We start from the raw sequence: 144,179 nt of genomic DNA on the forward strand, positions 1-144,179 counted from the left end.
GGCAGGCTATTAGTGGCTCCACACCAAGAAATGCTGTGACATCATCCTACCCGCAGATCCCTAGTTCGATAAATTTGTCCCAGTTCAGCATTATCGACCACGACATCTTAGAGGAAACTGTGCAAGGCCTTAAATCATCTTCGTGCTGTCTCGATACCCTTCCAACAAGCTTTTTTAAAAGCGTTTATAACTGTCTGTCGTCGGACCTATTGCAAATAGTTAATAGATCCCTTGTGACCGGCACTTTTCCTGAGTCCCTGAAAACTGCAGTTATTAAACCCCTACTAAAAAAGCGTAGCCTTGATGCATCGGTAATCAGTAACTACAGACCAATATCTAATCTCCCCTTTATAGCCAAAATAATTGAAAAGGTTGTTTACCTACAACTCAATAGATTCCTAACCTCAAATGATCTCCTAGATAAACTCCAATCAGGCTTTCGCCCCCATCACAGCACTGAAACCGCGCTTACTAAAGTCATAAATGACATCAGAATGAACACAGACTCAGGCAAAAATTCGATTCTAGTGCTACTGGATCTTAGCACTGCATTTGACACTGTTGACCACACAATTTTATTGGACAGACTGGAAAACTGGGTTGGGCTATCGGGTACGGTCCTCCAGTGGTTCAAGTCCTATCTTCAAGACAGGAAGTACTTTGTCTCCATTGGCAATTACACATCTGACCTAACTAGGATGACCTGTGGGGTGCCTCAAGGATCCATTATGGGGCCCGTTCTCTTCAACCTTTATATGTTCCCTCTAGGCCTAATTATGCAAAAAAACAAAGTAGCCTATCATAACAATGCAGACGACACTCAGTTGTATATAACTCTTTCCTCAGCTGACTATGCCCCCATAGAATCATTGTGCCAGTGCATTGATCAAATAAATAACTGGATGTGCCAGAATTTCCTACAGCTAAACAAAGACAAAACTGAGGTGATCGTGTTTGGCCCCAAAGAACAAAGGCTTAAAATCACTGCACGCCTTGAGTCTCGATCCCTGAAACCTAAGGATCAAGTCAAAAATCTTGGAGTTATTATTGATTCCGATCTCAACTTTAACTCCCACATTAAGTCAATTAGAAAATCTGCTTTTTATCATCTTAAAAATATAGCAAGAATTAGGGGATACATGTCCAGACAGGATCTAGAAAAACTAATTCACGCCTTCATTTATAGTAGGTTAGACTACTGCAATAGCCTTTTTTCTGGTCTCTCCAAAAAAGAACTTAGGCAACTTCAACTCATTCAGAATGCTGCTGCTAGTTCTAACGAAGACTAAGAAAGCTGATCATATCACTCCAGTTCTTAAGTCCTTACACTGGTTGCCAGTGTGTCAGAGAATAGATTTTAAAATACTGTTATTAGTCTATAAATCACTTAATGGCCTAGGCCCAAAATACATAGCTGAATTGCTCCCACGCTACGAACCGTCTAGAACTCTTAGGTCAACAGGGTCCAGCTTATTAACTGTCCCTAGGATCAAATCAAATCACGGGAAGGCTGCATTTACCCACTATGCTTCTGCTAGCTGGAACAAATTGCCTGAAGACCTCAGATCTGCCCCAACCTTACTTACTTTTAAAAATAGACTAAAGACTTGTATGTTTACCGTCGCTTTTAACTGCTGACAGCTACTATGCAAACCCAATGAGTAAGTTAGCTCTTTCTGCAACTGCCGCGCCTGTTGCCTATTGCACTTTTTATACTCTTTTTTTTTAAGTTTTGTTGTGATGCTTTTAAATGTCCATTTTATTTCTTCTTTTCGTTTATTTTCCTGTGTGCTTAATGAAGTTGCTTAATGCACTTTTTATACTCTTTTTTTAAAGTTTTGTTGTGATGCTTTTAAATGTCCGTTTTACTCTCTTCTTTTCTTTTATTTTCCTGTCAACCATTTTATGTGAAGCACTTTGAATTGCCACTGTGTATGAAATGTGCTATACAAATAAACTTGACTTGACTTGACTTATTGGTTGAATTGCATAAAGTTTACCTGCAATTTCTCTGGTTCCCAGCAACGCACCCGCCAAGTTTGAAGTTGATCGGACAAATGGTTCTCGAGATAAACCGCTTTTTGTGTTGCCAGTAGGTGGCGCTATGTCAAACTGCACGGAATTCGGCACTGCACTGTGTTGAGTTCCTATCAGCGCACTTCCCAAAATTTGAAGTCGATCGGACGAACGGTTCTTGAGATAAACCGCATTTTTTGTTGCCAGTAGGTGGCGCTATGCCGAATTGCACGGAAACAGGTCACTGCACTTCGTCAGGGCCCCCTTAACGAACTTCCCAAGTTTGAAGTCGATCCGACCAACGGTTCTTGAGATACGGGCTGAGAGAGAGAGAGAGAGAGACATTGCTGGGGGGTCACCCACACAGGTGCTCTTTCTTTTACACGTCCTGAAAGTTTCAGCCCGATCGCACGTAAAGCGTCATAGCCGTGGCCGGCCAAAGTTCTGCTCACATGGACTCCTGTATTTCATTCCAATAAAGTGGATTCAGTTGTAAAAGGAGCTGGCTTGGTTATATGTCACTTTTTCGGGGGTAAAAAAAAAGTAACTAGTAATGTAACTAATTACTTTTGTAAGTAATCTGTAAAGTAACTTTTATTACTTTTAGTAATCAGTAACTAATTACATTTCCCAAGTAACTTGCCCAACACTGCCTCTGATACACATACACCAGTTAGGCTATTTAGTGTGTGCCTATTCACAATGTGGTTTCTGTGTGTGTGTGTGTGTGTGTGTGTGTGTGTGTGTGTGTGTGTGTGTGTGTGTGTGTGTGTGTGTGTGTGCGCGTCAGTGCGTGCGTGCGTGCGTGCATGTGTAATTGAACATGGTTGAATCTGTCATCGAAGTCTTGGGTTTACTGAAGGCTCAATGTCACCAATTTCTCCCGTATCATTTCTCTCTCCACTCTCTCTCTGTTGTGTCCCCCCTTTCTCTCTCTCTCTCTGTCTCTCTCTCACACACACACACACACACACACACACACACACACACACACACACACACACACACACACACACACACACACACACACACACACACACACACACACACACACACACACACACACACACACACACACACACACACACACACTCCATGGTAACCAGATCCCTAGGGGTCTGATACAATCCATCTCCCAGCCTGCCTCTCTCTCTTTCCCTCTCTCTCTCTCCCTCTCTTCCTCACAACCCCCCCCCCCCCACACACACACACACACACACACACATACACACACAAACACACACACACACACACACACACACACACACACACACACACACACACACACACACACACACACACACACACACACACACCTTTGCGACTGGTTTCCCAAGGTCAGGAAGTGCTGAGTGTTTCAGATATTGTGGGGCTACGTCATATTCTGTGCACAGTCTGTCCCATCGGCTCAACTGAGATACAGTCTGAGGACTGAATCCCTTTTGCCTCCTTTCTTTCCATATTTCTATTGTTAACACTGAGTGTAATGTAATGTAATGTACTGTAATGTAATGTTAACACTGAGTGCACCTTCCTTACTGGCAGGGCCGTAACCAGAGTTCCGAAATAGGGGAGGTCCAGCAAGACCTCAAAAATTTGAGTTTTTTTCCCCCCCCTTTTTTAGCCATATTTAGAGTAATATATCATTTTAAATCAACATTAGGATTATACTGTTGTGATGTCATTATTCAGTATATTCTCTTTCATGTCACCACCTGCTCAGCTCTCCTGTCAACATAATTGTAACTAACAAACACAAACTGTTTTAGCCAAATTCATATCAAAATGACACCTACAAACACAGGTACACAACCCAAGCCGTAGGCTACACAACACACAAAGTCATCATCGATAATAAAAAAAAACATACAGAGGGACATTTATTTATTCCTGATAGGAACGATTGAAAAATAAAATAAAATATATTATGTTGTTTTTAACTTTACACCACCTCTTTTTGTTACTTATTGGGTCATGAAACTGAAACCATGCATATAGCCACCTGCATACCTGACTTCGGGAGCTTGGCAATTGGCATCATGCATGATTAGCCAGTAGCATCCCAACGTGTCACACAGGTAACATTACTTAAGAGACAGACTAGACACTTACTTTCTTGGTTGTTGCTAAAAAATCTGTCAGTGTCACTCACTGTCTGTCGTTCACTTCGCTCACTGTCTCGCAGCTCGCTCACCTTCAATTATCTCGCCAGGCAGACAAACAGTCATCACTCACCACCATGCTGCTGCTCTCTCGGAATCAAGTTACCGCGGACGCGGCGTCAGATGACTTCCTGCCTGACCTGCATTTTGTTTCAAAATAAAAGCGATCCCGTGTTTTTCATGCTTTTCCATGCAGATTGTTTTATAAAAAAAAAAAAAAAAAAATCCCTCTGAAATATTAGGGGAGGTCCGGACCTCCCCGTTCTCATAGCTAGTTACGGCCATGCTTACTGGTGGTGGAAAACATCAGCAACATCTTTCTGATGTTAATTTATGCCCTTTGTGCACATCTGTCCCTATGTCTGTCTCAAGGCTTCCTTCTTTAACGTGCCCTTCATGGGCTTGTTCTGGGTATGTGCTATGTGTAGTGTAGCATTTTAAACAAATCATCAGTATACTGTATCATTGTCAAATAAATTGGTCCCTTGGTATAACTACTGCAAACAAATTAGACTGTGGTGGTCAAGATGATTGGTAGCCTCTGTTTTGCAGAGGTGTTGTGTTTCAAATTAAGAGCACATTTCATATAAAGCCCGTTGCTTCCTGACACAAACGAGATGTTTGCTTCTTCAGTTGTCTGGTTCACTTTACTGAAGAAGATAATCACGCCAGAAGTGAATCTTCCTTTCACTCCTTCCAGGCAGCATCTGCCATCGCGAGAAACTCTGAACGCATTTAGCTCTGCTGCTCTGGAAGAACAGCGCCTGGAAGCGAGCTGCCTTTGTGCTGTGCAGTGGGCTACAGCACATTTCCCACAAAATCCACTCCGATAGCTTCTCAGCAATTGTTTGTTTATGATGATTAAATGGTAAATGGCCTGCATTTATATAGCGCTTTTATCCAAAGCGCTTTACAATCAGTAGGTACATTCATCCATTCACACGGCTGGACTGCAATGCATTCTTACCGGTGCGATGGCCGCTGGGCCGCTGGGTAGTGGGCCGGTCAGGTTGGTGAAAAAGTATGTATTTATGTATTTGATTGGGCCGGTAGCGGCCCATTCAGGCGTCAATAATGAATGATTCTGGTCTCTGGAGTGGCCTTCTAACCAATGCTAATGTATAGTATTGTAATTTAGGATGTTACCTGAAGGCAACACAGGTGGTGACAGCCAATGACATGCACGGAAAACGTATGTATGTGTGTGTGTCTCTGACCCAGCTCCATGGGAGAAGAACCACAGAGAGAGAAAGAGAAACTGTTCCTCGTGTTATATTTATTTCCTCCATCTTGCTGCTGCTCTGGGAGTGCACGCGAGAACTGCATTAACCCACTCTGCTAACAGACGTGTTGTTCAAAGATGTTGTTGGTGCTCCCTCTAACTCCACAATGTGCAAGATAGTAATAGGCTATGTGTCTCTGTATAGGCGGGTGCACAACCGCACACACCCTGCTGAGAGCAGCGCACACACATGCTGACATGCTGCGCTGCTGAGACGCACAGTGTGCGACTGAAATGTCTGCACTTTAAAAAAATCAGTGTTATGTTTAGTACTTGTTCAAAAGGCCTCTATCAGCGCCGTTTGCTGAGGATGCAGATCAGGTACGCGCTGGGGATTGGAACGGACTCTTGCTGTAGCGGGCACTCGCTGGAGAGGTGAAGTGCGAGCCGACAGAGAGAAAAAAGCGAGTGAGGAGCATGGTTCATGTCCGCGGTTCAGAGACTGATCTCAGTTAGTACTGTGTGCGTGCGTCCCTGAGACCTGTAAGTCATGTCACTGTTTAAGTTATCAGTTAATTGCAGTTAATGTAAAGCATAAGTTTATATTCATGTTGGAGATTTGGTTACCCTAGAAGGATGCGTGATGGATTCCGCTCCACGTGGCTGTTAATTGAATAATTGATGGAATGCCATACTCCTGCCTGTCGGGTGCATTGTGGAGACTATGCTATAACTAAGATTATATTAGAAATATATGTTTGCCCTGCATTAGTATTGTATATTTCATAGTGGTTTGTGGTTTGGTGCACATTTAAATAGTTTTATTGTATCAAGCTTAGGCAAGTAATAGTAATTATTAGTGATTGTTATTTCCACGATATATGTACATGTAGCCTATGTTGATATGGAGGCTGATATGCTGGCTATGTATGTAGTGAACATACAATAGTTTATGTCAGTATATAGTGTATATACTGTGTGTATGTATGCATAGATGGATATATGTATAACTGATGCTATAGGCTTTGTGGTGGACTAGTTTATTACTGTAATTATAATAATGTATATATATATTTTATTTCTTTACAGAACCACATACACATGTAAACCACGCCCATGTCTGACCATTGCTCAGTCAAGTAAAAGTCTTGAAAGAAGATAAGTTGTCTGCTTCCGTGTTTTAACAGACGCACCTGGAGCGAAGTTTAAATCCAATCAGAACCAGCAAGTTATAGTATCATACAGTCCTTTATTATAGCCTCAACAACAGTACTGTACTTATGTCTATTTAATAAGTAAACGTTGAGTTCTCACTGGGCACGATTATTCAATGCTGCAACATCATTACACCTAAAAAACCCCTAGACCGGGTCTTAACATGTGGCTTTATAAGTAAATCCCCAACCCATGCGAGCACGAGCGAAGCGAGCGCGAGCTCGAAAAATTGGGCCGATTCGAAATTGTGGGCCTGTCTGACACATGGCAGGTAGCTTTTTTGGTCCCAGTCCAGTCCAGCCCTGTCCATTCATACACCGATGGCGGCAGGCTACCACGCACGGTGCTGGCACACCATCAGGAGCAATTTGGGGTTCAGTATCTTGCCCAAGGACACTTCGACTTGCAGACAGGAGGAGGTGGGAATCGAACCACCAAAGCGATTAGTGGATGACCCGCTCTACCTCCTGAGCTACAGCTGGCGATTATTACTGTCTGAAAATTAATGTGGTAAAGATTTAATGATGTTAAAATGCTGTGTAGCATCTTTAATAGGTGAAATAAACAAGGAATCATTGTTTGTAGATAGATTATCAGGTGTGTTTAAAAAAACATTTTTGCAACAGTTGAGGGGGTTGGATTTCTGTCTGAACATCAGAAAAGAGCATTCATACCCAAATTAACGTAATGATGCCATGTGAAACTGATAAGCAACAGAACTGTTTCTTTAATGTCCCTTGTTGTAGACTGGAAAGGTGTTAGGAGGAATCCCCCAAATACTAATGCTGAGACGGAGAACCTCAAATGGCACTGAGTTGGGCTTCAATTTAGCAACACCTACCTTCCTGGTCAGAGGGAATGCAGTGTCCATCATCGAGCTTCCAAATCCCGGAGGATCTAATCACTGAAGACTTGTGCTTTGGTAAGTGCCTTTGAAATGTCTCTGCAACACTTGTAAGACAAGCGTATTAACACTTTCCACTGCTTGTGACTTTTCTTAGCACCTCTCGTAACATTCAAACAAAGGACTGTGGAGGTGCTTACCAGACAATGACGACACTGTCGACACAGATGCGAAAGGGGCTGTAATGTGGACACGGGAGTATCTTTACCGTTTCCTGACCAACAGCAAAAGCTCCCACATGCAAAGATAAAGGTCAGTGAGTGCAATATAACAGTGATGCTTGATACAGGGGCATCTGTGAATATCATTGAAGCAACTTTTCAGAATTTCAGATGTAGGCTAAGCCCCCACTCACCAAATGCACGGTTCCCGTGCCATGTTTCCTTATCACTCACGCATCCCACTGCCTGCCTGCTATAAGTACTTGGACAAAAAGTAGTATTTGGGTAGAACATACCTTAAAAACTGTAATACTTGGTCTCCGGCTCTACAGATCCATAGTATGGCTCTACCGACGGACCTGATTCAACAGTCTGCTTCACTCAGTTGGTAGAGAACCTAACAACCCTAACAACCTTGGGCTGTGGGTTAGAATCTCACACGGAACTACTCTTGAATTCATTTGTTAGGTATAATTAATGATCCAGTACTCATTTAACTACTCTGTATGATGGTTCACCCTACATTAGGGTACACAAAAAAGTAACTAATGGACAGGTAATAATTAAGTAATGATTCAGTACTCATGAACTACTATGATGCACCACTTTACAATAGGGTACACAAAAAGAGCAACTAATGGACAGGTACTAATTAAGTAATGATTCAGTACTCATGAACTACTGAGTATGATGCACCACTTTACAATAGGGTACACAAAAAAGTAACTAATGGACAGGTAATAATTAAGTAATGATTCAGTACTCATGAACTACTGAGTATGATGCACCACTTTACAATAGGGTACACAAAAAGAGTAACTAATGGACAGGTACTAATTAAGTAATTATTCAGTACTCATCATGAATACTCAGTATGATGCACCACTTTACAGTACCCACTTTACAGTAGGGTACACAAAAAGAGTAACTAATGGACAGGTAATAATTGAGTAAGGTTAGGTTAGGTAGGTTAAGTTTATTTGATGTGGATATCACAGAGCATTGGAGATGAAACATGTATGCACAACAACCAGATACACAGTGTTTAGTGTTTATAGCGGAACGCTAATTTTCAACACCTGTCCACAGGCGACTCCTACACCAAAACACAACCCAAATGGACATACCCAAAAGAAACATAATCAAATATAAAACCAACAAGAGTAAAGCTATATATACAAATGTATTGACAAGAAAGTCACTAAAGAAAGTTACTAAAATAACTAAAACAGAGGACATACCCGAAAAGAAACAATCAAAATTATTCATTGCTCATGAACTACTCAGTATGATGTGTAACCCACTCAAATTAGTCTATACTCTGGGTAAATCTATTTCCAGTCTATTTCCCATCTGCAATAGCGATTTAAGTCCAGCAGACGGCAGTAGTGGTGTTGGAGCTGTAGAACGGAAAAACAACTTATTATTAGAGAGTAGAAGAAGAAACAACGACATGACAGAAAAGACGGAAGCAACAAAGACATTCACCATGCCAAAGAAAGTAAAGAAAATAAGATAAAACATAGTTTAAAGGTTTTCTATGAGAAACAGGTCGAAGTTCCCCTGTTTGAGATCATCATTCACTTATGATCTGACATCTTGAAGTTCTGCTGAGGATTAAATGGCGATATATTTCATCCTCCGGTGAGTGTTTGGTCAAGTATTAGCCATGTGGTGCTAGCTAACATACTGGAGTCAATGCATTAAGTTGCAGAGTGAAACGTATTGTTTAGCTTTGCTGTTTGTTTTACAATGTGGCAAGTTATTCCTTGATAAGACATTTACTAAAAAACCAATCGGAGTAGAACTAGAGTTGGAATAAATAAGGTGCAATTAGTATGAATGAAAATGAATGGAATGGAAAGAAAATGATGTCATGTTGCTGTGTGTTTTGCTATTACCAGAGTTTACATGTGCAGCAACTAAAAGAGATTGAATGTATTTGTATATAATTTAGTAGTAATTTGGGAAGTACTGTCAACTTTTGAGTACATTTAGTAGCTACATTTAGTTCCAGATCTGCTAATGTATTTACAATTATCAGAGAATAATCAAAGCCCTGCTTGCGCAGGTTGGTTTTTTATGGATCTGATCAGGGCCGTAACCAGGGTTCCGAAATAGGGGAGGTCCAGCAAGGGGAGGCGGATTCGGTGGCGCCCGCGAAAAAAAATTGAGATTTTTTTTTCCCCTTTTTTAGCCATATTTAGAGTAATATATCATTTTAAATCAACATTAGGATTATACTGTTGTGATGTCATTATTCAGTATATTCTCTTTCATGTCACCACCTGCTCAGCTCTCCTGTCAACATAATTGTAACTAACAAACACAAACTGTTTTAGCCAAATTCATATCAAAATGACACCTACAAACACAGGTACACAACCCAAGCCGTACACGACACACAAAGTCATCATCGATAATAAAAAAAACATACAGAGGGACATTTATTTATTCCTGATAGGAACGATTGAAAAATAAAATAAAATATATTATGTTGTTTTTAACTTTACACCACCTCTTTTTGTTACTTATTGGGTCATGAAACTGAAACCATGCATATAGCCACCTGCATACCTGACTTCGGGAGCTTGGCAATTGGCATCATGCATGATTAGCCAGTAGCATCCCAACGTGTCATACAGGTAACATTACTTAAGAGACAGACTAGACACTTACTTTCTTGGTTGTTGCTAAAAAATCTGTCAGTGTCACTCACTGTCTGTCGTTCACTCGCTCACTGTCTCGCAGCTCGCTCACCTTCAATTATCTCGCCAGGCAGACAGACAGTCATCACTCACCACCATGCTGCTGCTCTCTCGGAATCAAGTTACCGCGGACGCGGCGTCAGATGACTTCCTGCCTGACCTGCCTTTCGTTTCAAAATAAAAGCGATCCCGTTTTTTCATGCTTTTCCATGCAGATTGTTTTATAATTAAAAAAAAAAAAAAAAATCCCTCTGAAATATTAGGGGAGGTCCGGACCTCCCCGTTCTCATAGCTAGTTACGGCCATGGATCTGATTGAGATTGAGAGAGAGGGAGACGCCATCCGCCGACCGACCAGCAGGGGACGTACGGTGGAGAGCGACCGGACCGGACGTGCTGTGTGACCGAGGTGGAGTCTCACCAGTCTCAAGGACTGATTCACAGGAGGACTTGGTTCAATATCCTTCTTCGTCATAATCGTGCGGATAAGCATGCGCTCACTGTGCTGAGATCTCGTCACACTAAAAACACACTACCCGGGTAGATCACTTTTTGTTTCATGGGTTTGAGCTCTGAAGTGTATTTAATTTGTTTATTTGGGTTTTCCAACCTGAGTGGTTGAACAAGAAAGGAGGAGATACAGAGTTTCCTTAAAGGACAAAACTGGGTCTATCTCAAACTATTGGGACTAAGAGAGATCACAGTAACCGAAGTGTACTATAAAAAGAAGAAAACTGTTCTATGTTGTAAAATAAATACGCCGGCTATATGTTCTAAGAAAGTCTCTGGTATTCCATTTCTCTACTCCTTGAAAAATACCTACAGTTAAGCACTTGTATCTATAGTGTACTGAGTAAGTGCTACATAAGTTATGGCGAGCCAGGCCATGGAGTAGATGTTGAAAAATTAATAGTAACCAGAGCTAAATTCTAAATATTGCCGGTTGAGCCGTTAATTCATACAGTATTATTTTTCTTGTGCTGTTACCAAACTTTCTTAGTCCCTTTAGTACATTGTTTAATATTCTATGCAACCATGGGCACTGAGCAAGAGTATGGTACAGATATGTTGAAGTCTGTGTACATTGAAGGTATTACAGCAACTGATACTGATGAGCAGATAGCTGAATTCTGTTTACCTTTTGGAGCTGTGAACAGAGTACTTAGGGTGAGACAAACGGGGCAAGGGAGTGGTGTTAAAGCTTTAGTAGAGTTTGAATCTGAAGAATCTGTTATAAAGCTAGCACCTAGCCTCCCACAGTATTTTCCTAGTTCTGGAAACCCTAACATTATGTGGCGTGTAGATAGAGCTTACAAAACGGCTCAGACCCCTAAGAAAACCCCGCCCATAGTGCAGGCCGAGCCCCTGGACCTAAATGATAGCCCAAGCTCTGAAGGTGAAGCAGATTCTGATGACAGTCAGACACCTCTAGTAAAAAGCAGACATATCGTGTTTGATTATGCTTCTCCTGAACTTAACTCTAAAGCAAAAAATCAGACAAAAGTAATACAGCAAGCTCATCCAGTCGGCCGAGGAGCCTCAAACAATGACATTTTCAATCCCCCTGAGGTCCAGAGGATCATTGTAGAGCATGTCATTAAAAATGATAGTTCCAATGTACATAGTCAGGGATCCAAATGGCTTCGCCCCTTTTCAGGAAGAGTCCCTAAGCCTCCAAATGAAGTAGATTTTGAGACGTGGTCTCTCCATGTAGAGCTGGTGATCCAAGATAAACTCCCTGTGGATGTGCAGCGGCGTAAAATCTTAGATAGCCTGCTCCCACCAGCTTCTGATTTACTTAGGCAGCTAGGCCCATATGCAGCTCCTCATGATTACCTCAAACTTCTTGATTCAGCATATGGGTTAGTTGAGGATGGGGAGGAGATCTTTGCAAGGTTTTTAAGCACTCATCAAAACACAGGAGAGAAAGCCTCTGAGTTTCTACAGCGACTGCAGGTGCTACTCACCACAGCTATACAGAGAGGTGGTATTACTAATGCAGACGCAAACAAACACTTATTGAGACAGTTTCGACGTGGATGCTGGGATCAGTCCCTTATTCTCGCGTTGCAGTCAGAACTTAAATCAGACACAGCCCCTGATTTTTCCGACTTCTTACTGCAGCTGCGAACAGAGGAAGACAGGACAGCTGCAAAACTTGACCGCATGCATCGTCATTTTGGTAACACAAAAACAAAATCATCTGTAAATATGCAAATTGTGCCCGAAGTCCCTCCCTCTTATGATAAAAATGCCAATGTAATTCAGACATACATTACAGAAACAGAGGATTTAAGGAAGCAGGTTGCTGAACTAAAAATGCAACTTACCAAAAAGAAAGAGTATAGGAGACAGAGGCACACTAACCAGGAAAATCTAGCTCAGGAAACCCCCCCAGCTAGGGCCGCAGCAGATATTCAAGCCCAGCAAACAGCATCCAAACCCAGATCAAAAGCTTGGTTCTGTTTCAAATGCGGCAATGATGGCCATATTGCCAGAGAGTGTGAAAATCCCCAAAATAAGCTCTTAGTGGATCAGAAATATAAGGAACTGAAAGCAAGACAAAATGAATGGCAGGCCCAATACGGCCATTTAAACTGGACAGGGTCGCAGTGGAGGGACTAACTGCACCCAGAAATGAACCAAAATGTCCCATACAAAACAAAGAAATAGAAACAGTCATCTGTGAAACTCATTCCCCAGCTCAATCACTTGATGGTGTTCTTCCAAGAGGGTTGATAGGGCCAAAGTGCACAGAAATTGTCACCATTGAAGGAGTTCAGTGTGAGAGCCTCCTTGATTCAGGGTCCCAGGTGACCACAATTTCAAAGTCTTTTCATCAGAGTCACCTCTCACATCAGCCCATCTTCCCTATTCAAGACCTTTTAGACATAGAAGGTGCTGGTGGTCAGGAAGTACCCTATCTAGGCTATATCCAAGTCAACATCTATTTCCCACAGGATATCATGGGGAAACCTGAAAACGTTGATACCCTTGCACTTGTTGTGCCTGATAACAGAACAAACACGGATGTCCCCTTGTTGATAGGCACCAACACACTGGACCCTCTGTATGAGAAATGTGCACTTAACCAGGACAAGTCGATGGAACACAAGACCAAAGGCAGCCATTGTTCTCCACTTGTAAAACAGTTATATCATAGGTTCAAAATCCATCAACAAAATGGCAGAGTTGGGACTGTGAAGCTGCAGAGCAAAAAGTGCATCACCATTCCTGCAGGGGAAAAGATGGCTTTAACCGGATATGCAAGACATGTCCCAGTAGCAACCAATGTGAACCTCTTGGTAGAGCCTCCTCAGTCAAATTTACCTGGTGGTCTCTTGTTTTGCACTTACATCATGACGAGCCCATCATGTCCATCCTTCAAGGTGCCCGTCCTGGTGAAAAATGAGACTGCGCATGACATCAAAGTACCAGCGGGTCACATCATCGCTGAGCTTGCTCTTAAAGCTGTATCATCATTGCCAGCAGCACATGATGCCAAAGCTACATCAAGCAAACCATCCAATCCTGCACCAGCTTCTGCCGCATGCAACTCCACACATGTGTCTGATTCTGGTAAGCTCACCTTCGACTTTGCTGACTCTCCCATGCCTGAGGAGTGGAAAGAGAGAATCACCAAGAAGTTAAACTCAGTGTCAGACGTTTTTGCACTCAGCGACCTTGATTATGGCCATACCACCAAAATTAAACACAGAATCCGCCTGTCAGACCCATCTACATTTAAACAGAGACCCAGACCAATCCATCCTTCTGACTATGAGGCTGTCAGACTTCATTTAAGGGAGCTTCAAGATGCAAATATCATACGCGAATCAGAAAGCCCCTTCGCTTCTCCTATTGTTGTGGTCAAGAAAAAGAATGGTGACATCAGGTTATGCGTTGACTACCGCAAACTGAACAGACAAACCATCAAAGACGCATATGCTTTGCCCAACATAGAGGAAGCTTTCTCAGCCTTGACAGGGTCAAAATGGTTCTCTGTTATGGATCTTAAGTCCGGCTACTATCAAGTGGAAATGGAGGAGGAAGACAAGTGCAAAACGGCTTTCGTGACACCAATGGGATTCTGGGAGTTTAACAGAATGCCGCAAGGAGTTACAAATGCTCCCAGTACTTTTCAAAGAGTAATGGAGAGGTGTATGGGCAGCATGAACTTGAGTGAAGTCTTGGTCTTTCTTGACGATCTTATTGTTTTCTCTGCCACACTTGAGGAACACGAGGACCGACTACTGAGAGTAATCCACAGGCTGAAGGAATTTGGCTTAAAGCTCTCGCCCGAAAAATGTCAGTTCTTCAAGACATCTGTCAGGTACCTCGGTCATGTTGTGTCAGCTGGTGGGGTGGAGACAGACCCAGCCAAGATAGCTGCCCTTACCACCTGGCCCAGGCCAAATAACATCAAAGAGCTTAAGTCTTTCCTCGGCTTTGCCGGATATTACAGGAGGTTTATAAAAGACTTCTCCAAAATCGCAAAACCTCTCAATGGTTTAACAGCTGGCTACCTGCCACCCAAAAGAAAGTCAGCCTCAAAACACAACTCAAAGTTTCCATCAGGTGTGGATTACAAAAAGCCCTTCAATGACAAATGGACACCAGACTGTGAAGACGCATTCAAGACTCTCGTTCAAAAGCTCACAACAGCTCCTATTGTGCATTGATCAAATTAACGACTGGATGTGTAAAAACTTCCTCCAGCTAAATAAAGACAAAACTGAGGTGATCGTTTTTGGTCAGAAAGAACGACAACTTCAAATTGCAGCCTGCCTCGAGGTTCTTTCCTTTAAGCCAAAGGACCAAGTAAAAAACCTTGGAGTTACTATCGACTCCGATCTTAATTTCAGCTCACACATCAAGTCGGTCAGAAAATCTGCTTTTTATCATCTAAAAAATATTGCTCGGATTAGGGGCTTCATGTCCAGTCAGGACTTGGAAAAACTAATTCATGCCTTTATTTACAGTAGATTAGACTACTGTAACAGCCTTTTCTCAGGTCTGTCAAATAAAGAACTTCGACAACTCCAGCTCTTTCAAAATGCTGCTGCTAGGGTCCTAACTAGGACTGGGAGGGCTAATCATATTACCCCTGTTCTTAAATCTTTACACTGGCTCCCTGTAGGTTACAGAATTAAATTTAAAATCCTTCTTTTAGCTTACAAATCACTCAACGGCCTAGGCCCACAATACTTAGCAGATCTCCTCCCTCGCTATGAACCAACTAGACCTCTCAGGTCAGCTGGGTCTGGCCTAATAGCTGTCCCAAGGATCCACTCAAACCAGGGCAGGGCCGCCTTTACACACTGTGCTGCTGTTAGCTGGAACAACCTGCCTGAGGCCCTCAGATTTTCCTCAACACTTCCGATTTTTAAAAACGGTCTAAAAACGTTTCTGTTTAGCACTGCTTTTAACTGCTGAAATGTCTATCTTTCCTATTATTTTCCTGTATTGACCAAACGTGTAGCATCTTACTGCTTTTTGCTTTTTATTGTCTTTTTATCTTCTTTTATTCTCTTATGTCTGTAATGTCTTGTGAAGCACTTTGAATTGCTTTGTGTATGAAATGTGCTATATAAATAAAATTGACTTGACTTGACTTGACTATTCTTGGGTTTGCAGACCCAAAGAAAACATACATTCTGCACACCGACGCAAGCATACATGGCCTCGGTGCGGCCTTGTATCAAGACCAAGAAGGCGAGCTGAGAGTAATCGCCTATGCGAGCAGAGGACTCAACCGCTGTGAGCGAAGATACCCTGCACATAAGCTCGAATTTCTCTCTCTTAAATGGGCTGTTACGGAGAAGTTCTTCGACTATCTCTATGGAGCCAAATTCACGATTATGACAGACAATAACCCACTGACGTATGTATTGACGTCTGCAAAACTTGATGCCGCAGGGCACCGCTGGCTGTCTGACCTTTCCAGCTTTGATTTTAATATCCAGTACAGAGCTGGGAAAAAGAACCAAGATGCAGACGGTCTCTCGAGGCGTCCACATCCTCATAATCAAGACACACCTGATTTCAGTTCAAAGGATGAGGATGATCGTATTGAAAGGTTCATTGCTCAGTTCCTGCAGGACGACAGAGAGCCTGAATTCTCAACTGAGGCTGTGAAGGCAGTGTGTCAGAGGCATCAGCATGCCCCAGCATCAGGTACAGAGCGAGAAGTGGTCCAGCCACCTGTACCCATTGAGTGCCTGGCCATGGGGGTCTCTGCCATACCCGCAAATTTCTGTCAGACTGATGTGCTTGGCTCAAGTACATTGCCACAAATGTCACTTGAAGACTGGGTACGTGAGCAGAGACAAGATCCAGTCATCAGTAGAGTAATAGACATTGTAAAGGCAGGAAACCGTCTGTCATACAGAGTAAGGCAAAAAGAGGACAGAGAAGTCCAGCTGATGTTGAGAGTAATGGACCAGCTGGTCTTAACCAATGACATTCTATACAGAAAACGCATCAGTCAAGGAGAACCCTCCTATCAACTTGTCCTTCCTAAGAGCTACAGGAAGACAGCGCTTGAGAACCTCCATGATGCTGTTGGGCACATGGGTGTCGATAGAACTCTGGACTTAGTCCGTGCCCGTTTCTATTGGCCCCGTATGGCCATGGATGTGAATGACAAAATCAGGACGTGTGAGAGGTGTATCAGGAGAAAGGCACGAGCCGAAAGAAGTGCTCCCCTGGTGAATATAAAAACCAGCCGTCCTTTAGAATTAGTCTGTATGGACTATCTCTCACTGGAGCCAGATGGAAGAGGAACAAAAAATATCTTGGTCATAACTGACCATTTCACTAAATATGCAGTGGCAGTTCCTACAGCAGATCAAAAGGCAAAGACCGTGGCAAAAGCTCTTTGGAACAACTTCTTCATCCACTATGGATTTCCAGAGCGTTTGCACAGCGACCAGGGTCGCGATTTTGAATCAGTACTGATCAAAGAGCTGTGCTCGCTGCTTGGAATAAAAAAGACAAGGACTACGCCCTATCACCCGCGTGGCAATCCCGTGGAGCGGTTCAACCGAACCCTTCTTGAATTGTTAGGGACACTTGACGAGGGAGACAAAGTTAGGTGGAGGGATTTTGTACAGCCACTTGTTCATGCATATAACTGTACTAAAAATTACACCACCGGCTTTTCCCCCTACCAACTAATGTTTGGCCGGCAGCCAAGGCTTCCACTTGACATAGCCTTTAGTCTGAGGCCAGAAGGGAACAGTAAACCGTCCCACTCTGAGTATGTCAAGCAGTTGACAGAAAGCCTAACAGAAAGCTACCGGTTAGCTACTGAACACAGTCTAAAAAATGCTCTACAGAACAAACAGAGGTTTGATAAGAAAGTAAGAGAGTCCACCCTGGTAGCAGGGGATCGAGTCCTAGTAAGGAATGTCGGACTCAGAGGGAAGCATAAAATTGCAGATCGCTGGAGCGAAACCATATTCACAGTGGTTAAGCAGATCCAAGATTCCCCTGTCTACTTCATAGTGCCAGAAAACACAGGGGGACCTGAAAAGGTCTTACACAGAGATCTACTTTTACCATGTGGTTTTCTGCCATCCACAGTCGAAGACACACCCCCTAAAAAGTCAAAGTTCAGACAGAAACCAAATAACTCACAACTCCCTGATGCTCCTGGAGTTGGAGAAGAGGAGGAAATGTCTGGCATTGAGGATGAAGTGGAGTACTACTCTCCTTATGCCCAGACTTTGGATGAGACAACAGTCGTACAAATCGATCATAGACAGAGTCCCAGGATTTTACAAGAGGAGACCAGATTTGGAGAAAAGCCTCAAGCTGAAGGATCAGCTCAAACAGACATTCAAACTGAAAACAAATCTGTCTCTGAGAGTCATGAAGCTGATGTGAACATGGATGTGTCTACACTAAACCCTGAAGTACCAGCATTTCAACCTAGGGAAGTTGATGAAGAAAATGATGGAAACAGTGAGGCAACTCAAGTTCAGCACTCACCTGTGCATGCAATTGAAGGAGCTGAGGAAAGCCCCACTAATGTCTCAGTCACCAATCCAAGCGGGAGCTGTAGTCCCAAAAATGGAACAGAGAGTGGACTGGGGTTGATGGAAGAAACAGAGGGTGGAAAAGAACAAATGGAGGCAGGAAGGAGTGGTTCTGACCAGGAAGAGGAGACGGGATTGAGAAGATCCTCCAGAGATAGAGTGGCCCCTAAAAAGTTTACTTACCCAACCTTAGGGAACCCATTAATAACTGTTATGCACTCAATTTTAACTGGGTTAGACGAAGCTTTCTCCCAAACTCTTAACTTTGACCATACACTTATGCAATCTAACGCCTTTGACTTCTGAGATTGTTTAGGGTGCAACATGCAAGGATGCATGCAGATTAAGGGGGGGAGGATGTAACCCACTCAAATTAGTCTATACTCTGGGTAAATCTATTTCCAGTCTATTTCCCATCTGCAATAGCGATTTTAGTCCAGCAGACGGCAGTAGTGGTGTTGGAGCTGTAGAACGGAAAAACAACTTATTATTAGAGAGTAGAAGAAGAAACAACGACATGACAGAAAAGACGGAAGCAACAAAGACATTCACCACGCCAAAGAAAGTAAAGAAAATAAGATAAAACATAGTTTAAAGGTTTTCTATGAGAAACAGGTCGAAGTTCCCCTGTTTGAGATCATCATTCACTTATGATCTGACATCTTGAAGTTCTGCTGAGGATTAAATGGCGATATATTTCATCCTCCGGTGAGTGTTTGGTCAAGTATTAGCCATGTGGTGCTAGCTAACATACTGGAGTCAATGCATTAAGTTGCAGAGTGAAACGTATTGTTTAGCTTTGCTGTTTGTTTTACAATGTGGCAAGTTATTCCTTGATAAGACATTTACTAAAAAACCAATCAGAGTAGAACTAGAGTTGGAATAAATAAGGTGCAGTTAGTATGAATGAAAATGAATGAATGGAATGGAAAGAAAATTATGTCATGTTGCTGTGTGTTTTGCTATTACCAGAGTTTACATGTGCAGCAACTAAAAGAGATTGAATGTATTTGTATATAATTTAGTAGTAATTTGGGAAGTACTGTCAAATTTTGAGTACATTTAGTAGCTACATTTAGTTCCAGATCTGCTAATGTGTTTACAATTATCAGAGAATAATCAAAGCCCTGCTTGCGCAGGTTGGTTTTTTATGGATCTGATTGAGATTGAGAGAGAGGGAGACGCCATCCGCCGACCGACCAGCAGGGGACGTACGGTGGAGAGCGATCGGACCGGACGTGCTGTGTGACCGAGGTGGAGTCTCACCAGTCTCAAGGACTGATTCACAGGAGGACTTGGTTCAATATCCTTCTTCGTCATAATCGTGCGGATAAGCATGTGCTCACTGTGCTGAGATCTCGTCACACTAAAAACACACTACCCGGGTAGATCACTTTTTGTTTCATGGGTTTGAGCTCTGAAGTGTATTTAATTTGTTTATTTGGGTTTTCCAACCTGAGTGGTTGAACAAGAAAGGAGGAGATACAGAGTTTCCTTAAAGGACAAAACTGGGTCTATCTCAAACTATTGGGACTAAGAGAGATCACAGTAACCGAAGTGTACTATAAAAAGAAGAAAACTGTTCTATGTTGTAAAATAAATACGCCGGCTATATGTTCTAAGAAAGTCTCTGGTATTCCATTTCTCTACTCCTTGAAAAATACCTACAGTTAAGCACTTGTATCTATAGTGTACTGAGTAAGTGCTACAGATGCATCACTTTACAATATAGAATACACAAAAAGAGTAAGTAACTAATGGACAGGTAATAATTAAGTAATGATTAACTACTATACTCATGAACCTACCATTAACTAATGATTAACTACTCTACTCAGGAAGTGGAACTCACCAACTAATCATTAGCTAATGATTAACTAATGATTAACTACTATCAGTGTAGTATTAATTAATACACAGACAAGATGTTACTATCCCTTGTGCCAAAATCAGAGGAAAAACACATTTAGAAGCCCAATCCAGAATAAAACAAGCTAACAGGCTAACAAACTAATAAACAAGACACAAATCACCACTTACCCTAGCCAACAGCAGTATGAAGCATGTCATTGGGGTTTTCAAGTGGGCACCTTCCTTCACCAACGTTTCGTTAAGTTAGGCCCACGACACCTCAAGAAGGCTTAACGGTGTAATCCAGCGTCCTGGAAACACCCCCCCTCCATGCTACCACCGCACAACTGCATATTACCTCACTATCTAAGCCTAGCTATCCAGGTCGGTTCGGTATGACATTCCTGACTACACCACCACTGTCAATGATTCAGCCCTGTTGATGCGGACCGTCAATCATGACCAACAACAAACAATCCCTAACTACACCACCACTGTCAATGATTCAGCCCTGTTGATGCGGACCGTTAATCAACAACAAACAATCAATCTGACCTTAGCGAGCTCCCCAGCTAGCATGTTTCCTCCTTATCCACAGCCAGTCACTTGCTCGTTCTGCTGCCTGAGACAGTAGGAAATTAGCCAGGGGCAAGGGCAGAAATGCTCCAAAGAAATCTTAGAATGCCCCCTAAAAACCGCAATGAAACCCCTTCCCCCAGATTTGGATCATTTTATTTACATTCAATTAATTTAATTTCCATTTCCACCTGTAACACACACTCAGCACCTGCAAGCTAAGGAACGCACTCACACAAACAGCACTATTGTTCACACACTACACATTAGCAACTTCAGGGTTGCCACTGTTTTGTAATGATACATTTCAAGGACTTTTCAAGCAATAAAGCCTGGGGAAAAAACTAAAATGTATCCATCCACCGCAGGTTACCTAGGTGACCAGCCACATATTTGTTTGAGCTAAGAACACCTATGAGAGAGCACAACAGCAAATCTCTGTATACTTGTAGCCTATGCGAAGAGTGATAGTGTAGATAAGAAGAAAGTGTATCAAGCTTGGCCCAGCGCTAAACAAATGTGGCTGGTCGCCTAGGTAACCTGGATAAATTTTTGTGAGGTCAGTTTCTCACGCTCTGCCCCCTGGTTCACACATGAACTGTGGGAAATAAAAACAGCTGGGCGTGTCCTGGAACGACGCGCAAGACACACTGGGCTCACTGTCCATAAACTAGCCTTCCGTGAGCATCAAAGGGCCTACTCCAAAGTCCATTAAATATCCTCGATCACATTTCTATTCCAACCTAATCAATAAGAACCATGGCAACTCAAAGCACATTTTTTCCACCATAAACCTCCTGAAACCACAATCATCTTCTCCAACTGATGCATCAGAGGAGCAATGTAACAGCTTCATGGACTCTTTCAGAGCCAAGGTGAACAACATCTGCGTTCTGATGTCCAGCTCTTCCTCTCTGTCTCCTCCTGCCATTGGCCCCCTGTCTGGGAGCTTGCCATCCCTCCCATATTTCACCTGTGTTCAGTAGAGCCAGATTGAGGAAATCCTCAGAAAAATGAAACCCTGTACCTGTGCCCTGGACCCCATTCCCACTGCTCTACTCATTATACATTCCCATTCTCAGCCCCTTGATCACCCAAGCCGTCAACCTCTCCCTTCAAACTGGCAGTGTCCCATCTGCTCTCAAGGTCGCCGTCATCCGGCCCCTCCTCAAGAAGTCCACCCTGGGCCCACCCAACTATAGGCCCATCTCCAACCTCACTTTCCTGTCCAAGGTGTTGGAGAAGGTGGTTGCCTCTCAGCTCCAGGACCACCTTAAACAAAACAACCTGTTTGAAAAATTCCAGTCAGGCTTTCGTGCAGCCCACAGCACCGAAACAGCTCTGCTCAGGGTCACGAACGACCTGCTGATGGCAGCTGATGCAGGATCACCATCTCTTCTCCTTCTCCTTGACCTGAGTGCTGCGTTTGACACGGTGGATTACACTATTCTCCTAGAGCGCATCCGCACCACCATTGGACTATCAGACTCAGCATTTAATTGGTTTCAGTCCTACCTGTCCGGCAGGACTGAGTATGTTTCAATGAGAGGATGCAAGTCTAGAGTGTTCCCTCAGCTGTGATGTTCCACAGGGGTCGGTTCTCGGCCCCATCCTCTTCATTCTTTACATTCTCCCCCTTGGTTGTGTCATCATCAGCAGACATGGGTTGTCTTTCCACTGTGATGCTGATGACACACCGCTCTACATTAAAACTGCTTCAAGCCCTTCGGCAGCCATATCACATCTCAACAACTGCCTGGAGGAGATAAGGGCTTGGAAGCAACAACTTCCTTCAGCTGAACAGCAGCAAAACTGAAGCTGTCCTTGTCAGTACTCCCCACCAGCTTCAGTCACCCCCCATACACCATCTCACCTTTGATGGTCAGGACATCTCCCTCTCCACCTCAGTCACTAACCTCAGTGTTAGGTTTGACCCTCACCTGTCGTTCAGTGACCACATAAAATATCTGTGTAAGACCTCCTTCTATCATCTCTGAAACATTTCCAAACTCCGCCCCACTCTAACCCTGCCAGATGCAGAGAAGCTTGCCCATGCCTCTATTGCAGTAGTCCAGCCTGGAGGAGATAGAGGCTCCATCTCCTCCAGGCTGGACTACTGCAATTCACTGTTCACTGGAATCCCTGGCAAGAGCATCCAGAAGCTGTAATATATACAGAACAGCGCTGCCAGGAGTACGGAAGTATGAACACATTATACCTACTCTGTTCTCACTGTCTGGCTCCCCATCTCCTTCAAGATTGACTACAAAGTTCTCCTACTCACCCACAAATGCATAAATGGACATGCCCACCCTACCTACAAGAACTGATTGCTCCACAAAGCTCCACTCGTACCCTCAGGTCTGCCAACAGCCTGCTCCTCCGGGTCCCCAGCACCAAGCTCCGCATCATGGGTAACCGTGCCTTCTGCTCGGCAGCGCCACGCCTCTGGAACAGACTCCCTAATCACCTAAGGGCAACACAGAGCCTAGAATCCTTCAAGACAGGCCTCAAAACCTTTTTTTATTTTATGTTAACTTATGTTGACTTTTAACTTTTGTTAGTTGTATTGTCTGCTTGTTATGTGTTTAACTCTGTAGCACTCTGAGATTCTTTGTGAATAAAAGGTGCACTACAAATAAAACAAATTATTATTATTTCAGAAAGTGTATCGAACTTAGTGCCTATAGCACTACTGATGACATAAAAATGGTATCATAAGTGAATTTTAAGATTACCGAGTGCACGAGGCTCAAACTCTGGTAGGCTAAATCAAAACACGTTTAAGAACCTCTAAGCAATCTCAAGCATTTTCAGATTATTTTTTCTTAAATCCAAGCACTTTCAAGTACTTTCCAGAATGGTAACCCTGCACTTTATGCACTCATTAGTTACCTAGTAGCCTAACTACTGTAAATTTTGTGTACCTTTGTAAAGTGTTTAGCATATTTCACTTCATTATTTCATGATATCTCTGATCCCATATTCTAGAATCATTACAGGCAAAATTAAATTTTACAATAAATATGGATGTTGTTGGGGCTGATTCCCCATATTACAAATGAGTACACCAAACATATCACTCTCATTCAGAGATATTCCTATTCCATCTGTTATTTTCCAACCTGTTTTGATTTACAGTATATCAGGCTTGAGAGAAGCAACAGGAAATGAAAGGTGAAATGAAGTGACAACTTGAGTTTCTTCCAATAAATAAGTTTGCGTTTTCACAGTGGCATTTGGTAATGCTTTTTAACATTTGCAATCTCTGCTTTTGTACACTGTAAAATAAAAGTACCTTCATTTTCCAATTGTTTGTGTTTGAGTGCGCGCATGAGTGCATGTTTGAAGAATAACCACTAGATGGTGCCATTAGATTTAGATTGGTGGTGTTGGTCAGTTGGTAGAGTCATGTAATGTAGAGCAAAGGGCACCTACATAATTTTGGATAATAGTAATAATAATAGTAATAATAATAACAACAAAATAAAGCCAACAAATTTCATGATATTTTCCACACTTTACTGTGATTTCTGTGTGTGCTTGTCAAGTCCTGGAAATTGACAAACATATTTATTCTTTATACAAGTCTATGAGAAATTAAACAAGAATAAGTCAAATATACAAATAGACTATGATTACACAATGAAAGTATCTGTTCATTCTGGAAACATGTGTCTGGGTAACCCAAACAGGAATTCCTCCAGTATAGCCTACCCTCAATACGTTTTTTGTTTCATGTAGTTCATTACTCCCCGCACTTTTCCCACCTGTAATAGACTGTGAGTGTATCTGCGAGTGTAACTTGGAGCATTCCTTTTGTATTGGGAACGAGGAATATCCCAGTTAAGTGACGTCACACCCGGGTTTTCTGCATTCCATTTAAACAGTTGGGAAACCAGCCAGGGTTAGCTCCAGCCAGGCTAGCCATGTTTATAGCAATAACAGTTGATAACAACACATTTCATGGTATTTTGCACATACAAATACTGTCCACTGTGGCATTGCTAATAAGTTGTGAAAGGACATTTGACTGGCCTCCAGTGTCATCTGCAGGCTTGGCTCCAGGAGGAGGAGGAGGGAGGTTTCTGAGCTATGAACGCCTATGTGGACAGTGACTCAGCACCAGCACTTTATGGGCTTCGCCCTGTGGTCCTAGCCTGGGCATCCTAGCTGCTGCATTTTAATAATACATTTACATAACTTGCATTTTAATCCCATTGTCTTTTATTTTTAGCTTTTAGATAGGCACTGCTTTTTTGTATTTTAATCTTTTAGGAAATACAATTGTTATTCCTTTGGTACAGCTACATGTGTTTGTGTTCACCTTTTTATACACCACTGGTTTTAACTGCTCTTCCCCCAATAAAAGCGAACCTTTGTTAAGTATTTGTTTGGGTCAATTTATTGTAACTTCTCCCCTTTTACTTTATCCTATTGTCCTCTTAGTTTTTATTCTCAAATACACTACTGCCGCATGCGCTGGGACGCGTCATCAGTGATGTTATCTGGGGTCGTAAGGTGTTTCGGGTCTGTCAACATCATACACCCTCGCCCAGTAGACCCAGCCGAGGCCAATTAAGACCCCGACTCGCGTCCCAGAAGCCGCTCACGGATCAGCCTTACTACTCTGTCTGCAACGTTGCCCGCGGGAGGGGTAAGCGAGAACGCCCAATCCGCTGCAATAGAGCTAGTGCTATGCCGCAGTATTGGCCCTTCGGTGCATGGAGGATCTAGGCTCTGTGGGTTAATCCCGGCCGTGCTCCTCCTTCGTCTCACCAGACCCTCCCGTGGCAAAGGCAATCCAGAGGCTGAGAGGATGCCTCAAGGACGCCTCAAGAGGGCCTGTGCACTGCACGTCATTTACCTGCGTCGAGCACCTCGCTCTAGCCTGAAGGACCCCAGGCCGCGCCGATCTTTGCGCAGATTTTCAGGAGGCTAATCCGTAGCGTTTGTGGATTTCTCCCTCACGAGAGAGCCAAGATGGGGTGCTAATCCCATCCCGTACCGGTTGCCGTCTCTCCGGCCGTCAACTGTCTCTCCAGCTCGTCACCAAACTATACTTGGTTGTCACCTAGTCTTTCCTAAGTGTCACTGGCCAGAGGCAAGCCAGGATTCTATATTCTATAGTTACCCTTATCCCATTCAAATTCTGTTTTAATTTACTGAACTCAAACATAGGTGGCGTTGTCGGTCCAGTACGAGAGTAGTACCACTCATAGTGGCCCCTACTCACATTTGTCTATGGACACATGTCCATAGAAGTTAGACAGTACTGTGTGTATGACTGATTTAATGAGACACAAATAAGACAGAAGACAGAAGAAGAATATATTTACTACAACTTTCACTACTGTTGAAGCATGGACCTGCCATCTTGGATTTTGAGCTCAGGGCTGGTGAGGCTCCCCCGAGATCGGGGTAGGAAATCCGAGGGGGTGTTCCTGACTTTTGAACCATGAGATTCCTAGTTCCCATGTACAGATGGAACGGGGCATGTGTGCGTGAGAGAAGGTCTGTCCCTTGGCTTGAGATGCCCATAAAGCCCTTCCCCCTTCATTTAAACACTTTATTTTGGCAAGCCTACAAACTGATCATTTCCTCTGCCCCTGTTTTAAACTGAAATGAGAACTAATCTTTTTCCCCCCAATAGAAAGATCCCATTAAGGAAGAGCAGTGGAAAACTATGAACTTTCTGCACCCTCTGTTCAGTATGCTGGTGGAAAAAGTGAGTATAGGCCTACTTATTGGAAAAGTAATGATATCTACAACGATATCTACAAAGAAGGAAAAGAGACTGCTTTCAATCAGAGTAGCCTAGTCCTACACCTTCTAGAACCTTCTCTACAAAATAAAATGTGCAGTAAAGTCCATTTGCGAGAATAAGGTGTTATAGCACAGTTGTATTTGGATGTGTTCAACATTTTCCTTTCACCCCTGGCTTTGACTACCAGAATAACTCTGTTTTGGAAGTCATTCCATAGTCTCTATAACACACACACACACACACACACACTTGGTGCTTGCTTGGCCAGCTTCCCATTCACAAAATACATTTCAAAATTCTAAATTTGTGACTGTAACAATATAATTTCCAGGAACATGATGATGTAACATGATTTTCTATCAAGGATATGATGCAATGATCTATGGTAGTCACACCCTCCCTTCTGTGTGTGTGTGTGTGTGTGTGTGTGTGTGTGTGTGTGTGTGTGTGTGTGTGGGGGGGGGGGGGTGTTGTGGGAAATTTTAATGAAATGCCTTGTTGATTCACCAATAAATTAATTGCTCGTTTGTAATGAATAAGGATTTGTTTATTTCAATATCGAAACTCTGTACAGAGGGCCACAATGTCAAAAATCATTGTGCGCCGAACATAAACATTTCATGTCAGATATAGCCAGCCCAGGCCCCTGGCTCAGATGACTGGTGGCTGGTTCAATCCCATGGGATATTTTCCCATGGAGACAAAATAAGACGCTGATCTTCACAACCGCCGCACTCAGTTCATCCAACTCAAATCATTCAGATCCCAACCTTCCCCCGTCTCCTCTGGTGTGCCCCAGGGCTCTGTCCTGGGGCCCTTTCTCTTCATCACCTACCTCCTCCCCCTTGGCTCCATCTTCCGTAAATTTAACATCCTTTTCCACTGCTTCGCGGATGACACCCAGCTCTACCTTTCCACTAAACCAAATTCCACCCTCCCTCCCTCCTCCCTCACCAATTGCCTCTCTGAAATAAAATCCTGGTTCACCTCCAACTTCCTCAAATGAAACAGTGATAAAACGGAAATCCTCTTAATCGGCACCAAATCCACACTTTCCAAAGCTGACAGTTTTTCCCTCACAATTGACAGTTCCTCAGTTTCCCCCTCCCCTCAGGTCAAGAGTCTGGGTGTCATCCTCGATAGCTCACTCTCCTTCAAATCTCACATCAATAATATCACCCGGTCTGCTTATTTCCACCTACGCAACATCAATCGTCTCCGCCCTTCCCTCACCCCCCACACCACCGCTATTCTTGTGCACAGCCTTGTCACTTCCCGCATCGACTATTGTAACTCCCTCCTCTTTGGTCTCCCTCAGAAATCCCTCCATAAGCTCCAACTGGTCCAGAACTCAGCCGCCCGCATCATCTCCAAAACCCCCTCCTTCCATCACATTACCCCTGTCCTACAGCAACTTCATTGGCTCCCAGTTAAATTCCGCATCGACTTTAAAATCCTCCTGCACACATTCAAAGCCATCCACAACCTCGCCCCTCCTTATCTGTCTGACCTCCTCCACACTGCCACCTCTACCCGCTCCCTCAGATCCTCCTCCTCCATCCATCTCTCTGTCCCTTCTGCCCGGCTCACCACCATGGGGAGCAGAGCTTTCAGCCGCTCTGCTCCCAAACTCTGGAACTCACTCCCTCCTGACATTCGCAACATTGACACCCTCCCCCTGTTCAAATCCAGCCTCAAAACTCATCTCTTCAAATTAGCATATTCCCTGTAATGTCCATGGTGTTTTCTCTGTTTATTGTTTAGTTTTTTATTTTTGTTCTATTTTATTTCCCTTCCACTCTTTTTATATTTTATACTGTTTGCTTGCCTGTTGCTCTGCTTCTGATTTTACCCTGTAAAGTGTCCTTGAGTGACCTGAAAGGCGCTTTGAAATAAAATGCATTATTATTACAACAAAAACAAAACAAAACCTTCTATTGCCAGGAAGGCAAAACACTACGTTATCCACTCCTCGGTGGGTTTGCCTGTTCAACATAACAAACTGCTTCCCAGCGAAAGTAGTTGAGTGCCTCAGATTTGATCCATGCACATCAACTAGATCATAATTAAACAGAGTCTACAATAATCACCAATCAATCAATTATTTTACCCTGACAGGGGGCGGAGGTAAAAATTAATGAATAAATGAACTGAAATGAACCAAATGCAGGAATACAAATGCAACAATAAGACCTTTTTCTATCCGTACTATTTGTATTTTATTTATTTATTTATTTATTTATTCATTCATTTATTCATTCATTCATGTATTTATTTATTTATTTATTTATTTATTTCAGGGACAGTGTACATTAAGCAACATCATAGCCAAACAGCAAATCTTCCATTAAAAACAAACACCAACAATAAACACACAAGCAAAAAATAAGAACAGGAGTAAATACAACATGAAGCGACCCAGAGCAATATGCAAGTTAAGACAGATCAGCACACAGTGAAAACATGACATTAAAATCACATTACAGAAGACTATAAAACCAGAAGGATGCAATCTGAAAAACGACAAACAAACAAACAAACAAACAAACAAACGGGCATAGGCTACATGCAGGCACAAAGGATACAATCAGACAAACAAACAGACTGGCATACATGCAGGCACAAAGGATACAATCTGACAAACAAACAGACTGGCATACATGCAGGCACAAAGGATACAATCAGACAAACAAACAGACTGGCATACATGCAGGCACAAAGGATACAATCTGACAAACAGACAGACAGACAGACAGACAGACAGACATCCCATGCAGGCATAAAAGATACAATCTGACAAACAAGCAAATGACAGCAGACAGGACAAGCATGCAGCTGCTAGGTATAATGGCAGGTGTGATTGTTCTTTAACCAACTTTTGAAATTATGTGCAAGGTAATTTCAAGACTGGGAAGGTTGCCTGACCGAAAGATGTTTTCCTCCTTGGGACAAGAATGTATCCGCATAAGCTTGATCTTGTTAGTCTGTCCCCAGGATTTTTCTGAGAGACAAATTTTGTAAATGGAGGAGGTGCTAGAGTAGACCATTGAGAATTTTAAGTCAAATTTAACAAGCTTTTCCCAGCAAAGGGGACCATAATTATTTGGGAAGTAGATTACAGGGATGGTGGCTTTTGGTTTATTATCCAGAAAGCTTTTTTTATATACAGATTGTGCAGATTGTATCAGTGATCAGTAATAAGAGACCACAGTTGTTATGTTATATGTGGGGGAAAATCATAGCAGGCTTACTTCTCTCACATTTTGTTCAGGGGGATTCTCTATCCTAGTCTGAGCAGATGCCCTCCTCTCTCACCACAAGAAGAGAGGCATCTTACCACGGAGTCATTACGCCAAAGAATCAGTTGCCATGCTGCCATGCCATATGAATGAATGAATGAATGAATGAGCTTTATTTGTCATTGTCACAAAACAAGTTTTAAGAACAACAAAATTTAAGCAATCCCCTAGGTGCGTTTAGACAAGACAATAAGTTAGCTAATAAAGATAATGGTATAAAAGTAACAAGGTAATAAAGGGTAAAAGTGTCTAGTGTATCACAGTATGAGGTAATAAAATAAAAAATAAAAATAAAAATAAAAAGTAAAAAGTGTCTAGTGTCAGGTTTGTTCTGTGTACACTCTATATACATTCCACTTACTGTACATTCCCCTTAGCACTTACATTCCCCTTAGCATCTTGCACAGTCCTATATACATTAAGCATCGACATTGAACTTGGTTCTGTGTGTGCATTCTTGAACATTCTATGTACATATTCTTATTATTATTCTATATATTCTATATATATTCTATATATATCTATATATAGATATATATTCTATATATACAGTCTACATACAGTATATCTAAGATAACTGTGTTAGGGCATGTTGAGCGCAGCTATGGCTCTTGGAAATAAACTGTCTCTGAACCGGCTCGTTCGTGCCCTCATTGCTCTGTAGCTTCTGCCCGAGGGCAGCAGTTCAAAGTGGCAGTGCCAGGGTGGGATGGGTCTTTGAGGATGCTGTGGGCTTTGCTGAGACAGCGGGAGCTGTACAGGTCAGCCAGGAAGGGGGAGGGGGCAGCCGACGATCTTCTGGACGGTGTTGACGACTCTCTGGAGCGCCTTCCTCTCCGCGGCTGTACAGCTGCAGAACCACACACAGATACAGTACGTGAGGATGCTCTCGATGGAGCACCGGTAGAAGGAGACCAGCAGTTCCTGTGCGAGCTGGTTGCTCCTGAGTACTCTCAGGAAGTACAGTCTCTGGTGTGCCTTCTTGATGGTAGCAGTGGTGTTGGTGCTCCAGGTCATGTCATCATCTAGATGGACGCCCAGGAATCGGAAGTCGGAAGCTCTTTCCACGCCGTCCCCGCTGATAACCAGGGGCTGAGTGTCTGTTTTCTTCCTCCTGTAGTCTATGATTAGTTCCTTGGTCTTGGAGGTGTTCAGGGCCAAGTTGTTTTCCGTGCACCACACCGACAGCTTCTCCACCTCATCCCGCTATGAAGACTCGTCTCCCCCAGACATGAGCCCCACCACGGTGGTGTCGTCCGCGAACTTGATGATGGAGTTGCTGGGGTGGGCAGGGGTGCAGTCGTAGGTGTAGAGGGAGTAGAGAAGGGGGCTCAGCACGCAGCCCTGGGGAGAGCCAGTGCTGAAGTTTATGCTTGATGAGGTGTGGCGGCCTACCTTCACCCTCTGGGGGCGATCCGACAGGAATTCCTTAATCCACAGGCAGATGGAGTTTGATATTCCCAGTATATAATTAGTTGCCATGCCATTTGTGAATAAACCTTGCTCATTAAATTTTACCCACTGGTCTCTCATGATTGAAATGTTGGTCTCGACCTAGTTTCAAGATGAGAACCAGTCATGTTACCTCATATCACAATAGGCATCAGCGCTCATCATAAGTCAAGTGTAATCCAAGTGTGACGGTCGTTATGACGTGTGTCTCCTGACTCATCACCCCATCCTCAATAGCCAATCAGCCCCTGTCAATATGTCAATATGACTGGTAATGACGTCAATGCCGAGGCTATGACATGGCAGTACATATAGCCATGGTCAGCGTGTCATCATCCTCTTTCCCTGATCCTTCACCTCATGGTCGCTGTACCTGGGCTGATCGTATCCCATCCACTGAAGCTGCGTTTCGCCCCACCCACCTCCCCAGTCCACGTCTTGACTCCTGAAGAATTCCCTACGGGGGGGATTCTCTATCCTAGTCTGAGCAGATGCCCTCCTCTCTCACCACAAGAAGAGAGGCATCTTACCACAGAGTCATTACGCCAAATCCCCCCCCGTAGGGAATTCTTCAGGAGTCAAGACGTTGGTGGTGGACTGGGGAGGTGGGTGGGGCGAAACGCAGCTTCAGAGGATGGGATACGATCAGCTCAGGTACAGCGACCATGAGGTGAAGGATCAGGGAAAGAGGATGATGACACGCTGACCATGCTATATGTACTGTCACGTCATGGCCTCGGCAGTGACGTCATTACCAACGTCATATTGACATACAGTATTGACTAGGGATGGGCGGGAGTACTCGGGTACTCGAGTACTCGTTCATAACGTCAGTACTTGAGTAATGTTTCGCCTTCGCTTGTTTCAGAAGTCTGCTCGAACGAAGAGCTAACCAATGCCATCCAACTACCGGAGATATGAGGTACAGTAGGGACAACAGCTGCAGCTAACGTCACCTAATGGTCCCTCTCCTCACAAAAAGTGCTACAGCAGGTAGCGCTTTTTCCATGCAAAAATGCAAACGGTACGTGTGAACAGCCCCATACACAGCAGATTACCCCTGCTCCGTCATTACCATAGTAATAGATATTCGAAATGAACTGCTTAACATAGCCAAACTTGGGTTCAGCGTGTGTTTCCACATGGACCCCCAAACACCCCCCCCCCCCCCCAGAGAGTACCCGATTACTCGTTCATTATAGAAGGAGAGTACTCGAGTATTTAAATTGGTTAAAATGCCCATCCCTAATATTGACAGGGGCTGATTGGCTATTGAGGATGGGGTGATGAGTCAGGAGACGCACGTCATAATGGATGTCACACTTGGATTACACTTGATTTATGTTGAGCGCTGATGCCTATTGTGATATGAGGTAACATGACTGGTTCTCATCTTGAAACTAGGTTGAGACCAACATAAGTGAACACTTCTCCTCCAAGATAATCCAACCACCTGACAGGTGCTAATGCTGATTAAATAGCTGCATTAAATAGATGGATTATTATTGCACAGGTGTGCCTTACTTGGGCTGGTCACAATAAAAGGCCACTCTAAATTGTGCAGATTGATCACACAACACAATGGCACAGATCACAGATGTCGCAAGTTGTGAGGGAGCATGCAAATGGCATGCTGACAGCAGGAATGTTGCCCGTAAATTGAATGTTCATTTCAATCAATCAATCAATCAATCAATCAATCAATATCCTTTACTTAACCATTTCACCAGTTTTAACCATTTCCCTGCCATGAGCCATCTCTCTCCAATGTGTTATGCTAGTTTTATTAAATTTTTGACCAATTTAGAGAAACATTTTTAACTTACATCATCCATCATTTATGATATTATCAGTTGCTACAAGCCCTGACTTCAGACCTGAGTCAAGTAGTATTTGGAAATACACTTCAGCGTTTGTTTGATCCTACTGAGGGGGTCAGACGAGAGGGGTTTGTTATAGCCTCAATGCAATGGAGAAAAAGATAATCATAAACTATAGTAGTATATATAGTATATATAGTAGGGGTGTCACAATATATCGTCCCACGAAATTTCGCGATAGTAAAACGTCACGATATGTATCGTTGAGATGAAATCTCATATCGAGAGAAAAAAAAAAAAAATTTTTTTTTTTTTTTTTTTCAAAAATAGACTAAGAAACGTCTTTGTTTGTTGAAGTTCAATGTGTGGAAAGTAGTTCAGTTGAACAAGTCTCTGAAGAGACACATGAGAAGTTATACAGGAGAGAAACCATTCAATTGAGTTTCTGGCAAAACTGTTTACTTGACAGGAAAAACTGAAGATGCATAAAAAATAGATTAAGAAAAGTCTTGTTGTTTGAGTTTGAAGAAAAACTGAAGATGCATAATGAGAATTTATACTGCTGAGAAACCTTTTAGTTCAAAGTAAATCTAAGTGACGGTGTAACTCATTCTATTTCAAGATAAGCCTTATCTCCAATCTCATGTTTTTTCTAGTTGTTATTGTAATAACAATTTCCCACAACAGCATGTTTTGTATTTGTGCATTTCAAATAAAATACTACTTTTCCAGTCATATATTGTCATTATTCAAGTTTAAAAAAATATTGTTAAAATCGTATCGTATCGTATCGTTATCGTGAACCCAGTATCGTGATACGTATCGTATCGTGAACTGAGTGTATCGTGACACCCCTAATATATAGTAGTATAAAGTGAATTTGTTCTAGTTGACAACCTAGGCATAGGCTACTTCACAACATTCCTGTCAACACATAAACCCCACCCATCCGGTTCTCCAAAAATACTAAACAGACACGAAACACTAACAGGTCTGCCTAGTAGGCTACCCCTGTTCTTCTTTATATGTGATACGTAACCTCAACAATGCAGAATGATACATAAATTCAACATCTAAAGCAGATGGAAATTGACACTGTACAAAAGAGTTACTTCTGGACTGTTACTTCCTGGACTCAGTTTCCCATAATTCTCCACACCTCACATTTGCCCTTCCCCTGATTCACCCATGCACACACCTGCCAGCAATCACCCATACACACCTGACAGTACTCTGGACTAATTAGCCCCAGTCACTCTACCTCTGTATTTAAACCCTCTGCTCAGTTCATTGTGTGAGAGTTGTTCCTCGACCTATGTGTGCGTCTATGAAGAAAAACCACACACCAATATAATAAATGATTGTTACACCTACCTAACCGGATTGGACTGGGACATTCCTTTCATTGCAACGTAACCTGACCGTTGTACCATGGTGATGTTGGTTTCCTGAACCCCCTCAAAACCTTTCTAACAAATGATGCCTGAACAGGGATTTGAACACCACCATGGCTGAAAAGGAGGGAGAGAGGACCCAACCCCAACTACCAGACAATCTGGTAGGAAAACCCAACTCCCAGCGCACCTAAAAGACAGGTGGATTTAGTTGGCCATAGCCAAGCAAGGCCATGGCTGCTGAAACCGCTCTCCTCCACCAGCGGCTGCTGGCCTGGGGCCTGGAGATGGAGGTGGTGGCACAGAAGCTATGTAAATAAATATGTAAATCAATGAAGTTAAAAATACAACCAACAACAATGAAATGTAATAACTAAAACACTTCACCTTCTGATATAGTGCTCTGTCCTCTTAGCCTTGTAAACCAGCCGGTCACATTTCATTTCATTCTGTGAGACCCAAATGAAATGTGAGTTCACGTGATGGGCTGGTTTACTAGGCTACTGTCCTCTGTGAAAACCACTAAATAGTTGATAAGTGAATCACATCCCACCAGGAAACAAGGGCAATCTTGCTGTGTAACGTCACCAGGGTGTTGAAATTGTTGTTGTCATGGGTACTGGTCACGTTCCTATCCCAGGATGCAACACTTCCCAGCACCACTGTCACTTTGACAGATGTCTTTAATTTGGCTCCAACACTGTAACACACACACACACACACACACACACACACACACACACACAGTGAGGACTTTCATTGATATACTGTAATGCATTCCCTAGCACCTACTTAACAATCACAACCCAATTCTAACCTAACCCTTAAAACTTAAAAAGTCTTCTATGTCCATTGTCCAGTAGCTGCAATAGGGTTCTGTGCCTGAACAGACCCACAACCAATTTAATCTTATCAGACGCATGCGGGATCCGACAAAAAGTAGAACAGGTGCGTATTTTTTTGGTTGCCCATCTACAGTATTACATGGGCGAGAGAGTCTGTTTCAGCAGCGGTACCGGAGCCGCACAGAGCCGTACTGCAGCTGGTGGACATTGGGCTTTAACCTTGAGAAAGAGGTTTCGATCTCAATGGGACTCACCTGGTTAAATAAAGGATAAACAAATGAAATAAAACTTTCAAACAGCCTTTTGAAGGTGTGTGAGAAAGTGAGGACCAGTCAAAATATCCTCACTTTCCTAAAATGAAGAAGGAGAAGAAGGAACTACTTTACTGTTTTCCATAAACCTCACAGCAGTATCACATGCACATTGTCCCTGTCCAAATGTCAGGCAATTTGCCATGCAAGCATGCACTGACTCACATTATGGCATTGGGAAACATGCCAGTTATTCTAGCCTAGTGTGGAGAGAGTGGCGTCAGCGGAGGACCAAAATGCGTGACTCATTAGCCAATTAACAGCCAAGAATGGGTCTGAATGCTAAAATAAAACTTATAATGTACAATTTGATAAAAAAAATTAAAACTTTCAAAGTACAACACAAACTGTCCATTTTGCGGCAACTTGACAGTGCTGCTTAATCCAGGACCTTACTTCCTGGAACTCTGGAAAAGTGGTCCATTGGAGTGAATGGAGATGTTGAGACTCTTTTATATACACGGCTCTGCACTAGCCTATTGTGATTGAACTCAGTCACTGAATATTCAATTAGATTTCTTCCTTTTTTGCGTAAATGACAATACATGTTTAAATCACTTTACATCCATGTCTTCCAACTTTTCTTAGGCTTGCAGTGACATTATACGTATATGATCCACTCACAGTCCAGACCCAGGCCCAGTCTTTGTTGTGTGCAACACTGAGCTTCATGTCACCAACGCGGACTCATGGATTCCTCAGATCATCCTCATGGAACTCCCAATCTTGTTACCCCTTTTTTCACCTAGCTAATTAACTAGTATTCTCTAAACCTACGAACACTTAAAGACTGCATTTTCTATTTCTTTTTGGACTCTACTTTTTAGATTTTCAACTCCCTTCCCTGATCTTAGGATAACTTAAAAATTACATTTTTATATCCCTTCTGTTGGACTCTTTTTTTACATTTTCAATTTTCTGTTCTCTTGTAGAGTAGTCAGTTGTCTGATCTTCTCCCCCCCCCCTCTCTTTCCCCCTTCCCCTGCTTCTTCCCTTCTTCCCCCTTCTTGTTCTCCTCTCTTTCCATGCTCTTTCCTCCCCCACATCCCACCGCCCCCCCCTCCCTTCTCCTGCTCTCTCCTCATTCTCCCCCCCTCTGCTCCTTCTCCTCTTCTCCCCTATTTTCCTGAATCCCTGCCACTTCCTGCTCTCCCTTCTCTCACATTCCCCCTGCTCTCCTTCCCCTGCACCCTCCCACCTCTCCTTCTCTGCCTCTCTGTCCTCCCCCCTCTCTCACATTCCCCCTGCTCTCCTTCCCCTGCACCCTCCCACCTCTCCTTCTCTGTTCTCTCCTCCTCCACATTTCCCATTTTCTCCCCACCCTCGCCCTAATCCGGGCCCGTATCCTACTCCCTCCCTCCACCCTAGACCCTACCTCTACTCTCTGTCCTCCCCCCTCTCTCACATTCCCCCTGCTCTCCTTCCCCTGCACCCTCCCACCTCTCCTTCTCTGTTCTCTCCTCCTCCACATTTCCCATTTTCTCCCCACCCTCGCCCTAATCCGGGCCCGTATCCTACTCCCTCCCTCCACCCTAGACCCTACCTCTACTCTACCTCCCCTGTACCCTTCCACCTCTCCTTCTCTGTTCTCTCCTCCTCTCTGTCCTCTCCCCTCTCTCACATTCCCGCTGCTCTCCTTCCCCTGCGCCCTCCCACCTCTCCTTCTCTGTTCTCTCCTCCTCTCTGCCCTCTCCTCCCTCTCACATTCCCCCTGCTCTCCCTCCCCTGCACCCTCTCCTTCTCTTTCTCTCCTCCTCCACATTTCCCATTTCTCCCCACCCTCGCCCTAATCCGGGCCCGTATCCTACTCCCTCCCCTCCCCCAACCCTAGACCCTACCCCTACCCTGGCTCTCCCTCCCCTGCACCCTCATCTCTCCTCCTCTGTTCTCTCCTCCTCCACATTTCCTATTTTCTCCCCACCTCCCCCCTCTCCTCCCTCCTCCCTCTCCCTCCCTCCTCCACTCTCCTGCTTTCTTCAAATGTTCAAATGTTATCTTTATTCTGTATATTCTTGTTACTGTGTGTTAGCTAGAATCAGCTAGACATACTTTCTGTGAAGCCCTCTGAGACATGCTTGTGAATTAGGGCTATATAAATAAACTTGACTTGACTAAACTTGACATTCAGTGGTGCTGGACACTGCTTACAGCAGGGGTGCCCAATAGGTAGATCTCGGGCCATCAATAATCAATCAGTATCTACAGTATTTAAAATTATAACATTATTAAATAATGTTAAATAAATATAATACTGTTCAAATGTGCTAAATGTACTTGGGGGGGACGAGGGGAAAAGAAGTAGCTCGCGACTAGTTTTATAAAGTACCTCTCATCCTAAAAAGGTTTGGGCACCCCTGGTTTACAGTATACATTCAGGCGTTGTCTCGTCATAGATGCGTGGTCAATGTGTCAGCGTGGGGGAAATCCTCCTGTTTTCACTTCTATGTGGCATTATACTGTACGTGCGACACACACACACGCACGCACGCAGGCAGGCAGGCAGGTGATTGGAGAAATATGAGTGGATGTCCCACCTCGTATTTCTCCAATCACCTGCATCGGTTTGAACTTCCTCCGGTCTGAAGCGTTATTTTTCCCCAACTTCCTTTGAGCAGGCTCTGTGGGCGTGAAGTACAGAATGTATATGATGCATTCGCAGAATGTAGAAGAGACACCTGGGTGTCATTTTTTTGCCTCGGCCGGTGATAGCCAGGCCGGAGGCATTATGCATTCGGGTTGTCCGTGCGTCCGTCCAATATTCGTTAACGCGATATCTGAGGAATGCCTTGATGGAATTTCATCAAATTTGCCTCAAACGTCGACTTGGATGCAGGGATGGACTGATTAGATTTTGGTGGTCAAGGTCAAGGGTTAAGGTCACTGACCTCACGAATACCATTTTCAAGCTCGTTCACGCGATATCTCAAGAACACCTTGATGGTATTTCTTCAAATTTCACTCAAATGTCAAAGTCTGGACAGACAAGACTAGCTTGTCACTTTGGCGGGAGCTAATGGGGATCATTTTAAACAATAAACAACAATAAACATGGATGTCAACTGCTCACTTGTTGGTGCTGTCATTCTAGTTCCCCATTAGTGAGACAGTATTATTGTCATGGTCAGGAGTATGGCATTACAAAGTGTTATAGCTATATCTGAGGATAAAGGCTCACTCTGAAATTCATTGGTCACTAATGTTTAGTTAACATGTAATAGTCAGCATTTGAAAAATAGCCTACATCTACTTTTGCTAACTGAATATGTATCCGTAAAAGGGTACTTTTTCTTGCGAACAATCATTTTGTTACTTGCATGTGTTTTCCTATGCTGAAAGGCAGCGTCCATGTGGTTTTAGCCTACTATACAAGGATGGATTACGAATGCCGAGGCTCAAACTGTTGCAGCATTTTTTGAGTTGATACCATTTGTTACACAGAGTTGGTGCAAGATTGATTTAAAGAAAAAGGTAAAAAATCCCTCAATACTACATTAATACACCAAGACCTTGAGGAACACCATAGAAAAGTTAATGCTGTGATTTGGTATCGAATAGCTTTTGACATTTGGAGATTTCTGTAAGAATTGCATTTTTCAGCGATTGGGTAGCGAGCATCATACCCAATTTATGCAATTCCAAGACTGTTTAGGAACCCCCAGTATGCATAAATATTCAAATAGAATAGGCTAAAATAACACATTTATAATGCATACAAAAACTGCATGGGAGTAGCTTAAAGTGGGCATGTCTGTAATCGGCCTGGTGGATAATCCGGGCCTGCTACTATATGGTGTAGAGAGAATTTAGAGGTTGTTGTAATAACCCCTCCTAGCCGTAGGGGGCGCTAAGTGCATAAAGCTACTCTTTGTTGTGGGACTTCAGAAGAAGTCTATAAAAGCAAGTGACTAACAGGAAGAGGGGGTCATTCCCCAGGAGCAGGAGAGGGGGGTGAACCACAGTGCTGTGTGAGACTTTGTTTTTGTAAATAAACCTTTTCTAATACTTTCACCTTCTAGTTGCATTGGTTTTCTAAACTTAGAGCTATAGTCCTCACCACAATGGTACACACAATAACAAGAAAAAAATGTCACACATTCCAAGGTAACGCGTTACTGTAATCACATGTCTAATGAGTAGTGTAAGGCATTGCAGTCCCTAAGTCCAATAATCACATTACAGTTAATATTCAAACACTTATGGCATTACTTGCATTAAATACGTTCTTCAATTATCTGCAGGATCAGGGTTGAATCTGCAGGATTATGGAAAAAAAACACCAAACGTGCGCTGCTTTTTCATGCACTCGATTATGCAACACAACTAGATTGGATGGCCTGGAGGGACGGGGAGGAGTGAGATCTTGTCTATGTCCTTATTGGGATAGGGATTTGTGCTGATATGGGCATATGTAAGGTTTCATGTTATATTGTTAACACATTCACTGCCAACAGTTTTTTTTTTTACTGTAGGTAGCTTCTGCCAAGGTGTTTTTTTGAGGATTCTTTTCTGTTCTGTTGTGAACACAAAATATCTCAAAAGAACTACCGGTAATATAATGTGTGCTTTCTCTGTCTAAAAGAGTTAGTTTGTAGAGTTAGTAGTTATGTAGGCATTAGCAGTTGAATACAGCATGGTTTCAGCGTCTGAAAATGAAAGGTGAGAAAAATGCCTTTTTGTGAAATTCGATAGAACAGTCACTTTAACCATTTATTTTTGGCATCAAAGACATCAGACATCTAAACAATTTGTTCTGAACAGTATTTTCCTCCATAACAGCACCCGCACCCCCCTCTCCTTCAAACTCCTCCCTCCGTGGGCGTTCTCCTCCTCCCTCCTTGGCTCTGCAGCGGGTGTGTCACAAGCGAGTTTCTGCTGCCCGTCTGCTGCCTGGCGGCCCCTCGTCGGGCGAGCCTGGATGGGGCTCGCTCGTTTCTTGGGGTTTCGGTTGAGAGCTTTGATGAAGCTTTTGCGATTCTGGGCTTTATGCTGCGTGTTTCAAAATGTGTTCCACCCAGTCTATTTTTGGAACTCCCCACCGTTGTGCACCACCGTGAAAGCGTTTTCGCCAAACCATTCTACAGTATGAGAATGGTTTCCTCACGCTTTTCCCTGCAGTTTTGGCTCGCTTTCTCTAGTCTGGAGAGCACTGTCGCCACTTAGTGGGTCGGTGGAATGGGTTGTACACGTTCGGTGGCTCCCATATTTTTATAGGAGACGTAAAAGGGTTTGATCCACGTCCCACCGTCAAATTCTTTTTTTTTTTTTTTTTTTTTGACGAGTTGACTCGTCATTGGCAGTCAACCGTTGGTTTCTGCTTGACGAGTTGACTCGTCAACGGCAGTGAACGTGTTAACTGGCAATTACTGTAGGTGACAATGCATCTCAGGCGATGTTGCAGTCACACAAAAGTAATGTAACGAGTAGTGTAACAAATTACTTTCTCCAGGGAGTAATTAAGTCTAGGCATTACTTTTTTAAAGTAATGTGTAATATATTACTTTTAGTAGTAATGACCCCCAACACTGGTCCTGACAGAATGAATGAGTGAAGTTTGGAACTAGATAGTGACACCAGTTCACCTTAGGAAACACCATCATACCACACACCATGAGCTACACCTACGTACCATGAGCTACACCTACGTACCACCTTCCAATAACAGCCTCAAGCAGCTTCAGCCTGGCACACATACTGAGTGCAGTCACTGCCAGGCTGAAGCTGCCGGAGGCCTTTTAGTGACTAAAAGAAAAACATCTAAGAGCGTCTACATACAATCAAAATGAAATGTTATAATGTCCAAATTCTAATTAAAATCTGGCATAGAATACATAGTGTATTCCAGCCCATTTGCGCTGTATGGCAGTGAAGTCTGGGGTCCACTCAGTCATTATAGCTTCACCGGCTGGGCGAAACATCCAACAGAATCCCTACATGCTGAATTTGGCAGACATCCTAAACACACAAAGAAAAAAATCCAACAAACGCATGCAGATCAGAAGTAGACAGTTATCCATGAATACTTAACATTCAAAAGAGAGTATTTCTTTAATCACCTTAAATCCAGTTTCCCAGACAGCCTCCCCTCCAAAGCCCTTCAAAGCCAAGAGCTGAACCCAGAAAAGAGTCTGCTGTGTTATGTGGTGCCGAGACTAACCACTGGCAATTGAAACAGGAAGACATAAGAAATCGGGCGTCTGGGGACCCAGGTTCAATTCCCGGCAGCGGTACTGTCACCTAGGGGCAACTTAGGCCCCAAACACACAACTCCTCAAATGTCACAACACAACACAGGATAAGGTTTTACAAAAAATACTTTATTTAAATATGTAATAATGCTAAAATGGTGGGCTGGGGGAAAAGGGAATCCTCTGGGCCCTGGGGAAACTATGACCCAATCTAAGCAGTGGTAGGGGGCAAGATGACTGGACCACACAGCAGTTTAGCAAACTAGAGAAAAAGTGTCCCAATTCCACACAGCGGCACACAAACCGCTATTCGCACAGCACCCAGGTTACCCACCCCTTTCAATAGGGCACACAGAGGAAGCTACTAAGAATGTTTCCACTGCAAAGCCAAGAGGGCTGATTTAAGGCACTGCAAAACAATAAAGTCAACCCCTGCCCCTCCCTTTATAGACCGTTTTAACTTGACAACAAAAACATTCTAAATTGAACCCCCGCTCACTTCCTGTTGCAGTGTTTGTTATGGACATAAAAGAAAAAAAAACATTCAAGTGCAGGACTGACCATTCCGTGAAAACCCGTCTATAGTAGGCCACAGCAGGCCAGGTGTCCCAGGTGTAACAGTAATTTCCCCCCGCCCAATCCACCCACACACCAATATAAAAGCCTATTTCTATATTAAGGAGGAAAATAAAGTTAAAGTAAATAGTCCGTTAAGTCTCGGTCGCGTGGCAAAAAAATAAGCAATGTCCCGTACCCCTGATTTGGGCTGTCCCGTCTGGTCTGAGCGTGCAGCCGCGTGTGTGCGCCTCCGTTTCTTCTCCCCCCCCCCCCCCCCCCCGTCCGTCCTCTGGGGGGGGGGGGGGGGGGGGGGGGGGGTCAGGCTGTACGTGTGGGGGGCTATGGCGGAGTGGCGGGCACTCGGGCAGCCCCTCGGCTGTGCGTCCTGCACTGTGCGTCCTGCGCCGTGCGTATGGTTACGTTGGAGTGCCGTCTGGAGGAGTGGGATGGCGTCCAGAGAGAAGGGGCGATGGCGTGGGGTGAAGCGGCGTCTGGAAAGGCGGTGCTGACGTTGATAGGGGACGGCAGTAGCAGCGTTGGGATGATCGAGACCACAGGGCTCCGTGAGGACGGCTCGGCAGCGCAGGCTGGAGAGGAAAGAGCAGGTGAGTCAGTCAGCTGGCCAGGCTAACGGATTACTCACGAGGTCCGTCTGCCTCTCATGTGGTCCCGTGTGCGTCTGCCTGCTCCTCAGCTCTGTGTGTGTCAACGTGCCATGATCCACCCGGCTGCAGCCAATTATTCCCCTCTCCAGGTCGCCTCCAGGTGCCACTCATCTGTTGATTAGAGGGGGGGAAGCAGAGGCGGCCAGAATACAAGGGGGAAACACAGGTGACAGTACTTACGGCTTGCTCAGACGTTCCTACAGACACAATTGGCCGTGTCTGCGGGTGGGATAGCTGGTGGGGTATGAGTCCTGGTGGTTGCTGCACTAGCGCCTCCTCTGGTCAGTCAGGGCACCTGTGCAGGGGGGAGAGGAACTGTTGGGGAATAAGCAAGATCACGCTATTCCCCAACAGTTGCTCTACGTCCTGCTGGTGAAACTCATCGCTGTCAGGTGAAAAGGAGTGGCTGGCGACTGCACGTGTAGGGGCGAAGGGGGCGGGCAACGACCAGGACAGCAGGGGGGATTGGCCCAGTAGCCTACAATTTGGGAGAAAATGGGAGAAAAATCTGAAAAAAGGGAAGACATCATGGCAACCAAAAGAAAACAGAACATGGTCACTCAATAGGTGTGGTCGAGACCGGTGGCAAAAATTTGCCGGGGGCCCCTCCAACCAGCATTCATCATCACCATTATTTTATAAATAACCTGACACCAACTAAAAATACATTACGCTACATATTACAATTAGAATTCCTCAAGTTCCTAGGACATAATTCATTAGTCTATTCATAGCTTTCATAGATGGTGCAATTTTTTTTTTCCACGAGCCAAATGGCTAGTGAATGTTCAAATGTTAGATTACCATTGTTTTTGGCTGGTGGTGAGTGAAGCAAATCTACCAGCCACTTGCATATTTATATTTTATCAGCATCTGGCTAGTGACTGGTGCTAATATTGTGTGCCCTGATTTCCTAGCATTCATAGCTTAACTGATAGCTTAGCTATAGCCAGGTAAAAAAAGAAGAAGATAATAATGATAATAATAATAATAATAATAATAATAACTTGATGCCATTGCTAGCTGAAGTTATTCATGTATCTCCCCATGGCTAAACTAAAATAGCAGCATTCAGTTATCTGCTTAATCAATATCTGCTTCAATGTCTTGCTTTTTCCCCACATCCTCTTTGTTTCTGTTTCATTTTGACTTCCAGATGATTCTAGTAACTTATTCATTTCCTTCCTCCACAATATGTGGATCATGCAAGTTTGATGGGAATGATTCTCCTACATTCTCTTGAATTTAAAGCCCCATTCAGCAACTTTTACAAGTTTTGCTATTGGAGACGGAGATGCACTTCCTCCTAAAATGTGAAAAATTCAAACCGCCCATAGAGAGAAAAGTTATTTCACAAACTCAGCTCCTAAATTCCCAACTTCAAAGGGCTGCATGACAAGTCTAGACTTGGTAGCCTAGGAATTGTCCTGGGAGAAGGAAACAGTAAATCTGACAGCACAATTATGTGTTAACCTGCAACAACCTGAGGAACAGTGTAACCACATGCGCACTGCATTTATATAATGCTTTTGTCCACAGTGCTTTACAATATGCCTACATTCACCCATTCACACACCGATGGCAGCAAGCTACCACGTATAGGGTGCTGGCGCAACCATCGGGAGCGATTTGGGGTTCAGTATCTTGCCCAAGGAGGACACGTTTTTTATTATTATTATTTTCTGCCCTCCCCAATTGTACTTGGCCAATTTCCCCCTGCTCCCCCGGTTGCTGCTCCACCCCCTCTGCTGACCTGGGGAGAGTTATAGACTAGCACCATGCTTCCTCCAACACGAGCAGTTGTCAGCCGCTTCTTTTCACCTGACAGCGGGAGCTTCACCGGCAGGACGTAGCACGTGGGAGGATCACGCTATTCCCACCAGTTCCCTTCCGCCCCGAACAGGCACCCCGACTGACCAAATGAGGCGCTAGTGCAGTGACCAGGACACTTACCCTTACTCCAGCTTCCCACCCGCAGACACAGCCAATCGTGCCCGACCAAGTCGGAGGTAACACGGGGTGCGAACCTGCAACCTCAAGGAGGACACTTTGACATGTGCCTGGAGGTGCCGGGGATCAAACCACCGACCTCTTTTATCCAAGGTGATTAGTGGGCAACCCGCTCTACCTCCTGAGCTACAGCCCCTCCCCCTCACCCCAAAAAAAGATCCATACGCCTGGTGCCAAGCTGGATTTTAACAGGTGACCTTATTGTTACAGAACATGTGTTTAGACCACTAAGAACAACAGATGGGTAGATATTTGAGGGCATTGTTGCTCAGCACTGTTGCCTCATAGAAAGTAAGGTCCTGGGTTCAAACCCCCATCCCCTAGGTCAGGGGTGTCCAAACCTTTTTGAATGGGGGCCAGATTAGATCATGTGAACATACCGGGGGGGGGGGGCAGCTGCTTCTCGCATATGGGTTATTTAAAAAACTTCAAAGGATTTTGTTTACTGTCTGAAAACATAGTTGGTTGTTCCTACTTGGTGCTTGTCTACAAACAAATTGTATAATAGTGCAGCTGCTGTTATTTTGAGAGACAAGCCGTGGGCCGTTTAAAATTGGTCCAACGCCACTTTTTTGTGGAGTGGATCTGTTTGGATGCGTATCCTCCCACTGTCAAAGACGTGTGCAATGTTAAGAGATGAATAGCCTAATAGTCTCGCTTGCCAGACTCTCTGCCTACAGTGGCAGGGAGGGAAGTCTGGAAAACAACTGGAGGTGGTTGCTGTAGGCAGGCATGTCCAAAGTCTGGGGGGCAGTTGCGGCCTGCGGAGCGGTTTTAGGTGGCCCTTGCCTTGTCTCTCAAAATATACTAGGATATGTGGCCATCAACACAGTAATTAATCAAGTTAATCAAGCAAGTTCAATTCCCTTTTTTTTCGTTCGATGACAGCACACCGTTTGTAGACAAGCATCAATTAAGTAGGAACAAGTTAACAACACAGAACTAATGTTTTCAGATGGTAAACAAAATCCTTGGAATACAATTGTATGTGATTTTTATTTGTATAACCCATATGATGCGAGAAGCAGCTGGCCCCCCCGGTAGCCTATAACCTGGCCCCCATTCAAAAAAGTTTGGACACCCCTGCTAATAAGTGCGACTGCCCACTGCTCCTACTGTAGGTTCTTCTATTAGTCTACCATCACAACACAGCCTGGTATCAGCACTTGATGAGACGCTGCTTTTTTTCTGACATGCTGCTTTTTGCATTCGTCCTGTGACAGCAGTCCTGTGACAGCAGTCCAGTAAAGCGAAACTCGTGTCGTGAGGACGGAAGTGGTAGAGACTATTTGAGGACGTGGGACGGGACAAGGCTGGGATCCCTGCTGCGCGCAAAACCTACATGGACCGGGGACAGCGAGAGGACGGCAACATCTGTTCAAGGCACAATCCAAGTAGATAAAACCAAATAAATTATGCAATTGAGCAGCTATGAAAACTGAGTGTGACTATCCAGCTTCAACTCGCAGTGAATATGAATCCAGAATGATCAATGGTAAGTAGCCTAATTGTACGTGACACTGTATTACCGCCATTAAGATTAAATCAAATAATCGAGAGCCTAATTGAAAGGAAGACGGCTACTGCAGTGTTAGTGAAAAAGGTGGAAAAGCATAGATTCAGATGCGTGGCCTGAACTATACAGCTACCATGTAAATCAGCGTAGCCTACTCTACTTACCAGATCGAGCGCATCCGTCTCCTTCTGCGCACACTGACTGAATGAATGGTTGCAGTTCATTATGTTCGTCCAAGGGGGAAATCCCGATGTTATAATTTCCCAACTGCCAACTGTCAGAAGGAAAGTGAAATCCTTTTGGGATTTAGGGTTACTGTTTGTCTTCCGTTGGCTACTGGAAATGGAAGTAGCGCTTTACTGCAAGTTGCAGTTCAGTGTCTGGTATTGCAAGTGCAGGAAAAGGTAGGCTAATATATTCATAATAAGTTCTTATAGGGTTTTGTACAGTAGGCTATATGTCTGTGGAACTCAGGACTGTAGGCTACTCGAGTAGGCATAGCCTACTTTACTTCATGGTGTATGCATTTCCCATAGGAGGATGCTGTGATCTTTATTAAGATTGCCTATAGTTTCGCACCCTTTCGATAAGATTATTGACATGATGACATCATGTCAACGTGTAATCTTATGTATTACCGCATTGCATAGGCTGTTAAAAAAATGCCAAGGAATGCGTCAGAAACTAACTGCTGCTGCCATCTAAATAATTCACTTTGAATCAAGTAGGCTTGGTAGGCCTAATATGATCACACTTAACAGACTACATAGCCTATTGCTGCATCATCATCGAGTTGCTAATAATGCATACTAGTTATTTTCTGTTAGTTTATAACTTAACATGCACAATTGGTCTTTGTGTGATAGGTAAAGGAAACTGACCTCTGTCTCCCTGTCTCCTTTTGTCTCTCACACTGACATGACCCCCCCCCCCCGACCAAAACACACACACACACACACACACACACACACACACACACACACACACACACACACACACACACACACACACACACACACAGCCTCTTCTTTGCATCACTCTCCTTGCACTTGTGCTTCTGCCTCTAGCTCTCTCCTGTGACAGCAGCAGTTCTCACAGCAGCATCGTGGAGGACTATACGTACCTCGTGTCGGGTCACATTCAACGTGCTGTAAGTAAGGCATGATGAGGTGAATAGTAGGCATACTTTTTGTAGGCTACCAGTTGTGTAAACATGTGCAGTGGGAATGTTACACTAATCAGCAAGCAGCAAGCACCACAGCGAAGCAATGAAGGCGGAATGCTCAGTCCTACCAACTTCAGCGGAGATTCCACTGACATGGGAGTGAATTAATAATGACTGAATTTTTATTTCATTTACATTTTTAATTAATAATCTCCACTGCATCTCAACTGCCCGGTCACAGCTGAAACACACTCTCTTTTGGTGTCACAAAGGTAGCCAGTGGTCTTAACCAGTGGTCAGTACTATACACTCAAAGCCGTCCAACATATCCTCAATGGTACACAAAGTATATTAACATTTAGGCCATTGCCTATTTGGGTGAAATAACTCTTAGCATTTGTTACAACCTAATTGGAGTGCCAGGTGGTTTTCGATATTGACTTTCAAATAGTGGCCAGTGATCTTACTCCTTGTATTGTCCTGTACTGAAAACCCCACGTACCGGGTACAACAGTCGGTTAAAGCGAAAAATAATAATAATTTATTTGTGAATACAGTGTGACTCCAGTCTGGACAAGTCACAGGAATTGTGTTTATGGACATCCTGACACACACACACACACACACACACACACACACACACACACACACACACACACACACACACACACACACACACACACACACACACACACACACACACACACACACACACACACACAACAACAAAAGCGTCCCAGGAAAGAGTGGAACCCAGGACCTTCTGCTGCAGTGCTACCACTGCACCACCATGCCACCCTCTTTGAACGTTTTGAAAATTATCTTTGCAAGTAAAATAAAACAACAGTGTTTCCATCCCATCCTGTAGAGTAACCCCCCCAATGTATTAAACATACTTTATATTAATGTCATTAACAAAGCTTAGACTAGGAAACAGCTGCCCCTTGAAGATCTGATTATCCATGATTAACTAGTACCTTCTTTGAAATCTTGAATTGTATCAGTGATATGTGTACCACTGTCTTTATCCTCTAGAATAAAGCTATCACAACGATGCTGCTAAACCATAACTGCAGAAACAACACATTGAAACACATGCAACAGTGCACATCACAAAACAAGGTGAGTAATGAGTATTCTGTAGCTCTCAGCTGACATGCAGGCTGGCTCTGCATGTTGCTTTCCTGCATTACCTGCGGGTAGGAAGCAACATAATAAGCATTATAAAATGGCTCTCTCAAATCAAGCAATCTGATTGGTTCACAGCCATGGTATAAATACCGTATACCACTCTCATAACCCATGGCCATTGATTATTATTTGAAGAGCCATGACGCATGATGGCACAACTCTCTTACTAAAAGGCTTTGGTTACCTCAAATGACAATGTAGAAAAAACAAAATGGCGGAGACAGCTGTCAGATCCTTGTGAATCGATCTTCGCTTATAACTTTACTAATACTTCGCAGAAAATTATGTTTTGTACAAGCTAATGTCTTCTTTGCAAAAAAAAGGCTGTTAACCCCGCATTTCTAAATAAGACGTAACGTTAGTTGGTGTCGGGCTTTGCAGAAAGCTCTCAGCTTCTCAGCAAGCGCCAAGATTGGCCAATGTCAACTTCAGTCTCCAGAACGATCCAATCAAATCACCCACACGTCTATCTTCTTGCTAGAGGTCCCGCCTTACAGTAGTGTTTCAACTGACTCTATCAGAATGCCATGCCAGTCGGACTTATAGTATTATTATTATTATTATATTATCATACTTGGAAACCGTTTTATAAAAGCAATATAGCACTCGAGCTGCGTGTGTTGTGGCATATATCCCGCTGCTCAGCAGTTATCCCACGAGGCCGCAACAGCTGATCAGCGGGATATATATGCCACAACACACTGGCTCTCATGCTATATTGCTTAAATATACACGCACACACACACACACACACACACACACACACACACACACACACACACATACACACACACACACACACACACACACACACACATATATATATATATATATGTGTGTGTGTGTATGTGTGTGTGTGTGTGTGTGTGTGTATGTATATATATACATATATATTATGTATATATATATGTGTGTGTGTGTGTGTGTGTGTGTGTGTGTGTGTGTGTGTGTGTGTGTGTGTGCGTGTATATTTAAGCAATATAGCTATATATATATATATATATAGAAGAAAGTACTGTAGTGCCCTGTGCACAGCTGTGCTGCTAGTCCCGGGTGCAGCTGGAGCAGGAACAGCAGAAATAGCAGAAATAGCAGTAGTGAGGAAATCCAGCGCATAGATAGTTGCATAGATATGGCGAACAACGCGTTTCGCTGTTGCTTCATCAGGTTCGCTTATGCCTGGTGATGATGACATGTATAGACAGCGCTGTTTGTTATATGTACAGGCAAACATGTTGGTAAGGAATTCCACTCATGTTCTGATGATGTAAAGATGACTGGTGCACCCCTATTTATACTGCCCCCTTGGGTGAAGTCTAAAAAAGCGAGCCTTCACAAACTTCAGGTTGCTTGATTGTACGAGGATATTGTTGGAAAAACCCAGGTGGAGTAGTACTAGTGACCTGTTTTGTAAGCAGGGGCGTAGCCAGGGATTTCGGGCCCCATGAAAGGATATCACATCAGGCCCACGGACAATTTTGGCCATTTGAAGCCCAATTTAGAGGAATATATAATTTTAAATCAGAGAGTTCCCCAAACTTTTGAGTAGCCAGTCATTGAAAAAGTAGCCGGATCATGTTCGCGGCGTTTGTTCCAGTGGTCCTTTTCCCAATTAATAAACAAACCTCAAATATGTATCGATGAGTGTGACAATTGAAATAATACAAATAAACATTCTTATAAAGGCCCAATGCTCAATTTAATTATAAATAAAACAATATCCATATTGCAAAACACAAACAGGCAATGTATATTTTTAAGAACAAAGAAAATACTAATAACTGTATGTTTCCCACAGGATTTGGAGAGATTGTGGTGGGTAGACCTTGCTTGGACCCTCTTGGGGGGTTCGGGGGGCCAAATTTAATATTGGGGGGTAAGAAGAATTTGTACATTTTAAACTTAAATGCCTGAATCTGGTTCACTTTGAGAACCAATTTAAGAGGCTAGATCAGGGGTGGGCAATTATTTTTCATGGGGGGCCACATGAGAAACCCAGATTGTTGCCGGGGACCAAACAAATATTGTCATGCGGTAACCCAGCAACTTTGATGATAGAGAGGAGAGCTTTTTTGGCCACCTGCCAATATGGCTGCTAGAAGTTACCAGCCAATTAGAATTTCCACTAGCCAAAATGTCTTTCTTGAAATAAACCAGAATATGAGTGGGTTAATTTAAGCATAAGTATCAGTAAGTGGCCCAGGATTCTCAAAGCCTGTGTTGAGGGTCACACGAACAAAAATGCACTCTTGAAGCTAAATAAATCCAAAACCAACAAGTTAATTATTTACATTTTTTACTTCAATGTAGAACAGTCATTTCTTACACATGAGATTACTTTTAGCCTTTTAGTCATAAAGATTATTGAAAGATATTCCATATTCCAGACTGAAATGTTATAACAGAAGTGGAGTATTGGCCAGAATGACATGAACATTTGGACACTTATTCAGCGGGTATCTTGTATGTTGCGTTCAGGTGCCCCTGTCAGTCAAGGGCCCTTGGAATCATCCACAGTTTTCTATAGGATACTACGGCCCTGTTTGTAATGCAGGAGTCAACACTTTTCAGGTGCTCCTGAGAAATTTGATGTACAAGTTTATTTGTCGATTGAATGTTTCTCAAAATGCCATTATCATGCTGCTGACTAATCCAGGTTTTAGTACTGTGAGATACCAGTCAAATATGTGGAAATTTGGGTATAAGTGACTTTTGTAGTTTTTTACTGTGCTTTTGCGTGTTTTTATGCCTCCGCTGGCGATAGCCAGGCCGGAGGCATTGTGGATTCGGGTTGTCCGTGCGTCCGTCTGTCCGTCCGATGTTCGTTAACGTGATATCTGAAGAACCCCTTGATGGAATTTCATCAAATTTGCCTCAAACATCGACTTGGACTCAAGGATTAATTGATTAGATTTTGGTGGTCAAAGGTCAAAATTCAAGGTCACTGTGACCTCACGAATGCCATTCTCAAGTTCGTTAATGCGATATCTCAGGAACGCCTTGTCGGAATTTCTTCTAATTTGGCTCAAACGTTGACTTGCACGCAAGGATGAACTGATTAGATTTTGGTGATCAAAGGTCAAGGTCACTGTGACCTCTCGAACACGATTTCCAAGCTCGTTAATGCGATATCTCAGGAACGCCTTGATGGAATTTCTTCGAATCTGCCTCAAATGTCCACTTGGACTCAAGGATGAACTGATTAGATTTTGGTGGTAAAAGGTCAAAGTTAAAGATCACTGTGTCCTCACGACCGATAATTTCTTCCTACCGCATGGTAGGAAGAAATGAGCGCAGTCAGTTGAGTGGGAGAGCACGCGCAGCATGCAAGGCAGCGAGGGACGCTAGAAAGGATTGTGAGATATATAGTTAGTTAGTTAGTTATTTGGTCATACCATAAGTTGCAAAGGACTCATAGCCTACGCTGTGTTTTGCAGAACATGGTCCATTCCATCTACAATTTGACCTGCAAATTGCAGGATCTGAATCTGACAACCTTCCTGAGTCTGACCACCAATGAGGTCCTGGCCGTGCTGGGATGTCCAGTGTCCGATAGATGTCCGGTAAAGAACAAGACAACTGCACATCCAATCAGACAGGTGAGAACAGACACATACATTGGTAGACTAACTGCCAGCAGGGTTTTTCTTAGACTGGACATCTCACTATGAGGTGTTACGGACCACACTGTCAGACAGCCACCACTTGCAAGTTGTTAAAATTGAGAAAACTAGGAATCTTGCGTCCTAGGGTGGAGATGATGCGCCATGGCTGCAGTTATGAAAATCACCCACTCCGCGGGCTCCCAAAATCGTGACTGACAAACAGACAGACACCGCCCACCCACCTAGGAGCCATCGTGCAACTGTGTGCCATCTGCTCATCATACTACATCACAGTAGCTCAAGTGACATCACTGATGACATCACAATTGCCCAAGTGACATGACTGATGACATCACAATGCTGCCACAGACACCGCCGCCACAGACACCGCCACCCACCCACTTAGCCAATTTTACCTAAAGAAGATTAGAAATCGAGCATGCGCTCGATTCCTAGGGTGAAGACTCTGGAGCAGTGGCGTAACGAGTCACAACGCTCGGCCACAAAGCAAGATGGTCAAAGTGGGCCCTGCCCTTCACAATGCAAAACAGACCGGCGTGCTATACCTGACAACATCTGGTGTCGGAGCAGCATAACAGATAAAAACATACCCGGTGGCAACACACTTTCTGTACATTTTGTATCCTCTCATAGAATAGTTTTCACTAAGACAGGAGAGGATAGGGTTATTAAGGGTCAACGTACTAAGGACAGGTTGGGATTGCTGTTTCAAGAAGTCCAGACAAATGGCTCCTTAAAATGATACTGTATGTTCAGAAGCAGCGAGATGGGGGAGTGCAGAAGATAAGATTGAAACAAACAGTCGGGGTCATGTTTTTAGGCCTTCACACTCACAGAGCCAATGCTGTCTTCCAGACACCTGGGACATGGGTGTTTCACCCCACCTTCAAAGCATTCCAGAGCACAAAGGCAAAACGCAAGCAAGAAACATGGCGGACCGCAACAAACTTTTTTTTGTTTGGCAAATAGCAAGACAGCTTAACAACGAGCAGAGCACCTTGCATATTTAAATGAAAATGAGGAGCGGCAACAACACACAAGGTAACAGATTATATTATACAATTTTTATTTAGGCACTTCATACTTTGGACTACATACTCCATGGTTGCGGCCATTGTTGTGTGACGTCAGACAACTGATTCCCAGCCTAGTGGGGGTAGATTTTTTTCTCCCAGTTTTCAAGTCAGAGCTCCCACTTTGAGTGCAGTTCTACTGTAATCACACGAACACCGCCCTATTATCTTCCAGGGCGGCTTCCGACAAACACAAACACAATCAATTTCCGACACACACGGACACAATCGACATCCACAATCCTATGACATCATCAGTAATGTCATAGACATTGTGATGTCATCACTGATACTTTCTGCCATCATTTACCACTCATGATGTCACTGTTATGATGTCACAGTGACAGATGATGTCACTGTTGGCATTATGATGTCACAGATGATATTACTGTCATAAAGGTGAGGCTATAAAGTGGTGGGAGTATAAGCCCCAGTTCACACTATACGCCGAAGCAACGCTCAACCTAAGCTCAACCTGAACCCACAAGTTGCATTTAGGCGTCCTTGTTAACACATTCACTGCCAGCCGTTTTTTTTTTACTGTAGGTAGCTTCTGCCAGAGGGTTTTTTTGAGGATTCTGGCTCATCTTTCAAGACCTGAGGATTCTTTTCTGCTAAGATTTTGTGAACACAAAATATCTAAAAAGAACTAATAGAATGTGTGCTTTCTCTGTCTAAAAGAGTTAGTTTGTAGAGTTAGTAGTTATGTAGGCATTAGCACTTGAATACAGCATGGTTTCAGCGTCTGAAAATTTAAGCTGAGATAAATAGCTTTTTGTGAAATTCGATAGAACAGTCACTTTAACCATTCATTTTTGGCATCAGTAAGACGTCAGACATCTAAACAATAGTTTTGAACAGTAATTTCCTCCATAACAGCAGGAAACACCCCTCTCCTTCAAACTCCTCCCTCCGTGTGTGTCTTCTTGGCTGCAGCGGGCGTGTCACAAGCTCGTTTCTGTTGCTGCTGTAACCTCGCGTCACCAGGCTCACTGCTTTGCTGCTGCTCCTGTCTGCTGGCGGCCGCTGGGCAAGTCTGGATGGGCTCGCTCGTTTCTTGCGGTTTCGGTTGAGAGCTTTGATGAAGCTTTTGCGATTCTGGTCTTATTTATGCTGCGTGTTTCAAAGTGTGTTCCACCCGTAATCTATTATGCAAATTTGCAATCCCTCACCGCCAGCAATCAGCGCGAAAGCGAAAGCGTTTTCGCCAATCCATTCTACAGTATGAGAATGGTTTCATCGCGCGTTCCCCTGCAGTTTTGGCTGGCTTTTTCTAGAATGGAGAGCACTGTCGCCACTTAGTGGGTCGGTGGAATGGGTTGTACACGTTCGGTGGCTCCAATAATTTTATAGGAGACGTGGGGGGCGTTGATCCACGTCCCACCGTCAAATTTTTTTTTTTTTTTTTTAAGCCGAGATATCTCGTCATTGGCAGTCAACCGTTGGATTTTGTAAGCCGAGATATCTCGTCAATGGCAGTGAACGTGTTAACTTGTTCACATCACCCACGCGCATGTCACGCTGAAGCCACGCCGAAGCCACACTCACGCCTTGCTCAAGCGATCATTCAGGATTCACTCTTATTTTCCATGCGTGACGCGTGAAGCTTGAAGCTGCCAGGCATGAAGTCAATGGGAGTTGTGGGCGGGTCCAAGGCGTGCCGAGGAGGCGGTGAGAGGAAAAGAGAAGGCTTCTTGTGTGAACGGTTAGGCGTCAGTTCAGCTTGTGCCTGCCTCAAGCTTCAGCTCTACTTATGTCCGGCGTCCTGTGTGAACTAGGGCATTCACAGACTAGTCGACTAGTAAAACCACTAGTCGACACTGTGCTTAGTAGTCGACTAGTCGTTTTAGCAAAAAAAACATTTTTTTTTTTTTAATCTTTAAGAAAGAACATGAGGTATTTACACGACATACATGGACTATCATATCCCATATTCCCCACAAAGAACATCAAAACACAACAAAACAAAACAAGAAAACTGCATAAGATACACAATAATCCAAGAACAAACAAGACTATTGGACAAACAACCAAACAAAAACAATGCATTCAAAGTAAATACATAGATCTTGCCCTGTTGGCAGCTAGGAAATGCATAGCTTTAAATTGGAAAGCATCCAATCCCCCAGCTGTAGTTCACTGGTGGAATGAACTCTCAAGCTACCATACGTTGGATAACATTTACTACAAGAGCAAATTCTTAGACATCCCCAAAATATGGCAACCACATACAGAGTTTGACTTTAAGAACTTTTTACCCCAGTGTCATTAGGCTTATCAGGATAGGAGCTGAATGCATTGTTTTTGTTTGGTTGTTTGTCCAATAGTCTTGTTTGTTCTTGGATTATTGTGTATCTTATGCAGTTTTCTTGTTTTGTTTTGTTGTGTTTTTATGTTCTTTGTGGGGGATATGGGATATGGGATATGATAGTCCATGTATGTTGTGTAAATACCTCATGTTCTTTCTTAAAGATAAAAAAAAAAAAAAAAAAAAAAAAAAACGACTAGTCGACTAGTCGACTACGTTTAGGGACGACTAGTCGACTAGTAAAATTCACTAGTCGTGAATGCCCTAGTGTGAACAAGGGCTAAGTAGGACTGGTACTACACTACTTGACTGTGCCAACAATGCCCAAGTCAAATGTCAGAAATTGGCTCAAGACAGAGAAAGAGCAGCGAACTGCAGAGGAAATTTGAGGAAAGATTGGAACTACAACCAAGCAAGCTCTTCTCCTTTGGGATTGTGGATGATGAGAGTGGGGAGATCAAGATCACAGCTTTCAACAAGGAGGTGGACAAGTGTGTCGCTTTAGTGGATCAAGGCAAGGTGCACTACATCAGTGAGGCCATGCTGAAGCTGGCCAACAAGGAGCACACAACGCTGAAGAACAATTACGAGATGACACTCCATGATAGTTCCATCGTGCCCTGTGGTGACAGCCAGGGCTCTCAAAGTGCAACTTTGTCCCCATCGCCGAGCTGGAGAACAGACAAGGATGCTTTCCCGTATCACCACTGGCAAAGTGGTGACAGCCACCATAGGTCGCGGAACCGCCCGGGCCACACGGGCCCGGGCCCGTGTGACCCGGGCCCGGGCCCGGGTACATTTCAGTTCCCAAAAAAAGTCAGAAGGAGCTGATGCACACGTTCAGTCTCTTAAAGGCAGGTGCGTCGGAGATGCAGTACATATGAGAGAAATAAAGAGGATTCCCGCACACTGTCAATTACTTGCAACAAACTTTAATTAACGTTTCGGTCTATCGACCTTCATTTAACCTGATGAAGGTCGATAGACCGAAACGTTGTTAATTAAAGTTTGTTGCAAGTAATTGACAGTGTGCGGGAATCCTCTTTATTTCTCTCATAGTTCCCCAAATTCTTTTTTTTGGGTTTTTTTTTGGTTGATTTTTTAGATTTTCTTTTTAGAATTAAACCTCATTTACTTATTACACTCGACTGGTTGTTTTTCAGATGTGATGTGAATCTAAAGTGAACTAAACAAGTCAGATCCACTATAAATGTTTTTCAGTAGATGCTGTGATGTAGCCACAAGAAAGGTGCAATATTAATGTTTTTCAGGAGATGGCGATGTTGCTAGCTATAGGTTCTAAACAAGAAATATGGTTCAAATGTTTACAGTAGTTTTCCTTTCTTGCTGCACTACAATGTTACAATGCTGTGAGACGGAGCTAAACACAAAAGATGCATTATTAATGGTTTTTCATGAGATACTCAGTATTTAATACTAATACTAATAATAGAAAAGGAGAACATACTGAACAATGACATCACAACAGTATAATCCTAATGTTAATTTAAAATTAAATATTCTTCTAAATATGGATAAAAGTCCAAAAAACATAACATTTTCTTTGACGCTGCCGAGATTCCATTCCTTACAGCACCCCCTACTTAATAATAGTTCCAGCGCGGCTGCGAAAATGTGGTGGCGCATTGTGTCAAGTGTACTGGCTCGGGGAACGGTCCGGCCCCCGGTCCCTTACAATTTATTTGAATAGCCCTGCTGTAATTTATAGATTCATTATGCTATAACTTATTTGTACTGACACGTATGCTTATATTAACCCAGTGGCACTCATATTCTGCTTTATTTCAAGAAAAACATTTTGGCTAGTTGAAATTAATTGGCTGTAACTTTAAAATCTAGCAGCCATATTGGCTGGTGATAAAAAAAAAAGTTTAATCTCAAACCCTGCAGGGAGAGCAGGTGGTGACATAGGAGTGAGTGAGAAAAGGAGCAAATATATGATTGTTAAGACTGAATACTGACGTCACAACCGTCTAATCCTAATGTTAATTTAAAATTTGATATTCCTATATGAATCTGGCTTCAAACGACCAAAATCTTTATATGATGATAATAATAATAATCAATGATGGTGGTTCACAGACCTGTGTGTGTGTGTGTCATCTCCAGTCTCCACCCCAGAAATCGAGCGTGCAAGGTTTCTAGCCCTTACTAATGATGTAAATAAACATGTCAAATCTTAACATGGTCAATATTCAACAACTATTTTCATGCCAGCAATCATGTTTTAAAAGTGTTTTTTTATTGAAACTTATTAGCTCTCCAAAAGGGGCAGCAAGGTGTCCATGGTAGAACTTTGAATAAACTTTCGATTTCTCAGGGCGAGATCTTGGCATATTCATGAATTGACTAAGATATGGAATGTTGCCAGGCAGATTAAGTGTTGCCTTCAAACAGTGTGTGACTCATGTAACACAACCGGTCTCCTCCCTCCCTGAGAGTATCAAAACACAAGCACATTTGTTTTTTTAATCTAAATTGGTGCCATGCAGAAACGAGCTATTGCAGAAGATGTGCATGTGGAAGGTGAGATGGACTGGAGGTTTGGAAGCAGGAACAAGAAAAGAATGTAGACATTTGGCTGCCTTTTGATTACTCAGGTTGCATTTCCATGTCAAAGTTTGGCAGGTGTATTTGAAACAGACAGTCCATTAAAATTGTATGAAGTCAGAAAGCTGGACCTTTTAATTCAGGCAAAAAAATAATAATAATAATAATAATAATAATAAAATAAATAATAGAGGGCACTCGGTAGAGTACATACATTCGCCATGGCGTGTTACCCCCATTTCCACGCCTCCTTTTGGCCAGTAGGTGTGGAAAGCCACACCTTGACCTATGACCAGCATGACCTATGACCAGCCTTTCTACAAAGTTCTGTGGTTACGTGAATCCGTTCAGAAGTTTAGGCGCCTTTTTGTGATTGGCCACGGCCATTGCCACACCCCTTTTGGCTAGTGGGTGTAGAAAGTCAATCAGTTCATCCTTAGCCCATGAGCAACTTTTCTGCAAAGTTTTGTGGTGTTACGTGAATCCGTGTGGAAGTTAAGCGCCTTTTTGGGATTGGCTACGGTCATTGCCACGCCCCCTTTTGGCTAGTGGGTGTGGAAAGTTAATGAGTTAGTCTTGACCTAACCAACCTTCCTACAAAGTTTGGTGGTGTTATGTGAATCCGTTTGGAAGTTAGGCGCTTTTTTGTGATTGAACATGCCCACTACAGCGCCCCCTGTTGGCCAGTGGGTGCGGAAAGCCAGCTTTAGGCCTGCAAAAACACATGCCAGATGTCTGTTTAAGTATAGTATGGACACGCACGCACACACACACACACACACACACACACACACACACACACACACACACACACACACACACAAAAACACACACACACACACACACACACACACACACACACACACACACACACACACACACACACACACACACACACACACACACACACACACACACACACACACATGAGCAAACTCTACAGGGAAAGATAAAAGACTCCAACAGGGGAGCAATCACTTCTAACCTTTCTGCCAAGTTTTGTGCAAATCCGTTCATAACTTTTTGAGATATCCTGCAGACAGACAAAGAGGGGGAAAAACATAACCTCCAGCCAACTCTGTTGGTCAACTCTGCACGCACGTAACAAAAAAGTAAGATGTAGACTAAATATAAACAAGCTAGAATGTGATTAGCACTTTCCCCAAACTAAACTAAAATCTCACTATACCCATGACATGTATTCTGTTCATCATAGGCTAATTTATTTTGAACATTAGTACACACATCACATCTAATTCATATACCAGGCTCATAGTTAAAGTTTGAGTCATAAGGCAGAGCAAAACAAGGGCCTTGTTAGATCTTAGGTCTCACCACACAGGCACCTACACCACCATACTGTAACATGCTTTGGTGTTGCACTTGCTACAGGTTTGTGTTACTTTTTACAGACAGACCTTGTTCAAACTGGCCATATAGTGTCAGAACAGTATTCGGTGATTACAATTAGGATTCACAGATCGACGAGTGTCTTAGACCAGCCTTGGATTTGGCCCAGTTTCACAGATTTGGAGTAAGCCTAGTTTGAGTGTGCATAATTTGTTATGTACCCATACTGTATGTACCCAATACCATACAACCCTACCCATGTATGTACCCATACTGTATGGCAGTGATGACATATACTGTGTGTACCATCACTCTAGGGCTGAGTATCAAACTTTGATACTTTTTTGGCACCGACCAAATTACGTTGGACATGCTGAGTATCAATTCACGTGCCAAATTTCAATGCCAAATTTTTGTATACGAGCATGAGATTACCCTTGCAGCTTGTCAATGACGAGTGCCAGTGATCGTGTTCAATGTTCACCTCCTAGAATCTAGAAGATCTTGGGAAAGATATTGCATGCTTCCTCAGAGACAAACACAACAGTGTCCTCACGCTATGCCCTGGTGGTGACAGACTGTGACAGGTTGGAGGTTGTAGGGATGGGTTTGGCAGAGGAGAGGGAGGGAGGGAGGGAGGGAGGGGGTTTATTTGGTGTGGTGTGTAAAATAAATTATGTTCTAAATAAATAACAATGTTGAAATTTTGAAATTTTGACTTTTTTTTTTTTTTTACAACTGAAATTAAAAATTGTATTATTACAAAGAGAGTAAAGTATCGAAAAATTTATGTTCAGGAGTCAAGGTATCTGTACCGGTATCAAAGATTTTTGAACGATACCCAGCCCTACATCACATACCTTTTAATCTAGGGATATGTCTAATCCATGTATGTAAAATCTACCCAAATGACATACATACATGTATGAATGTATATTTAACACTGTATTATCCTCCTTTTATTATTATTATTATATCAAGGTTCAAGGTTCAAGGATATTTATTGTCATTCCAAAACATGAAACATGGAAGGGAACGAAATATGAACTCAAGGTCCTGGTGAATAGATCAACTAGGATATCATAAATCATAAAATGTCATAAAAACAACTGAGTACTAAGAAAGGAAAACAATATAAAAACATATAAATTAGAGACATCATAAAAACAACATACCGTAAATTCCGGACTATAAGCCGCACCTTTTTTCCCGTTTTTTGGGCTTTTTTGGCCCCTGCGGCTTATATAACGGTGCGGCTTATCTATGGATTTTTTCCAAAAAAAAAAAAAAAAAATCTCTCTTTTTTAGCACTCTTTCTAACTATAAATCCACTTCTGTTTTAATTTCCTCTCTTTCCCTCTTTTCACCACACTGTATGACACTGTATGACACTGTGTGCACTGTAAAAAAGAAACACAGGTGGTGTTGTGTTATGTTGTTTTGTTGAAATGTTAATAAATGGGAGCTTCCTCAAACAGCCATCTCTTTCCCGACAATCCCCTCTGTGCATGAACCCTTACATATGGTAATTAAACATTAAAACACAAAAAAAAAAAAAAAAAAAAAAAACATTAAAACACCCGCGGCTTATAGTCCGGTGTGGCTTATATATGTAAAAAACAGTCAACTTTGCAGGTGCGGCTTATACACCGGTGCGGCTTATAGTCCGGAATTTACGGTAATACCTGATGTAAGAGCAAGGAAAACAATTTAAGGTGCATGTGTTCAACAGGGAGCCACTTAAAGTTCATTTTGTTTCGCTCACAGCTGGCGGCATTAAAGTGCGAGGAGTGTGGCAGCAGTTCATTTCAGGAGCAGCAGATTTTAAATATATACATATATAGATATAATACATACTATGTACTATATATAAAAAATAATATATATGTATATAATTAGATACTTAAAAAAAATAAGGTTATATAAAAGGGAGCAGGTGGGAAATGTTTGTTGTTTCAATTTTTGTCCCACTGATGATGTCATAATCAGTGACATCATTATTGAAATTATCTTATGACATCACTGATGATGTCATAGGCACTAATGATGTCATAGGTATGTCATAGGTGACATAATCAGTGATGGCATAGGCATTGTGACATCATCAGCGACAGGATGTCATCAGTGATGCGAAGTTGTGCAATTGGCTCAACAGTCATGTGACATTTCTTGCCCCAGAAGTGAATTCCCCATTCATTTCCTCTAGACTTTTGAAAAATCCTTATATAGTTTAGTTTAGTTTAGTTTAGTTTATTAGGATCCCCATTAGCCATTACACAAGGAAACAGCTACTCTTCCTGGGGTCCACAGTCAAAACAAACAATACAGATACAATACAAATATGCAAAGTAAAAGACAAAACACATTTTAAAATCATAAATTTAAGACAAACAAGAGAAAACAAACAAAAACTCACTCAACCTGGTTCTACAGCATATGTCCATCCAAATAACCATGTAACCTCCATCACAATCTTCCTAAAATACTATACAGTATATACAGGCATATAATACTATAATATAATACATCTACCTATAGCCTAACTAATACATTACTATCCGTTTATCAATCATTATCTATCATCTGTCCACCCATAGTACATCCTTATGTTATATAACGTCTAACTATATTACTACATTAATTACTATCGAGTTACTAGTTAGTTACTAACGAGTTTTAAGGCTTGAACCAAGCCAACCAGTCTTCCAGAGAATCGTGAGTGACCATAAAACATTTCAGTTTCAGCAAAAACAAAAAATTAATGCAGGGAAAAAAAGATTGAAAATTTGATTTTTCTTTTTTGCTTTTCTTTTTTGTTTTTGCTGAAAGTGAAACGTAGAAGTGAAACGGTAGATGCAGGTAGACGGCATCTACCTACTTATTTTTCAGACGGCTTTGCCTCTACTCACTTCTAAATCTCCTCTGATGCGCATAAAGGCGTAAATTACAGTCTACCCACGCACTTCTCCAGGGACCACTACACCGCTGTCACTCACGATTCTCTGGAAGACTGGTTGGCTTGGTTCAAGCCTTAATACTTGTTATATAAGGATTTTTCAAAATGTCTATGGAGAAAATGAATTGGGAATTCACTTCTGGGGCAAGAAACGTTACATGACTGTTGAGCGCTATAGTGTGCTGCGCATGCCAATAGAGCAGGCGAGGCCACACAGCAACCGAACTGCGTGTGGCGAGCGAGCCTAGGGTTTCGGCCCCTTGATACTCTAGTATAAATACAATGTTCCTTGTCTGATTATACCAATTGACAGAAATCTTAGGCCTAAAGCACAGTAGGCTCCATATTAACCATCTTTGTCTGTTGACTTCCATTCACTAGAGGAGACATCTAAAGAGCAAGGAGAAGAAGAAGCTGTGCAGAGCCCGGGCGATCCTGACTAGACTGACTACATGCTTCGAGATGTTGAGTTCAGATGATAAGTCTTAAACTGACCTGGCAAACTGAGACAAAACTAGTGAAAACTGTGAAGCCACAGAGAGAAAAAGAAAACTTTCTGAAGCAAGTCCTGCTAAACCATCATTGGATTACACAAGAGGAAGTCTCCACTTTGTTTAAGCTCCCCTGTGAAGTAGCAGTTTCTCCCTCCTGCAGCTGTTTTGGATGGTGTATGTCCACTCACTCTTCTGAAACCAGACATTAAGCCAACTGGAGAAAACTAAGTTCAAGTCCCTCCAACACATCGGGTTCAATGTGGTCAGGGCCTACATTATACCAGCTCTGATCATGCTGAATGCACAAGAATGTCTTATGGACTCCATGAAAGCAGCAGAACATCCAAAGACTCTCTGAGACTGATGAACATGGTGCATTAAAGTCTATTAGAGCTGATATGTGCAGCTGAAAGGGATATTTTTTTAGCCATTGGATGTTGAGGGATATGCTGTGACTATTGCGTGCACTTGGCATTGACTGCACAAGTATGACCAGGGATTATGAAGGTGCTCAAAGGCAGTTTTGATTTCACTTTGGATAAGAATAACAAATAACTAGTCTTGGCACATCTAACTGCTCTTCCTTTTGTTCGGGACGTTGTTTTAGACACTCATACAGTACATTGTGTTAACAGTAAAGTATGATTGAGTATGATTGACATTTTAAGAGTACATTCCATCACAGACGACTGATTTCTGTCTGCTCCGTGATACATCTAAAAGATGCTTCCTCATCGCTTTCATTTGGAGCTTTGATTAATGGTTCCTGTGTATTTTTTGATAGCCTTATCAGAGATATAGTGTCCGTGTATAAAGTATACTTGATATACGGTAGCTTGGTGAGCTTAAGTGCTCAACTGCCACATTTGTTACCTTACGTCACTTTTTAAGCATGCCATTTGTTGGTTTACATAAACAAAAAAGGGATAATGGTTGCTGCCTTCACCCCCAGTTTTAGCTATCATAATTAATCTAAGCCATTTTCTGTTTTCTCCAGGGACTATGCAAAACACAGCTGTGTCGATTTCTTTATGTAAAATGGATGTTTTCTCAGCATAGTATCATATATTGTTACTCATACTAAACTAATGTATAACCCATGATACATAAATGCCAAATATATTTATATATAAAACCAAGTAAAGGCTTCTGTGCAAGTGTGAAATGCATTGTATTTAATTATTTCCCTATTTACGTAATAACAGTGTAGATTGACTCGCTCGCACAGACACTCACAATTGCATCGCAGCGCTCTTCATAGAAGTTTATTGAGGGTGGATAATACAGTACATGACAATAAGTGCACAAGCGTATCTGGGCTAACAACCACTGCATCCAGTACAGGCAAATGAACCTATCCAGTACGTGAAAGCATTGCTTGTCATGTACAGTAAATAGTTTTCCTCTGGGGGTGCTGGGGGAGGGAAGGGGTTCTCACACAAATGTCTTGCTCCCCAAAGTACTACAATCGTGATGTGAGTGACAGTGACAGATCATTACCCATACACCTCAAGTAGAGACACTTGTTTCCCATGTCGGTGTATCCCCTAACAAAGTACAGTACCTGGAATAAGATGTGGAATCTGACTGTAGACATGTGTCTAGTCTGACCCTCCTGTGTTTCATGTGCCTTAGCTATGTGAAGTTACTGCCGTACCAGTAGCATAGTTAAAGGTATAAGCAAGGATACTGCGGCACAGGGGGGATGCCTATACAAAGTCACAATTCTGAACAAAATCCTGAATAGCCATGGTTTTGAAATAAACCCGTGGGCAAGAGAAGGCATGGATAAAGTCGTTGCAGCAGAACTTTACTCATCCTCAACACCTGTAATGTCCAACTGAATACTGACTCAATAGAAACACTGTAAATGGGAAAATAAATGTAACGTATCAAGGTGCCTTAAAAGTTTCATACATCCAAATAAAAACATTTAAATTCTATAGATAACGTTAAAAAAAGAAGCAGAGTCACTGAGCAAAAATCAGATGGAAAAGAATATATGAAAATAAATAACTCATTTCATTGTATGAAATGAGGGGGAATAAAAGGATTGACCCTTGAGTAATGCTACATTTCAAAACACCTGTATATAAATGTTAGGCCTATAATGGCAGCAATAAGAGAGTTGGAAACAAACATTGCTTTTAAAGTAACGTACAAAAAACAAACAGGTAGCACTGAGATTTAACAGCTAGCTTTGACTGGTCCCGGTCAAAGGCGTGTGAAACCTTTCCCAAATTTCAAAACCTTTCTTCTTTACAATAAACACATTGTCTTTTTCAGTAGTCAATCATATTGCACTTCATCAGGAATATATTTTTGTATGCGAGGGAGCGGAGGGCGATGGGAGAAAGGAATTCAGGATTTCATATTATGGTTGATTGGGGATCAGAATAAAAGGGCACAAGAACTAGTCACCTCTAATAAGTGCCCCACACATTTCCTTTTTCTCCTTTTTCACATTTGAACTCATTTACTAGCTTTATTCCCTCTTCACCTCCGCTACCATCTTATTCTTCCATGCACAGATGCACCAATACTAGTGTGTCACTACTGAATGAGTACTGAACTCTTAATTATTGACCCATCTGATCCCGATTTGGACCACGTTAGTGCTCTGGACAAAAATAAATAACAAATCTCCCTTTCAGATGACGCATCAGTCTGTGTGTGAAGCAGAGGCTCAAGCTTCTTGGTGTTTTATTTCCAGGGATACAAACTCATGGAGAGAGTGAAAAAGGTGACAGACACCAGGGCAGACTCAGAAACTACTCAGAAATCATTCACACAAGTTGCCCTATTTTGGGATCAAAAAGGTGACTGTCACCTAAAGGTAACTAGTTTGCATCCCTGATTTCTGATCCTTGGATCGTATCGGACTTTATTTTTGGGGAAATTCTCGGATGCCAGTCTGAGTATCGGCGCACCGCCACTCTCTTCTATTCTGTGCTCCTTCAGATACACATCCGCCTGATCCCACACTCGCAACAGAATTTGGCTGACTCGATAGGATACCTGGTCCTACACGAGTGACAGAACTTGTTCTTCGTTCCACCGTTGTCCACTTCGTTCCCACTATTGGCATCATTCCTGAGAGGTTTGAGAGAGAAGACAGAAGCGCCAGTGATGGATAACAATAATGTTAGCAAATCATAGAATGCTTTGTTTATGTAGCGCTTTTTCAGCTAGACACCTAACAGAAAATGTATTTCAAAGACTACTTACTACTACTGAATATTATAATGAAAATCGCAATCAAACAGATAAAACCTCATAACATAACAGAATTAACATTAAGTAAAAGTACAAAGATCTCCATCAATGTTTAATCTTAACAATAGAGTATTGAAATAGTAAGAATATTGCTAGATATCAAACAGCGGGTGTTTGATTGTTCCTTATTAATCATGTTGATCAAGCGTTTCAATTTGAAAGTAACACTCTAGTGTGTTTGTCCAGTGTGTTTGTCTAGTAGTCAGTGTTACATATTGAGCCATAGAGATTCCAGTCTAAGGATTATTGGAGTTATTGTTTCTTCCCTGACAATGTCATTTATGTTTTTTTTACCCTGTACTTGAAGTTTGTTAAATAAACTAAACTAAACTAATCTAACCTAACCTAATCTAATCTAAAGGAACGTTTCTCCCCCCCCCCCCCCACAAAGCTTGCCAAAGACATTTTCTGATCAAAAGTGAAACAAGCGTGAATAAGGAAAGGACATTGTTCAGTGGGATTGTCTCGAAAAGATGATGAATAGTTGTGATACAGCATACAAAAATAGAACGCCACAAATGTGTGCAACTTAAAAGTTGTAGGAGCTTCATTCTTCCAAAATAGGAGCATGCATTGCTTAGCACTTTTAGATGTTCTTGGACCAAATAAATAAATATATTTTTTGCCTATAGAGAGATTAACTCTTGAAAAATATAACCGTGGTCACATTTGTCAAGATCTGTGGTGCCCCCTACTTTCTGTTTGGAAAACTTTTCTCAAGGTGATTCATAACCGACTTGGACATCTGCACTATGGGTCCCTATGGACATTATAAATTAAGGACATATCATGTTACCATCACAACTTCGTCGTTGCTTGTTTCTTTCTTATTTTATTTTAATTGTTTGTATGTTTTTTATATACAATGTGTAAGTATGCTTGTGTGAGTGCATGTATGTGCACCTGTGTACAATATAATGTTTTTGTTTGGGAGGCAGGACATGATGATATTCAAGTGTACTGTTAAGTTGGTATGCTGCTCATCTAAATTTGTCATGGTTGATTATTGTACACTCTTTAAAAATAAAAAAGATGGTGTGCAACTGGAGGGAACTCTGTGTACTGTAGGCAATATTGTCATGAGCAGATAATATTGCCTGAAACACTTCAGAATTCATCCTGCTGCTGTTGTCAGGCAGTCACATCATCAATAAATAATAAATAAATACAAGGGAACGAGTTCTATTCACAGCCATGGCTGTCAATAGAAAGGCTAGCCATAGCCAAATTTACTATTTTAGAACAGAAATATGCCTAATAAAAACCTAAAAAAAGGAGAAAAAATAAAACGTCTCCTGTTGTGTGTCTCACATTGTCCTGTGACCCTCTAGCAGATGTCGTAGTAAATTGTCAAAGGATTTAGCAAGGAGGGGCTAAAAAAAATCAGATTGTTGGCTTACCTAGGGTTGTAGTTGTCTACTCTCTTCTTGTTGAGTCCTACTCCAGATTGAGTGTTCTTCACAGAGCCATAGCCAGTGCTCACTGCTCTGGGGGTCTTAACCCCCACCCTGACGAGACAGATGATTGATTTTGATTGATTGCCTTTATTAATCCCACAGTGGGGAAACTTACTCGTTACAGCAGCTCTCACAAGGAAGACATAAAAACAGCTCTAAAAATAAACACAAAGATAAATCCAATACACACACTAAAAGATAAGAACAGCAACAATACTTACCAACAACAACTAACAATAGCAACAGCAGCAAAAGCCATTAGAATGGTAAAGTGCAAAACTATAAAGTGCAAAACTATAGCCAGCAGCACACAATAACAATAGTTACCAATAAAAACAACAACAACAGTGCTATATTGTGCTGAACTATTATTGGATGTTAAAAAGTCTGACAGCCGTAGGGACAAAGGACATGCGGTAGCGCTCCTTCTTACACCGTGGGTGTATCAGATGTATGAGAGGGAGGGGATGGAGCAGTCAAATGTATAGTTACTTGGAAGGCTGGGTTTGTAAAGATGAATCAAGTTCAATGTGCAAGTTCAAAACAAGAGGCACTTGTGCTGCCATGATATATTATAATAAACACATCCAGTTATGTTTTGGGTCATTGGTTAAACTAGCACACATGCAGATAGACGTCAGCAGCTTCAGTTAATGTTCACATCAAGCATCAGAAAGGGGGTTGAAATGTGACCTCAATGTGAGTTTTAGTGTTTAGTGTTAGTGTATTTCTGAAACTGCTGATCTCCTGGGATTTTCACACAACAGTCTCTAGAGTTCACACAGAATGGTATGGAAAACAAAAAACATCTAGTGAGCGAGCAGCGCTCTGTGGACGGAAACACCTGGTTGGTGAGAGAGGTCAGAGGAGAATGGCCAGACTGGTTGGCGCAGGCAGAAAGGCAACAGTAACTCAGATAACCTCTTTACAACTGTGTTGCAGAAAAAGCATCTCAGAATGCAACACGTCTAAAAGTTAACGTTTTTCATCACTAAATTAATTTCTGATTACTTTTGATGCCTAAAAGCAGGGTCGTAGGTTTCAATACTTGCCACTTTACAAACATTTATGGCGAAAAATGGAGCAACAAAATCAGCTGAGCTTTGTGTACTTGTAGTACTGCAGGTGGCCTCTGCGCTGGTATTGCGCAATACCCTCAAGAATGCATCATGTCAAACTGCCAACAGCAATAATGTGTGCTTGTGACCTAGCATATCAGATGGGAGACCCAGGGACAAAATCTTATCAAATGGGGGTCTGTGGTTTAATTTGTGTCAGTTTAGGTGTCCTTGACTTGAAGAAATTTGAGAACCACCCTCATCGTAAGGGCCTTTCTGTCTGTGTGGAGTTTGCATGTTCTCCCCGTGCTCCCCCAGTAGTGGGGCTCAAAAAATGCACTTTCAATGTCAAATAGGTCGCTTCCGGAAAGAAGCGTCAAAATTTGCACAAATAATCCTTGTGGATTGTTATTTTGATAAAAGTAACTGGCCACGCAGAAATCTCGATCTTTCCAAGATGGCCGCCATTTCCCGCCCCAAAAACACTATTTTGGGGGCAACTTTGGGTAGAATTGTCCAATACGAATTATCTTGTTATCAAACCATACATTTATGACCACAGAGAAGCCAGATTTGTTCCATGTAAATTTCAAAATGGCTGCCATTTCAAAGATGGCTGCCATTTCAGCTATTTTTACGATAGGATTTCACTGTCCAGGGCGATTTTGATGATTCTGGTGTCAAATGACAGGTTTTTAACTATGGAAATTTAAAAATTATACATCAGAAATCATTTGTATATTTCCTTTTGCCATTTACTCTGCATATATTTTCAAAGTAATGTGAAAATATGCATAAACAACAGTATTTTAGCTGGGCTACTTGGAGCGGAGCACCAGCAACATGAGCAACTCAGGGGTCAGCCTGCCTAGCAGCTGTAGTGTCAAGGACTACTCCAGCGCCAGCCTGCACCACCTGCAGGACACTCAGGAGATGACCCCCCCCCCTCATTGATTTCCTGTCCCCACCTTGACTCTCATTCTTTCAAAGCTATTTATTGTTTTAGCAAAAATGTATGTAATTACTTTACAGCAAGGTGTCCATTTATAAAAGTGGTAATTATTAGATCAAATGTACTTTATTAATTAATAGATTAATGTATTTATTTATTTATTTATAGCTTATGCATATTCAATTGTAACCAAATAATCGCTCCCTGTGAAAATAAAATGTCAATTTCCTATACATTTCTAATAAAAGTTGTGCTAAAATACTGTTGTTTATGCATATTTTCACATTACTTTGAAAAGATATGCAGAGTAAATGGTAAAAGGAGATATACAAATGATTTCTGATGTATAATTTTTAAATTTCCATAGTATAGTTAAAAACTTGTCATTTGACACCAGAATCATCAAAATCGCCCTGCACAGTGAAATCCTATGGTAAAAATTGCTGAAATGGCAGCCATCTTTAAAATGGCAGCCATTTTGAAATTTTCATGGAATAAATCTGGCTTCTCTGACTCTGTGGTCATAAATGTATGGTTTGATAACAAGATCATTCATATTGGAAAATTCTACCCAAAGTTGCCACCAAAATAGTGTTTTCAGGCTGGAAATGGCGGCCATCTTAGAAAAAAATAAAATTTCTGCGTGGCCAGTTACTTTTATCAAAATAACAGTCCACAAGGAGTATTTGTGCCAATTTTGGCGCTTCTTTCCGGAAGCGACCTATAGGTGCTGTTTTGAGCCCAACTTCCCCATTAAAAACATGCAGAAGATCAGATCGTCATCGTCATCCGACCAGTGACGACAACATCCGAAGTCGGTTCCCGGGCGCTGTACGAGAAAGCGACCACTGCTCCTGGCCTGCCCCCCGGAGGAAAGGACAAAGCCAGGATGGGTTAAATGCAGAGGACAAATTTCACCGGCCACCGTCAGCATGTGTGTGTTGTGGCCCTCCGTGCATGTGTTGTAGTGTGTTGTGTGACAATAAAGACGGGCTGCCGTCTGAAAATCGTTTAAAGTATGAAGTACAGTAGTTATAGTAGTTTCAAACAAACAAGTTTTGCTGTGCTGTGTCATGTGTGTTTTTGTGTGTGTGCACTGACCCTGATGGAGGGCTTGAGAGGTCGGAGGGAATACTCCTCACCGAACTTGCAGAGGAGACCTTACTAGATGGGATTCCTACGGAAAGAGAAGGAGAGAAAGAGGAAGAGAGAGAGAGAGAAAGAAAACATGTGCAATGAGTCAGTGTAGTCCATGTGATAATCTCATTAAACAGCCAAAAATAGCTGATCCATCCCAGCCTGAAGAAAGGTCTTCACAGCAATCTATTACAAAATACAACTTTGGATGGAACGTTTGGAAACAACAACATTCAATAATAAAGGATTTTATTCATAATGTACTTTTTATTACAAGATGTCAACAGTGCAACAGCAAAGGGCCATTTAAAAGAAGACAAAACATACAGGAAAGAAAACTGTTCTACTGTTGCACTTACTAGTCGGGTTTCCATCCACCTGTTTCTATGCAAAATTTCAATTTGCGAAGTGTGGAAACGCTGCAAAATTCGCAAAAGCCTCCAAATATTGCAAAAACTTTTTCACGCTTGAGGAAGGTGGAAAGGTCGGGTGTGTCGATAAAAGGAAAATGTGATAAGTGCAGTGGAAACAGATGAAGTGATATTCCGTCGTCTCTCCATTCAAAAACCACACAGTTTGCCTTGATCGCTGCAAAACATTACATGCCGTGTAGCCTACACAATAGGGCTACACATGGTAAATAATGGTAAATAGGCTACACAGCACAATACCTGCCGTGGTAAACAGAAGAAGACTGGGATATTAACTTTAAGGTGACTCACTTCTAGAATTGAATGAAATTGTATTCACTTACTATCTGCTGCGTGGATTATAACGTTATGGTTGCCGAGTCGCACCTGGTAATCCAGAAATTGCTTTATAGTACCTTTGTCTACTTGTAGATCATCAAGAAACTTTAAATGAATAACGTTAGATGTGTTTAATAGAGCTGTATCGGGTCTAGCAGCAGATCAGCAGCTCAGACAGCCTCAAACACCAGGTGATTGACAGCTCTATCTGCTGCATAATAGCAGCAGATGGAAACGCACATTATTTCGCATTTACTTTTGCCGACTTTCTGAAAATTCGATTAAAATTTACGATACTTTTGGATGGAAACCCAACTATTGTAAGCTGTGCTGACTGGATAAAAATTTCAGTTAAATAGCTAAACTATGAACAATTAAAATAAGGTATGATGGTAGAAGTGTGATAGAGATGAATGGAGGTTGGGCTGAAACAAAGTGAAAAAGCAAAGCAGCAGTCAGAAGTGAACATGGAACAAGGTTCACTATCACGGCTTCTTGCAACGAATTAGCATTTTAAAGTTGAATGATTTGTACCCATTGAGAAATATAGCTGGGTTATGAATGCTCTCTGGTGACAAACTACAATGGATTATAATGTGCTTCTTTATTGATATTATGACTCATGAAGTAACTGCCCCATTTCAGTTTGGGTATTTTACAATATAGCATCAAACACAACTCAGCCAATTAGAACTTAGGAAGTGTCTGTTTAACTCACTTTATCACACGGCTTTGTTGAATGCCCCCCCCCCCCTTTTCTCCCAATTTTACTTAGTCAATACCCCCTGTTTAAGTGGTCCCGGTCATTGCTCCACCCCCTCTGTCGATCTGGGGAGGGTGTCAAGTAGACTCTCATGTCTCCTCTGATACACATGAGCCACTTCTTAACATGCAGTGGAATCCATATTATAACCCGCTCCTAGCCGGTTGGCCTGCATGTTAACACATTCACTGCCAGCCGTTTTTTTTTTACTGTAGGTAGCTTCTGCCAGAGGGTTTTTTTGAGGATTCTGGCTCATCTTTCAAGACCCGAGGATTCTTTTCTGCTAAGATTTTGTGAACACACAATATCTCAAAAGAACTAATAGAATGTGTGCTTTCTCTGTCTAAAAGAGTTAGTTTGTAGAGTTAGTAGTTATGTAAGCATTAGCAGTTGAATACAGCATGGTTTCAGCGTCAGAAAAATTATTCTGAGATAAACGGCTTTTTGTGAAATTCGATAGAACAGTCACTTTAACCATTCATTTTTGGCATCAGTAAGACGTCAGACATCTAAACAATAGTTTTGAACAGTAATTTCCTCCATAACAGCAGGAAACCCCCCTCTGCTTCCAACTCCTCCCTCCGTGTGTGTCTTCTTGGCTGCAGCGGCCGTGTCACAAGCTCGTTGCTGCTGCTGCTGTAAACCTCGCGTCACCAGGCTCATTGCTTTGCTGCTGCTGTGCCTGTCTGCGCGGCCGCTCTTTGAGGAAGTCTGGATGGACTCGCTCGTTACTTGGAGTTTTCGTTGAGAGCTTTGATGAAGCTTTTGCGATTCTGGTCATATTTATGCTGCGTGTTTCAAAGTGTGTTCCACCCGTAATCTATTATGCAAATTTGCAATCCCGCACCGCCAGCAATCAGCGCGAAAACGAAAGCGTTTTCGCCCATCCATTTTCATGAGAATGGCTTGATCACACTGCTTTTTGCTTGCCTTCCTCTAGTCAGGAGAGCACTGTCGCCACTTAGTGGGTCGGTGGAATGGGTTGTACACGTTCGGTAGCTCCAATAATTTTATAGGAGACGTGGGGGGCATTGATCCACGTAGCACCGTCAAAAAAAAAAATATATTTTTTTTGACGTCTCAACTCGTCATTGGCAGTGAACCGTTGGAATTTTTTTGACGAGTCAACTCGCCATTGGCAGTGAACGTGTTAAACAACAATTAGCCGGCCTACGCGCACTCCCGCGAGTCCGTATCATATTCATCTCGGTCGCCGGTGTAGGGTCCGCATTCGCGCTAAAAACCCTTCTGCGTCGGTGAGTACCCTTTGAAATGTCTCTGTGACACTTAAGATGAGTAAGATGAGTGTAAGATGAGTGTTTTAACATTGACCGCTGTTTGAGACTTATGTTAGCGCCTCTGATAACGATCGTATAAGAGACTGTGTAGGAGGTGAGTAGCCAGTGACAACACAGTCCTGAAAGGGGCTAGTGTTTGACTGAGCTGTCCTGAAACAAACAAAAAAACTCACAAGTTAAAATGTCTGTCTTCTCTTTCTGCACTACACAGAAAAGCAACACAAACATGTAGACGAAAGTTGAATGGTCAACTAAAGAACCACCAAGTAAACCAGTACCGCAGAAACAACGTAGATCCAGCTTACCAGGGGCCTGTGCAGAGTTGTATCTCTGGGGTAAACGAGAGGAGGCAGAGGGGGTGGTGGACGCAACAGGGGAGTTGACCTTCTTCACAGGAGTAGAAGCCTTGAGCTGAAGAGCGACAGAGAGCCAGTGTTAGATCAATTAGCAGTGCCAAGAGGGCATAACACAAAAGGGCTGGGTTTGAAGTCCAATCACCACTTTTGAAGGTGAACAAAAACAATATGTCCTTCGTTACACAAGAAAAAGTGTGTTAGCTGTTGTTTTCCTTGAGTCATACCACCATACCCCAGTCTACAATGAAATGAGCCTGTGTGTCATGCCCTCTGGTGCGGTTGTGCCTGTGTGTACAAGTTTACATATCATATATTAAATATCAAGTCGCTATTTTACTCCATCATGGCACAGTGTGCAAACTTCACAGAGATAATGAAGGCAGAGTTTGGACTGCACTGTTTTTATTGGCACACGTTAACCCCCTAGTCATGCATCAAAGCTGTTGCTACTGTAAGTAGCTGGCAATCTGATGTGTGTGAGTGTGTGTGTGTGTGTGTGTGTGTGTGTGTGTGTGTGTGTGTGTGCGTGCGTGCGTGCGTGAGTGAGTGTGTGTGTGTGCGTGTGCGTGTGCGTGTGCGTGTAGTCTGTGCATGTCAGCTACTACCTGTGTGCGAGCAGGAGGTGGTTTCTTGGAATCTCCTAACTTGCCCTTGTTGGGCATGCGGGCGGCCTGCTCCCGGCAGAACTTGATGTGTCTGTCGGCTGCGTTCTCGCTGAACCTCCTCTGACAGTACGGACACTGGATATAGTCTAAACACAAAAGAGGCGCGAGTAAATATGCCTGTAACTGGGATCTTAACGTTGCACAATGGCAAATTGCAAATTGTTAAGAGACAGCTTTAAGACTGCTGCATGAGGGAGATTTGAAAAGTCTACGCTACAACTCAATAAATATTGTCAGTGGGGATTCGCAAACGTTAAAGCCAAGCCATTCCACTCTATCTTCCTTTGAGATTTTACAACATTGAAATCAATCAATCAAATAATGACTGAAATACAGTAAGTGGTGTTAAGTCTCTCCTGCCTCTGCTCCCAATTTTACATTCTCTCTTCCTCTGCTTAACCCATTATTGTTTTTAGTTTCTTGATCAAGTCCAGTTGCCCTGTACCTGTGTGTTACTGTACCTGTGTGTTACTGTACCTGTGTGTTACTGTACCTGTGTGTTACTGTACCTGTGTGTACCTGTACCTGTGTGTTACTGTACCTGTGTGTTACTGTACCTGTGTGTTACTGTACCTGTGTGTACCTGTACCTGTGTGTTACTGTACCTGTGTGTACCTGTACCTGTGTGTACCTGTACCTGTGTGTTACTGTACCTGTGTGTTACTGTACCTGTGTGTTACTGTACCTGTGTGTTACTGTACCTGTGTGTACCTGTACCTGTGTGTTACTGTGCCTGTGTGTTACTGTACCTGTGTGTACCTGTACCTGTGTGTTACTGTACCTGTGTGTACCTGTACCTGTGTGTTACTGTACCTGTGCCTGTGTGTTACTGTACCTGTGTGTTACTGTACCTGTGTGTACCTGTACCTGTGTGTACCTGTACCTGTGTGTTACTGTACCTGTGTGTTACTGTACCTGTGTGTTACTGTACCTGTGTGTACCTGTACCTGTGTGTTACTGTGCCTGTGTGTTACTGTACCTGTGTGTACCTGTACCTGTGTGTTACTGTACCTGTGCCTGTGTGTTACTGTACCTGTGTGTTACTGTACCTGTGTGTTACTGTACCTGTGTGTTACTGTACCTGTGTGTTACTGTACCTGTGTGTTACTGTACCTGTGTGTACCTGTACCTGTGTGTTACTGTACCTGTGTGTTACTGTACCTGTGTGTTACTGTACCTGTGTGTTACTGTACCTGTGTGTACCTGTACCTGTGTGTTACTGTACCTGTGTGTTACTGTACCTGTGTGTACCTGTACCTGTGTGTTACTGTACCTGTGTGTTACTGTACCTGTGTGTTACTGTACCTGTGTGTTACTGTACCTGTGTGTTACTGTACCTGGGTCATAAGAGGGAGGGGGCGGTGGGGGTAATGGCCCGCCATCCTTCATGACCTGGTCGATGCCCTTGGCGGCCCGGATAGTGGCTATGAACTCTTCATGTTTTCTGCGCCAGTTGGATGGCTTCTTAGGGGGCTCCACCGCCTAGAAGGCAACACAGTGGAGATACTCCATTATACAACAGTTAGTTCCGGCTGAGCAATTTGATTGGACAAGAGGGATCCTAGCAGTGCTGATATTTCACGATAACAGCACTGGCACTTCACTGTGTGTATATCACTCCGCTTCACAGCTGCTCTAAATCATTGACTGTATACATCCATGGTGTTAGCTGCTGATTTGCTCCACAAAGTAAAACCGTTTTCACAATATGCGTTATTTTGATAAACAGACCTTACAACGGGGCTCTATAGAGTTACGTGTCTAGTAACATTATTAAAACATCATAAAGATAACGCTGTTTTTGATAGTTTGCTAAAATACTAGTGCTAATCTGTTAGCGAGGTATCGGCGAGCGTCTTCTTCTGCTCCTAATAGCTTTGCGGCAGACTAGATGCCTTGCGGCACATTGCTGCCTCTCACTGGTTGGAAATATTACTGTTTCTGCTTGCTTGGTAACTAAGGCCATGTTTAGACGACAACCGTCTCTGCATAAAATGGCAAACTAGCTTTGCTTGCTCACCTTTTATTTCGCATTCATACACAGCTTTTGTGATAACGATTTGCGTGCAGACTGAGGCCGACTGAAGCCGCAAAAGCGTCAAGTGAGCCAGAATAACATTGAAACTTCTGGTTAAAACCTTCACAATAATGGTAATTAAATAAACTGATGCATGTTGCAACGTTTTTTGTGTGTGATCCGAAATAGACAGAATACATATAGAACACAGACAACTAAAGTCAATTTTAACACTTAGTGAGTCGCCAACCCTGATTTTTATTTACCCAGTTATAAAATACGGCTTTTATTTTGAAGGTAAAAACGCCTAGCTTCCCCTATTCTGTCTGTTTCGAACGTGCTTGATTTAGCTTTGTGATTAAAGTTTTAAAGAATTTTCCACACGATGACACGGAAGTCACAATGGTACCCTAATAAACTGCTCCAGATTGGATTACCGAATAAATCCCCAGTAAAGCAACATAAAAAAAGACCTGAGCACAATTAGGACTTAACTTGAGGAAATGCATCGCAGACAGTGAGTTGTCTTCAATTATTCAATGCGGGAGACAGTGATTAATAGGCTATGTGCGACATTAGTAGGGGGCACTTAACGCAGATTATGTGTTTTCAGCAAATCGTTATCACGTTTGTTGAATGTCAATGCGACTCATTGTGCCTGTGCCAGAACTGTATAGTACTCCGCTTCACAGCTGCTCTAATCAACAAAACAAACACCAGCCAAGTTACATTGAATGTCATTCACAAAGCGGCTGTGATTATCTTCGGCACTCGGCCTGCCGCCTCGTGCCTACGACCGAATCACAGCCGTGACGATATTAGCCAACAACAGCACTCCCTCTCGTGTGATATTGCTTAATTACTGTATACCAGTCACCTCAGCCCAGGATCCAAATGAGAAAGCTGGCGCTGCCGAAGCGGTAAACATTGTTACTGCAATCTTGATTTGTTTTTGTTACTTTTATTCGGGTAATTTACATGTTGAGTGACCTCTAGACTAGAGATAGACCGATTAATCGCATTTTGGAGCCATTTTGAGATAATCAGCAGCATCGGCTGATGCCTGGCCGATAAACTAACTAGAAATACTGCATCGCGGTTGTATTGTGCTAGGGTATCGGGAGCCGAAACCCTAGGCTCGCCCGCTGCGTGGCCTTGCCACATGCAGCTCGGCCACTGTGTGGCCTCGCCTGCTCTATTGGCATGTGCAGCGCACAATTGCTCAACTTTGCATCACTGATAACATCACTGTCACTGATGATGTCACAAAGCCTATGACATCACAGATGATGTCACAATGCCTATGACATCATCAGTGCATATGACATCATCAGTGATGTCATAAGATGATTTTGGTCAATAATGATATCACTGATGATGTCATAGACATTGTGCCATCATCAGTGGGACAACAATTGAAACAGATGCCTCCGCCAACAAGTCAGGCTGCAGTCTACATCCATGTCTGTCCAGGTCCAGACTCATACAAACATAAATACCTTGGAGTCCACGGCACATTGGTGTGGCCATTCAGCCTTATGGCGCTTCCGCCCCTTGAACCCCGACTTTCTATGAGCTTCCTATCCCTAGCTATGGCCCCCTTCTCTCACCACGCACCCTCCCACCACCCACATCCCCCTAGCCACTCCGCCTACCTACCGCTTGAACCCCCACTCCCTATGACCGCCCTATCCCTAGCTACGGACCATTTTCTCATACATATATTACAGTATAAAAAGAAACAGCCTACAAGCTCGTGCATCGTCTTCCCATAGTGCAGTGTGAGTGGTATCTACTGCTAATGACTTCTGACTGAAGTAGTACACTGTGATCGGAGTTGCTTCCTTGGCAACATGATAGCCGAGTTGACTTCCTACTTCTTCCTATTTGGTTACAGTCCTCAAGTTCAGCAAGCCTCTCTGTCTGCCAAACATGGTGAAACATGATTTCATTCCTTTATAGAGCACATCATTTATGTCCCTCATATGACAGAAAAGTTTGAATGCATGATATATTTATATGGCTGTTATTATTATAGTATCTTGTAGGCCCAAATGGCCTGGGCACACGAAACAGGGCATGACACTTAAATAAACAAATCAATCAATCAATCAAGAGAGAGAGAGAGAAAAGAGAGAGAGACGTTGACTCATTCAGTGGCTGGATGACTACCGCCCGGTCACACTCACTCACGCCATTATTATGAAGTGTCGAGAGACTGGTTCTGGCACACATTAAAAACATCATTCCTGTTACCTTGGACCAAGACCTGTTTGCCTATCAGGCAAGCAGATCAACCCAGGATGCCATCCATAGCTTCCAGTCATGACTGTGTACCTGCTCATACCCCTAACACCATCATTAAGTTTGTTCCAACAACAATGAGTCAACGTAGAGAGAGGATGTGCATAGGAAACAATGCAATATGGACAACATGTTACCGTTTACATGCAGTACTCTACTTGGAAATGTTCTTATTTAAGTATTTTAATTAATTAATTAATTACTCTTGTTTCCACCCCTATTGTTACTTTATTTACTTGTTGATGCATAGTTTGTTATGCATCAACTCAGGAAGCTGCATTCGCAATTCTGTTGTACTTGTGTACAATGACAAAGGACATCTTGAATCTTGGACAGCAGTTATTTCACGCCAAGACAACAGAAAGCATCATTACCTTGTTTGAGTTGCCATCTAAACACCTGTCAGGCAGTGCAGTTCAAACTGGCAGAGAAGGACTGTGGACTCTCTAACACTCAGTCTGAGTGACCTACTTGGCAACCTCTACAGAGGTAGTGTCATACAGTGGATTGTCAAGAGGTCATAGCCGTCAAAGCTAGCAATTAGCTCAGCTGCCCAAAGTCAAAGCAAAGACTGTCACCCAGTGCAAGTTTCAGAAATTGCTAAAATAACTGTATATGCTTGAATATTCGGAATAGGGGTACATTTTGGCAAAGAGTAATAGTGGAAAATACTGCTGATCTTTTTTTTTTTTCTTTTTTTTTTACTAACGCCAGTGTGAGTCCACACACAGATCCAGCAGACCAGTCAGCTCAGTGACTCTTGTGCAGGAAAGCGGTATTAAATAGTGGAGTAAATAAATACCTTTTGCTGAAAAACCAGGAGGTCTTCATCAGAGTCGCTGGTCGAAACATCAATAAACTGACCTGGGAGCTGACTTATTTTTCAGTGTGCGGACTTGATTTATTTTCTGCTCTAAGTTTATTTTGTATTTGTCCTGCACCTGACATGCTGAGCTGATGTGCGCGCCCTACTTCTTTCGTCAGTAAATACCTTTTGGCCTTCAGTAGAATACTTGATAGGCCTAGGTGTGCCCCTAAATCGCATGAACATAGAAAAGAAAGACAAATGAAATAGGACGAATCAGTGGAGGATGAACTGCAACTGAAATACAAAGTGGTTTAAATTGTATCAGAACTTGCCAAAACAAATGACTGAACGTCATGAATAGAACAGCCCAGCTGCAAATATGTTGGCTGTTCATTACAGCGATCATCATTATGTTCCCTCAAAATGACAGGTCCTAGCTTGCAACATTTTAATAGCTGACCCACTTCCGGCTTCCAGTGACTCAAGTCAAAATGTTTCTTATCGGACAGACCAAGACACACAAAGCTATTCATCTTGACAGTAGCTCTGCTGTCTTGAGCTGTATGGAGTGTGTTATGTTAGCAACAGTAGCTATAACAGTCGAAAGCCTCTCGACTCGTGATCAGGCCCAAGGCGCACCTTTGCTAGCGGCAATTCTTTGAACTAGAGCTGTCCAAAGCATTAGGTTAGATTTTGTGTCTTAAATATTTATAGTGGATGAATCAAGTTGATAATAGATGGGCAACATTTGAAGGCAAATTGAAATGGGAATAGGAATATGTAAATGACAGATCATAAGTGAAATTAAAATATAATAATCATGACAGCATGTATAATTTAGCTTCAATTCAACAAGTTTCTGAAAGAGAGCTTCAAGACGGGGATTTACAATTTTTAGTAGTTTCTTCTCCCTGTTAATTTTCCTATTGAACTATGTGGTTTGGGTCTTGGTTTGCATCAGGTGTCTTCTTACCTTTGCTTTGATGGGTTTGACAGTAGAGATGTCAGTGCCCTCAGCTCTTTGCCTACTGGAGTCAAAAGCCTTCCTCTTTTTGGCCGCTGCCTTCTGGCAGATGGGAATATGCTTCTTCTGCAGGCAAGGAAAGAGATGGCAATGGCTAAATACAGTGCAAGTTAAATCAGTTTCGACACACATTTTAGAAACACCTGCCATTACTTGAGAGCCGTAGCTTTGTATTATGCTAATAATGATCATCTTTGTGTAATATAGTACTTTACAGTTTAACAAAATGCTCACATAACCATAAAACTATCATAAATAAATGAAGTTATAATACCATTATAACTAAAGTTCGGGAACAAGGCCATGCCACAACTAACCACTCATTCAATCATTCAATCAGTCAATCCCTTGCTCCGCCCGGATTCAATCATTCGCTCCACCTACATATACGCCCCAAACCAAGATCCTTTCTCGCTCTTGTCTCAAGTCCAAACTCATCCCTCCCACCCAACGCCTTAATCTTCTATCTCAGCCTAGGAACCACCAGGGATAAGATGGAGCCATCAAGACCATGAAGATTCCATCGCCGAGGCAGTTCCCCCATCCAGAGTCTCACTGGCCTGGTTCCTCGAGACATCTACTCATACTTCCTTCAAGTCATCCCTTCATCCCTCACCCCCTCATCCCTCATCCCATCCCCTCATCACATCACCCCCTCCCCCCATCCCTTCCCCCATCCCTTCATCCCCCTTCCTCCTCCTAATAAACTATCAATCATTTGTGGCTTGGTCATAGTTAGTGAAATATGAGTTGTAAGTCATTTTCTATAGTGCATTAATCTCATAGTGAAGTGGCTCTTTTATGGCTACATGTGAATAATATTCTAGTGTTTTGTGGTTTGATGCAAATCCAGAAAGTTCACTTATTTGCCCCCAAAAAGCTACAGCACTTGGGTTAGAATTTCTCACCTTCCCTACAAAGTGCCTTTCACAGCTCCCTACTGGCTGGACGCAATGTAGCCACAGACACTCTATTATCAAAAGAGCTGATATCCTGTCAGCTGATCACCAATACACAGGCCTAAACATGGCCAACGGCATACTCAACATACCAAATGTATCCTCTCAGCACAATACTTTGACCATAGAATCAATGCTTTGCTGTGGTCTGTGTATCATAGTATGTCTAAATCATTTGTGTGCTGTTGTTGGTAAGAGAGGTGCTTGTGAATACAGGCATTTCGACATGTGATGAATGGCCCAAAAAAAGAGTGTTTCTTTTTTTACCAGGACTTTGGGGAAGAAGCTTCTTCCACAGATGTTGCATGGACATAATTCCTCGCCAGGAGGAGCTTCCCCATCTGCAATTGTCAAATAGAATACAGTGATCAATATGTACATTACATATTACATTATACATTACAGTGATCAATATGTAGTGATGGGGTCAATAGCTTAGCTAACATTGTCTTGCATGATGATGATGGGAAGGACAGTTAGGGCATGACACAGGCATGACAGTTGTCAATTGTCAGATTGGCTCCAGTAATAACTTTATTCATTAGAAGATAATTAGCATCACTTTATGCTGCATCTGTGGCAATGGCAAGCTTTATCATTAGGCTAACGCTACTACATACCCGGTAATAACGTAAGACATTGGGTGGAGGGAGGGTCATACAGTAAGGCTGTGTTGACTGTCAGGACTTAGAATAATGTACACACATCATACATTGAAGATAGTCAGTTCTGGGCCAGAACTGACTGTCACAACCAAAACAGCTACAAACAGACTCATTCGTAGCAGGCTAACACAGGCTAGCTCCAGTAGCTACCACTGATGTGTCTATGGTATGGATCACACCCAGTCAGACAGTTAACCGTATATAAAGCTTCATCACCCGGCCCTGCCTAGCATAACGTTAAACCCCAAACTCGCTCTGAAGGGCGACTTTAAGCACCAATACATCCCCCAACACAGGGGGATGAAACGGAAAGGTTGGGGATTTGATTTTGCAAACAATAACCATCTGAATCCACAATATCTCACCTTCAAGTTCTTCCATCATCATCATCCGTTGTTTGAGGTTGCCAGTGCCACAAGCAACCACAAAGTAGCCGAGCGAAGAGAGAACATTCACGTCTGCGCACTTCCGCCGTCGTTTAAACACCGTTGTAGCACTGAGCTGATGCGTTGTAGACGTTACAAAGCTTTTTGGCGAACGTAGGAATCAAACATTTAACGGTCTGTCTGTGCTCAAATTCGTGGCACTATATCTTGCTTCATCGGTAAGCTTACTCTGTTTCCCAAATACACTAATGTTTATGGTCTACAAAACTAGCTACAACTGTTGTTGTGACGCTACACGTGTTGTTTGGCATGTGTTTGTTATTGTTTTGAACGATCTTGACAAATATAATCTTTGGCTGCGGCTTGTCCTGCTGGAAACGGCAAACTGCTGGAAACCGCCTCACGCTCTAACATCGGAGCATTTCATTGGTTGATAGTGTGCGGCTTGCAAAGAGGGGGTGGGTGCATTGTTTACTTTGAACAGCAGGTGGGGCGTGGGAGCCAACCTCATACCTTCCTGACCATATTGTCTACTAGAGCCCAGTATTATTCCCAAATATGGGGATAAAGTGTTCTACTTTGCAGTAGTTTAGATAGATTATCAGTTGTTAGGAATTAGAAATGTGGCAAGGCTCAATTTTCATTGAAACCATGTATTGTTGCCCAAGCTTTTAATAGTTTATATTTAGATCTGGTCCAGTGGTGCAGTGATAAATAAAAAGGTGAGTAAACTATGACCTGTGACCCTGCAGTTATCTCCCTTATAGCCTATGACAGACCTAAATAGCCCCCCCAAACACTGAAACAAGTGTATGCCCCTGCTTTGTGAGCTCAAAGACTTGACCACAGCGAACACACTGAAGCTGCCAGCTTGTCCATACTGAATACATGTGTCAGTTGAATGGAGTGATTCACAGCCAGATGCTATGAAACTGCAGTAAACGTGTTGCTGAATGGTTACAGCCTCGCAGCCACCACAACAAGATCACTGTTTGTCAGACAGACCCAGACAGTTCGGTGTGTGTGTGCTGCTCTCTCTCTCTCTCTCTCTCTCTCTCTCTCTCTCTCTCACAAACACACACACACACGCACGCACGCACGCACGCACGCACACACACACACACACACACACACACACACACACACACACACACACACACACACACACACACACACACACACACACACACAAACAACTAACAACTTTTTACTTTTACTCCCTACATTTTAGCACAAATATCTGTACTTTTGACTCCTTACAACAGGTTAGTAGTTACTTTAGTTGTAATGAATGACAGACAAAAACCATGTAACGTTGTCTGTCTCTCTTGTCTCGTGCTCTCCCAGCTTTTACGCATTATCTGCACCTTTTTAGTGGAAAAACCATATCACACAAATTCTTAATCAAAGTATAGTCTTTATACATCTTAAAACATGTTGGGGTAAGCACATCTGAAACAAGACACAGAGTCTGGCATGGCTGATGATTTCAGAAATCACTGATGATGTCACAGACAGTGATGAGGTCAGAACGGCAAGTTGGCTCAGCCTGGTGACCAGGCCACTACCTCGTGATGTCATAAATCAGTGATGATGTCACAGATGATGTCATCAGTGATGTCACTCGAGCAATTGTGATGTCAGTCATCAGTGATGTCACTCGAGCAATTGTGATGTCATCATCAGTGATGTCACTCGAACAATTTGTCCCTTCATAAAGCCTTCCGGATCCATCCAGAAGATGGCGGTTATGCAACATAAAGGATGCCGACTCCCATAAAACAACACAGAAGAAGAAGAAGAATAGTCGGTACAGTGACAGACCTGAAGGAATGAGTGTTTGAGCAGGGCGTGACGACAGGCAGCTCCACGATGCCGCTGACAAAGGAGCCCTGGACAAACTGAGGACCCAGCTGCAGGAGCGCTTCAGAAGGCGGATCAATCAGTGGTGTTGGTGGAGGGGTGGGAGGACCCCTCTGAGGCTCGCAGCTATCTGGGGTCACACTGCCTGTGTGGCCTACCTGATCATCCAGGGAGCCCAGGTAGACCTAGCTGATGACATAGCCCGCATGCCTCTCTACTGGGCCGTGTTTACTCACAGTTCACCTGAACTGTGTCTGGATCCTCCTGGAAGCCAGGGGTGACCCCAACAGAAGAAGCGTCTCATACGTTACACCCCAGTCTACTGTGCTGCCCAGGCGGGAAGGCTGGAGATACTGCAGGAACTCATCAGGTTCTGTGTTGTGCCTGTTGACATGGATAGCATTCACACCCTCAGCAGACCTGCAGATCAGGAAAGCAGCTGGCCCGGATGGTGTCAGCCCCATGGTGCTCAAAGCCTGTGCCCCCCAGCTGTGTGATGTGCTACAGCTGATCTTCAACAAGAGCCTGAGTCTCCAAAGGGTCCCCGTGATGTGGAAAATGTCCTTTATCGTTCCTGTACCTCAAAAGCCAGTGCTTTCAACACCATCAGGCCGGCTCTACTGGGTGAGAAGCTGACGGCGATGCGGGTGGATGCCCCCCTGGTGGCCTGGATTGTGGACTACCTGTCTGGCAGACCACAGTATGTGCGCCCGCAGAACTGTGTGTCAGACAGAGTGGTCAGCAATACGGGAGCACCACAGGGGACGGTCTTCTCTCCCTTCTTCTTCACCATCTACACCACGGACTTCACCTACCAGACAGAGTCTTGCCACCTTCAGAAGTTCTCTGACGACTCTGCGATAGTGGGATGTATCAAAGATGGCGACGAAGATGAGTATCGGGATGTGGTGACCAACTTTGTCACATGGTGTGAGCAGAACCACCTGCAGCTCAACGTGTCAAAGACAAAGGAGCTGGTGGTGGACCTGAGGAGGGTCAAGGCTCCGGTGACCCCTGTTTCAATCCACGGGGTCAGTGTTGACATAGTGGAGGATTACAAGTACCTTGGAGTGTACATTGACAATAAACTAGACTGGGCTAGGAACTCTGATGCACTCTACAAGAAGGGGCAAAGCCGTCTCTACTTCCTGAGACGGCTGAGGTCCTTCAACGTCTGCCGGACCATGCTGAGGATGTTCTATGAGTCGGTAGTGGCTAGTGCCTTCCTGTATGCTATTGTGTGCTGGGTCAGCAGGCTGAAGGCAGCGGACGCCAACAGACTCAACAAACTGATCCGTAAGGCCAGGGACATTGTGGGGCTGGATCTGGGCTCTCTGACTGCGGTGTCAGAGAAGAGAACGTTGTCCAGGCTACGCTCCATCATGAGCAATGACTTGCACCCACTCCACGGCGTGCTAGTCAAATACAGGAGCACGTTCAGTGAGAGACTGATTCCACCTAGATGCAATACGGAGAGGCACAGGAAATCATTTCTGCCTGTGGCCATCGGTCTATTTAATGCCTCTCTTAAAAGAGCACCTCGGAGACGCTCAGTCTCCCTGAGACTGAGCCAGCCGATAGGTTAACTGTGCCTGGCTGAGCCACGTGTAACGTATAGGGCAAGCTGACTTAATATAAGTCCAGTGTGCAATAAAGGTAATTGGCACGTAATGTATATTCTACTTATTTTGCTTACTTTAGACGTATTCTACTTATTTTGCTTATTTTTGCTTCTATCACATTTTACTACTGTTTATTCTATGCTATGTTGTGTTCTTATTCTGCTTATTTTTGCTTATTATCGCATTTACTACTGTTTATTTTATGCTATGTGTGTTCTGTGAGCGAGCTACTGTAACCTGTCCCAATTTCCCCCCGGGGATCATTAAAGTCTTTCTGATTCTGATTCTGATTCTGAATGCTGTCCATGTCTCACATCAGCGCCGTCTCACACCACCTGGACAGCTTCCGCCTGCTGCTCCAGGCCGCTGGCGTTCTGACCCGTGACATGGCTTCTCTCCTGCTGGGTGAGGTACTGTGGCTCAGGTGCAATGCGGCCTTCGTCCAGCTGCTCCTGGACCATGGTGCCAACCCAGCCCTGGTGACCTGGGAGCAGGCACAGCTGGAGCTGATCCTGAGGCACTCAGGGTCTTTCTGGAGGCCAAGAGATGTCCTCGCAGTCTGGCCCATGTGTGTCGGATCCAGATCCGCCAAGCACTGGGCACACATCACCTGAACCAAGTCCACTCCCTACCGCTTAAACAAGTGATGAACGACTTTGTGCTCCACCAAAACTGACTTGAAGGACTGTCAGTTTATTTATTTCATTTCGTAGATTTAGTTCTTCAGTGACTGTTTCAAACAAATCCAGGACCAGAGATTAAATACCATCAACACCACCTGTAGCCAGCACATACGTGACCTAACAACTAATTCCTGCATATTTCTGCAACTGCATCCAAGTATGCAAGTCCTTTTTCCTACTATGTATTGACCTTATTTGACTTTGTTGTTGACTGTTAGTTTTGATGTGCAACTAAATTCCATCTGTGAAATAAAACCACCACATAAAGTGGCGCGCCCGCGTGTGTGTGTGTGTGTGTGTGTGTGTGTGTGTGTGTGTGTGTGTGTGTGTGTGTGTGCATGCGTGTGTATGTGTGTGTTTGCTGGTTGGTTGGGAGCCACTTGTAGTGAGTGCTTGAGTCACGACAGTCCCTCTAGTGGCCCAATTCAGACCCTGCACTCAGCCACAGGAAAAAAAACATTGATAATTGACAATAATTCATAATACCCAGGACATAGTGGTAGCCTATCTACCTCTAGTGGTCATTAGGAGGCATTGCACACAGGATGCTGAGAATCACTGGTCTGCAGTACTAGTGTGTATGCTGCTTTGCATCTTTACATTCTAGACTTTGGAATAGTTCATTGAACCTTGCCTGATGATGTAAGACAGCTATAGGTAGTTTATAAAGTTTCCAATAACACCTGAACGTCTATGTAATATGTTCCTAAAATTGTGTGTTGTGTTTTCCATTCCCCGATTCTGGGAAAAACACTTGCTATTGGATTTTGCACACCCTACAGATGGTAATTTATTGTAACAAACAATTTACACTAAACTGAACAACATGCTATTGGGCAGTGATTCTCAAACTTTTTTGGCTTCGGTAGGCTACCCCTTTTCGCTGATTTCTTAATCCAAGTACCTCCTTTACCCGAATACAAATTTTGCTTAGAAAACTGCAAGAGAAAACTATAGCATATGATGCAATGAATGAATCATAACCCACCTTTTGAATATAACATTACAAAGTAAGACATTTTTCCATTTTCCTCTTTCAAGTAACCCCGGCGGTAGTACCTCATATACCCCTAGGGTTACGTGTACCCTGGTTTGGGAACCACTGATATAGGGCATGGATGACCTGCATGATAATACCCTTGATCACATGCACAATGCTGATAAAGAGGGTTGTTAATATTAATTCAGTTATCTCTCAACTCCTACAGTAAGGAAAACCAGCAGCCACTATTTTTTTTCCTGAAAAATAAAACCATTCCTTTTCCATAGATATCTACCAGATTATTCCTCATAAATAGCTGACTGCATGAACTTAACAAGAAATGCCATTCTTAACAGATAACACAAGATGATAAACTGCTCTTTAATGAACTTCATTGTGAGAAAACATTGTGATAATTTTGTCTTCAGCAGCTTGCAAATAATTACAATCCATAAAGTTTCATTGAATGCAATCTGAAATATAATTTGAGAGAAAAAGCCATATTTCTCACTGAGCTTTGAAGACCTCAAGGCAACACACAACTTACCTGCCAGCGAGGCTCAAAGTGTCCCTTCAGCGCACCACATATGCTGATTCTGAAACACAAGTCTCCTCAGCTATTAAGCTGTAAAAAACTTTCTCTGTGCTGTACTCCAAGATAACAGAGATCACTTTTGAGTTTAAGTTAGGTTAGGTGATAGATTGAAGGCCTACTTCATTGATCAGACTCATGGGGCTTTGTTATCAGCTAAACTGAAGAATGAGAGTAAATATTTGAACATTTGAATATTTTACCGTTTAATGAAAAGGATGAGTACAAGTACAATAATAACAGTAGCAGTCGAGGAATGTAGATTAAATAAACTATAAGATATAAACATGCTTAAGTTACATGTTAACCCATCAATAACCTGCTTTTTACCATGGCGCTGGACCAGCGGTCCTGCCGGGGTCATGAAATGGACACTCACTCACTCACTCACTCACTCACTCACGGACACTTTGTGAGTTTAGTCGGGAAATGGCTGTAGCTAAGGACAGGAAGGTGCTAGAGAGTCAGGATTTGAGGGGTGGGTAGGATTGGTGGGGGGAGGGGCAAGGAAAAGGGCGAGGGAAAAGGGGGCATAGGGTTAGGAAGGTGGGAGAGGGGTGGGTAGGATTAGTGGCTATAGGGGGATATGGGTGGTGTTTGTGGGGGGAAGCGCCGTGGTCTAAAAGGTTTGCGCTTGTTTATTCATAAATATGCTATGAAAATAATTCTTTAAAGGCAATCCCTGAAATTTCCTAGAGATGAAGCATCATCTAATACTGTAGTAAATTGATCTGTCCATGACCCCATCACACTTTTGTCTAAAAGAATAAGACTATGCTCCAATGTAATTTAAAATGTACAAATCAAATCAAGTTCTGTAGTATTAGGACATTTCGAAGTTAAATATTTGAGAAAGAACAAAGGAAGTCCAAGGCAACTCTTCAAGAATATTTTTAAAAAGCCTTTAATAAAATATGGCTTCCACCGACATGTTTCGGCCAAACTGGCCTTTCTCAAGGTGATTTGACAGAACGCCGTAGCCCTCTTTCCCCATTTTCTTCTCTTAAATATTTGAGAGTTCTGCAAAGGGATTTTTATTCTTCATATTGGACTAATTTACGTGCGGGATGAAGAATCCGTGCATGTCCTTGTGGAGCTCAGTATTCACGTATGCTCGAGCTACTTCCTTGAACGTTTTGCCATCCAGAAGCAGGATGAAGCCAGACTCCCCGGGGTTGGAGTTGATCACAGATGTTAAAACCACACCTGCAAGTGGGAGCGGAAAGGCTTCTGTGAGAATGCACAGCAGACATTGAAAATCTGTGTAAGTCCGATGTTTACAAGTTTTCTAAATCCTTTTCAGTCCCAAATACATTAAACATAACATAGTCACACAATTTCCAAAACAAACTTGTAGGAACACAAAATAATCACGTCAGGAACACCTTAGTATATTGATTTGTATCCCCTTTTCCCCAATTAATGTCTCAACTGATACAGGTCTATTGTCTTCATTAATGTGTGTGTGTGTGTGTCTAAATCCCTCTTTGTGCCGGTTGCACAAAGATTTTCCTTTAAGGTGTCCATAAAATAAAATTGGTTGCACAAAACACCATTAAATATTGTGCGTACGTTTTCCTTAAAATGTTTAACCTTGAGGAGAAGATCTAAGGGTGTTTTGTGCAACCAATTTTATTTTATGGACACCTTAAAGGAAAATCATAACTTAAGGTGCTTTGTGCAACCGGCCCCTGGCATTCCTGACTAATTTGTACTGTCACTGTATAGTTTAAGAAATGCTTTCAAATGCACATACAAAAGCCACATATTCTCACCGTCATCCTCCGTCTCTCCATTGGGCCTGGGGATGAACACAGGCTCCATAGGCCAGCACTTCTCCTCACTCCACTTGATCATCTGCCTGGTTTCTGTGTCAAACTTTGCGATCTAAACAAATAGATTAAAGACCTATGTAGACAAGTATTTACCTAACTGACTTGCTGTGTAACACATCCCTTTTAGTATGTTATGTCTCCCTATATAAACTGTGATATAAGTCTTCAACCTAGACACACTTACTACATGCACAACAAAAAGTGATTTTAATGTGATTAAGGCAACGATGCGATAATGTAGGGCAGAGTCTACTGGGCTACTGGTTTCTTTCCGCCTCATTCTGTTTCTTTTGTTTGTTTTCATATCTCATCGGCTAAAGGCTGCTATCTTAATTGGCACCAAAGATTGTCTGGCCATAAATGTGCTCAGTACTTTGTACCAACGTCTTTGCATGCACGCACGCACGCACGCGCGCGTGCGCACACACACACACACACACACACACACACACACACACACACACACACACACACACACACACACACACACACACACACACACACACGACAGTAAATCAAAGAAAGTGGCTGAACTCTGTCTTGGTTAGCTAGGTGGAATTGGGTCTGGCTAGGTCTGGCCAGGTGTTGGGTTTATGACCATCCTTATACCTCAGTACTACATAATAGCAGGAATATAAACACATCTCAGTTCAACAGTGTAAAGTTAAAAGTAGACTGACATTCATTAACATTTTGATTGAATGGGTGTAGGACCAAAATGAAGTCAGGTCATAGTGACCTTCCCAATTCATTTTATAGTCGTGATTGACTGAGTGAAGGATTTACAACAACAGTTGTTGTGAATTCCCAGCTAAATGGTTGGTTGGTAGAGTTTTGTGAAGATTTATCCGACACTATCCAATGAGAAATCTAACTGAATAAGGTTTTTCCACAGAATTCAAATTCAATGCTGACTGGCCCAACATTTTAGAGACTGGAGGTTTCATTCATTTCATTTTTGTGTTCCTCTTTGTTTCAGCGAAAGCTGCATTGAACTGTATTGAATAAGAAAGCAAATGGGTAAATAAAACACATCCATATTTTCAGCTTTTGTCTCTGTTAAAACAATTGGTAATTCTCGCTTCAGCAAACTGTTTCCCGTCTTGGTACGTCAATTGGTGCTTCTCAATTTTACTTACTACCTCTGGAAAAGTGACAACAATTCTTGCAGGAATCTGTTTCCAATGTTAGCAATGGTCTGTTTCTAATATGTCTCCTTTGCCACATAACATTTATAAAGCTGTAGTGAAGCACACAGATGGATGGTCCCACCAATACTAGCAACAGTAATAAACAATCGTGAATTTCACCTGGGTTGCCACCGCAGAGTTCTCCACACAGCTCCCATAGACAAACCGGTGTCTCTTGCCATTGATGTCATAGTTGATCCTGGGTAATTCAAAAGCTGTTGGAAATACTATGACATTAGGACAAATCGTAAACCCATCAAGACACCAGGTGAGGACTATGACTTGAACAGTTGACAACTTGGATCATTGCCAAATGCCTGTTTGGTTAGTTTGGGTTTTACTGTACCTTCGCAAAGCACCTCTGCCTGGCACATGAGCTTGCCATCTTTCTCCTTCACAGCGCTGGCTGTGGTGCATTTGATCTTCACCAGGTCCTCTCCCACCTCAGTGCCCTACACACCCAGTCAAACAGCGGAAGAGCTTTAGAGGAACCGCTTCGGTTTTGTTCAGCGTTGACTTTACATTTGTTTGTACTTTCTCGAGTCTCACCTTGTCAGACTGCAAGGGAAGAGCAAATCTCCTGTAGGTCGGTTTACTGTAGCTCTCATTGTGGACTTGGATGTTTTCTTTCATCTTGTTCAGGTGGAACATCTCATAAAGGCTGTTGTCGTCGTAGGCGATTACGTCGACGACCACGTGGCCGTCGACCTCGAAGGCGTTCACGCTGTGGTAGACGATCATCGCTCCAGTGTAGTACTTTGTCTCAACCTGTTTGCCCGTCTTCCTGTCGATCAGGTGAATCAGAGTCTGTTCAAGGAATAAACATATAGTCAAACTATATATTAATGCATGAAGATATAATTAATGTCAATCCCTTGCAACCCACGCTCCATTCAGCCTTTCTACCATAACAGGTAGACTGGATTATTGCACTACGTCTCCCCAAAGAGTTGAATCGTGAAGGTCAGAGTAAATGAAACAAAAGAAAGCAAGAATACAAGGATCAGTGACAGTTACATTGTCTTCGGGGTGATATTTCAGACAGTTGGCCCAGTTGACTCCCCTCATGTACGCGGTGGCCATCTTGAGGATGTCCAGTTTGAAAGGCTGCTCGATGAAGATGAAGTAGTTGTCCGTCATGCCGAAGCTGTGGTAGTAGCTGGGGCTGAGGAGGGAGCGGCAGGGTACCGTGCATACCACCTCCACATTCTTCAGCGCAGGGCCCTCCTTGGCTTTGTCTGGTGACGAAAGAAAGAAAGAAAGAAAGAAAGAAAGAAAGAAAGAAAGAAAGAAAGAAAGAAAGAAAGAAAGAAAATATACTACTATTACATAATAATAAATGCGGTTTGACTCATGGGGTCTTGAATCTTGAAAAGACACAACTGAAAACTTGTCAAACTGTAAAGACTTATAACCAAGCAACTACTGTTACACAAGGGCTTATTACTTTCTATACTGTCATATAGTTGATTCAGTGATGATGATAGTTTTCGAATTTTGCTGAATGGACAAGCCAGCAGTAACAGATATCCTTTTAGGTTCCATTTGATGATGCAATTGTGAAATTACTTTTTCTAGAGTTATTATTTGGATGTAAATTTGCATTTCTTTGTAGCAAATATGTTGAAATTTGCAGCTAGCAAAAAACATGGGTGCTCAAGATGTCTCACTCTCCGAGTAGCCTAAATGAAGAGTGACATTGATTTGTGTACTGTGTACAGTACTAATACATTGCACTCGCATCAAAGGAAGGAACCACCACCGGCAGACCCACTCACTCTGTCTAGTGGTTTCCCCTGTTCTAATCTGCATAAACTTGTTGTTTATTTTTTATTTTTTTTATTTAACCTTTATTTAACCAGGCAAGTCATTAAGAACAGATTCTTATTTACAATGGTGACCTGGCAAAAATGATATCATGTCAAAGTTGATGTTCATTCTGGTACTTGATACTGAAGTATTCCAGCTGATAGGGAGAGCACACCCTGAGGTGTCAGGACACTTTGAGGTGTCAGGACAGAGACATCCTGAGGTGACAGGACAGAGACACCCTGAGATGTCAGGACAGAGAGCTTGGCATCGCCGTTCACGTACCTGTCTCAGAAGCAGCAGGCACTTTGAACAGCGTGTATTTAGTCTTGCCCCTTTCTGCTATAGAAGTCCCAATGTTGAAGGCGTTGCCCTCCTTGTCATAGTGCGGATGGGACGTCACCACGTTGACAGAAACGTACTTAAGATAATCCACCTGAGTACAACAGATCAGAAACTCATGAGCGCTAAACATTCATCTGGATGTGTGGTGATCACGGCGAATGACAGAGATCAGAAGATATCACCTTCTCCTGAGTTTCCAGAGTCACAGGATCAATCTTGCGGATGTAGTTTGTTTCAGAAGTGGCATAATATTCGTCCCCATATTTGATGATGTTGCTCGCACCGTTGTCAGTAAAGTCAGGCACTGTGTGGTTAAGAAAGGTAATTGCCCTGAAAATGGAGGAGAATTCTTGTTAAATGATCTAGATCGATGTGGAGAGAGGAGGTCGCACACTTGTAGCCACGATGCAAAAATGTAACATTTATTGAAAGATCAACGTTTCGACCAATGCGGTCTTCATCGGGATATGATCAGACAGACTGAATGGGCAAGGGAGCAAGGGAGAGGGACACAGGTGAGAATCATTACAGGGAGGAGTGTCCACAATCAGATCCAAGGGAGGAGCTAATGACTTACAGCCCAACATGCAATAGAGAGGCAAAGTGACCGCCTACGGTACTTCCTGCTTCAGCACTGTACCAGAGATTTTTATCCGACATTTATTTTCCCATAGACATTTCGTAAAATGCTTATAAAAATAGTTTTACTTAGTCAAACCAAATGGTTCAGCTATATTTAGAATCGGGAGAGACCATAGAACATTTCACTCAGACCAAAACTTAAAAACTACATCGAAAAAATATTTTCTTTAAAGCCGATTTTTTTTTAGGTTTACGTTTTTACGTTACTTGCATTTCAATGATAAATCCCTATAAACAAAAACAATGTTAATTATATAAATTGCAGATTAATACAATACAAATACCCCAACAAAACTATAAGTGTGTAGGCTATAGAAACATGATGAAACATGATCTCATCATACATGAAGTATGATGAGATTTTGTTAATTCTGAGTAAATCAGTCAATTCTGGGTAAAGAACTTACTTGACAATGAAGCTCGTGCTTGGGTCTGGATAGGCCATTGTCCCCATTTCAGACACAACTATTCTCTTAGCAGTCATGTTCGCTTGATAGGTGTCACCTCTCAGGTATCGGCTCCTGTAGGTCACTTCACCTGCAACAGAATAAGCTCATTCATCTACAATGACACTATACAATAGACTGTTGAGTTTAGTTCAACAGTCATCAGGAAAGTTACAATCAACTCAGAATACGGTGTCGGGCTGAAAACCACAGAACAATCGTGACCAATCAAAAGTGTAAATCATGCACCCGCATGCACTCTAACCATCTTTGAAGGTGAAGCTGTGCATGATGGCCATCCCATCAAACCAGTGGTTGTAGCTGGTTTCCCCCACTGTGAATATGCCGGGGCCATTGCGCAGCAGCGTGCCTTGTAGCCAGCTGGGAAGGTTGCCTACAGCACACAAACAAAAACAGCATTGAGACAATAACAATGATAATGATATAACAACAACAACAACAACAACAACAACAACAACAACAAATACAATCATAAATAAATAAAAGGAAATAAAGCTACTTTTTCTCCTCACTGCTGAAGAAATGTTTCCCTCTTGGAGATAGGCAACATTTTTATGACCCTATTATAAAGACTTACCTTGGACTTGTGCCTTGTGCGGCTCGGGCCTTTCGACAGTGTTCTTGGTGAAGTCAAAGGCCATGTCTGCAGCTGTGGAGAACCCCTGGAGCGGTCTGCTATATACTGCAGGCAAACCACTCCCCTTTATGTAATTGTCTTTCAGAGAAAGAGGGGGATTGGTCAATACGCATTATCTCATCTCTCTGGCCCTGAATTACTCTGAAATAAGTAGCCTTTCTAACCGACAAATAACACAGGCCTACTGATTTGTTTACGGATATGTATCATTGTTAGGGTGCATTCAGGGTGAATAAGATTTTTTTTTTAATTTCCGCCTTGTGGAAGCTTTCTTGCCATGAATTAAAAAAATAGCCCAACACATGATACATTTCTGTAATACTGAAGATGTTACCTAACCCTCTGAGGTGGCATGAAGGTTACATCATATTCCAAGGAGCACTGGCATGCCGTTTTGTGTGAACTGACCCAAAACACTTTTTTCCCTGTAACATTTGGGTGATTGGGACAGGACCTTTGGGCGAATGGGACAGCATGCCTTATGATTGATTTAAGCTAGTGTAAGCATATTTACTGCACAATTTAATTCATACTTTGATATAATTTCACATGCACATCTTCCTTTTCCTGTTCATCTTTATAATTAAGACTCCATGTTCATTTGTTTATTTAATGTTTAAAAATCTGTAAAAAATTCAAATAACAATCTGCCTTCCCTCACTGTCACAACAACCCCCTGCATCCCACCCCATCCCTTCTCTGATCACAAATTTAATTTAAAACACTTTGAGGTATAACAAAAACAAATCCTTAAGGTCCAAAATGCATTGAATACATTTAACTGTCATTATTGTCATTTTTAATTTTGAATAAAAAAAAATATTTGATAAAAAATAAATAAATCTCTCTGTCATTACTTTTATGCAGCATAGCCTAGTAGTAGTAGTTGTTTCAATCAGAATACATTCAAAATTGTAATAGTATATCAGTAGCAGTAGTGTTTTATTGGAATAGTACATTTGAAACATTGAACGGTATTGCTAGCTTCAACGGTACAAACATTAATGTCCCAAGAAGTGCACAGAAGTGCAATAAAAGCAGAAGTAATAATTTTAATAGTTCCTATATTAATTGCAAACACACTTACATTTTTACAAATTAGTGTGCTAAAATTCATTGTACTTTAACAGACTTTCTTGATTCAAGTCCATTTACTGAACACAACTATCTGCTCATTTTTCCTTCAAGGGCCACAGTAGTCTGGACATTGCCATGCAGTCTATAGATCCATCCCTCATCTGTGCCCCCCTCAGTTTTATCTAGGCTACATTTTGATTGCCCTTTTCACCTTCATTTGAAACCAACAATGCTATTACAGAAAAAATTGTAAAATGAAAAGTTTGAATAAAAGGCAGTCACTCACTAAATGGAATTCAGACATGATGTAGACTTGTTTTCCCAGCAGGGGGCAGCATTGATCCTGTCCGCTCAAAAATGTATAATTCTGTCCTTGGTACTAAACCTTTTAGGGATGAATCTCAAAACTGCACTTTATAGGGCATTTTTGAGTGAAGGATTAGGAAGAATATGTATTAATTTGTGTAAACAATATATGGATCAATGGTAGCGAAATCCAAACAGTGTTTTGTCAGCTTTTTTGTTTTATTAGCTATGTCAGACTATTAGCCATGTCAAATTGTACACTTTTGGTTGTCTCCAGTCAAGTGTCAGTAGCACACACTATAAACTGGTAAGTTTTGTTTTCATGCAAACATATGGACAGATGTTCCAGTGTTGTACAGGCCTTAAATTAGAACATATCAGAATATATCAAACACAAAAATTATAAGCAAACTTTACTCTAAATATCTATTGACATTGAAAATATTCTGTCTATAATTGTTTTGATAAGAGTAAAATTAAGACAAACAAAAGTGACCTGATGCAGTACTTTCAAATGCTCTTATGTTGACATGTCCCTCCCTTGATGCTAAAGCGATTTTGATCATGTTCTTATAGCATGGGCTCACTTCATCCGATACCCAGATGTATTAAAAATAATTACATCTTCAAAATGACGACACACTTCAGGTAATTTGGCATTTATTGTAAAGAATAAATGAAAATGTAATGACCAATATTTTCTCTTCTCCAATACATTCATAAAATGGCAAGGCATACAATACAGACCCAACACTCCCCGTGCTCAAACCTCTCTGCCATAAAACATTCAGAGCAGAAATTAGATCAAAGCATTCACTGGCTAGTAATTGCACCAAGTCCTATGGCACCTACTTTGTATTATGTGTAGTTTTCTTGGATTAATAAATTAAAGACAATGGTATGCATATTACTTCACATAAGAGTCATGTTTATTTGCACTGCCCAGATTGTTATACTGTGCTGATTAGTATTCAAGTATTCCCTTACCGGATATTTCTGTGCATGGGTATTATACTAAATATCTCTGCTTTTATCATGTTCTCACAATCTCATTGTCATCATCTGTGGATTACATTAGATGGCACTAGAGATGCACAATATATCGGTAATCATATCTGTATCGTCCAATGTTAGTCATCATTTAATATCGGTATTGGTCCAATGAGCAAAATAACAGCAATGTTAATATCAGTTATTGGTATCGGCCAACATGTTTATAGTGAGAGAAAACAATGCGAATCTATGATTTATGGGCTTTTCCAAATCTTTTGGAAATAACGACACACACAACTTTTTCAAATTCACAGTGTTTACATGTGTTTTTCCCAAATGTGATGATCATAGAAACTTGTTTCTATACAGATCACATCGACATCAGTAAATATCGGTTATCGGCCATAACAGCAATGTTAATATCAGTTACCGGTATCGGCCAAAATGTTCATAACGGTGCATCCCTAGGGGGCACAGTACAAGAATACATTAATGTAAACATTATGTACATGTACCCATAAAAGAAAAGAAAACAAACAAAATACATCTTATACATGTATGCTATTTTGTTTACAGTGCAATCCCCATGCAATACCACATGCAGTTATAGAGAGTGCATGAAGAAGACCATATTCCATGCATAACCTTGCACATCTGTTTCTACCAGAAGTGTCATACATGGTCTTTCTATGAAACACTGACAGGTGTCACATCCACTGGCATTATACCCCGACTCTTTCATCTAAGATACAGGTCTGTATAGTGATAGCACCTAGATGGCATCCACCCAGTTGCCACGTCTATCCTGTTCCAAATACATTGTCACCAGTGAGTGTAACTGAAAGGAGTCTTTCACACTTGTACCAAGCCAAACTGAACTGTGTCCGTTTAGTTAGCCACAGCATGTGGAAACTGTAATGTGAAAATAATTGATCGGTTGCAGGTTGGCACTCGTGTGAAAATGCTCACGGAAACGCATTAAAACGCATTAGGAGGACACGGTCATTCTGTGACGCCATGTTGGCATTTCACAATAGCCTTCCTACGTACTGGCACAGTTACCCACATTAAGCTTTGACATGTTAAAATTACAATGCTAACGAAACACAAAGTTAAACTAAAACTTCCCTCCTGAACAAGCAACTTGGCTTTTGTAATTGTTATCCTTTTCAAACAAAGGCCTCATAATCACATTAAACAGGCAGGCACCAGAAATGGAAAACACACAACAAAATGCACATTAAAAACAGCACATTTTGTCAGTATTGTGAGGAGTTAGCTGTAGCAAAAATATTTACTGTGCAATCAAAACTCGTTTTAAAAAGGCAACAAAGCTCAAAAAGAAATGCTTAACATGGCAAGGCCTACCTTAAAGACTGGAGTTTCCCCTTTCTGTCTCACAAACCATCTGAAATAAGCTTTTGATGTATAGAATAAATACAGATACAACTACACTGATTCAAGTACTGTACATGTTTATGAAACCAGCTTGTGTCATAAATTGATTTGAACAGTTAATTTTGTTTAAAACGTTTGAACGAAATTGTTCCAATGCTCAGTGTATTCTGTGTTGTTCAATACTAAAACTGCTTAGACAGACTGATGTACTGTATATATAAAAAAAAGTTCCCAAGTCGTATATAATGAATTATCCATCTGATGAATCAATAACATACACATGGACAGCAGAGTGGTGGTAGCATGGTGTATTACACATGATGCAAAGACTCTTTGCATCACACTGCTACAAAACATGTCTTTTACCATCGGAAAGATTAAATGTTTTGAGAAAAAGTTCAATATCAAATAGATTCCTAGCATGTACTAAAATCAGTTTGCTGACAAAAATGTCAAATCCCTTCATAGAAAACACAAATGTCTGAAGAAAGTAGCAGCATGCAGCTTGTTGGCAAATGTCGTACAGCGATAAAGTTACCACTGTACGACATTTGCATTTAGAGTGTGCGCCCCAAAAAAGGCATCATATATAGTATGTGTGTATATGACAAAGTTAATACAACATCCGCATCAGGCCTAATAATAGATGATCGATAGAAGAATGTCAGAATCCTGCTAACACCTCCCACTGTAATGTTTTGGTACAGATGTCGGATCTGAAGCGGTCACCCTTCAATCTGGGTTATTTAGCTTTTATTTTTGCTTCCCCACAAATGGATACAATTTGGGTCTATGATGCTGACAGTCAGCACGGTTTCACCCCAGATTAAAAAACCTAATGCCACCCACCTCCCACTAAAACAGCAAGTCAACAACATATCTTTGTGTATGCAATGTGATATTTTGTGACTTCTACAGTCATTGGGTGAAATCCCAGGTTGTAAAAAAAAAAAAAAAACTGATGTAAACTGTCTAAACCAGAGGTTCTCAAATGTTTTTCAGCCAAGGACCCCTTACAAGATAGAAAATATACCGGGGACCCCCTCATTCTGATTTGTGATTTTGGGCTAAGCTTAATTGTTTCCATGGTAACGTGCTTGACTTTTAATTTGATAGGTTTGTTATTAGAATGTAATCCATGAACCATTTTAGATTTAAAGCATAAACTATTTTCATTGAACTATGAAGATTTTGCAAAAAAAAAAATATATATATTTTTTTTTATTACATTACATTTACATTACGTCATTTAGCAGACGCTTTTGTTTTGTCCAAAGCGACTTACAATATCACAATTTGTCAACAGTCCAGAAAACCACTATGCAACACAATCAATGACAGCCAAGATATTTTGATAGACTAGCACCATGTAGGAAGTAGTTTGAGAAGGAATAAGTAACATGTAGCATTTTCTTTTTAATTATTAAAAAAAAAAAAAAAAAAAAATTAACTTGAAAACTTTTCGCGGACCCCCTGGCAAAGTGCCACGGACCCCTGGGGGTCCGCGGACCCCCATTTGAGAACCACTGGTCTAAACTGCCTCAGCATTTATTTGAGCAGAACGAGTGCTTCTCCTCGCATGACTCTTCTCAGTGTACAACAGCAGCATTGACATTCAGTTTCCCTCTCGAGCAGGTGGGCACACCGCTGGCTCAGCAGCATCCTAAGGTACAGTATGCCAGCCAATAGCACACCTGTTGATTAAAACCATCTCTTTAATCGTGTGAATCCTTAAAAACCCATTTGCCTGGACCCCAGCAAGATGAAAGGAAAATAAACTATACATACAATTTTCCAATGCTCTACTTCATTCAAGTTGACCATTTAATGCCACGGAGGCCGGGACACGTACGATGCCCCTCTTTAGTGACTGTCGGTGGGCGATGATGAAGCAATGTATTTCAGTCATGCTTCTTCCTCTCTGAGACTGTGCTTGACGTCATCCAATCCTGTCTCAGTCCACTCCCTGGCAATGAGCTCATGATCCACTGAGGAAAATGAGGTGCAGTAGCCTTCTCCCTCAAAAGGCCATTTGGATTTGATGGCACTGACCATCAGCCTACTGAGGAATCACCCAGTACCTTTGAGGTCCCCTTCAAATCTTTGCTATGTCATCAGCTTGAACTCATGTTTCGTCAGGGATTCAGGCAGCATTAAGAATACGAATAGAAAACTTCATCAAAGCGAGAGGTCCATAAAGTTATCTCAGGAAGTGTGTTAAGGATGACAAAGAACGGTAAACCTTTTTGACCATTTCTGTTTGGGATGACAGTCCATTGTCCCAGACTGACCTCTTATTTCGACTCGTGGTGCATTGTTCAAGAGAAGAAAAACAATTGGCCACGTACACAGAGTATTGCTATGAGGCCATTTCATGGATTCGAGATGGCCGGGTTAATGGTCCATCAGGTCGCATCTCAGTGCACTGCTCCTGCTTTTCAGAAGAAGAAGAAAATCCCTCATTATCCTCAGTCCTTTAACATAGTACTTCCCCCAATTTTGGCTGCCACCGAAGCGGCCTGGCAGGTAAGGGTGGAGTCGACTGGTCCGGGGTCCACTGTTGCACTGGGAGCGACATCTCCTTGGCTCTGTTGAGGTGTTTCTTCACCACTGACGTCCCCTGGCTCTCTTAATCCGTCTTCCCGTTCTCCTGGGGTGCATCTGCTTTGCTTCGCCGTGCAGAGCGCAGCACCCTGTAGCAGCCGCGGGCGATCTTGTGCATCCACATAACGTTCATGATATCCAAGCAGATGCTGGCGCTGATCCAGGCTACACGGCCACCCCAGGGCACCAGGTAGAAGGCCTCGGTGCCGTAGACGGTGTACATGCGGCTGTAGTAGACCGGCATGACACCGATGCGAACCACGAAAAAGACGGCCGCCATGGCGACGCCGTTAGCCATGTTGGGTCGGGAGGACTTGGGGTAACCCAGTACCTCAAAGAACCAGCTGAAACACAACGCAGAGTCAAGACAACAGAGCAGAGAAGGAAGAATGGACCTGGAATGAATTCACAAGAAACCAGCTGACACACATCAGGACATACAGTAGTTTCTGTTTGTGATGGCAAATTAAATTCATTTTTGGTAAACTAGGCAGAGTTGCATTGACACAGCTGTTTGATGCAGCTGGCAATAAATGTATATCGACAAGTCGTTGCAGTGACAAAGATCTTCTAATATAAGCGAATGGGACAAAAAGTCACTGTCAATTTGCTTTGAAGCCTTGGCTACATGGCTATTTTCTTAAGAATTCTATTAAGAACTTATAAGAATTACAAACTTGAATTCAGATAAACCGGTTTAAACCTCAACTCATCTTGTAGAACCAGCTGAAACACATAGTGACAGTGACTCATGATTGACTCGTCTGCTCAAATCTTTTCATCCACCTGTGACACAGAATGAGGGCAAATAGTCACGTCATCTATTTGCTCTTTAGCTGGCTTTGAGTCACATCTCATTGATTCTCATGAACACAGAAACCACTCAGCATAATGCTGCAATAGTCTGTTTTGCAAAGCACCACTTGAGGGAACCTCACAATAAGGGGCGTACACTGCATATTACACAATATGCAAAAAGGTTGCATATGCTTTTTGGCCATAGATGTAACAGTGACTCAAATCAAAACATGTAACATATCATCAAACCTTTGCTCATAAGATTTGGCTTTCTAAACTGGAAATTACCTACTTGAATTCAGAGTGTAAAAGAAACATACAAAAAAGAAGACAACATGGGTGAGCAAAACATCAATTGACCCAAACCCTGACTAGGACGCCCGCCCGGGTCATGGTATGGAGGTACGTACCGCTGGTTCACACATGGAGTGGAAAACTCGGCAAGCAGACGGAAGTTAGCAAAATAAGGCAACATTCCTTGGCCCTGGAAGAACAAGGTGAGAACAGGAAGACAACGAAACAGGAAAGGGACAAAAACAAGACACAGAGAGTCACTTGGGTCGGGAGTGGGTGTGACTAGCATGAAGCCTCATCTGACCCGCGGAGGAACATGGACACAAATACAGATCAGTATCTCAGGAGGAACATGGACACAAATACAGATCAGTATCTCAGGAAGAACGAGTTAGTTTCACACACCAGCCCATAAATCATCACAGGTCGTGGGAGATTTGCCCGCGTAATCGCAGGGCTTCTGAGGACATGACCTTATGATGGTTCATATTTTGTCATGCAGTTCAGAAGATGAAGGAGACTTTTGGGGTGGGGGGGAAATCAAGTCTAAAATTAGATGAAGTCCTCGCCGAATATAGGCCTGCTCCTTTCAGATCTAACAAAAGAGGCTACTCCTTCAGGGCACAGAATTATTCATTCAAGTTTCACAGGCCAAATTTAGACTGCACCCTCTCATTTCATTTGCTAATGATCCACTGGCATGTCATTTACTGACATCAAGAAATTCAACTGACTTCATGAAAAGAGCACAAAAAGAATTTGTGAACTAGATATAACAGTAGATATTCAGATTACAATTCTTTCCATTTAAAATGCTATGCACAACATTTTAAAAGTGGGTTAAAAAATAGCCACATACTTAAGAGGCTTTCTTGGAACAAAATTTGTGATGGATGGCAAATTTTGTGGTTGATGAATTAACCAGCGGCCCTAAAGAAACTCCAAATGTCAAAATGGCAATGCCCATATCAGTTTTTATATAGTAAAAGTGAAGTGTATTCTCAATCTCATCAACACCCAAAACAACACAGAAAGAACATACACCAAGACAATACATCTCCGACATCCAGCAAAAGATACTAAGCAACATAGCACAGCCTTGGGTACACACACAACCAGCCAGAGCCAGCCACTACTTGAAGGAGCAATATAGCCATGCAGATTAGAAAGCGTTCAGTTCAACTTCCATACATGTCATTGCTTAGCAGACCAGGGCTTGGTTTCCACAGTTTCTTAGCTATGACATCATCTTCAAAGTCAAATTGACCCCATCTGAAGATGAGGTAAAAAAACCAAAATGTTTTCCCGTTTTCTTTTCAATATTGTGTTCATAGGGCTTTTCAGGCCTCATTGAGGTGACATCTGTGGTGAAAATAAAGTTTAGATCCCTTCTTTGACAGAATCAAGATGATGTCAACACCAGGAAGCTTTCAGGAAACAGCCACGATCACTTTGATGACCTGGCCAGAATCAACTGAGAGTGTTGTGTCTCTCACACACACACACACACACACACACACACACACACACACACACACACACACACACACACACACACACACACACACACACACACACACACACACACACACACACACACACAGCAGAGGTGATCTACTCATCTCTGACAAGGACAGATGCTGAAGAAAGGGACTTACCTTCAGGGCTGAAACAAAAGCTGGTCAGTGAAACATACTTACTAGGTGATACAGACAGGGTGCATCTGGGTTGGTTTTTTTTATATACCACGATATATATGAACTTTTCACCTAGCATGAGCATGCTAGTACCTCTAGGAACTGGTAAGTCCATACTGTGACTGGGCATCATATCTGCTCAGTGCAGCGCAACAGCAATAACAGCAGACAAGACAGGAATGAAGGGAGTCCCCATCTAGATCAAGACCTGCTCTGGCTTTCTAAATGACACACAACCCTTTTGGTAGTTTTTGCATGAACGGGGATGACACAACCCAACTTGATTTTGGTAACTTTTGCATGAAGGGTTTGAAGAGGGATCTGTTTATGTTAAAGTCATAGCGGAGGACACAGAGACAGACAGACAGAGATATTAGAAGAAAATAAAGATGCCACCCCAGTTGGAAGCAAATAGGAAGCAACACTGACAACACTGAGAGTAGAGCATGCATCCAATATTCACACAGCAGTCCCTTGGGTTAACCTCTATTTTGATTGTCACTTTGAAATAGCTATACACATTTATTATGCTATTTCATCTTTCATAAAATGACTTGAAGACTCTACTCAAGACACTACTACATACTGCTAAACATGCCAACAGGCTCACAAATTAAAACTTTATTTTTTTAAGTTTAACTAGGCCTGACTCCTATTAAGAAAGATCTTCCCAGCTCCCACATCCTCATGAGATTCAAAAGTTGTTGCCTAATCGACCATGAACACTTCAACATAAACACGCTCAACACATTAACTAATAAGACTTTGACAAAATACGACAAATTAACTGGGTACAAAAAAAGAAAAGAAAAAGAAGCCATCTTTAAGTCGCACTAAATCATCGTTCAAAAAGTTGGGAAAATGTAGTTGCTTTTACTACAAATGGGCAACTAGTCAGATAGTTTCCCTATGGCATTTGACTAATTTATTTGATCCCACACGTATGTCAGGCCTGGTCTGAAGAAACAGTTATGAGTGTCCAGTAACAGTATGGCCTACTTCATCTCATTTATCTCATGATTTTACTAAAATCATTTAAGTAAAGTCATTTTAGAGACAGAAGCTTGCTTTGTTTCTCCAGTTGAAAGGCTGGATTGTTATTTTTTATTCCATTATGTGACACAGAATTGATCTTACTATTACTGTGTAAACAGAAGGAAAACTAGAAATAACCGCCTTGCGGTTGTATGCCTCCGCCGACAAGTCAAGTTGCAGTCTACAGTCATATCTGTCCAGAGTGACTCATACAAGCACAAATACCTTGAAGCCCACTGCACAGTGGTGTGGCCATTCAGCCTTATGGCACTTTAGGCAATGTTTGGGGGTACCTCAACAACACGGCTAATCATTTTCAACATGGAAAATGGTCCTACCCATAACCCTAAACCACCCACATCCCCTATCTCTAGCTACGGCCCCTTTTCCACAGCCCTGTCCCCTTACTCATTACACTGTCATCTGACCACCCACATCCCCCAACCCACTCCTCGAATCCAGACTCTCTACGATCTTCCTTTCCCTAGCTATGGCCCCTTTTCCCTAGCCCCGCCCCTTTCATCTCCACACCCCCTAGCCACTCCCCTACGATCTTCCTTTCCCTAGTTATGGCCCCTTTTCCCTAGCCCTGCCCCTTTCCATCTCCACACCCCCTAGCCACTCCCCTACGATCTTCCTTTCCCTAGTTATGGCCCCTTTTCCCTAGCCCCGCCCCTTTCATCTCCACACCCCCTAGCCACTCCCCTACGATCTTCCTTTCCCTAGTTATGGCCCCTTTTCCCTAGCCCTGCCCCTTTCCATCTCCACACCCCCTAGCCACTCCCCTACGATCTTCCTTTCCCTAGTTATGGCCCCTTTTCCCTAGCCCCGCCCCTTTCCATCCCCACACCCCCTAGCCACTCCCCTACGACCTTCCTATCCTTAGCTATGGCCTATTTTACCTACCCCCCCCTTCCTTGATGGATCACAGTGACCTTGAACTTTGACCACCAAAATCTAATCAGTTCATCCTTGAGTCCAACTGGATGTTTGAGCCAAATTAGAAGAAATTGCCTGAAGGCGTCCTTGAGATGATATGTTAACAAGCATGGACCGGATGGTTGTGAGGTCACAGTGACCTTGAACTTTGATCTTTGACCAAATGACCACCCAAATCTAATCAGTTCATCCTTGAGTCCAAGTGGATTTTTGAGCCAAATTGGAAGACATTCCGTCAAGGTATTCCAGAGATATCGCTTTAACGAGCATGAAATGGACAGTCATGAGGTCACAGTGACCTTGAACTTTGACCTTTGACCACCCAAATCTAATCAGTTCATCCTTAAGTCCAAGTGGATGTTTGAGCCAAATTGGAAGAAATTCCGTCAAGGGATTCCTGAGATATCACTTTAACGAGCATGAAATGGGCAGTCATGAGGTCACAGTGACCTTGAACTTTGACCACCAAAATCTAATCAGTTCATCCTTGAGTCCAAGTGGACATTTGAGACAAATTTTAAGAAATTCCATCAAGGCATTCCTGAGATATCGAGTTAACGACCATGAAACTGGCATTCGTGAGGTCACAGTGACCTTGAACTTCGACCACCAAAATCGAATCCGTTCATTTGAGCCAAATGTGAAGAAATTCCGCCAAAGCGTTCCTGAGATATCGCGTTAACAAGCATCGGATGTACAGTACGTACCGGTACATAATCCCTCCGGCCACGGCTATCACTGGCGGAGGCATAAAAAAGCACATGGAATGTGATTTTCCCCGTTAACACTGCAATGAAGACAGACCAAAAAGATGCAAAAATGATGTGTGCCACATTTGGAGGAAAATAATTATGCAAATCCAGCCAGTGACAGGAGAGAAGGCAGTGGTAAGACAGGGAGAGATGTGAATCTGGACTGCCCCACAGCGATTAAACAACACACGGTTCTGAACAAACATCCACAGTGCTTTACTGCTTTTTACCCACGATTAATTTGCCAATGGCAATGTTTCATATAAAATATAATTCTTGATATACCAGAGCTGTGGAGCGTGTTTATTTTTTATTTTTTATCCAAGAATAGTTTAGGAAGTATGTTGGAGCTCAAATGGAGAGTTAAGCAAAGCACACTGTATGCCTCTTTATTCTTTTTGTACATACAAAATAGAGACATGTATTCTTAAGCATTTATCGCAGGGGAACAAAGTTAATCCACATCCACAAGTAGGCCTAACTCAAATAAAATGCTTACAGAGGAGGAGCCAAATAAGAGACATTCTATGTCTTGAGGTACACTCAATACGGCAGTAGACAGAGGGCCTGTCTCTTTGGTTATGAACTTTAGCATCTTGCGATGGTGTGGATGACAGTATGTGAATGGCTCCGTCTGGGCCCACACGCAGCAAGGAGCCACAGGAAAGAGTGTAAAGAGAGAGAGGAGGCACAACTAGGCTCTGGCACAACAGATAGGCGGAAGGTAGATAGACAGGTAGGTAATTAATAGAAAGGTTAAAAGTTCTTGTTGGCATGCACAATAATAACAAGAAAGATGGACCCCTCTCAATAACAACTCCAGAGCTTTTCAGAAATGTAAGCATGCACACAGTTGTTACAGCTCAGCATTCAGCTCAGCTCAGAGAAGCTCATCAGATTCACACAACACTGAGGGGGGGGTGTCAGTAAAACAAACAAAAAAGCACAGAAATTGTAAGGGCAGGTTGAAAGCGGGGGGAGGGGGAGGGGCAACGGCCATTGCCATCATTGAGCATTCCATGCAAAAAATACCATAGTCATTCATTTCCATGATTCTGCAACAGAACCTGGCGACCTAGAGGGTTACAGATGCTTGGAACCAAGAGTGAACAGCAGTGCCCCTTAATGCTGGGCATCTATCCACATCGAGATGACAGCCAACTGACCAATGCTGGCAGTGACCAATAAGCTAATGAGTACTGGCATGTTCGATGACTTGCCCGGGTAAGTCGAACCCACACAACAACTTTGATACCTGATAATAACAACCCTAAGAGCCAGGTAAAACTGCTCTACTCAGTCTGAAAGTTCAGTTCATGCCCTCTGCCATGTCCAGGTGTCTGCTCTTGATGGCATTTTTAAAGTAACGTGTGTGGAAGAGGTATCATGTTTACGGGGAAAGTGTGGTAATATAAGGTGATACTGACCTACATACTGACAACCTCTCATTAACTTGGGTCATTCTCACTGTCGGCGTAAATAAGACGTGTTGTTTGGTAAGACGGTTAGAACTGAATGAAATGTCAAACCAAATCAAACTATCTCTGTTGAGATTGAATCATTATAGATAATGCACCAGCAATCCAAATGACAGTTTTTTCAACTTCAACAAATCTCTCAAAAAACATGGTAAACTAGAACGACCGCACCGCAGATATATGCCTTCGCCAGCAAGTGAGCAGTCGACATGCATGTCTGTCCATGTGTCCAGACTTTGACGTTTGAGCCAAATGTGAAGAAATTTCATGAAGGTGTTCCTGAGATATCGCATTAACGAGCATGAAACGAGAGGTCGTGAGGTCACAGTGACCTTGAACTTTGACTTTTGACCACCAAAATCTAATCAGTTCATCCTTGAGTCCAAGCGGACGTTTGAGGCAAATTAGAAGAAATTCCATCAGTGCATTCCTGAGATATTGCGTTAACGAGCTTTAAAATGGCGTTTGAGAGGTCACAGTGAACTTGACCTTTGACCACCAAAATCTAATCAGTTCATCCTTGCGTCCAAGTCGACGTTTGAGCCAAATCTGAAGACATTCCGTGAAGCCGTTCCTGAGTTATCGCGTTAACGAACTTGGGAATGGCGTTCGTGAGGTCACAGTGACCTTGAAAGTTGACCTTTGACCACCAAAATCTAATCAGTCCATCCTTGAGTCCAAGTCGATGTTTGAGGCAAATTTGATGAACTTCCATCAAGGCGTTCCTCAGATATCGCGTTAACGAACATCGGTCGGACGTACGGACAACCCGAATCCATAATGCCTCCGGCCTGGCTATCGCCGGCGGAGGCATAAAAATCTAACCACATGATGAATGTAATGTATAAATGTATGGATTTTAGAGACATCTAGAAGCTTTCCTTCTCAGGCCTCTCCTCTCTGGAAATACCCAGTGTAACAGACGGTGTAATTGAAGGTATCGGCATATAAGGTTAGCAGATACAGATGATTATGACCCCTCTCTGGGCATATAGAGTACACCTCCATGTAAGAGCCTTTCATCATTGAGATACAACAGTGGGGTAGTGATGATGGACACCTCAGTGGCTGGCTGATAAACCAGTTTAGCACCCAGCTTCACAGGACAGAGCTGTTCACCCTTGGTTGTCTCTTTCCCATCTTGCCTGCACGTTCTGCTATTGGTCAATAGGGAACTCACCAGTACATAGTAGTAAGCATACAACGCTGCCAGATGGTGAACTACAAAAAACTTGTCGCCTATCGCCTTCCAATAGTAAAATATTAGCAGCAGATCTGGAAAAAGGAAAGAAGGAAAGGAAAACAACAGGGGAAAGAGAAAGAACATGTAAAAGGTGGACTGTGCAATCAAAATATTCTCAGACATGTAAATGACTTTGACCACCCAATAAAATGAATAGACACTGATGATAAAACTTCATGGTACAGACAGACCACCTCTCTCTTAAATAAGACAGAGTATGGTGATGGATTTCTAGGCCTATCTTTGTAATCAACTCTAAAATAGTTTAAAGTATTTTTCCACACTGCATACTGGAAGCATACTCCTATTCAATGGGTGTGACAGTGAATCCAGTTAGTTACAATGTAGAGCTGAAGTTTGAAGCTGACATTTTGTTGCAAAAAAAATCTTATTCTTATGTCTTCTGAGTTTGATATAAAATATCCAAACAGCCTCATCTCATGTGTGACAGCTCATCTGACCAAGAGAGAATGTGACCTGAGGACGTCACACTCACTGGTTCTCTTGGGTAGGTTCAAATTGCATTTTAAATTGCATCCTCCAGTTTTCTTGTTCCCATCAAACCTCATGAGAATGACTTATTTTCTTTTTGTCTCACCTAATCAACAGTATATGGAAACTTTAGGTTTCTCTCACCAGATATGAGGTAGCCTGTTGTGATGGCAACATTGATCTTCACCAGTGTGGGATCCCCCCTGTTAACATAAAAGCACATAGAATTTGGTTGTGTTTGCGTGATGACATTTAAAATTACTGCATAATTTTATTTATTTAAATGAACTCCAGTAAATGCATCAGAATTGTATTTGGTCTTGATTGGCTTCCCTTCCTAAACAAGTACTGAAATCCTGAAAAATACAATCAGGCCAGTTTGCAGCAGCCTCCACTCAGGTTAATAGAGGACCTGTTAATAGAGCACCTAGTTAATAGAGGACCTGTTGTTGTCAGCCAATCAGGTTCCAGTATTCTGTGAGGATACATGTAGGTAAGCCCCGTTCAAAACAGTTTCCTATTTCAGAAATAGTGAACTGTATAGTGTTCACTTTTTTGTTTTTACTAGTGTCTGAATTCTCAACTGTTAATTTAATTCACTATATAGTCCACTATAAAATACCCATAATGCACTGCAATTTGTAGTGAACACCAAAAAAAATTCTCACATATACCACAATGCAATGTGGTCGTGTTTACTATCGGAGAAGAAGAGTCAGGAAACATTAATGTCCAAAACTCGTTTGATCGTTCCCCATACAGTTCACTATTATGATAAACACTACATGGATAATAGTGAGTGAATGAGTTCCGAACAGGACTAGTCTTCACATTCATTTGATAATTACTGCAGCTGCTTTACCTAAACTAGCAATTCCTGTGGCTCAAAGGTCAAATTCAAATCAAATTATAGTTCATTCAACATTACGCTTTGTATAGGTTTTTCAGTTTTCATATTTAAAGCGCTACCAAACATGGACTGGATTTGCCATTTCTGTGAAATTTAACTCACAGCACCTCCAGAAATATGACGCTGGCTAAGGTACTTAAATGCTGACACAGCAGGCAATAATGTGTGAGTGTGTGACGGTTGGGCCTTTTCTGACAAAACAAAAAACAACAACAACAACAACAGGCATCACCAGTCTGCCTTTGTGGAAAATAAAGGTTAAAATTAAGAGGTGATTCACAGACGAGCTCTCACCAGACTGGGTCTCCATTGACGTTGTCATCAAATAACAAGATGTAGAGACAAAAGATTCCAACCAGCAGTGCGTGAAACGTTGACACCGTCCTGAAACACACACACACACACACACACACACACACACACACACACACACACACACACACACACACACACACACACACACACACACACACACACACGAGATGATCTACTCATCTCTGACAAGGACAGATGCTGAAAAATGTCAGTTGTATACTGTTGAATGAGTAAGACAAAGGAATAAATGCATATTTGTCTTTATTTGTGAAGAGTGTCTACTCTCTCTTGAATCAAAGATACCGTACAGAGTGCTGAGTTGTTAGTACCTGCAGTCAATCAGCTGATTGGCTGTCAGGACTGCACACAGATTCAGACCAATTAGACGAAGAGATTAAACACTACTGAAAGGTCAGGCAGAAAGACCGACAGTCCCAGTCAGCCATTCAAGCAATTAAGACAGTCGCACAGTTCTTGGCAGTCAGTCAGTAAGACAGTATGACAGCCAGACAGGACTTGGCATTGAGTAAGTCAAACTGGCAGTCAGACAGTTTGTTAGATGGACTAGCAGTCTGTTCAAATACAATCTCTGAAGTCCTGCGGCCAAACAGAGAGATCCAGCACAGCCTGGATCATCCCCATTAAACACTCATTTTAATTTCCATTTGTATTTGCTTCTAAACCACGTGACCATTTCAATCTCACAAATGCTCCTGTGGGGCGTCTGTCTGGGTGTAGAGGTAAAAGCACCCGCCTACCACTGCGGGGACCGGGTTCAAATCCCAGTAGTGGTACTTCCTGCTTGGTCAGATGTTCCTACAGACACAATTGGCCATGTCTGCGGGTGGGAAGCCAGTGTGGGGTATGAGTCCTGGTCGCTGCACTAGTGCCTCCTCAGTCAGTCAGTCAGGGCGCTTTGTTCGGGGGAGGGGAACTGGGGGAACCACGTGATCCTCCCATGCGCTATGCCCTGCCAGTGAAACTCCTCGCTGTCAGCTGAAAAGAAGTGGCTGATGACTGCACATGTATCGGAGGAAGCATGCGCTAGTTGGCTCTCCCCAGATCGGGGAGAAAAAAACTTGATCAAAAACAGAAACAATGCTCCTATGAGTAAAAAGTGAATATTGGAGCAAAAGAAAATTAGCACTTGACAAGAGTGGGTCCAGGGTTAGACGCCTCTGACAGCTCATCTCTAACTGGACATCCCTAATGAACTCTGCTCAATAGCTTTCACCATTCAGATCAAAGACTGCATGTCTCTGTCAGCAACTTGCACAAACAGAAACACAAAGACTGCTTTTCTGTTCCGAACCCAGCAGCAGTTCCAGCCAGAATCTGTGTTCCCATAACAAATCAATAGATAAAACTGACTACATCTGTTGTTGTGTTATCAACAGCCCAATTTATCTGCATGGGACAGCCTGTCCATTTGACATCTGGAAAATGGTCTGATTCACATTCACATTCATGAAATAACTATAACACTTTTATACACAGTAACTATGGTGCAAAGTACATCACAGGTTTTTGTTGTGTGGTGAAGTGACAAGATGGCTGGTAGTAACTTTGTTGGTGAAAATATGACTGATAAGAGAGATATATAGGGATATTTTTCCTTTGGCAAAAATAGGATGGCACACGACAAAATCCCTACAAAGGTTCAGTGCACACTTGCGGGGGACATGTTTATCTATTAGCTTATTTTAATTGTGTTAGCAGTGTGAATTGTCTCCTACACAGGATGGACCTAGCCTGGTTAAACCCATCCCCCACGTGACCTGCTCTCAGACCTGTTCTCAGTCACTAGGTGACTGGGAACTGAGAGAGCAGGTCACGTGGGGGCTGGGTTTACCTAGGCTAGGATGGACCTGGATAAGCAGCATACCATAGTAGTCCTGAGTCGTGTGTGTGTGTGTGTGTGTGTGTGTGTGTGTGTGTGTGTGTGTGTGTGCGTGTGCGTGTGCGTGTGTGAAAAAGAAGGCATAACTCCAAGTGGCAAACTCTGGTGCTGAAAAATGAAGCCAAGTGTCAAAAACTGGAGTTCCTTGAATGGCCATTTGAGGTTGGCTCCAAAAGCAAGTCAATCCCCATAGACTACCATGTTAAAATGACCGAAATTACAGCAGAAATAAACATGTTTTCAGCCTGGTACCAAAGAAAAATAAAAAAATAAAATGTTTTGGTCTCTAGGCCAGTGGTTCCCAAAGTGGGGTCCGGGGACCCCCAGGGGTCCTTGAGGGCGTTCCAGGGGGTCGCCAGCAAAAAGGAGAATAATGTATTTTCACTATAATTCCATCCATATGTAACACAATAACAGAATATATGACTATTTCAAGATTCAAGATTTTTATTGTCACTCCGTAGTACAAGTATCACGTGTGAAATTCTTGTGCTGTGAACTCCGTTTACAACATAGTACAAATATAACAGGGCATATGAGTGCAAAAACAACAAGAGGCACAACAAGCAATAAGGCAGTAGAGTGATAAGACAAGTCAGAGACAGTGGTATATTCACTGCACATAGGTGCACATGTCATGTGCATACTTTGGACGTACTTAAACATTTTAAATTTGACGTATTTGACGTACAGGTGCAAATAGCATATACCTAATTAAACATACAATTAAACATTAGACATACATAATGGTAGCATCTACAGTGCGGTACAGTACAGCTACTACACTATTTGTGTATGTGTTAAGGAGTCTCGTGGCCTGCGGGAAGAAACTGTCCCTCAAGCGATTTGTGCGTGCTTTTGGGACCCTGTATCTTCTCCCTGAGGGTAATAGGGAGAACAGGGTGTTGTGGGGATGGTTTGTGTCTTTGATGATCTTCAGGGACCTCCTGAGGCACCGCTGGTTATATAGTTCCTGCAGTTCTGGCAGCTCACATCCTGTTACGTGCTGGGCCGCGCGTCTCACTCTTTGTAGCGCCCTGCGGTCCATGGTGGTACAGTTCCCGTACCAGGTGGTGAAGCAGCCAGTCAGCAGGCTTTCAATGGTGCCTCTGTAGAAGTCCCTAAGGATTTCTGGCCTTATCCCAAATTTCTTTAGGCGCCTGAGTCCGTGTAGTCGCTGTTGGGCCTTTTTGACAACAGTGGCGGTGTGACCGGCCCATGTCAGGTCCTGGTGGATGTTGACTCCCAGGTACTTGAAGCTGTCCACCCTTTCCACCACTGTGCCGTTGATGGTGATTGGGGGGTGTGCACCCCCCCCCCCCTCCTGTAGTCTACAATGATCTCCTTGGTCTTGGAGACGTTCAGAGAGAGGTGGTTGTCCTGGCACCACTGTTCTAGGGCCTTCACCTCCTCTCTGTAGGCCGTCTCGTCGCCCCTGGAGATCAGCTCCACGACTGCTGTGTCGTCTGCAAACTTCGCGATGGTGTTAGAGATTTGAGTCGCCACGCAGTCGTGGGTGTAGAGGTCGTACCAGAAAGGGCTGGAGACGCATCCCTGGGGCGCTCCTATGCTGATGGTCAGTGGGGAGGAGGTGAGGTTGCCCACTCTCACCACCTGGCGGCGGTCTGTCAGAAAGTCCAGGATCCAGTCACACATTGCTGTGTTTAGTCCCAGGACCTTGAGCTTGCTTACCAGCCTGGAGGGTACTATGGTGTTGAATGCTGAGCTGTAGTCCACGAACAGCATTCTCACATAGGTGTCCTTCCCCTCCAGGTGTGAGAGGGCAGTGTGGAGTACGTGTGCTATTGCATCCGCCGTGCTCCTGTTGGGGCGGTATGCAAATTGGAGCGGGTCGTGGTCCGGGGGGAGTGTGGGGCGGATCTGTGATATGACCAGCTTTTCAAAGCACTTGCTGGCTATGGGCGTGAGGGCTATTGGGCGCCAGTCGTTTAGGCTGGTCACTTTCTGCTGTTTGGGGATGGGGATGATTGTTGCCGCTTTGAAGCAGGAGGGAACTTGCCGGAGGGAGAGGGACTGGTTGAAAATGTCTGTGTATACGCCTGCCAGCTGGTGGGCGCAGGCCTTAAGGAGAGGCGTAGGAGGGGAGGTGGGGAGGAGAGGAGAGGGGGAGGAAAAAAAAAAAAAAAAAAACTCTTGTAACGGGACAAGCCCCGTCTTTTATTGTCACACGAACACCACAACACATGCATGCGGCCACAACACACTCATGCTGACGGTGGCCGGTGAAAAGTGTCCTCTGCATTTAACCCATCCAGGCATGTCCTTACCTCCGGGGGGCAGGCCAGGAGCAGTGGTCGCTTTCTCGTACAGCGCCCGGGGACCAACTTCGGGTGTTGTCGTCACTGGTCAGATGACGATGACGATCTGATCTTCTGCATGTTTTTAGAGGGGGGGGGTTATATATACGGAGGAACCCCCTGGGGGAGCACGGGGAGAACATGCAAACTCCACACAGAGAGAAAGGCCCTTACGACGAGATACCCCACCCGGGCAGTAGGCACTGAAGATATGGGGGGGAACACAACCACAGCGCCCACAGTGTCCCAGGCGAGAATCGAACTCAGGACCTTCTGACTGTGAGGCGACAGCTCTACCACTGAGCCACCGTGCTCAGGAGGAGGAGAGGGGGGGGGCGAGGTGGGTGGGAGATGTGGTGGGTTGGGGGGTGGGCGCTCTGGCAGAGGGGTCAAACCTGGCGTAGAACGCGTTGAGTTCGTCCGGCAGGGTGGGTGACGCGTTGGGGTTTTGCTGTTGTTTTTCCCCTTTGAAGTCTGTGGCAGCGTGGAGTCCTCTCCACAGGTGTCTGGGGTTGTTGGAGTCCAGTTTCGCCTCCAGCTGCCTGCCGTATTCTCTCCGCGTTTTTTTGATTGTGGCTCGAAGGGCGTATCTCGTCTGCTTGTATTGTTCTGGCATCCCGGACTTGAAGGCGGTGGTCCGGGCGTGAAGTGCAGCCCGGACATCACAGTTGATCCAGGGTTTCTGGTTTGGCATTGTTTTAACTGTTTTTGTGGGGACTATATCCTCGGTGCATTTCCTTATGAAACATGACACCGTTTCAGCATATTCTTCCATATTTTGGTCATGGGTTTCATCCACTTTCTGTAGTAAAACATCTAAAAGCAAAAATCTTATCAGATGGGGGACCCTGGAGAAAATCTTATCAGATGAGGGGCCGTGGTCTAATTTGTGTCAGTTTAAGGGTCCTTGACGTGAAAAAGTTTGGGAACCACTGCTCTAGGCTATAGCTAATTTCCTCAAATTGTATTAATGCTTTATTAAGGTTATGCATAATTAAGGGTGTGGCTGCTTTGAGAGACAGGTGGCTAGCCAATGGCTGTCTGCTGGGCGTCAGCTCCTCCCCAGCTCCACACTCATCCAAATATGCTCACTTCTGGGCTAAAAAAAATTAAAAAGAAAACGGTCCACAAACCAATGGGTGACATCACGGTGGCTATGTCCATATTTTATAGTCTATGCATTAGGGGTGCAACAACACTGCAAGGGTGCAACACTGCTGAACAGTGCAAGTCTTCTACAAGGATATCATGATAAATTAAAACTGAGTTGAAAAAAGACGAAATATGTTAAAAAGAACATTGTCATAAATTGAAAAAAAAAAAAAAAAAGACTGAATGTGAATATATATATACACACATACAGTATATATATATATACAGTATATATACATATAGTATATATATATATATATATATATACACACAGTATATATATATATATATATACACACACACACACAGTATATATAATATATATATATATACATATACACACACACACACACACACACACACACACACACACACAGTGTATATATATATATATATATATATATATATATATATATATATATATATATAACATGTATTTTAAACAAGGAAACCATTACCATACTGTGAATTTTGTGAACCGTTACACCCCTACTATGCCTAACTCTCCCCCCCTCTCCCCTCTTTCCCTTCCTCCTCCTTTCTTTCTCTCTCTCTCTCTCTTGTACATTCCCATGAAAAAGTAACATTTTGTTTGTGATGATGATCTACAGGGCATCACCATCATCACCACCATCACCACCATTCTCATCTGCTCACCTTGAGTTCCACTCCACCTTCTGCTTGTCGCTGAGGCCAAGGAAGCCGGAGCTGACACGTGTGGACACCCAGGGGCTGAATCTGTGGAAGAGCCACTGGAAGGAGAGAAAACTGGTCACCGAGATGGTGAGGATCAGCTGGCTGAATGGGTCCATGGCCACCCAACCCCACTGTGGGAGAGACAGAGGGAGGGACAGGGGGAGAAAGAATAGAGAGGAAGTCACACATGCTGCTCATCTATTTTAGCTTCACCCACAGACTTTTACTAAAGTCGGTGTATCCAGATTCCAGAAAATGTTCAGGATCAGACTCTTTCAATTTCAAACTCTTCAAATTTCAACACAAGGTTCCAATGATAGACATGGAAAGGAGTCGAGTCGCTATCAGTGAGTACGTTTACCCACTGAATCACACAACGGACCAACCAAACCAGAGTGGTACAGTAGCTAGTACTGTAGTATTGTGTGTAGTATTCTAGTATTTGTGGTGACCTATAGCTAACACCGAGTCAGAAATGTCACACCTGCCAACGCTGGCCAATGTTTAACTCAGCTCCAGTAGAACTCTCACTAAGCTTCACTAGAGGAAGTGGAGAAAACAAATATTTTGACAATGATTGGTCAGTAACTCTACTGATCCATCAGCGACTTTACTTACCCAAACATGGTTCAGAGTCTCTATTCTATACGGGGGAAAATCTAATCAGCTGAAAAATGATTGAAGATGAATGTTGATATTTACTAGCATCTGTGTTTCTGCCTAGGCAAGACAGTCATTGAATACTTTTCTTTTGTGAACATAAGAAACTCATTCTTCTCAACCTGCAAATGATCTGTCAACCTTTCAGGCTGTTAATAACCTGAGGATCAAAGAGACACACAGTTCTTTAGTGAACACCTTCTCACCTGTTGGATTGTTTAAAAAAGATCTACCTCTATGCAATCTATGCACTCTATACATTGTCTCTATCTGTTGGACCAGAAATGCTAACTGATTTACTGAAATACCCTATAGTTGTTAATGTTGCACTTGCACCATCATGGCCAACAGTATAACACTGTACTTGTAGTGAGCTGCACCCAAGTGTGAAGGTGTCAAACTGTCCATCTGGAGCAGTGTGTTAGGTAAAAAGAGGACACTGGTGTAAATGTGTCAAACTGTCCATCTGTAGCAGTGTGTTGGGTAGAACCATATGAAATCAGTTTTATTTTTTTCCAAATTCTTGTTATTTTTCCCCAAATTCAGTTTTTTCCATTTAAATTTTAATTTAGGCGTTATATTAGGAGTGATATTTTTCCTTTTTTTGATGACTTGGCTCTCTCAGACAGACTCTTCGACATGTTTTTCAAGGTGAAAACTAAGTTGTGACGTGCATTAAGGGTCCCATGCAAGACCGACCCCCCTCTCAAAACACCCCAATCGAAAACTGAATCATTTCTCTCTAGGCCTATTTTACAATTGTGAAATCATTTAGGTTACTACGATCATTAGATCTACTTCTTATTTTGATAATTAGGCCTAGGCTACTTTGATCAATTTCAGCCAAATTATGGACATTTCTGCAATATTCCAAGTTTTACAGTTGATCCCATTTTTATTACCAAATTCCATGATTCCGTCCGTTTTTTCCGTTTTGCGGAAATCATGTGTGATTTAGTGCTTTACATGATTTAGTGCTTTACATGCCCCATCAAAGTCACTGCCAAAACATAAATGTTACACTATTTACAAGTAAAGGCCTACTGTAAATAACCATGTTACACTAACATAACAACCATGTTACACTATTTACAAGTAAGATATCCAAACTCTATTCTCATATCTAGTCCATATCTAGTCTTGTATCACACTATTGATATAAAATAAATGATATATTTCCCAGCCCTACACTATACCCTTTGCTGGTGTAACACTGTAAGTTTCCCCACTGTGGGATTAATAAAGGATCATCTTATCTTATTGTCACGATCAGATACAAAACCTGGACCCAAATGCACGACTCAAGAGACAAGTTTCCAAAGTAAAAAGTCTTTACTCAAAACAAAAATCCAACAAACAAAACAGGCAAAATTCCAAAGGTGTAACTGAGGCAGAAAATACAGATCAAGGTCAAAATACGAATGCTATGGAGCTGAGCTGTTTCTGGGTGGATGGCAATTACAATCTGGCAGAGAGCTGGTGGAATGGACATGAAGATATACTAGGGCGCTGATTAGGGAATGAGGAGCAGGTGAGTGGGGATGATTGGCACACAGGTTAAACTACTGAGGGAAGACAGGCAGGTGGGAGTGGCTGGGTCTGGAATGACAGCAGAGTTATGACACTAATAACAGAGTATGAACAATAAGACTGAATGAATGAGGAATGAATAACTGAATGCAAAATAGTAACATAATAAAGAATGATACTACAAAACTATGACACTTAACTTTTATGCCTTCAAGAACCTTTCAAAGTGTGTATACAAACCGGATGTGTGTAGACTAGAGCAATAGAGATCAGTGTTGGGAACGTTACTTTAAAAAAGTAATTAGTTATAGTTACTCACTACTTGTTCCAAAAAGTAACTGAGTTAGTAACTGAATTACTCTATAATAAAAGTAACTAGTTACCAGGGAAAGTAACTATTTGCGTTATCTCCACCTTGAAAATGCCAAATTTTCATGGATTGCTGCAAACCTGAGGGTACCCTCACGGGCCCCTCGGGCCGACCAAAACGGGCCGAGGCCGGGCTTGTTTTTTATTTATTTTTAATTAATAGGTCTGGGGTCGGGCCGTTTCAATAATTCAATTAAATAATGTTGTATTAGCGTACTCGCTTGATTTTACACAGCGGAGCAGTCAGACAAAGAGGAGGAGAGGTGCACAGACACTCCCATAGCCACACACAGACCCTGTCCGTCCATGTACAGCGAGCGGACAGCTCCCGAACACAGAGAGAGAGAGAGAGAGTCAGAGAGACAGACAGAGAGAGGCTGCGCAGGACGGCCGCGCGGCGACGCAGCACGCGGAACAGAGAGGGAGAGAGATGTGTCATTATATCGTAATATTGGCTTCGGGCCTCGCAACGGGCTGGATCGGGCACGGGTCTGCATGTCACGGGCCGGGGAGGGCTCGGGCCGAAATTTCAGCCCCACGCAGCTCTCTACTCCGGACTCGCCATTTCTGCTGCTTCCTCGAATCTGTTTGGTGTGTCTGTGTGTGTGTGTCGCCCGTGTCCTGACTCCTGGCTCGTGTGTAACACTGGCTCCGATTGGCTACCATGAAACACATGACTCTGCCTTAGCCAATCATAATCGTTTATCTCGTTATAACCCACCCGGTCTCCTCACTTGACAACACTAGTGTAGGCTACGGGTAGTTTACTCAATCATTTCATAGTAACGCACCGCATTTAGCGTTCAGTAACGATAACGGCGTTGTAACGACGGAAACAGTAATTAGTTAGATTACCCCGTTACTGAAAAAATAACGGCGTTACCTAACGCCGTTCTTTTAAACGCCGTTATTCCAAACACTGATAGAGATAGATATCTACCATAAAACAACTGTTTTTTAAATATTTGTACATACTCAACAACGCTACAAGGTACAGTGCGTCCTCCCAAGGTGTGTGTGTTTGCTAGGACTCTGACCCAGGAGACCTCTGTGCTGAAGTGGTGGCACTACAACACCACCATGATACACACACACACACACACACACACACACACACACACACACACACACACACACACACACAGCTGTAATATTTGATTACTATCCGAGTGAGCTAGTTCAATCACTGTGGTTTACAATCAAATCGATACAGCATAGTATTGCGATATTTTGTGGGCAATATATCGTATCGTATCAAATGCCAAGTATCGTGATATTTTATTATACAAATTTACAAAATGTCAAGTGCATGCAAACGTCTGCTTAACAATCCCATTTTGCAGCAAATAAAAATGATTGAAGTGAGATGAACAGACTATAAACTTTATCTCATTAGATAAAACAAATGTTGACAAAGTTTTTTTCCTTTGGGGACATAATTTGCAGTTGAAAAAAGGTAATAAATCACAATATCGCAATACTAGCATATCGCAATACTATCGTATTGTGACTTTGACTTAAGTATCATGATAATAATAATAGACACACCAACTGATTCAATTTCATAATAGTAGACACCAGCTGATTCAATTTAAAGTTGCTCATCGTCTTCATTATTCTAAGCATAAGTTGCACAAGTTCTTCCCCTCTGTCTGACCACTGTGTGACAGGTGTCAGGTGTCAGAGGGCACTCTGTCTCATGCCTTCTGGTTCTGCCCTTCACTGACGGGATTCTGGGCCAAGATATTTGACTGGTACTCTAAGGCCTACAAAATAACTCTTCAGCCGGAGGCAGAACTCGCAATCTTCGGCTGCTCGGAGACCTCTCTGGGCTTCCCTACAGCTGTGCAACAGTCTCTGATACTGGGGACAACTGTTGCCAAAAATCTAATTCTGAAAGAATGGAAGTCCCCCTCTTCACCTTCTTTCCAAATGTGGTTGACGGACATGATCTCTGTTATAAGGATGGAGAGGCTCAAATCTCTGAGAACCAACTCACTTAAAAAGTTTCTAACTATTTGGGACCTGTTTCTAGCCTACCTCGACGAGGTTGGTTGACTTGCCTAGCTGGTTCCTGTTGGATGAATTGCGTGGGACCCCATGCGTGACATCTCTTACAAGTACATAAGCACCCTATATGGATGGTAGCAGCACATTATAATAACTGTCAACATTATATATGTATGTTTTTCTTTCTTTTACTTTCCTGTGTCTGATTTTTTGATTTGATTGATTTGATTGATTTTGCACTGTAAAGACAATACATGCCAAGTGTATTTCACCTGGAGGGGAAATTAATAAAATACAATACATATCAGTGCTTGGAGAGGTAAGAAACCCTGGAAGGGCTTATCGAGAACCTCACCAAGTAGAAAATATATATATATATATATATATATTTCTAAAAAATATATATATTATAACCAAGGAGATAGTACAAGTAATAATACATAGATAGTACAAAATAAAAAATAAAATAAAACAAAATAAACAAACTTATTTGAGCAATACATCAAAAGAAATAAAAATTACAATGGCAACAGAATTTTTTTTTTTAGCACAATTCCATTGAGGACAGATGTTCTTTTAGTTTTCTTTTGTAGACTGGTAGGGAGGGTGAGCTGTCCCCAGGTGGATGTAGTTGTTCCATAAGATAACACCTTTGTATTTGATGGATAACTGCCCTCTGGTGGTACGACAAAGTGGAAGATGCAGGAACTTAGATTGTCTAGTAGATCTGGAGTGAATGTTTGAATTTTTAAGAAAATAATGTTGAAAATAATATGGAAGTGTGTGACCCTGATACTGAACCTTGAAAAGAAAAGTACATGTTTCCACAATGTTTATGTTATAAACAGTCAATATTTTTAATTTAGAAAATAAGGGGGCAGATGTGACTGTGGACTTGGAACTAGTGGCTATTCTAATAAAACGTTTCTGAATTAAATTTTAACTTTATGTAGGTATGTAGGATAAGTGCTGGCCCATACAATATTGCAATAAGTTAGGTATGGATATACAAGACTATAATATAACATTAATATGCCAGATCTGTTGAGGTATTTGTGGACTTTTCTGATAATTCCCACAGATTTAGACATTTTTTTTTACACCAAATCAATGTGTTCTTTCCAGGAGCATTTTTCGTCAACAATTACCCCCAAGAAGCGAGTGGAATATACTCTTTGGATTTCTATTCCTTCAATAAATACTTTAGCATCATCAAATTTCTTCCTGCCAGCAAAGATTATATAATTAGTTTTCTTTACGTTTAAAGACAATTTGTTTAATTGAAACCATTTTGAATAGGCAAGGAGTCCAGAGTTAGCTTCAGTAATGAGGGTTTTAAAGTGCTTATGGGAAAGAGCTTGTTCTGAGCTTGTTTGTTTGTTTTGTTCAAATTTAAAATAAAAAACATGTAAAAAAAAGTATCATGTCAATATCGTATCATGGGGCATCTGGTGATTCCCACTCCTAATACGAGGGATCAGCCGAGCAGCAGCATTTTGGTAAACAAACCGGGTCACTGGGTGGCAACAGCAATGGAACCCTATGGAGCCTGAGATTTGGGAGGCTTGAATGTCTGACTCTAGCCAGCTGACTCTGTTTACATTTTAAAAACTGTGACAGTTCACACAACTTTAACACGACATGCATCAAACTCTTGAGCTAATTCTGCTCTCACTCAGAATGTCAAAATATAAGCGATGTGATGTATAGTTTTTGAGATATTAACGTTTGTCCACATTTCTGGGTGGCAAGTGACGTCACGCTGATTCATCCTATAGCTGACATAAAGATAAAGAAACTCACTCGACAGTTAGCTGTATCTTACAAGTACCCAGATAGCCTGTGTATGTCTATGAGCCCTTGATCATTAGCTAATAAGAATAAAAATGATGTATTCATTTGACAAAGGATAAGTAACCAGGTGATCTCTTCTTGGAATGCTGTCATGCATGCAAGAGAGCATGTCGGTGGTAGAATGCATTGTGTGAACAAGATGGTCTGCATGCCATCTACTGCAGCCAGAGTGGAAGTCCACACTGCTCAGAGAGAGAGAGGGAGAGAGAGAGAGACAGAGAGAGAGAGAGAGAGAGAGAGAAGTGTGTGTGTGTGTGTGTGTGTGTGTGTGTGTGTGTGTGTGTGTGTGTGTGTGTGTGTTCAGTTCCACTGGGCTATTTGCATATGGGCTGATTTGACGGTGGCTTAGGGTAAGGCCAAACTAGGCCAACATTTAACTTAACAGCATACATCTCTGAAGCAATAGGATAAGATAAGATAAGAATACTTTAATGTCCTTGTAGGAAAATTTGTTCTGTACGACCCCGTCTTGCAGTTGCACAGAAGAGAAAATCATAGGTACTGTAATAGGCTACATAGGCTAGGCTACACAGTTTACAGCAGTGATACTCAACCTGAGAGACTCTAGAGCTGTGATTCCCACCCATAGGTACGCGTCCCCCTAGTGGTACTTGAGAGCTAGCCTGGGTAAACCCATCCCCCACGTGACCTGCTCTCAGACCTGTTCTCAGTCACTAGTGACTGGGAACTGAGAGAGCAGGTCACGTGGGGGCTGGGTTTACCTAGGCTACTTGAGAGCAGCTTGCACAGGGTACATGGAAAGATTTGGGATTGCAATTTATTTCCAAAATTATAAAAAAAAATATATTCAAAGCCCATTGTTAAAATGGTTTGTGCATGACGCAACTAGCACCCCCGGCAGGTGTTAATTGTTACCCTACTCTGTGAAGAGGTTAACTAGCTAGCAGACGGATAAGTGGCTCAAACGTCCAGTTGCTATCACTCCGGAAGAGGCCAAGCCCAAACACCGGCAGCTCAGTAAAAAATACATTTTGTATGGATTTATTTGTATGTCTGCGGATCCATCGCTGCCACATTGTTTTCTTTGCGGAGCAAAGAATGTGCATGAGTGATGGGGTACTATTGGCAAAACAGCTCAAGGGGTACATAAGACAAAAAAGGTTGGGAACCACTCCTCTAGAGCCACATGTGGCTCCTTTATGGGTAGTTGTGGCTCTTTTACTTCCTACTTTAAATAAATAAATAAATAAATAAATAAATAAATAAATAAATAAATAAATGGGAGGAAAGGGACTTTTTTGGATTGTGGCTCTTACAAAGATTTTTTTTGTCAATGTGGATCCTGTGTAGGGCAAGGTTGCGTACCACTGCTTTACACATCACGCACACACAGTAACATATTGCACAACCCTCATGGTCAACATCTACATGATGTTAGTGTTGAGAAGCTTAATGGACATAGGCAGGAATTAATGTTTTTTTTAATCAGTTTTTTCACATTATATCACAGGTCCAACAGAAAAATAAAACTCAAACAAATCTTACCATTTAAATAATATCAGTCTCCTGGCCAGGAGAAAGCAGAAGGCCAACATGCTAATTTCCCACCTACTAACTAAGTTGGACGTCCAGAGGTGCCACACCAAACAGTGCAATGAATGGAGACGGCTCTACAACTTTCTCAAATATCTTGGAAAAGGTCTCAAAGATGTTTTGCGAGAATGTGTGAAGCTTCAGACATGTCCAAAACATAATATAATGCAACATAGTAGCCAGAGCCTGTCTGCAGCGATCACATGTGGGATCTATGTCGGCATTGATCTTACAGGCAATGCACACCAGATATGTTACGGTTGCTTTGTGGATCCGGTAAAACTGCCGGATCGACTCTCGCCCATGTTAATAGATGGGTGATGCATGCGGTACGGAAAAATGACGCAGCTGTTCTATTTTTGTCGGAGTGTTGGTCTGTTCGCAGCCGTACCGGAGCCGTACCGCATCTGTTCCGGAGACGGTGTACATTAACCCTTAGAAAGTCTGGCTTTAGTCCAGTGCAGACGATGTACAATCTTCAATTAGATAACAGCATGCCTAAGACATATAGAGGAGGAAAAAATACCCTTAATTATTTTGTGCCAAGTGTCTTCTGAGATTGATTCCTCTAAATCTGTTTCCCATTTATTTTTTAAGGTCAAAATGCATCAAATTGTATGAGTTGAGTACTTCATAAATTATGCTTATAGCCCGCTTTTTGACCAATTTACAGATTGAGTCTCAGTTAACATATAAGTGGGATGACATGATGGATATTGGATAACAGTCTGAGTTTGAGATTACAAAGTCCCAGAGCTGCAAGTACTTATAAAAGTGTGATCTAGGAATATCACATTTCTGCGCTAACTGTTCAAAGGAGGCGAAATTGCCACACCCCTTTAGACCAGATACTGAAAGCCTCATCCATCACTGATGGGATAAACAAGTGTTGTTTTGTAATTGGGGCATGTGATAAGAAGAATCTCCTAATAAACTGATTCCAGATTTTGATTGAGTGTACAATAACCAGGTAACATCGAAGTTAAGCTAGAAATGGGCTGTGTGAATGGCAATTTAGCACACAATAAGGCTGCTAGAGAGGTGGACCCAACAGACAGTCCAGAGTTATCCAGTCAGGGACAGTGTTATCGTCCATCATCCAAATATAATAATGCTCTTATGTTGGCCGCCCAGTAATAATACATACAATTTGGGAGCGCCATTCCTCCCATTGTACGAGGCCTCTGCAGTATACCTTCTTGATTCTGGGTGTTTTTTTGTTCCAAATAAAAGTTGATAGACTACCTGATTACCTGATTATTTCGTTTGGAAAATAAAGATTTTGTTACAAAGACCGGAAGACACTGGAATATATACAAGAATTTAGGCAGTACGTTCATCTTTACCGTATTAATTCTTCCACCTAGAGAAAGAGGAAGCGGGTCCCAACGCTCAATATCCCTCCTCAGATTAGTTAATACAAGTTGGTAGTTGGCTGCATATAAATGTTTATGGTTGTGTGTAGGAATGAATGTTTATAACGGTTCGATCATAAAGATACATTCCTGTTGAGCCCCCAGTCCGAGGGAGTGCCTACAAACTCCCGTAAAGAGCCGTTAACCAATGCCACAGTCGTTTACTGACGACAATCCCCCACTTTCATAACAGTCTGTACCAGACGAGCGCTCTGTGATTTCAACTGTACCGTCAATTTACCATACCACAACCACACTGTAATATCTTATACTCTCTAGTCTCTAATACTGCATGGTAAAATAGTAACATGAACTTCTGCTCGACTCCATAAACTCTAAGTCTATGTAAAAAAATGCATCTAATGTTGAAGTCTAGAACAGAGACTTTCAACATGGACCCTCCCAGTTGAATATATCAGAGATTTTCTATATGACTAAAGATACGGCACCGCAGGCTCCGCCAATAGTAAGAAATGGTACTAGCATAGCATAGCAAGTCTCCTAAATGGTCACCTCTCCATGAAGTGTTGTGGCAGAGAGTCTGGTGACGCAGGGTTTAGTGCTGATCTAGCAAGCTAACTTGAGCTAGAGATCGTGAGTTCCCAAACTCCACACAAACCACACATATAAACACAAAGCTGCCCCTTGTTAGGTCAATATAGTTGTAACTAAGATATTTGATTTAAAAAATAATTTTTCCAACCACAGATTTAGCTACGGTAATATATCAACGAACTCTCGTGAGAAACCAAATCTCGCGAGTTTGTTGCTGAGACTGAGACAGGTCTTGAACAAATTAAATGTTCTCCTGATCTGTCTGTCTGAAAAATACCATTTTAATGTCAGAATGTTCAGAAGATATGTGGCTCGGAAAATGGGCAGAATATTTACTTTGATGACTATGGGGGCGAAAGAATCTGTCATAATCTGAGATCACGTTCACTTCTCCCATTGACTCCAATAGACTCAGACCTGCTGAAAGTCTCCTAAGTGGGCGTGTCCATGGAAAACCATGGACAAAACCTACGTGACACGAACACAGGAAGTGACTTGAAGTTGAAGTGTCTTGCTTTGATATCCCATTGTCTTTGATTATATCAATATGAACCCGTCCCCGAGGTACTTCTAAGAGCAGACCTGAGTGATGGATACATTGTGGATAACCACCGGCCTAAGGTCACTCACTGCGTTCGGGTCAAACACCAGCTCCTCAGTCTTCTTCACCTTCAGCAGCACAAGATGGTCAGTGTCACACCATTGCACAAATCTCTCACAGTGGTAAGCTGAGGAAGTGCTGTCTCTGTGCATTAGGCCAAGGACGGCTGCTGAGAATTTAATTTAATTTAATTTAATGATATAGTTCTCAGGGTGGATTCTTATACAGATGTGCAGCATTATCTTCCAGCCCAAACACACACCTCCCAACACCTCCCATTCCCTCCCAGGCTCGCAAAAACCTCAGTGGATATTGAGTGGATTCCCGCTGGGTCATTCTCAGGTCATAGATTCATGAGAAAACTGCTCTTAGTGATATGAATCTATATCTGTCTTGGCTCTGGCCCTACAAAGAAATGCTCCAAGACAGAGAGTGCAGTGCACACTTCCCTGAATACACCAGTGGACTGAACAGACCACTCCACATTCCGCCCTATCCTTTGGCCTACCTAGAATGCATTAGTGGCCATCAGTAGCTTTATGTGGCAGCATGGCTGTAGGGCAGAAAGAGTATTTTGTTGTAAGAGCCACTTGAAGAAGAGAGTGAACATGGTGGGATGGAGATTGAATAGATATCTGGGTATATAGGCAAGTGAGTCAAAGACCTTCAGCCATGCTTGCAAAGGAGGGGAGGGGGCATTCTTGAAACACACCACATTGTTTTTATTGCACACACACACACACACACACACACACACACACACACACACACACACACACACACACACACACACACACACACACACACACACACACACACACACACACACGTGTGTCCTGTATGGCTGCATACGCGAGGAGCCTGTTGCCAAGGGCAAACGGCCACTGAGGTCGACTCAAACATATGGAACGGAAACAGCTGAGGCACAATGGAGAACACAGCAGCACTAGTGTACATAGCTTTTCTGACAGCTCATTAGGGCTGGGCGATATGGAGAAAAACAAATATCACAATATTTTCGGCCGCAATACCTCAATATTGATATTCTAACACTGTTGTAGGGATGACTTTGGTGCTTGCACTAAATATTTACATGATGAGACTTTTGATAAATAATACGTGGGTAAAGGCAAATAATAGAACTGGTAAGTTCAGAAAATTAAATCACTTTCCTGTAATGTAAGACAACACAAGTTATGCTATATCACGATATTATACAATATCCAAAATCTATAATATCTAGTCTCATGTCATGATATTGATGTATCTTATGTTGCCCAGCCCTTTTTATTACAAGCCTAATTCTGTGAGTCTTTAGTAGGGGTGTCACGATACACTCAGTTCACGATACGATACGTATCACGATACTGGGTTCACGATAACGATACGATACGATACGATTTTAACAATATTTTTTTAAACTTGAATAATGACAATATATGACTGGAAAAGTAGTATTTTATTTGAAATGCACAAATACAAAACATGCTGTTGTGGGAAATTGTTATTACAATAACAACTAGAAAAAACATGAGATTGGAGATAAGGCTTATCTTGAAATAGAATGAGTTACACCGTCACTTAGATTTACTTTGAACTAAAAGGTTTCTCAGCAGTATAAATTCTCATTATGCATCTTCAGTTTCTCTTCAAACTCAAACAACAAGACTTTTCTTAGTCTATTTTTTATGCATCTTCAGTTTTTCCTGTCAAGTAAACAGTTTTGCCAGAAACTCAATTGAATGGTTTCTCTCCTGTATAACTTCTCATGTGTCTCTTCAGAGACTTGTTCAACTGAACTACTTTCCACACATTGAACTTCAACAAACAAAGACGTTTCTTTGTCTACTTTTGGAAAAAAAAAAAAAAAAAAAAAAAAAAAAAAAAAAAAAAAAAAAAAAAAAAATTCACGATATGAGATTTCATCTCAACGATACATATCGTGACGTTTTACTATCGCGAAATTTCGTGGGACGATATATTGTGACACCCCTAGTCTTTAGTGTGCCTATGGTAAACACGTATCTTATATATATATATATATATTAAAAGGGAGCAAGTGGTCATTGGGCATTGTTTGTTTCAATTAAATTGTGCCTGGCCACAGCGATTCAGGGATAAAGAGCACCTGTGCAGGTGACCTGACGGAGCCAGATTTTTTAATTAATTGATTGCCCTAATTACCTAATGACGTGATGTCATCAGTGATGATGTCATCAGTTATGTCAGTCACCCATGATGATGTCATCAGTGATGTCATAGAGCAGGCGAGGCCACGTAGAGGGCGAGCTGCGTATGCAACGGCGCAGGGGGCGAGCTGCAGGGGGGGGGGGGGGGGGGGGGCGAGGCAGCGAGCCTAGGAATCGAACACGCGACGCGAGATTGCTAGTTGATTCTAAAGCCCATACAATAAGAGTCAGTGGAGCCAAGTTGATCTGATCATAAATATCTGTTTTGAAATGAAAGCGAAAGGGCAGATTGTGAAGATGTCAACAAGGAAGGAATCAAAAGAAGCTTGTGGAGGTAAAAGAAAACACACCTCGTCACATGAGTGATTCCTGATATACCTGTTCAGGTTTTTATCAGACTGGTTTTCAGATGCCCACGCAGGCTAGTTCAAGGCAGTGAGTGGTTAAAAAAAAAAAATACATCCTCCAATCAATAGTCACCATACGGCATCACTACCACAATAAACAGAAAGCAGGTGTATTTTCAGAAACACATTGCTTTCCAATCCTCATTTTGCTACACCAGTTTCATATGAACTAGCCTATGATGTATTTTGAATTTACATCTGGTAGATTAGATAAATATCAGAATGAAATGTGGTGGGTACAATATCCTGCAATAAGGTAAACAGAGGTGAGTTTACCTTCAGCTACCCCCCAGATTTAAGAGCAATAATCACATCTCTACTGATTGGTTATTGTATCATAGTTTTAAACAGCATAATGTTATGGAATGACCTTAACAGAGATTTCTCCATTTGGACAGAGTGGTATTTACAAAACAATGGCATGTGAGGGGGGGGGGGGGCGCCTCTAGGGCTATTTCTTGGTAATGATGTGTGTGCTGGACTGTGTTGGACTGAAACAGGTTTCTGGTTGTATAGGTTATTTGGCAAGTCCATCTATGCCTAATGTTTTTGTAGGTAACGTTAGCGTTAAAATGCGCTTGCGTCAGACGACTAGGGAGTCGTTTTCAACCAGCGAGGAAATGATAGCCTACGAAAATAACTTAGGCGCATCATCATTAGATCACATTTCAGAAATCCTGGAATACTTAAACGTGCTATTCCACGAAATATCTCGCTGGGGGTTTACACCAAAATCAAAATGCGATATGAACAGCACATGCGAGACTAGCCCTCGCCGCATTGCCTGGCCAGCTGCTATTGCAATGCTGTGTGAAAATAACACTGTCCACCACTAGTCTGCTCGTCTTTCTGTCTACAGCCATGCATGTGGAAAAAGAAAGAAAGAAACCCCCAATCGTCAAAATATAAGAATACGGCTAGACTTACCTTAAGACGTTCATTAAGACGCGCCTGGCTCTCAACTGGTTATGGTTTGGATGGTCGGTCGAAAGCCATATGAGTCCATGCAAGCTCTGCTAGCCCAAGCCATGTTGAGTCATTTTTGGATAAACAAGACAGCCCGCCGCCGCCTCCACCTAAACACACATGCTTGCAGGGAACGGGCTGGAGCCCCGTGCACCGTTTGCAGTGTTTACTAATAACCGCATCCAACGCAACACACGCATAATTGCAGCGGTACGGATCACGCAGCTCGACGCTCGATTATGAGATGAATGATGGAGAGGGGTAACTGTAGGTCAGCGCTGAGCTCTCTCTCTGTCTGTCTGTCTCTCCCCTCTCTCTCGCTCACTATTGACTATAGGGACCCATAGAGATCGAATTGCAGCTGAATTCTTAAAGACACACACACACACACACACACACACACACACACACACACACACACACACACACACACACACACACACACACACACACACACACACACACACACACACACACACACACACACACACACACACACACACACACACACACACACACACACACAGTGGTCTGCTCAGGCAAGAGTCAATTGTGCCTATTTATAGCCACAAGGCTAGTCTTGTTGAACTGCTCCAGGATAAATCAGGCAAAAAGCAAACTGCAGCCAAGTCCCACTAGTCTTCTAAATGAATAATATAAGAACTAATTGGGCTTTTAATCTATAGCTACATTAACTTTGATCATCAACCCATTTGTACATGTTGTCTAGCCTGTGTGAATATTTGCCACAAATAGTCACTACACTGTTCTTGGCCTTGGGATTAATCATTTGTCCAAAGGGACCTGATAAGGATGAATGTGTAAAATGTATGGAAGATGGAGTTGGGAGATACTTCCTGAAATGTCCTGGCTATTCAGTGAAATGTTTTATTGGCTTGACATAAAAATGAAAAATCTCAAACAAAACATTGTGAGTTGGTGAGTTTTGCCTGGTTTATTGTTTATTAAAAAAATGATGGTATATATAGGTAGATAGGCTGCGTAGGCACTACCAGCCATCTGTAAACTCTCATGGATTTGGGGATTCTCCAGATGGATGAGAAGCTTCATTGTTATGCCACAGTGTGTAGACTCTATGGAATAATGATTCCACTATAGGCTTTTGACATTGGTATTTGTGACATCACACAATCAATCAACAGTGGACTCACCATTGACAAAGACAATCTGAACGTTGTCTCATCCTCAAATCAGAATTCATCCCAACCCCCAGTATACCCTTTACCACTTTACCACTGTTGGAAATCATTAACTCAGAAATATGCAAGGACAGGTTGACAAAGTTTCTGAGAATCACCACATGTCCAACAGACTCAACAAACATCCATAGGGTTATGAGCAGAGACAGTGCAAACAGTCTGTAGGAAAGGCCCTCTCATACCGACTGATGAGACCATGCCTGGGAACACCCGGATTCAAGCCAGCAACGCAATGATGATGTCACTGCAGTGTGTCATCATGGCAGGTGCACCTGTGATGTCATAGTTGTGAGGATGTCATTGATGATGTCAGAGTTGCTCCTGTGATGTCATCGGTGATGTCAGAGTTTCTCCTGTGTTGTCACCGATGATGTCATACATCCCAAGTATAAAGAAGCATACTCTCTCTGCCCACTAGCTCCACTCTCCCACCATCTCTCTCCCCGATTCTCTGTTCCACTGCCACGTACTTAACCTGCTGCCTTACTTCTTCTACCTGTGATACTTCAATAAAGCTTGAAAGACATCTCCGTGGTTCTGATCGATCACCTGTGGCGAGTTCCGACCTAAATAATCCAGCATAAAAGTAAGCGGAAGCTATACAACTTCCCTACACACTTATTACTGAACAAGCTGTACATGTGTACTGGTGTACATTTGATGAAATTCCTTTGGTCAGGATTCAAGGACATTCTGCCAGTTAGATGCTGGAATTCTTTTTGGTGTATGTGGCTGATAAGTTTGTGTAGCTGCGTTAGCCTTCAGAGGTAGATCATGTCAGCAAATGTAAATGTCAGCAAAATGCCTCCTTACATGACCTTAAAACAGCTCATCACACCACACCTTAATCATGTGTTTTCTTTATGTATCACATCATGATCATAAAGATACCAAGAAACCTACTGACATTACAGGGACCCGGTGACATCACAGTTTATGTAGGCTACAGTACGAGACTCACTAGGAAAACTTCATTCAACAAAGCTGTTTAAAATGTTTGTGGAATGTGACTTGGTAATATTTCCTTTTGAGTCTTGCACACCTGCAGAAATCAAAAATACAGTTTAAGCTGTATATAAAAAGCAATAGGCCTACAACAATGAAAACAAGATAAAACAATAAAGCAATAAACAATGTAGGTCCTACATAATTTGTAAATGTGCATTTAATTCACTTACAGTCTGCAGAAGGGAAGTGTGTAAAAACACATGTGCATTTATTATTTGTTCACTGTATCACTATACATCATTAGAACAACAAATTATAAAAAGTGTGCAGGAGAGCCCATGGTATATAGGATTTCATCACCAGTGTAAAACAAACATTAAATATGATGAAAAAACTGTTATTTATAGGCTATATAACTTTAAATGGGTCAAGAATATACCATTGTGGAATTATTTGGATCCCCATTAGTTGAAAGCATAGGCTACTGTCCAGAGAAAGTTCCCTCTGCTGGACCAGTGGTGGAACTAAATGGGGCCATAGTTTGTCAAATAAAAAGTCAGAGGAAATACAATTGATCAAAGGTTAGCATGAAAATATTTGACAAACCCATAAACATAGTCCACCGGCACCTACTACGACCATATCGGAAAGATTTAGGTTAGCTTAGTCTATCAACAACATGGACTGGCGGGAGAATGTCACTTATGCGACTAGTTGTGCCCATTCTTTTATGATTTATAACTTATAGTGCCACAGTTTTATCACAAACTGCACTTTCTTGACTTGCAAAGTTATCGTACCACGTGGCACAATTCAAACGGGATCATCAAAGAGTCACGTCTCTCTCCATTCACCACCACTATTCATATTTTTTCAGACGCTGGTACGCTGAGAGAGGCAGGAAGTGACGTTTACTTTGGCTCTCGATTTTACAACGAATTTCAACGTAACTAGTCTGGGCACCTTCCACCCCGCTTTTTGTCATGGGGGCGTAAACCCCGGACCCAGAATTAACACCGGATGGCAATGCGCCTAACAACGTCTTTGTTGCCGTTAGCTTGACGCGGTGATGTTACCTAAACTAGCGTCTGATCAAAACAAAGCTAGCGTTACATAAAACAAAACGTTTATGCAATATGGCATCTCCGCCACCACCGCCTGACACACCGGTCAAAACGGTGAAAGAGGATTCTGATACTTGGGTCAAATTGTCAAGTTAACGTGAAAGTTGACGAGCTAGAAACGCTGCCATCCGGTCTAGGGCGGGCTCTAGGCGGGAACCAGTAGGGTGACAAAATCAATTGTGGGCGGGAGCCAGGCTCTTTCTCGCCGAGAAGAGCCTGGTGACGCGAGGTTAAACGTAACAGCCACTGACAGCCGTGACAGCGAATCAGAATGAAGTAAAAGGCTAGTCGAGGTCGACAGTGGGAGAAGAAGCTGAAGCATTGAAGCTGAGAATTCTGTTACTGTCATGTGTGTTCCCACTGACTTCGGACCAACCAATAGCTACTTGTCTGCACAGCATATAAATAGGTCCCGGTGTGTCTATGAAAGTGAGTAAGGGTGTCATCTTTAATCTAGAAGACTACTTCTATTTACCGTAGAGTCGACTCGTATTGCTATGCTCGAACACACCGAGGAACGTAATTTGAATTGACAAGTTGCACAATTGTTTACATTTTCCAATCACAGCGTTATAGTCGCAATGCACCATGGGTCAGATATGCAAGACGAGGTAGGCGTGTCAAAACAAAAATCTTGCTCTACATTTATTCGCCTGTAAATAAATTGTAGACGCATCAGAGCAGGTGGTGATTCATTATCATTCGTACAATTAATAAATCCATCCTGCTGACAGAAGACTAGTCAAATTGCGCAGTGTGCGCCGGGTAGGGTACGCTGTATAAACTGACAGAGAAATATCAATCATTGGAGCCCACAACGATCGGACCAGTCAGAACAGCAAGTCAAACTGAGGTTTATCCCCTCCTCAAAATAGGCTAGGATCTTCACATCTAGGTTCATAATAAAATGAGTTGTTGTGATGCTGAATGGTCGCTGTCCAGCTGTACCGACTTCTACCACATGGAGGAGCCATATGCCTATGTTCTTTGGCCTAACTGGAAGGTTTGGGATGGATAAATCCATAGGAGATCGTTTTAATGCATTATTAGATACATTATATCCCTGTAAATCCATGGTGATATAGATTGTTCTCTTTTTCAATTCTATTCTGGTTGTTGGTTGTCATTCTAGCCATCTAATCAGTGAATATTTTATGCCAGGTGAATGCACTGCAATTAAATAAAGATTACATAATTAAATAGTTGGGAGGGTAGAAAACATGACAGAAGACTGGTCACTGTTGAACAGTGGCTGTTCTATTAAGTGCTGTATGGTTTCTGAGAAAAACTTGCTAATCATTTAATAAGAATGCAAAGTGTCTGAGACTGTGTGTGAGTGAGCTATACATACCACAGCTATGCCATTTTACGTGTGATCGGGCTGAATCTTTCACGAAGTGTAAAGAGCACCCCTGGGGGTGACCTAACCAAGCTGGATTCTTTAATTAGGTAATTAGCGCCAATTAACTGCCATAATTACCTAATGATTGCCCTAATTACCTAATGATGTGATGTCACTCAAGCAATGATGACATTGACATCATCTGGTGACATCAGTCAGTGATGACATCATCAGTGAGTGCTCGAGTGACATCACTGGTGAGTGTGTCCCGGAGGCTTTGGAGACCACTGTGTTCCAGACCAGGGGGGTCTAACTCCCACGGGTCCACTACTGTCTTAAATTTGATAAATATACTTCACTGCTTTAAGACACAAACACTAAATATACCGGTAAAATATATATATATTTTATTATCCATATGGAAATACAAAATTAAGGTACATGCATTGGTAATGGCATAAATATAGTGTGCTCTAAATATAAATGAGCTATTCATACAATAAAACAAAACAAAACAAAACAAAACAAAACAAAAACAACATTAATGACGATTTTGATTTGATAAACATTCCAGAATATGACATTTGGAGAAGACGCCATAAAGCAAAGAAACCAAATATAAATACATTTTGCCACATGAACGTAATGCTTTGGTCAGAAGAACAGAACCAAGAACCAATGCCAAGAGCCAAGGAGAGAACAAATTGATGACCGGTGGCACTGTGGGCTGCCGCCCACCCTTTACAAAAAAGCATATCTTTCAAAAAATACACCAACATTACATGACTATGACATACAGCACAAAACCGGTATCACTGATCAATGTGGAATAGTCAATTTACCAAATATAATAAAGTGAAGTAGTGGTAATACAAGCAATGAGACCTAGTGGACCAAAGCAGCATATTAATCAGTTTTATATGAGTAGAAGCGATTACCGTAAGTATACCATCAATTTTGCCAGTCTGACATGTCAAAAGACCTAATCCTATGAAGCTTTTTGCCTCACAGAAACGATCACAACCATGTCTTTGTATTTGCCTTCCCCCCTACAACAGATTAGTTTGGCATTGGACAGATATACTGATACATTTAGCTCTGGGGAAATAATGGATAATAACACAAAACAATGATATGAAAGAGGCACAATAAGGATTGTGGAGCTGACAATGTATCATGATATAATCTATTACATAACTACAACTGGGAAACAAAATTTACAAATATCACAATGTTGTGCTAGCGTAACAAGTCATTGTTCTCCTTGCTCATTTAATTCCTTGTAATGGAAAGTCACAACTTTTTTGTTGTTTTGTTTAGGCCATTGTTTCACAGTTTCAGTGTCGTTTCTGATACTGTGGCTTGTAAACCCAGCGTAGCAATCGATCGAGTCGAGTTTAAACTGTGTATATCAGGGGGTTCTTGGCTTGGAGTATGTGTGTAGTGGAGTTCACTGTGGAAGAATAGCACCTTGGAGCTACATTTGTGACAAAGTCACAGTAAATAGAGGTGCATACATAAGGGCACTTCTTAGCACATATGTATATAAATACACACATGATCACATGGTGCTTGCATTATGTGCACGCACACAGTTAAGACCTGAGGATATGACAGTAACATTTCTCTCCATGATATAACTGCAATGAAATCAAGCTGAAAAAAGTGTCAAACTATAATACAATGTCCTTTCAGTTACATTTCCGCTAAAATTAAGCATTATGTACACACACTTGAAATTGTCTGTAAAAATAAAAACCATCAAATGTTAACCATAAGTCCTTACATGACACCTATTCAAAGGGGCCTATATAGTAGAGTATAGGCTCTTATATGGCATTTATCTTTTCTAAAAATAACTATTCATTCACTGTAATGTTTTCCTTAAAATGTTGATAATGACTCACCCTCATGTAAGGTCAGCAGAATATACAACTCAAAACAACTGGTCAAGTTCAGCTAGTTCAGCATTGCTATTATTCAAAGGCACCTTGGCATAAAGAAAATCCTTCTGAAAAACAAAGGAAAATGAGACTAAAAAACGAGACTCTAAAAAGTCAAAATATGAGGAGTAAGAGCTAGTCCCTGCCAGAGCCATCATCTACAAATAATTATGTGTTTACACAGTAAGGCCCTGGAAGATATAGGGGGTTCTCAACCCTTTTGGTGCTTCTGTGGATTTCAGCAAGTTAAAACATCCATGGCACACCCATGATCTAATGGTGGGGGGGGGGGGGACCTCAAAAACATTCTTATTCACATAAAGCTTTGCATGGCCCCCAAAAAGAGCTGCTGAACCAAAGACAATGTGTTGTAATAAGCGTATCTGTTTGAAAAAGAATGAAGTCAAGTAAACCTTTTTAATGTCCTTTACACTTAGGCAGAATCTGAGCTCACTCCAAGGCACACTGGTGGACCACAGCACCATTTCAGACCCCTGAACTCCTACTTTTTGATGAGAATTGACTCACTGCTCTTGCTTGGCCACAATGGAAGCAGATTGCCTAAAACGCTATAATTATCTTTTGTCTGCCTACAATTTTACCTGAACACATCGCATACAATTTACCCTGCCCATTTTGCAATAAAAAAAGGTGAAAGTGGCTGGACTGTCTCAAGGCTGCTCTCTCTATGAACCAGGAAATGAGTAAATCCCTCTGTGCAGAATGTCCATCAGAATACTTAAAAAGAATAATCCAAGCATTAAGAAGGAAAATAAAGCTTTGTAAAGCCACAAAGACAGCAATCCTTGTCCTGCAGAGTGTTGGCCGAATCCCTCCGCCGGGGCCTCATTGCTACACCATGAACTGGGTGTATCCTTCAGCGCCGGTGACAATGACGTCCATCCAGATCCTCATGGCCTCAGGAGAGGGAGCAACCATGTAGTAAACCCTGTCGTGGGTCTTTACACTGAAGGTCAGGGACGGGTTGGGACTCTGATGGAGAGAAAGGAGGGAGAGAGAGAGAGCGAGAGAGAGGGAATGCAGAATCATGAGTGCGTGATAGAAAAGAAAGAGGAAGGCAAGAACTAGAGTTGGTAGGTGGAAGATATTGAAATAAATGTCACGGCACTATCATGCATACAGTAACTCTGAGTCTCCTTTAGGCCCTGTGTCCATACAGCTTATTTTGCTGAGCTCCAGCATATTCATAGTGCACTGTGCCCAACGTCTTTTTTCAGAGCTCTCCAGTAGGGTTGGCACGATGGACGATGGCATCGACCATCGTGATTGGCCGACCCCCCATCGACCTCTGAGCCGTCTACATCGGATCATCGTGATTAATTATCTGTTCGAAATAAATTTGTGACGTTTTAATAATAAAAAATACCAAGTCCACTCACCGTGACGCGTGGGGGACGCGCCGGCGGCATTAAACGAGCGCGCCCAGTTCAGACTCAGAGAAGCCTCCCTCCCCCTCCTCCGCTCTAGTGCTTCTCTGCACTGGGAGCGCTTGTTTAATGTCGCCGGGGCGTCCCCCGCGCATGAGAAGTCAGTTATTTTGTTGCGAAAACTTTTAAGACAAAGAAGAAACTTCACGTTCTTTCCTGTTTTCAACCCAAAGTGAGTACAAGTCTTCAACTGTGAATTTAACTCGCCTGTTTCCAAAGTGAAAGTCGAAGTCGCTCACAGCAGCATCCTCAACGCTAGACGCATCAGTCTGAATGACTGATCAGTCTCGCGTTGAGGCTACAGCAGCAGCAGCTGTGTTTTTCTCTCTCAACTCTCCTCTCGTCAAATCGCTCTCATTAGGTTCAAAAGTCCACGCGAATCTAACGTTATATCAGCCAGTAATTCAGTCAGTTTACTGCCAGCTAGTTAAATTCAACACACACACGTTGTTGGTGAGGACCTGTAACGTTAACGTTTTGTTATTTGCGCCGTTCAAATTGTTGGTAGTGAGAGCCACTGCTTCATTCAGTCACCTGGCATAGTAGCCTATCGAAGCCCGCTGGTCTCCGTGAAGAGCTCAGCTGTCCAGTTGTAATGAACGCATTGCAATGAATGGCATTACCGCACCGCAGCGACTTAATAAATTATTCCCCCCACCCCCGTCAATGACGATGCCATCGTGGATCACGATGGTTCACTGTGGAATAATCACGATGGATAATTTACTGACATCGCACAAACCTACTCTCCAGTCTCCACCTTGTTGGTGCATCCGCTCCCAGGCAGCGCATCCAGCTGAAAATATCTGAACTTTTCAGAAAGGCGCTGGTGTCGAGCACTACTTTTCAGGCAACCAATCATATGGAGAAACTATCACAACAGAGACAGAAAGGCTCAAATGTGGGAGCAGATTGGCTGGACATTGAATATTTCTGGTGAGTGCAACATTACTAACTTTACGCTTAGTTCACACAGAGAACCTACGCCTTGCCTTGCCTCAACCCACGCCTACGCCTGCAGACCTTGAGCTGGGCATAAACCTATTACACGCTTTTGCGATCACACCGCACGCCTATTGCACGCTGAACCTGAGCCGAGTCACAAGCGCCTCTCCTCTCTCCCGACTGTATTTTTTCATGTGTGGTCCCGAATTATCATAGGTAAAATAAATCTGATATATTTAATGTTCTATTGATGCTGGATATGTATAACCAGGTCTGACTATAGTCGGACATTTTAGAGAGGCGATCTTGCAAGAATATGTGCTGGCACAACAACATTGTCCATCTTGCTTCTTCGGTCGCTATTCTCTCTCATGAAGATTTGTTTGCAGACAGGGAGAAAGCCCCACGTGATAGCCACCCGTCAATCTCTCTCTCTCTCTGTTCAACACTGTTGTAGTAACTCCATTTTATTTTGAAATTCAGTTGACTTTGCCATTTCCCACGGATATTGTCGCGTTTTTCTTTCATGGCTTGACAGAAAAGCCTGCCTGCACGCGCCTAGTCGGCTTGAAAATAGAACTCACGCCTAAACGATAAAATCGGCAAGGCACAGGCAAGGCGTGGGTACACGCAGGGTTCACGCTCAGGCGCCCTAAAACGGACGCCTATTTAAAAGCGTGGGTAAAGGCAAGGCATAGGCAAGGCTTGGGTCGCCGGTGTGAACCCAGCCTTAAGCAGACAATAGTGTTGTAGAACAAGCAAGGCTTTCCAATACATGTCCAGTATAACGTTACTCCATAATGCCTTTATGATTGCTGTAGTAGGCTACTACCTAAGGTAAATTCAAAGATTAGCCTACAACGTCCTATTTCTCCATCGCCACTTTGACCTTACCCATATGTTGTTGCTATGGACGGTATGGGAAAAGCGCTTCACCCAGCGCTTTTCTGAAAAGTTGAAGATTTGTCAGCTTTTGAAAGCGCTCTGCTCTGAGGGGGAAAAACGCAGGCTGCAGCGCTTTTCTGGAGCGGGTGCCTTTTATGCACTTTGCGGCCGATTCCCGTTGCTTTTAATGAGGAAACAGTGCTGGCATTGAGAATATAACGCTCAATGGACACAGCCTTTCCTTGTTAGTGCGCTGGGATACAGCGCTCCCCAGCACACTGCCAGGAAAAGACGCTATATGGACACACGCCCTTATCTCTTACACATGCACACACATACCTTATGTGCGTTCTTCAAGTGGTCGTAATACACTTCCTCAATGGCTTGGAAGTAGATGACTCCTTTCAGCTTGGCTTCATGCTTGTCTGCAGGAAAGAAAAGCACAACAATAGATAGAACACCGTAATGGCTAGGTAGGACTGAAATATCCCAGTACCAAGTAGTATTCAAACTATTGAGACTATTTACATGGTTTTGTTCACAGCCAATCTCCGCAAGCATTCTTTGATTTAAAGCAACGTGTGATTGGCCCACTACTGCAGCAGCTACAATCCATACAGTCTGTGGTGGTGAATTTGAGCGTGTACGTGACGGAGTTGCCAGTTCAGTGTGTCGAGATCCCCCCCCACAAAACAAAAGTATCCAATGAAGTACTTTATTGGTATCAGTATCACTTTGAGATAGGGATGTCACCGTGTAACCAGATAGTAAATCATATCCGTTTAGAAAAATCAATAACCGACGACCGTCTTTTTTTTGTCCTTTTAAATAACGTTTTTAAATTTTTGACAATGATTTGACTGTGTTTCGGACTCGCAATCATTCATTTCGCATAAAAAATAAACTGGTTAGAGGTGATAATGCTGCCTGTAAGCTACAGATGATAACATTAACGTTACACTAATTAATGCAGTAACGTTGCATGTAATGGACGCATGGCCCATGTGACCGCGGTGGTCACAATGTAACGTTAATAAAGTGGGCGAGACCTCACAGGGGAAACCAACGAGGGACTCACATCATCATTCCAGAAGTAGCCGCAACTGTAATGACAGCTGTAATGTTGCTGCTACTTCCGCTCTGGACCAGACAACGAGTTCCACAAAGAGGGAACAGGTTCCATGCTGCCAAAAGGTCCCGTGTACACGTTTAGAAAATGTTGTAACCGTTGACACCCCTACTTTGAGGGTACTGGTATAGTAATTTACATACTGTGTGCCCTCCGTGTGTTTCTCTGTTGTCTGAATGTGAATGTCAGTGCATGTGACACACACATGTAGTTGGCGTGTGGGTCCTACCTGCATAGTAGGAGAGCGTGCGTCGGTTGCGGTCGAAGACGAACCAGCGTTTCTTCCAGGTCTTGATCTTGCCTCCCATCTTGACCAGATAGCCTCGGCAGGTCTTCTCGGTGATGGACAGGTGGAAGCAGGTGTCTGCGCTGTGGCCTGCCGACTCGATGTGAGCCCGCAGGTCAAAATCGTCCTTTCGCACCGGCAGGTAGCGGGTTAGTGGCCGGGACTGGAGAGGAAAGAGTTAACGAGTACAGTGAGGAAGCGTTCAGATAATGAACTAAAAACAAACAAACAAAAAACAAACAGAGCAATATTTTTTTGGAAAAACAGAAATATACCCAGGAACAATGCCATTACTCTAAAAGTCTTTGAAACAGAATTTTCTTTTATGTTTATATAATTAATATAATACATAGAGTTTTACATGAATTAAAGCACATGGTAATGCACACTTGTTCTCTTTCTTCTACTGCCAAGAGGGGAAAAGATGATGAGTGTAGCTTATATACTGA

At 42.5% G+C, this 144,179-nt stretch overlaps 5 protein-coding genes and 1 long non-coding RNA gene across 9 annotated transcripts in view; 1 reads left to right on the forward strand and 5 right to left on the reverse strand.

Moving 5' to 3' along the window:
* Nucleotides 1-42,043: 42,043 nt before the first annotated feature.
* On the reverse strand, nt 42,044-46,874 carry LOC310789565. 2 transcript variants are annotated; one of them, XR_014553343.1, is made up of 3 exons: nt 46,843-46,874; nt 43,333-43,630; nt 42,044-43,074 (listed from the first exon to the last, which is right to left on the reverse strand). It is a non-coding gene; the product is annotated as an uncharacterized lncRNA (long non-coding RNA). The 2 variants fall into 2 exon arrangements; XR_014553344.1 differs by having other exon boundaries at nt 42,044-43,263.
* LOC310789544 (uncharacterized protein) lies at nt 46,418-64,480 on the forward strand. Of its 3 annotated transcripts, none has more exons than XM_083651180.1 (5): nt 46,418-46,657; nt 47,700-47,828; nt 48,879-48,965; nt 52,472-52,633; nt 63,300-64,480. In XM_083651180.1, the coding sequence occupies exons 1-5, from the start codon at nt 46,655-46,657 to the stop codon at nt 63,405-63,407; spliced, it is 489 nt and encodes a 162-aa protein (XP_083507306.1). In that variant the 5' UTR covers nt 46,418-46,654; the 3' UTR covers nt 63,408-64,480. The 3 variants fall into 3 exon arrangements, with proteins under 3 accessions (XP_083507306.1, XP_083507305.1, XP_083507307.1); XM_083651179.1 differs by having other exon boundaries at nt 47,746-47,828; XM_083651181.1 differs by having other exon boundaries at nt 47,746-47,828; nt 52,514-52,633.
* Nucleotides 64,481-64,717: 237 nt separating this feature from the next.
* On the reverse strand, nt 64,718-83,385 carry LOC310772417 (zinc finger C2HC domain-containing protein 1A-like). Its single transcript, XM_083632221.1, has 9 exons — nt 83,266-83,385; nt 82,503-82,576; nt 81,226-81,342; nt 76,461-76,605; nt 75,064-75,209; nt 74,408-74,513; nt 71,257-71,332; nt 68,089-68,196; nt 64,718-66,505 (listed from the first exon to the last, which is right to left on the reverse strand). Exons 1-9 carry the CDS (start codon nt 83,288-83,290, stop codon nt 66,370-66,372), a joined length of 933 nt encoding a protein of 310 aa, XP_083488347.1. The 5' UTR covers nt 83,291-83,385; the 3' UTR covers nt 64,718-66,369.
* Nucleotides 83,386-90,079: 6,694 nt separating this feature from the next.
* On the reverse strand, nt 90,080-95,957 carry LOC310772416 (beta,beta-carotene 15,15'-dioxygenase-like; the record flags this gene model as incomplete). Its single annotated transcript, XM_083632220.1, has 11 exons — nt 90,080-90,234; nt 90,804-90,915; nt 92,174-92,268; nt 92,400-92,505; nt 92,603-92,860; nt 93,071-93,291; nt 94,148-94,298; nt 94,390-94,537; nt 95,257-95,386; nt 95,561-95,689; nt 95,894-95,957. 11 exons carry the CDS (start codon nt 95,955-95,957, stop codon nt 90,080-90,082), a joined length of 1,569 nt encoding a protein of 522 aa, XP_083488346.1.
* Nucleotides 95,958-101,759: 5,802 nt separating this feature from the next.
* LOC310772419 (TLC domain-containing protein 4-B-like) lies at nt 101,760-132,557 on the reverse strand. Its single transcript, XM_083632223.1, has 7 exons — nt 132,422-132,557; nt 118,312-118,481; nt 112,264-112,353; nt 111,204-111,262; nt 110,505-110,599; nt 103,540-103,613; nt 101,760-102,675 (listed from the first exon to the last, which is right to left on the reverse strand). Exons 2-7 carry the CDS (start codon nt 118,464-118,466, stop codon nt 102,357-102,359), a joined length of 792 nt encoding a protein of 263 aa, XP_083488349.1. The 5' UTR covers nt 118,467-118,481; nt 132,422-132,557; the 3' UTR covers nt 101,760-102,356.
* Nucleotides 132,558-137,536: 4,979 nt separating this feature from the next.
* Nucleotides 137,537-144,179, reverse strand: part of LOC310800528 (pleckstrin homology-like domain family B member 2) — a gene marked incomplete at its 5' end in the record, with an annotated part of 44,167 nt that continues 37,524 nt past the window's right edge. Inside the window, 3 exons of the mRNA XM_083663139.1 lie at nt 137,537-140,030; nt 142,655-142,740; nt 143,674-143,893. Of these exons, the coding sequence (XP_083519265.1) occupies nt 139,890-140,030; nt 142,655-142,740; nt 143,674-143,893 (447 nt within the window). The 3' untranslated portion in view covers nt 137,537-139,889. The remainder of the gene's footprint in view (nt 140,031-142,654; nt 142,741-143,673; nt 143,894-144,179) is intronic.

This window comes from Poromitra crassiceps (assembly GCF_964638095.1).
Source record: "Poromitra crassiceps genome assembly, chromosome: 2".
Classification (NCBI taxonomy): Eukaryota; Metazoa; Chordata; class Actinopteri; order Beryciformes; family Melamphaidae; genus Poromitra; species Poromitra crassiceps.

Excerpts from the sequence above, each read along its gene's own strand:
- LOC310789544 (XM_083651179.1), top strand. The coding sequence starts at position 46,594 with ATGAAAACTGAGTGTGACTATCCAGCTTCAACTCGCAGTGAATATGAA. Across the intron at positions 47,829-48,878 it reads CGGGTCACATTCAACGTGCT|AATAAAGCTATCACAACGAT; the intron begins GTAAGTAAGGCA and ends TTTATCCTCTAG. Across the intron at positions 52,634-63,299 it reads CTGCACATCCAATCAGACAG|AGGAGACATCTAAAGAGCAA; the intron begins GTGAGAACAGAC and ends TCCATTCACTAG.
- LOC310772417 (XM_083632221.1), bottom strand. The coding sequence starts at position 83,290 with ATGATGATGATGGAAGAACTTGAAG. Across the intron at positions 82,577-83,265 it reads GATGATGGAAGAACTTGAAG|ATGGGGAAGCTCCTCCTGGC; the intron begins GTGAGATATTGT and ends TGACAATTGCAG. Across the intron at positions 75,210-76,460 it reads CCCTCCCTCTTATGACCCAG|ACTATATCCAGTGTCCGTAC; the intron begins GTACAGTAACAC and ends TTTTGTGTTTAG.
- LOC310772419 (XM_083632223.1), bottom strand. The coding sequence starts at position 118,466 with ATGGACCCATTCAGCCAGCTGATCCTCACCATCTCGGTGACCAGTTTT. Across the intron at positions 111,263-112,263 it reads GTCAATGGAGACCCAGTCTG|GGGGGATCCCACACTGGTGA; the intron begins GTGAGAGCTCGT and ends TTATGTTAACAG. Across the intron at positions 110,600-111,203 it reads AACAGGCTACCTCATATCTG|ATCTGCTGCTAATATTTTAC; the intron begins GTGAGAGAAACC and ends TCCTTTTTCCAG.